A 144179-nucleotide genomic window follows, 5' to 3' on the forward strand; every position below is an offset into this window, starting at 1 on the left:
ATCGATGGCTTTGTTCTGTTTAACAGCAAGAGGAAGAACAACATTTATAAGATCAGATTATCTGAGTTGGAGGCTCAGAATGTGAAGTGCCTTCTGTCTGTTAATGAAGAGCAGTGGGTATGGCATAGACGGTTAGGGCATGCCAGTATGAGAAAGATTTCTCAGCTGAGCAAGCTAAACCTTGTCAGGGGCTTACCCAATCTGAAGTTCGCTTCAGACGCTCTTTGTGAAGCATGTCAGAAAGGCAAATTCACAAAAGTCCCTTTCAAGGCAAAGAATGTTGTCTCAACCTCAAGGCCGTTGGAACTTCTGCATATCGACCTTTTTGGACCAGTGAAAACTGAGTCTATAGGTGGCAAGAGATATGGGATGGTTATCGTTGATGACTATAGCCGCTGGACATGGGTAAAGTTTCTAACCCGCAAGGATGAGTCTCATGCTGTGTTCTCTACCTTCATTGCTCAAGTGCAAAATGAGAAGGCTTGTAGGATTGTGCGTGTCAGAAGTGACCATGGTGGAGAGTTTGAGAATGACAAGTTTGAGAGTCTGTTTGATTCCTATGGAATTGCACATGATTTCTCTTGTCCCAGAACTCCTCAACAAAATGGTGTTGTTGAGAGGAAGAACAGAACTCTTCAGGAGATGGCTAGAACCATGCTCCAAGAAACTGGCATGGCTAAGCACTTTTGGGCAGAGGCAGTAAATACAGCATGTTACATTCATAACAGAATCTCTGTGAGACCAATTCTGAATAAGACTCCTTATGAATTGTGGAAGAACATAAAACCTAACATTTCTTATTTTCATCCTTTTGGCTGTGTTTGTTATGTTCTCAATACTAAGGATAGATTGCATAAATTTGATGCTAAGTCTTCTAAGTGTCTATTACTTGGTTATTCTGATAGATCTAAAGGTTTTAGATTTTATAATACTGATGCTAAGACTATTGAAGAATCTATTCATGTTAGATTTGATGATAAGCTTGACTCTGACCAGTCAAAGCTAGTTGAAAAGTTTGCAGATTTAAGCATTAATGTTTCTGACAAAGGCAAAGCTCCAGAGGAAGTTGAGCCAGAGGAAGATGAACCAGAGGAAGAAGCTGGTCCCTCTAACTCACAAACTCTGAAGAAGAGCAGAATCACTGCAGCTCACCCTAAGGAATTGATTCTGGGCAACAAAGATGAACCAGTCAGAACCAGATCTGCCTTCAGACCCTCTGAAGAGACCTTGCTGAGTCTGAAAGGATTGGTGTCCTTAATTGAACCCAAGTCCATAGATGAAGCTCTTCAGGATAAGGATTGGATTCTGGCCATGGAAGAAGAACTGAATCAATTCTCCAAAACGATGTTTGGAGCTTAGTGAAGAAGCCTGAAAGTGTCCATGTTATTGGAACGAAATGGGTATTCAGAAACAAGCTAAATGAGAAAGGAGAAGTAGTCAGAAACAAGGCAAGGCTAGTTGCTCAAGGCTACAGCCAGCAGGAAGGAATAGACTACACTGAAACATTTGCTCCGGTAGCAAGACTGGAGGCAATTAGACTGTTGATCTCCTTCTCAGTAAATCACAACATAGTTCTACATCAGATGGACGTAAAGAGTGCCTTCCTAAATGGTTATATCTCAGAGGAAGTCTATGTTCATCAACCCCCAGGTTTTGAAGATGAAAAGAAACCATACCATGTGTTCAAATTGAAGAAATCACTCTACGGTCTGAAGCAAGCTCCCAGAGCATGGTATGAGAGACTTAGCTCATTCCTTCTGGAGAATGAGTTTGTAAGGGGTAAAGTAGATACAACTCTTTTTTGCAAGACTTATAAAGATGATATCTTAATTGTGCAAATTTATGTTGATGATATTATATTTGGTTCTGCTAATCAATCTCTATGCAAAGAATTTTCTGAGATGATGCAGGCTGAATTTGAGATGAGTATGATGGGAGAATTAAAGTACTTTCTGGGAATACAAGTTGATCAAACATCAGAAGGAACATATATCCATCAGAGCAAGTACACTAAAGAACTTCTGAAGAAGTTCAATATGCTGGAATCTACAGTGGCCAAGACTCCAATGCATCCTACATGCATTTTGGAGAAAGAAGATAAAAGTGGTAAAGTATGTCAGAAGCTCTATCGTGGAATGATAGGTTCACTTCTATACTTAACTGCATCTAGGCCAGACATATTATTTAGTGTTCACTTATGTGCTCGTTTCCAATCAGATCCAAGGGAAACCCACTTAACTGCTGTTAAGAGGATCCTAAGGTATCTGAAAGGCACCACTAACCTTGGCTTGATGTATAAGAAAACATCAGAGTATAAGCTTTCAGGTTATTGTGATGCTGATTATGCTGGAGATAGAACAGAGAGAAAAAGTACTTCTGGAAATTGTCAATTTCTGGGAAGCAATCTAGTCTCATGGGCAAGCAAGAGGCAATCAACCATTGCACTATCAACTGCAGAGGCAGAATATATCTCAGCAGCAATATACAGCACTCAGATGCTCTGGATGAAACATCAGCTGGAGGATTATCAGATCCTTGAGAGCAATATCCCAATTTATTGTGATAACACTGCTGCAATCTCGTTGAGCAAGAATCCTATCTTGCATTCAAGGGCAAAGCACATTGAGGTAAAGTATCACTTCATTAGAGATTATGTGCAGAAGGGCGTACTTCTTCTGAAGTTTGTTGATACTGACCATCAATGGGCAGATATCTTTACAAAGCCCTTAGCAGAGGATAGATTTAATTTTATTCTGAAAAATCTAAACATGGACTTTTGTCCAGAGTGAAGATGGATCAGAACCTCTGACTATGATACTTCTTGATCAGAAGATGTCTAGTCCAGAAGGTAACTCAATCAGAGTGTGTGTGCCCACTGGTACTGACTCTGAAGCTGAGACAACAACACGTGCGTCAGAATTTCTGATGCATAGTTCCTTGTGCCCGTGTGACAGTCTGTTATGATTGTGTGTAGATATGCTTATCTCCTGTGTGTGATTGTGTATTTTACTGTTACTATCAATCTTTAATTTTCAACCGTTGATCTTAAAGTGCTTTTTGAATCAACAACGGTTATTTGATAAAACCCACTATACACACACGTTCTCGTTCACTTCCGGTTTTCACTCTCGCACTCTCTGCTTTTCAAAACCGCCTCCTTCTTGATTTCTCTCTCGATCTCTCTTCATCCTTCAAACTTCATCTTCTACCTCAAACCTTCAACCTCTTCAAAATGGTGAGACAAACCAGAAGATCTACTGCAGATGCACCTCAGTTCCCTCACATGGAAGTTGGTTTGGCAACGGGTCAAAGGGGCTCTGAGAACCCGGCACAAGAACAAGTTCAAAATCAAGAGCAGATTGTTCCTATTGCAGAACGGGGCTGTGCCGTTCACTGCGTATTTGCTCCTGAGGAACTCCAAGTCCTGGCAGAATGGAGATTCAACCTCGACAACCTGGCTGCAAATGGGTTTGATCTTCGTCCTGAAGTCCAAGCTCAAGGTTGGGGAAACTATTTCAATCGACTTCGAGGACCGGTGTATGAGAAATTGGTAAAGGAATTCTGGAAGCACGCAGACTGCGATGACACTCAGGTGGTCTCTCACATTCTTGGCAGGAAGATCATTATCACTGAGAAGTCATTCGTGAATCTGCTAGGTGCAGAAACTGCTTATGGGTATCGTTTCCAACTGACGGAATCGAAGCTGAAACCCAGCACCAAGGACATAGTCAACCAGGCCCTGTACACCACCTTCAAACCGGGCAAGACGAGTTACAAGGTGATGGATCTTCACCCCAAACTCAGAATCTGGCACAAGATCCTGCTCAACTGCATAAACCAGAGACCGAAGGGCAGTTCTCCAGACTACATCAACTTCAACCAGAAGGCGATGCTGTTCTTCATTCAAAACAAGGAGAAGATCTGCCTTCCTTACTTCCTGTTCTCCTACTTAAAGGAATGCATCCGGAAGTCTCGCACCACCGCCTCCATCAAGTCTGCAATCAAATACATCCCTTTTGGGAGGCTGCTCTCAGACTTTCTCATTGAAAGCAACTTGGTGCAAGATTTGATCGATGCTGGTTGCACAGAGGATTTGAGCACAATTGTCAGTGATGTCTTCACTGCAAACTCCTTGAAGAAGATGGGCTTAATCCAGAAGAAGATTGCTCCTGCTCATGAAGACTCATCTTCTGAGATCAGAGGAAGAAGAATGCCTCTGAATGACTACCCTCTGTGGACTCAAGCAGATCATCCTGAAGCCATCAGATGCTATGTTGAAGACCTCAGGGCTCAAGGTTTCGAAATTGACCTTGATGATTTCATCAGCAGACTACCGCCAGCTCCAGAGTTCTCTTCTCCTCCAAAGAAGAAAGCTCAGAGGAAGATGGTTCTGGAAGAATCCTCTGAAGACTCTGATGTCCCTCTGGTCAAGAAGACAAAGAGAAAGCCTGATGATGGTGATGATGATGATAGTGAGGATGGTCCTCCAAAGAAGAAGCAGAAGAAGGTCAGAATTGTGGTGAAGCCTACTCGGGTGGAACCAGCTGCTGCAGTGGTCAGAAGGACTGAACCTCCTGCCAGAGTGACTCGATCATCAGCACATACAAGTAAGCCTGCACTTGCTTCTGATGATGATTTGAATTTATTTGATGCACTCCCTATCTCTGCCTTGCTCCAACACTCCTCAAATCCCCTCACTCCTATTCCTGAATCCCAGCCAGCCGAACAAACCACCTCTCCACCACATTCTCCAAGATCCTCCTTCTTTCAACCTTCTCCTACTGAAGCACCACTCTGGAATTTGCTTCAGAACCCAACCTCTAGGTCAGAAGATCCAACCTCTCTCCTTACCATTCCATACGACCCATTATCTTCTGAACCAATCGTCCAAGACCAACCTGAGCCCAACCAAACAGAACCACAACCCAGAACGTCTGATCACTCTGCTCCCAGAGCATCAGCACGTCCTGCTGTCAGAACCACGGATACAGACTCTTCAACCGCCTTCACACCTGTATCCTTCCCAACCAATGTCATTGACTCTCCTCCCTCCAATACCTCTGAATCAATTAGAAAATTCATGGAGGTTAGAAAAGAAAAGGTATCTGCCTTGGAAGAGTATTACCTTACCTGTCCAAGCCCTAGGAGATATCCTGGCCCTAGACCTGAACGTCTAGTTGACCCAGATGAACCTATCTTGGCCAATCCTATCCAAGAGGCAGACCCCTTAGTTCAACAAGCTCACCCTGTCCCTGACCAACATGAGCCCATTCAACCAGACCCTGAACCTGAACAATCAGTGTCTAACCAATCCTCGGTTAGATCACCTCACCCTCTGGTTGAAACTTCAGACCCTCACCTTGGAACCTCTGAACCCAATGCTCCCATGATTAACATTGGTTCTCCACAAGGTGCCTCTGAAGCTCATAGCAGCAATCACCCAGCCTCTCCTGAACCCAACCTCTCCATAATTCCCTATACTCACCTTCAACCCACATCTCTCTCTGAGTGCATCAATATCTTCTATCATGAAGCCTCCTTGAGGCTCCGCAATGTGCACGGTCAGACTGATCTCAGTGAGAATGCTGAAAATGTGGCTGAAGAGTGGAACAATCTGAGCACTTGGCTAGTGGCTCAAGTTCCAATTATGATGCAGCACCTGCATGCAGAGGGCAGTCAGAGCATTGAGGCTGCAAAGCAAAGGCTTGCTAGGAGGGTGGCTCTTCATGAACTCGAACAGAGAAATAAGCTTCTTGAAGCTATTGAAGAAGCCAAGAAAAAGAAAGAACAAGCAGAAGAAGCTGCACGTCAAGCAGCAGCTCAGGCTGAACAAGCCAGACTTGAGGCAGAGCGTCTTGAAGCTGAGGCTGAGGCAGAGCGACTTGCACCAGTTGTGTTTACTCCTGCTGCTTCTGCTTCCCTTCCAGAACCTCAAGCTGCTCAGAATGTTCCTTCCAGCTCTACTCAGACAAGCTCATCCAGACTCGACATCATGGAACAACGTCTTGACACTCATGAATCCATGCTGATTGAGATGAAGCACATGATGATGGAACTTCTGCGACGCACTGACAAACCTTAGTTTTTAGGATCTCTTCTTTTTCTTCTTTTTCGTTAACTTTGTTTTCCTTTTGTTAAACTCTGTTTCCTTTTATTTATTTATACTCTTTTGTTCGTTTGTGATTATATATGCATATATATCTCTATATTTATGTCACATATGTTTGCAAAAGTCTTTTTTATTCATTGTTCTATGTTTACATCATCTTTCTTTACATCATATAATCTAGAATGGAGGATCCCTCCTCATTCTCCTGCACTCCTGGCGCTGCTCTGACCTATCCTTCTCCAGACGCTCCAGTACATGCTGGATGTTGCTGAGTCTGACCTTTAGCTCATCTTTCTCCACAATCTCTTCTGAAGTCCTGAGCTTCTCTTCCAAGTTTTCTTTTTCTTCCAGCAGCTTGAGTTCAAGCCGGCTGAGTTCTTGCACCTCCTCCACGAAGGCAAGAAATTCCTTCAGGTCTCTCTCCAACTCTGGACGCAGGTCCTCTTCCAGCAGTGTCCGTGTCAGCTCCGCGATGGTCGTTGCACCCTCTGGATGCCTGATGTTCAGGAACAAGTCCTCTTCAAAGGCCTTCTTCCTCAGCTCTTCTAGTGCTACGTTGTATGATGCCATTTTTTTTTACTGAAAATTATTCGAGGTGTGAAGCTTACCTTTCTCTCCAACGCTTTTTATAGGCTTCACTTTCTCTCTGAAAGTTAATGCTATTACAGTTTCTCGAGGTTAAGTTCTTGGTAACTGACCCTTCTATTTACTCACTTGACCGGTGGTAAACGTTCATCCCCTGCATTAACTCTTCTATTTATTTTCGCCTAACTCTGATTCTTACATCGTTTTCATTTTCTTTAAACTTAGACCTTCTCTAAGGGGGAGTACCTTGTACTTCAAGCTAAGTTTTTCACACCCCAAGCTTTTTGCTTATGACAAAAAGGGGGAGTAAACCCAGTTTTTGATGTGTAAGATGTGTTAGTGTGATTTATTTTTCTTTTGGAGAATTTAAGAGTTCCACCTTCATGACCATAGATGTGTCACTAGGCAAATACAAGGAATACATTTCACTTCTTCTGAAGTGATTCTAAGTTGACTCTGATACCCAAGACTCTGATACCTTGTCCATGACTCTGATCACTTATGCGCTCTGATTATTCGTTTTTCATCTATGTCATAAGCTTCTCACTCTGAACTCTTATATTTTTTAGCTCAGAATCTAGACTTTACTAACGTTTTCATCAAGTATTAGATTCAGGGGGAGCTAAGCTCAGAATCAAGCAGTGACTTGAATTCAGAATGAGCAAGATAAACTATTCACATCAGGATAAGTATTATTCTATATCTCTAAACTCTGAGTGAATTCAGTTTAATGTTTAAGAATTGTTCATCAAAAATCTTAGTTTTGTCATCATCAAAAAGGGGGAGATTGTAAGATCAAGTTTTGATCTAGTAGTACAACTCTATGTTTTGATGATTACAAGTTAACCTTTTGATATGAACAATTGTGGTACTCTAACGTGTTTTTCTGAGTGTGCTATTTACAGGCTCTGACCTCAACTCAATCTCACACAAATCAGAAGCACTGTGTATAAAGAGTGACCCAAGCAACGCTTTCGCATTCACCATGTTCAGTATGAACAGTGGAAAAGCTTCAGAAGTTCTGAAGCTATACAAACTCTGATGTGGACTCAGTCGCTAGAAGCTCTGAAGATCCAGAAGTTCTGATAACCAAGAAACACTGAAGGTTCAGATGTTCTGATGGTGTAGAAGACTCTGAAGATCCAGAAGCTGAATAGTGGAAACTCTGAAGTCCAGAAGCAAGAAACTCTGAAGGCCATGTTCTTCCCTCTGAGTTCAGAATCAGAAGATACAATGGTCAGAGGATCTGTGCTTTCCCTCTGACTCTGATCAACCGGCTTCACAAGTTCCAATATGAAGTATTCCTCTGATCAGAAGTCTCCTAGGTTAAAAGGTCAAGTCGCTATCCAAGTACAAAAGCAAGTGTACCTTCCTGACGACCTACCTAACGTTCTCAGCCACAGCAGAAGCTGGATTTTCCAGAACTGCCCTCCAACGGTAGCATTTCCCATGCAACGCTCAACCCTAATCCTTGGAGTATATATAAAGGCTGAAGATTGAAAGAAGCGGCCAAGAAGAAGAAACGAAGTAGAAGCAATACACACGCGCAAGACATATTCAAAATATTCTAAGCTTTCTTTCATCTGTTCTTATTTAGTTTACACTCAGCTTATTTAGAAGCAAAACCTTTGTAAACACCAACCTCAAACAGTTGTTTGATTTTCCTTAAGGGACCGGGTAGGTCAGTATCCTTAAGAAGACTAAGAGAGTGAATCTTAGTGGTGATTCCTTTAGGAGATCAAGGTTGATCGGATCCTAGAGAAGACTAAGAGAGTGAATCTTAGTGTAAGCTAAGTCAGTGTATTGTTAGTCACTTGTAGGTTTCAAGTGCAGTTGTAACAATTATCTGATTAGTGGATTGCCTTCATTCTAAGAAGGAAGAAATCACCTTAACGGGTGGACTGGATTAGCTTGAGGGATTTATCAAGTGAACCAGGATAAAATACTTGTGTGCTTTTCTCTTATCTCTTATCTTTAGCACTTAAGTTCTCGAAAGATTTGCCAAAATCTTTAAGGTGGAAGTCGTGTACTGAAAACGTTATTCAAACCCCCCCTTTCTACCGTTTTTCATACCTTCAAATGCATGGACTACTATCTACACAAATAGTACCAGTACCAACAATTTTACCCTTTTCATTTCCTCCAAAGCCAACTTCACCTCCAGGCTTAAGTTTTAGCTCTCGGAACATACGCCTTTCTCCCGTCATGTGACGCGAGCATCCACTGTCCAGATACCATGATTGGTGTTTCAGTGGAGCTATCAAGGATATCTGCAACATAGATAATCTTGTCCTTAGGTACCCACTTTCTGGGTCCTCTCTTGTTAGTTACCCCAGAGGTTCTGATCACCTTGGGTTTCTCAACATGATAATGTAAAGGAATTTTTGCATGATATTTAGACATAGAGAAAGATCCCTTTTTAAGAGGAGGTTTAGCAACTTCAGCAGGTAAAGGATCAGGCAATATGGTACCAGAGGGAACAAAGCATTCATACAAGGATTTAGCTTTAGACACAGAGGGCTCATTTCTAATTGGTTTAGAATAGCCAATGCCATGCATTCCATTTCTGCTTACGCCATAGATCATTGAAGCCATTAAGCTTCTATCCACGCTTTTAGCTAGGAATCTTTGAAAAGACTTTTCATACTTAGATTCATTTCTACAATCAGAGGCATCACAGGCAACAATTTCTTCTAACTTAGCAATCTGGTTCTTAAGCACAGAGTTAGAATTGATTAAAGCATGATTATCATTTTTCAAATCAGAAATAATTTTCTCATGTTCAGAAGGAGTTTTGGAAACAGCAGATAAGTTCTTTTTCAGCTTCTTATGCTTAGACAATAAGGAGTTATACTTATCCATGATATCAGACAATGCATGTTTCAGTTCAGAGGTAGAGAAAGAAGCGAATACCTCATTTTCATCGTCTGAGTTAGGATCTCCTTCTGATTCTGAGTCAGAGTCAACAGCTTCCTTTGACTCTGCTCCTTTGTCTTTGACAATGGCCATGAGTCCTTGGACTTCACCATCAGAGTCAACATCCTCTGACTCTGATTCATCAAATGTCACCATCAGACTCTTCTTCGTCTTGAAGTGCTTCTTTGGCTTCTTGTCCTTCTTCAATCTTGGACAGTCACTTTTGTAGTGCCCTGATTCTTTGCACTCAAAGCATGTGACTTCCTTAAGCGAGGACTTCTTCTGACCTGAGGATTCAGACTTTCCTCTTGCCTTTCCAGAGCCTTTGTATTTGCTCTGCCTGTGCTTCCAGATGCGATTGAGTCTCTTGGAGATCAGAGTCAGCTCATCTTCATCAGAATCTTCTGATGCTTCTTCAGATTCCTCTTCTTCAGCTTGAAGAGCTTTTGACTTCTCAACCTTAGCCTTTTCAGATTTGGATTTCAAGGCTATGGACTTTTTCCTCAGATCTTGCATCTCTGAGCGCTTCAGCTCATGGCATTTCAAAATGCTGATGAGTTCTTCTAAACTCATATTCTCAACGTCTCTCGTGAGCTCTATTGAAGTCACCAAAGGCATCCAACTTTCAGGAAGACACCTGATGACCCTTATGACATGATCTTTTGTTGTGTAGCTCTTGTTGAGAGGTCGTATGCCAGCTACAAGCAACTGAAATCTGGAGAACATTTCTTCAATGGACTCATTTGGCTCCATGATGAAGGATTCATACTTTTGGATCAAAGACAATGCCTTTGATTCTTTGACTTTCTTGTTTCCTTCATGAGACATCTTCAGAGATTCGAAAATGCCTTTTGCAAACTCACGATCTGTAATCTTCTGGTACTCTTCATAGGAAATAGCACTTAGAAGAATTGCTCTTGCTTTGTGATGTTGTGAGTACAGCTTCTTTTGATCTGCAGTCATCTCTGACCTTGGGATCTTCTTGCCATCTGCATCAACTGGACGCTCGTAGCCATCCACAATAATATCCCAGAGATCTGCATCGAAACCCAGAAAGAAACTTTCCAGTCTATCTTTCTAATATTCGAACCTTTGACCGTCGAACATAGGAGGCTTTGCATTGTAACCATCTCTTTGAGTTTCACTGGTGGTGGCAGCCATTGTTTTTCACACCGGCCCGGATCACTGAACACTGTTAGGTGTGGTAATCAGAACTTGCGCTCTGATACCAATTGAAGGTATGAAAAACGGTAGAAAGGGGGGGTTTGAATAACGTTTTCAGTATAAAACTTCCTTCTTAAAGATTTTGACAAATCTTTCGAGAACTTAAGTGCTAAAGATAAGAGATAGAAAAGCACACAAGGATTTTATCCTGGTTCACTTGATAAATCACTCAAGCTACTCCAGTCCACCCGTTAAGGTGATTTCTTCCTTCTTAGAATGAAGGCAATCCACTAATCAGGTAAGAGTTACAACTGCACTTGAAACCTACAAGTGACTAACAATTACACTGACTTAGCTCACACTAAGATTCACTCTCTTAGTCTTCTCTAGGATCCGATCAACCTTGATCTCCTAAAGGAACTAAACAAACTGTTTATCAAAGAATTGTTTACAAGAGATTTGCTTCTAAAAAGCTAATAGTAAACTCAATGAATTTCAGATGAAAGAAAGCTTAGAAGATTTTGAATATGTCTTGCGTATGTGAATGCTTCTTACAGCCGTTTCTTTCAGTCTTCAGCCTCTTTATATACTCCAAGGATTAGGGTTGAGCGATGCATGGGAAATGCTACCGTTGGAGGGCAGTTCTGGAAAATCCAGCTTCTGCTGTGGCTGAGAACATTAGGTAGGTCGTCAGGAAGGTACAGTAGCTTTTGTACTTGGATAGCAACGCGACCTTTGAACCTAGGAGACTTCTGATCAGGGGAATGCTTCATATTGGAACTTGTGAAGCCGGTTGATCAGAGTCAGAGGGAAAGCACAGATCCTCTGACCATTGTATCTTCTGATTCTGAACTCAAAGGGAAGAACATGGCCTTCAGAGTTTCTTGCTTCTGGACTTCAGAGTTTCCACTATTCAGCTTCTGGATCTTCAGAGTCTTCTACACCATCAGAACATCTGAACCTTCAGTGTTTCTTGGTTATCAGAACTTCTGGATCTTCAGAGCTTCTAGTGACTGAGTCCTCATCAGAGTTTGTATAACTTCAGAACTTATGAAGCTTTTCCACTGTTCATACTGAACATGGTGAATGCGAAAGCGTTGCTTGGGTCACTCTTTATACACAGTGCTTCTGATTTGTGTGAGATTGAGTTGAGGTCAGAACCTGTAAATAGCACACTTAGAAAAACACGTTAGAGTACCACAATTGTTCATATCAAAAGGTTAACTTGTAATCATCAAAACATAGAGTTGTACTACTAGATCAAAACTTGATCTTACAACATTTGCCAAGTTTGTTATGCAAAACTCAACATCATTACGTAAAATGACTATTTTCGGCTACCATGACCTTAACCTATATCTATCTAATAAGCAAGAGGCTGGAATGAGAATAGAATTAGAATCATGCCCAAAGAGCTCTGCAACCTGTGAACTTTCATTTATGTAATTTTGTTGGTAGTTGATAATTATTTCTCGATGATTCACTTGTACTTACATATAATGTTGTGCTGGTTTTGCTGCTTTTGAAGAACATTAACTATGTGTTGTTGTTGGTACTATAATTTTTTATGATCTGATGTAGTACAATACTTTTTGAAATAGGAATAGATTTTTAAACTAGCTATGTGGATATGTATCTGTGTGAGTCTTTGCCCTTTTAATTGACTTGGAAGAGGAGATATTGTGAGTCTCATCACAAGAACAACTTTAAAATAATTAAAAGCACTTAAGATTAATTATTTAAGCCTGAAAAATTACTGGTTGAACCTGCCCTGATTAAGATACTCTCAACTGCTCATGTGTTAACTGACTTGTGTGTGAGTATTGTACCCACCCGAGTTCTTTTTGCTAGCTGCAGACTCTCCATTTCATCCAACTCTAGCTCCACAATTGATCCATCCCGGCTAACTTCTGCTTCAACCCTTCTCGAGGTTCTTCTCCAATCCAATTCTGATGGGGAGAATAGCACTGAATGCTTGAACTCTAAGAATTTCGCTCTTAAACATTTTTTTCTTGTTTAGAAAGAACACGAAAACTATTATCAACAAAATACTCTTGTCTGACAAATGCTTCACTCAAAATATATAAGATAACTAGATAAGCAATGTCTCAGTCTAACTAATAAAGACTGAGGAACACTCACATTCTCCCTTATGGAGAGCCACACTCCAACAGAGTGGAAACAAACACTCTAGCTCTCTTAAAAAAAACCTCAAATGATTGTAGCTAGTTATCTTTTAGGTATAGGTTTGCTTGGTCAAATAATCTCGAATTTGACAGCTTCGTGTGTTGGATTTATTAATCCAGCGTCACCCTTAGGATTCGATGGGCTTAACATCCCACCCCATGGCGCTTAACATCGCAGCCCCTTGAGGACTCTGTGCTATAAGGAAATAAAGTTGCACCCTCACTAACAGCAATTGCTTTTGGCGTAGTGGTAAGCGCTTGATCCAATAAGTGGTATCAGAGCAAGGTCATGGGTTCGAATCCCCCGGCTAACACTGGGGGGGGAGATTGTTGGATTTATTAATCCAGCGTCACCCTTAGGATTCGATGGGCTTAACATCCCACCCCATGGCGCTTAACATCGCAGCCCCTTGAGGACTCTGTGCTATAAGGAAATAAAGTTGCACCCTCACTAACAGCAATTGCTTTTGGCGTAGTGGTAAGCGCTTGATCCAATAAGTGGTGACTAGACCAGCCGTGCCTATTATCTAGCATTCTTCAATATATTGCTGCTTTGCTGTTGCAAAATTATATTCTGATATTCATTGTTCATATAAGTCATGATTCAGGTTCGTGTAATATTGGGATTAAGTCATTGATCAACTTACTAATACTTTGGGATGCTTCTAATTCTCCTGTATTGTCGGTTCTTACATCTTGCTTCTTATCCATTCAAGCAGTGTTTTTCACCTTGCTTATGCTTTGTATAGAGTCAGCCACCTCAATGCTTGTTACCTTATTATAGTGGAAACAGTACAATGTTTAGGATGAGTTTTTTTTATGGTTGTGTTTTTGAAGAATAACTTCCCACTTCTGAATGATTGCGATCGGTTTGCTTTTCTGGTTGATTGGATACACATTGAATCTACCCTTGTATACCTTCTTTTAAGATTCAAAGGAGGTTTCCACAAACCCCGTCTAGCAATTTGATGTGATGTTTTCCCCATGAGAAGAATGAACAAATTAGGTCACCCCTTAATACATTGATATAGTGTTGAATATGCCATGAGGAGGATGAAGACTCAAACATGTATCCACCCTGTTCTTTTTGTAGCACCTAGAAGGTAAAAATGCCTTGTTAATTGCTTTTCCTGTGTAGTGTGATAAATCCATTTGTATGCCTTGTTAAGTCCTTGTTCGGCTTACTATTAGTTTGAGATGTTTCTTGTTCTCCTGTATTGTCGGTTCTTACATCTTGCTTCTTATCCATTCAAACAGTGTATTTCACCTTGTTGATGCTTTGTAAAGAGTCAGCTACCTCAATGCTTGTTACCTTATTATAGTGGAAACAGAACCATGTTTAGGATTGATTTTTTTTTTTTATGGTGGTCTTCTTAAGAATAACAAAGTTGTTTTTCTGGTGATTGGCTATACATTGAATCTACCCCTTGTCTACCTTTTAAGATGCAGAGGAGGTTTCCACAAACCCCTTATGGTCAAGCAATTTGATGTGATTTTTTTTCACATGAGATAGATGAGCAAATTAGGTTATTCCTTAATACATTTGTAGCACCTGGAAGGTAAAAAAAACCTTGTTAATTGCTTTTCCTTTATAGTGTGAAAAAACCATTTGTATAGCTATATATACGTTGGCAATCTTGTCTCTTATGTTTGATGGTGTTAGCATAAACTTTTGAACTCAAAAGGATTAAGTGATAATAGCTAACTTTTTAATATACTTGCCGAGTCATTCAAGCTGGAGATTTTATGCGTTAGTTCATTACGTTCAATCTGCTAGTTAACTATATGTGTCTGTGCCCACTTATGGCCCTTTTTGCTGTCTTTTTTAGATTAATAGTTTAAGCGCTTTTGATTTTGATCAATGCAGTATGCACATAGAAAACGTGTTCAAAGATGCTACAATGAGAAAAGTGATAATACCTGTGAGATTTGCCACTAATACATTAAACTCAATTTATTGGTGGTTACTTTTACCATAAGAGAATATATCAGGAAAAGCAATTAACAAGGTATCAATCCTAATGTGTTCAGCTTGGTTAGCTTGCTTTCTGTTTCCTCATATCACCTTGGGTTTATGTGCTCTTGCTGTGTTTTGAGGTCGCAAAACGCAGTTATAATGTCGGCATTTTGGTGCTTTGGATCGTCTTCAGCTGGAGCATTTACGGGTGGCACCCTGCCACCCTCGTTTGGAGTCATCAAAGGTATTTTAGATTGGCTTTATTCTAGCAAATGATACTATTTGGCATGTAGCTGAGACAGGGAGTGGAGGGGGGATTTCTCAAGGTTAGTTGAATTACCAGAGAATGTAAAGGTGGACCAGATTAAGCACATGTGGAAAAATGGAGTGCTCACCTATGCAACGCGTAAATTTGCCTATTGGTTATGAATAGAACTTTTGTCTATTTTTACAATTTAGGTTGGAAGTACCAATAGTAATAACTATGAGCTCTGCTTCATTTTATAGCAATAGTAAGAATATGCTCTAAATATATGCTCATCAATATATCTTATGTTCTTTCGTATGCTCTTAGATTCTACTCCACTGTGTTTTTTCAGCCTTCAAGGAGTTTCCTTCCTCAAAACAAAGTAAGAATATGGCTTACAGTTTAAAAACTTATGTCCTCAATCTGAAAGCCATGAATGACTTCATATTTTTCGTTAAAAATTTCTTGCTTTTTGTTCTTCCACAGATTTACTAAGGTTTCTCCAAATTGGTTGGTGATGTTGAACGTGTGTATCAGCATTTGAATAAGTTATTTTGTTAGCTGTTTGACTAAGTTTCTAGAATTAGTTTTAATTATTGTTATTTATCAGCATGTTTATGTTAGTGCCTATTGTTTAGGAAGTCAGTTATTGTTTTTGAATTTCATTCTGTTACAGTAGCATCTGTATTAAAAGGCAGATTATCATTCAATAAAATAAGTATTCTCTCCACTCAGTTTTTGTGTGTTACGTTGATAACACCAACAAATTGGTATCAAGAGCCTTCTTCTTAGAGGGACCTGTGAGTGAATTGAGTGAAACCCTAGACACCTTGCTTCAATTCATCAAATAGATGGATTCTGAAACTCCCTACACATCACTAGCACCACCTGTTTTTGATGGTGATAATTATCATATCTGGGCAGCAAGAATGGAGGCACACCTAGAGGCAAATGATCTCTGGGAAGCTGTTGAGGAGGACTACGAAGTTCTTCCATTACCCGCCAATCCAACTATGGCTCAGATCAAAAATCACAAGGAGAGGAAAACAAGGAAGTCAAAGGCCAGAGCTACCTTATTTGCTGCAGTCTCACAAGACATTTTCACCAGAATCATGACAATCAAATCAGCATTTGAAGTCTGGAATTTCCTCAAAGATGAATATGAAGGAGATGAACGGATCAAGGGAATGCAAGCATTGAATCTGGTAAGAGAATTTGAGATGCAAAAAATGAAGGAGTCTGAAACAATTAAAGAGTATGCTAACAAGCTTCTTAGCATTGCAAACAAGGTGAGATTGCTAGGTGTTGAATTTTCTGATTCAAGAATTGTTCAGAAAATACTGGTGACAGTCCCAGAAAAATTTGAAGCCTCTATTACTTCACTGGAAAATACTAAAGATCTGTCAAAGATCACCTTGGCAGAACTTGTAAGTGCAATGCAAGCCCAAGAGCAAAGGAGCAAAATGAGGGATGAGGTTTCTGTGGAAGGAGCATTGCAAGCCAAATTGCAAATCAACCAAGCAGAAAAGTACAAAAAGAAGAATTTCAACAGTCAAGAAGCAGCTGCCAACACCAGCAAAAGTAATGAAAAAAGGAACAAAGAGTTTCCACCTTGCAAGCATTGTGGCAAAATGGGTCATCCTCCATTCAAATGTTGGAGAAGACCCGATGTCAGGTGTGAAAAGTGCAACAAGCTAGGACATCATGTGAGAATTTGCAAAAGCAATTTTCAGCAGAAGAATGAAGCACAAGTTGCTGGTCAGCAAGAGGAAGAGCAATTGTTTGTAGCAACATGTGTTACAAGCAGTAGCTCAACTGAATGTTGGTTAGTGGACAGCGGTTGTACCAATCACATGACTCACAATCAAGAGCTTTTCAGAGTGTTGGACAGATCAAAAGTTTCAAAAGCCAGAATCGGTAATGGTGTTCTCCTTGCTGTTGAAGGAAAGGGAACCGTAGCCATTGAAAGTTGCAAAGGTACAAAATTAATTCATGATGTTTTGTATGTGCCTGAGATTGATCAGAACTTGATAAGTGTGGGACAGTTACTTGAGAATGGATTCAAAGTCAATTTTGAAAATAAGCAATGTGTGATCATAGATGTCAATGACAAGGAATTATTCAACATCAAAATGAGAAACAAAAGCGTCTTGTTTGATCCCATGGAGGAGGAGCAAGCAGCATATCCAGCCACTGAAAACAGCACAGAGGTTTGGCACAAAAGGTTGGGTCATTTTCATCATGCAGCTGTGCTGAATATGCAAAGAAAGGAGTTGGTTCGTGGCCTACCTCACTTAGATTCTGAATTACCAAGCTGTGAAGCATGTCAATATGGCAAGCTAACCAGGTTACCATTCAAACAGTCAAATTGGAGAGTAACAGAAAAGCTGCAATTGATCCACACAGATTTGGCTGGACCTCAAAGGACAGTTTCACTCAAAGAGAGTAAATACTACATCATCTTCATTGATGATTTTTCCAAGATGTGCTGGATTTACTTTCTTCAGTCTAAGTCAGAAGTTGCTGGTGTATTTTGGAAATTTAAGTTGTGGATTGAAAAGCAAAGTGGCTGCATGATTCAAGCTCTGAGGTCTGATAATGGCAAGGAGTACACTTCAGCACAATTCACCATGTTTTGTGAGGAAGCGGGCATTGAGCATCAATTAACAACTCCTTATACCCCTCAGCAAAATGGGGTTAGTGAAAGAAAAAATCGAACAATAATGGAAATGGCGAGATGTATGCTTCATGAGAAAGGGCTACCTAAGGAATTTTGGGCGGAGGCTGCAAACACTGCAGTATTTTTGCTAAATAGACTTCCCACCAAAGCTGTAGATGGGAAGACTCCTTTTGAGGTCTGGTATGACTATAAACCCCTCTTGGAAAATTTCAAAGTGTTTGGATGCTTGTGTTTTACTTATGTTCCACAGATTAAGAGAGACAAGCTTGACAAGAAAGCTGAACCCGGTATATTTGTGGGATACAGTTCAGTTTCTAAAGCTTATAGAGTTTTCCAACCTCACACAAAGAAAATTCTGATTAGTAGGGATGTGCACTTCATGGAGAATGAGAAATGGAGCTGGAATAATTCAGAAAAGATGTCAGTAGCTGACCCTTTGCAGAATCAAGATGAGTTAGTTGATCATGCACCTGTAAGAGGCACTAGATTGCTCTCTGATATTTACCAAAGATGCAATGTTGCAATCTTTGAACCTTCAGGGTTTTGGGATGCAAAAGAAGATCCCAAATGGAGGGATGCAATGCAGGAGGAGCTGACCATGATTGAAAAAAATCAGACTTGGGAACTTGTTGGAAGGCCTGAACACAGAAAAGTCATCGGTTTGAAGTGGGTGTTTAGAACAAAGCTGAATGCTGATGGCTCAATCAACAAGCATAAAGCCAGGTTAGTAGTAAAGGGGTATGCTCAAATTTTTGGAGTAGATTACTTTGATACATTTGCTCCAGTTGCAAGGCAGGATACTATTAGGATGTTGCTAGCAATTGCAGCCCACAATAAATGGAAAATCTTCCAACTTGATGTCAAGTCAGCATTCCTAAATGGGTTTCTAGATGAAGAAATCTATGTTGAGCAACCTGAAGGTTTTTTTGTGAAAGGACAAGAGGACAAAGTCTATCTATTAAAGAAGGCTTTGTATGGTTTGAAACAAGCCCCAAGAGCTTGGTACAGCAGGATTGATGAATACTTACTGAAATTAGGCTTTGTTAAAAGTCTGAGTGAATCCACTTTGTATATTAAAGGTGATCAAGCTAATTTTATTCTGATCTCTTTGTATGTTGATGACCTCCTAGTGACTGGCAGTAATGTTGAACTTATTCAGCATTTCAAGGAAGATATGATGCAAGTATTCGAGATGACAGACTTGGGAGAAATGTCTTATTTTCTCGGTATGGAAGTTGAGCAGAAAAATGGTGATATCTTCATTTGTCAGAGGAAGTATGCAAAAGAGATCCTAAAGAAATACAACATGGAGGATTGTAACGGCATGGAAACTCCTATGTGTCAAAAGGAGAAGTTATGCAAGGATGATGGAACAGAACAAGTGGATGAAGTACTCTACAGAAGTTTAATTGGCTGCTTAATGTATCTCACAGCAACAAGACCTGATATCTTGTATGCTGTAAATGTACTCTCAAGATTCATGAATTGTGCAAAAGAATCTCATTTCAAAGCAGCAAAAAGAGTGTTGAGGTATGTCAAGGGGACCTTAAATTATGGAATTAATTTCAGTCAATCACAAACCTTCAAGTTACAGGGTTATTCTGATAGTGATTGGGCAGGGTCTTCAGATGATATGAAAAGCACCTCAGGCTACTGTTTCAGTTTTGGATCAGGGATATTCTCTTGGTGTTCCAAAAAACAAGAGATTGTTGCACAATCAACTGCTGAAGCAGAATTTATAGCAGCAACAGCAGCTGTTAATCAAGCCTTATGGCTGCGAAAAATGCTAATTGATTTGCTCTTGGAGCAAAAGACAACTACAGAAGTAATGGTGGACAATCAGGCAGCTATTGCAATCTCTAGAAACCCAGTCTTTCATGGAAAGACAAAGCATTTTAGCATTAAATTATTTTTTCTCAGAGATGTGCAGAGAGATGGTGCAGTTTGCTTGAAGTACTGCAAGACTGAAGACCAGCTGTCAGATATCTTCACTAAAGCTCTTCCTAGAAGCAGGTTTGAGTTGCTAAGGGAGAAGCTTGGAGTTGTCAACCGCTGATACAAGGAGGAGTGTTGAACGTGTGTATCAGCATTTGAATAAGTTATTTTGTTAGCTGTTTGACTAAGTTTCTAGAATTAGTTTTAATTATTGTTATTTATCAGCATGTTTATGTTAGTGCCTATTGTTTAGGAAGTCAGTTATTGTTTTTGAATTTCATTCTGTTACAGTAGCATCTGTATTAAAAGGCAGATTATCATTCAATAAAATAAGTATTCTCTCCACTCAGTTTTTGTGTGTTACGTTGATAACACCAACAGGTGATGTAAAGTTTATTAAGCTCATCGGCTTCTTGTCTATGGAATTATTTGAGTTCTGGTTTTTTGCATTTCTGTTTGTCATGTAAATGATTACAAGTCGTTTGATAAAGAAATTCCACTTTAGAGGATTTCATTCACAAGCGGAATAATGTGGCTATAATATGATCTTAGTTTAACAGTTTATTTTGGATAAGCATCTTAGTTTAACAGTATCTTTGCTCTTTTGGTTTTTACTTATATTTTATTGTTTATTCCATCACTATTTTTCTTCTGTCACAACTCGTAACTGCTACAGACCTAAAGTATTTGAATAATGTGGTATACTTAAGTGCTATCTATGTTAGTTACTTGCTCTCTGGTTTAGTTTTTTTCCGTTTTCTTATTAGGTAGGGAAGAAGAAGCCTTCACATATATATTTTTATTACTTTTCTTAAAATAAAAACAGTACATATATGGTATATACTACTGAGGAGGTTGTATCAAGTGAGAGGGTTATGTGAGAGTGAGATGATTAATTTACAAATCTTAGATAAAAATCAATTGTTCATATTACAACGTATAAAAAAAATGCACGTGCCTTCTTTCTCTTCACTCTCCCTGATTTAACTATTCAATTAGATTAAAAATAATCTCTTCCTTTGATTTTGAACGTAAAACCATCCAATAGTTCAAATCCTTTCTCATGTCCTAGAACTCGACCCTTTTTACTAAATATATGTTTAAAAGTTTTTTTTTTGAACCAATATATGTTTAAAAGTTAACTTTAAAGATTTTTAGATTTTGATTTCATTTAATAGCAAAGTTATAAATCTAGCTTTTGAGTTTTGTCATAACACGGTGACGTTCACAGATTGAACTAAATACCAATGTTGGAGAAGTTAGAAAAGAGGGTTACTGAGAAACTGAGTTGTGAAGATTCGGCATACCTTGAGAGAAGGTAATGCGTGCGCAAACTTATTGGCAAAACACGGGGCGGGTCAGAGTGCGGCCCTTGTGTTTGACAAACACCCGTTGGAGGAGTTGGGTGTGCTGTTGATGGTTGATGCTTAGGGTGTCTCGTTTTTAAGACCTTAGTCTTTTTTCCTTTTTATGCAATGTAAAAAAAAAATAGCATGTAGCCAGCTATGTCCATTGTATCTGACTTATAAAATGAGATGCTTGTACACCGTGGATATGATAGCATGTTTCTTGTACATTTTTTCTGTAGAAAAACGTTAAAATATAAAATAACATGAGTATACTATATATAAGTTAGATGTCAAATCAAAGGACGCAGGGTCACAACAGTGTAATCAAAGAGGTCTATGTAGCCAGCTATGTCCATTGGAGACGTTGATGATTCCCAAAGAAAAATTTGAAATGACTCCAAATCTGATCTTTATTTTACTGGTGTGTTGAAAAGTTGACGCTGCCACGGCTCCACGCATTCTTTCTTTCTTTTCATCCTAGAAATATATGATTATGAAAATAGCATAACTGAGAAAATCCATTGCCTTCGTTTCCTAACTCATTTTTCTTCCTTCTATCATCTTAACGCACGGCGGAGGATCTTGGATGCCTGCTTCCATGCTGCCTGTAGAGGCTGAGCAGACTTGTGTTATTTGGGTCTGTTTTAGCATTATCCAGTCCCACACCGGCTAGACTTTGAACAGTAGAAGTGCTTATAAACAAATACTCAGCAAGTAGGTTCGTCCCTTCGGGGACATCCGATAAAATTGGAACGATACAGAGAAGATTAGCATGGCCCCTGCGCAAGGATGACACGCACAAATCGAGAAATGGTCCAAATTTTTTTGAATTTTCATTTCTCTGCGAAGAAGCTCAACTGTGTACTCCCAGGTTTCCTTCTTCCTTGAACACGATATCCCACTTCATCTCGCGTCCCACATCGGTTTGGTATCTTAGCATTTGGGTGAGATCTCACAAGTGGGAAGAGAGGTATGGAGTGAGAGAGAATGGATCTCTGGAGTTAAATGTGCTGACAGCAGGGGATGTGATATTATAGTCTAATGAACTTGATGGATCATAGAAATTAGGATAAAAGTTTTTTTTTTTGTTACAATTAGGAGAAAAGTTTGAGTACATATGAGAGGTATATATAGTAATCAAGGATTTTGTGATTAAATCTTAGGCTGTTCTAACAGAAAAGAGGCCAATCTTATGATCTATAGGAAAAGCTTAGTGAAAGGGGCTACAAGATAACATAAGAGATAGAATTCATGGAGATATTCTTGTGAGGTTGGAGAAGACTAGTATATTATGCTGCAGTAGGTATTAAATTAGTACCTCCTCAGATAGCGTTTATTTTCAAATATTATATTGGGAATTACTTTAAGATTGTTAATGGGGGTGAATTGAAAATGTTGAACTAGGCTTGGGTGGGGTGCACCAGGCCCTTGCAATAGTGTATGACATGGGCGACGCTTGAGGATCCCAGTAGCAAGCTACTGTGGTGGACCCTCCCCTAAAAAAATTAATTTAATATCGTGTGAGCCATTGGCTCACATATCAGATATTAAACTGATAAAAACAGATACTACACTTGATCTTAGCCAAAAGGCCGAGAAAGGTATGCTTCTTCCATTGCCATGTCTCTGCTTTTATATCTATTGTATGTGCTTTGATTGTGCTGCACAATCAATGTGGGACTTGAAAGGTGATGCAGTGAGAAACAGAAATGTAATTGAGTAACATGAAGACAAATTACTTTTTTGAAATCGAAGACAAATTACTTGGCTTTCTTCTAATGTGTATATCCTTTTAATCCCTACAAAGACATCAAAAGAAGTTTTGTTTGCTTATATGCTTGTCAGATTCCTTAATTGTGGGTATCTTGCATTAAAGAATATGAAACTGGGTATATTGCTTGTTATGTGGTCTTATTTCGTTTGGCCTTGTAACACTCTACAACAGAACACTTGAGTTTAGTGTGCGTTCTTGACTCCAATACTTTCTACCTGTTGAGACCTCGTATTTTCCGTGTTTATTTTCATGTTAAATGGGGATTTGGAAGTCCTATCTTGCAACTCATGCACCTCTTTCAACTTTATGAATGACTAAACCATTAATAATTTGTTGCACATCATAGCCCTGTTGTAGTACGCTTGATGAGTGATTTAAGATAATTTGCTGCTCTCCATAGCCCATGTTGGGTCCATGATGTTAGAGAAACAGTTTGGTTCAATTAGTGATTTTTATATGGGAAAGTAGTGCAATTTTCTGAATTCTGATACAAATCGGATGAGTATTAATTTTAAATCCATGCCCAGTGGGTTGCCAGAAATTTTCATGACTAAGCTGTAAGTTCTTTTAAGATAAATTATTTGTTTCTCCTTACCATACATTTACAAAGAATCATTGGAATATGAATATCTTTCTAGCTTCTGTTACTTTGCTTTGGGAGAAGAACTTTGCCAGTTTATTGTGTTTTTTTATTGATAAAGGATGCTTTTTATTTGCTCCCCAGCTGAGAGTGGGCCGGATTTGTGTTGGTATTTTTAACTACTTGTCTCACTGCTATGTCTGGGCAGGACTTATGTGCACAAATGTATGCTTACCTGCTATGTCTTTCGATAAAATTGGAACGACATAGAGAAGAAAGATTAGCATGGATACTAATAAAAATCGAGAACTGGTCTAATTTTTTTTCCACCCCAATCTTCTTGCACTGGATCCAAATATTATCTGATTTTCTTCCATCAAACTAGGTATATTAATGAGTGTTCTCCCTTTTTTATTTTCCTTTAGTTCTAATAGGTTGGCTAATTTGGTTAAACTTATATTGAAGCTGCAGAGTTGTATGTTTTTGTTTCTCTGTGAAAGTTGTCATTTTTTTCTTTCTTCTGGAGGAGTTCTAAGAAATTTCCAGTTTTTTTTGTGTTATTTTTTTATAGAGTTTTGATGTCTTAATTCAGTTCAGTATCTTAGATGGATAGTCATTGAGTTTAGATTTCACAAGTTGAGAGAGAGAGAGAGAGATTGGATCATTGGAGTAAATTATTTTCTTAGATTTATACAATTACAGAAGACTTCCCCTCCAGCATGCATTTTTCTTATACAATCAGATATGTCATGCTTTTATTTTTGTCAGTGATTATTGGTAAAATTAATTGCAACATGGTCTAGTCTATCAAATGTCGAATTTTGAACTTGCTCAAGCTAGGCATTATTCATTTTGACATAATTAGATATTGCACTGTTTTATTGAATCTGTGCCAAATAGGTACCATATTACAGTAAAATATGATGCTTTGGAAAGCTTAAATGGTTAAATTGTGAAGGAGTCTGGTCATATAATAAGTCCAATATGATGTTTTGGAAAGCTTAAATGGTTTAATTATTAAGGAGTCTGGCCATGGAATAAGTTCTACTTGTTGTAGAAAGTCATTTGGCTGACTGAGAATCTTAGTATTTGGGAAGAACAAGTTTTGAAGGGATTTTAGATTATCTGAGGAACATTATGTTTGGGTGGGGTGCGCCAGGCCCTTACAGTAGTGTAAGGGATGAGCGATGTTTGAAGATCCCAGTAGCAAGCTACTATAGTCGACCCTCTCCCTATAAAAATAAATTTAATAGATTTTACAGTTGAACAATATGCTTCTTAATGATATTTAGATGTCATGAGGTTTCCTACATTTTCAGAAGATCTATGTCTTCCTAACTTATCGTTTTTCTTTCTAGCATACTAACAACATATGCCGGAGGAGTTTGGGTTTGAATGCTTGCTTCTGCTTGCATGCTGCTAATGTTGGGGCTAAGCAGACTTGTGTTATTTCTGTCTGTTTTAGCATTCTCGAGTCCCACACTGGTTAAATCTTTAATAATATGAGTATTTATAAGAAGAGACTCAGCAATAGGATTTGTCCCTTCGGGGACATCCGATAAAATTGGAACGATACAGAGAAGATTAGCATGGCCCCTGCGCAAGGATGACACGCATAAATCGAGAAATGGTCCAAATTTTTTTGAATTTTCATTTCTCTACTCAGCTCAGTTGTATTAGGTTCCCTTCTTATTCTTCCATCAATAATGGTGTTCTTCTTCAACACAATGTGTGTTAATACTTTTTAAATGCTCTTCATTTCCCCTTTGCTTACTTGATGTTTTATTTTTTGCTTGTTGTGTTTTAGTCTATCTCAAATGGAGCAATTTAACTGGGTTGATTTGTGCTACAGATGACAGTTTGATCATGTTCTGAATTCTGATACAAACCATAGCCTGAGTTTTTCATGAGTAAGCTGTAATTTCTTTTAACATCAATTAATTGCTCCCTATACCACACAAACCAGATGAGTATTATTTTAGCTCCATCTCCATGGCCAAGGCATAGCCTGTGTTTTTCATGAGTAAGCTGTAATTTCTTTTAACATCAATTAATTGCTCCCTATGCCACACACTGTTTAAGATCTAAAACTCATTTAAACTGAATCATTAGAAAATTAATATCTTTATAACTTCTGTTGCTTTGCTTTGAGGGATGAAGCTGGCCTCTTTGTGTTGCTCTTAGCTTTGTATGCGATGTCCTACACTCCTACTTCATTTGGTGTTCCACACCGGTTGAGCTAACACATTATTAGTGCTTATAAACACGGAAGCTTGCACCTCAGTCCACAATCTTGGAGGGATACAGAGAAGCTTACTAGATTACTTTTTTCTCATTCAAAGTTGACATGTTTTTCCAGTTCTTCTGTGTCATTTTATTTTTCTAGAATTTTTTGTATTCATAGTTTAATATCTTAGTTAGAATAACATTTGGGTGATCTCCCAGGTTGGCAGAGGCATGGAGAGAGAGAGAATGGATCTTTGGAGTTTTTTTTTTTGATAACAGGATCTTTGGAGTTATTTGTGCTGTTAGTTAGCTGTTTAATTTAGGGTAGTGATGAAGGAATCACAATGGCAGCAGGGGATGTGATATTGGAGTCTCTAACGAACTTTTAAGTATATGACTATGAGAGGATGCCAATCTCATGATTGATATATATAGTATTACGCTCTCATATGAAAGGCTGGAGCTTAGTGAAAGGAGCAACAAGACTACATAAAAGATATAATTGACGAAGATGATTCTTTAACATAATTGAAACTTCAAAAATTGTAGCTTGTTTGGGCTATAGAACCAGTGTTATATCTGGAATTGAATTTGAAAATGTTGAACTAGGTTTGGGTGGGGTGCGCCAGGCCCTTGCAGTAGTGTAAGGCATGGGCGACGCTTGAGGATCCCAGTAGCAAGCTACTGTGGTGGACCCTCCCCCTAAAAAAATTAATTTAATATCGTGTGAGCCATTGGCTCACATATCAGATATTAAACTGATAAGAACAGATACTACACTTGATCTTAGCCAAAAGGCCGAGAAAGGTATGCTTCTTCCTCTGCCTTGACTCTTCTTTTATATCCAATGCATGTGCTTTAGTTGTGCTGCACAACCAATGTGGGACTTACACAGTGAGAAACAGAATTGTCATTGAGTATTGCCGTTGTGGTTACTTTTCTATGCAGGCATGCATATATTTTCATATATTTTTGGGGGCTTCTGTAACATATTCCCAATCTTAGCTGTTGTGCTTGCATGATAAACTAATTATTTGGACAAGAACAAGTTTTTAAGTGATTTGGGATTATTTATCAGTATATATATGATATGGGCATCTGCGCTAGGTTGCTGGTTTGGTTACTTTTATTTCTGATAGAACCCAACCCAGAGCAAGAAGAAAACTGGTATTATTCAGTATAGAAATTCACAATGTGGCTGAGAAATCCAAGAGTCTCAGCCACTCTCCCTAAACCCAATTCCAAATGATTCCAAAGATTCTAATCTCTCTTAGCTCACTCCTATTTATAAATACTTATTCCACCCTTACTTGAACCAACTCTCAATTGACTTAATTACTAACACCGTAACTAACCATACGAGTGTAGGCGTAGCTATCAATTTCACTCATGCAATCTGGGTAAGAGTGGTACAGACAGGAGGGACTTGTGTTATAACACTTAACTAATGAACACTTAAGTTTCTTGTGCCTTATTTACATGATTGTGTTGATGATGCTGTGACTGCTTCATTTTTGTTTTACTTCTTGCTGCTGATTAATGGAGCTTAATCCATTGAATTCTTTATTGGCAATGTCTGCATATAAAGTAAATCCTTATGGTAGTATACTATTCGCAAAAAAATGAACTTTTATACAGTTGTTCTGTATCATAAATATCCTTTTCTGTTTTTATCCATCTAAATTGCAAAAAATGTCTGCGTATTGAATACTTTCTGAAAACCCCTTATCAGTCTATCCTTATTTTCTTCAGTTGGCTAGATGAGAAATAAAGCTTTTATTTTGCTAATACTATTTTCATTTGGTTGTTTAAATGAGATCTATCATGGTTTTATTTATTTCCGTAACTATGAGTGAAATTAATTGCAATTTGGTCCATTCTATCAAATGTCAAATTTTGAACTTCCTCAAGCTTAGGCATTATTCATTTCTTACATAAATTAGATAAAGACATGTTCTTTTGCACTGTTTTGCTGATTCTGTGCCAAATCTGTACTATATTACAGTAATAATATGATGTTTTGAATGCTTAAATAATTAAAGAATCTTGGTAATGGATTATGTCCTAATTGTCTGTAAAGTTATTTCATTTTGCAAATTTACACTAAACATTGGTAATGGATTATGTCCTAATTGTCTGTAAGGTTATTTCATTCATTCCAATATACACGAAACATTGTACAACCTCGCTTTTGCACTTCTCTATCCAAGCTTCCATTTATTTTCATATATTTTTTGGGGTTTCTTTAAAAATAATTGCAATCTTACAAAGATGTTTTTAAGGGCTTTTCCATTATCTGCTATTGGACTAGATTTGGGTGGGTGCAGGTCCTATAATAAAGATTAGTTATCCTATCTAGAATTGAAAATCTTGAACTAGGTTTGGGTGGGGTGCGCCAGGCCCTTGCAGTAGTGTAAGGCATGGGCGTCGCTTGAGGATCCCAATAGCAAGCAACTGTGATGGACCCTCCCCCTTATAAAACTAATTTAATATCGTGTGGACCATTGGCCCACATATCAGATATTAAACTGATAAGAACAGATACTACACTTGATCTTAGTCAAAAGGCCGAGAAAGGTATGCTTCTACCATTGTCATGCATCTGCTTTTAAATGTAATGTAGGTGCTTTGGCTGAGATGCACAACCAATGTGGGACTTGAAAGGTGGTACAGTGAGAAACAGCAATGTTATTGAGTATTTTGCAGTTGTGGTTACTATATCAGTAGTAGTTCTTCCATCTTTCTCTTGTATGTCTTTTGCATGTTTTGACTTTTGATGACTATGCTCTAACCTCGGGGTGCCTTTTACTGCTGATAGTGTGGGTAGTTTGGGAACAAAGGGCACTTCATCAAATCCTAAGTTAAAGGTGCAAGTGGGCAAACTTTGTATTTTAAAGACTTTCTTGGCTGTGTTGTGGTTTCTAGATTCCAATTTCCTGATCAATCCTCATTTCATGTCATATTACACAATCTTACACTCCTTTTATTCTCTGCATTGTGTACTTCCCGATGCTTGGGTGTATCAAATTGACCTTCGTGAAAGACTTCAGTAATGTGCAGTTTATTTAGGCCTTTGGTGAAATTGGTTTGAGCAGAATGCATTTTTGGGTGTTTCAGATCTCTTTCTCATTTATGACTTTTATTTTCTGCTTACTTGTGTGAAAGATTTTACTGGTGAATTTGACTGATTCATAAATATACTTATCTACTATATGAAGCTGCGGTTTCCTACACTTGAGGTGGAAATTATTTCTTTTATGCTTTGCACTGAACATTGTACAGACATGCACTTCTATGGAATCGAATGATATGAGGATTTGGTTCAGCGGTTATGATAAAAATTACATTTCTCAGCTTTTCATAACTGTACTGAAAGTTTATTGTTATGTGCAATTTGAGTGTAAAAAGCTGGTGATCCATATTTTTTTACTCCAGTCTTATTCCATTGGGTCCAAATATTATCCAATTTTTCTTCAATGAAACTAGGATATTAATGCAGGTTCTCCTTTTTTTTTTTACTTCTAATTTGTTTGGCCATCTATTTCTGCATTTGCTTCATCATTTACTTATAATTCTCTATTCAAAATCTTTTGCTTTATGATATAACATTCTGACCTAATTTCTTCATGCTTATGAGTTATAACATGACATTCAAAGTTGGTTCTCTGATAGTGAAAGTGAAGAGATGGTTGGCATCACCGGCGAAAATGGACTATGATGAAGAAAACATTGGGTGATAAAGTAATATGGGAAACTCTGCAAGGTCTCTGTACTTTGCATGTAATGGAAAGTCCTAAAGATCTCAGTCATGTCATCAAGTAAGTTTGCGCTTGTTATAATAAAATTGTATTTCGTGTAATGCAAGGAACAGACTTAATTTAATGTGTTTAGACTTTAGAATGCTTGCATTGTGTTGTAATATTGCTCAGCTATATGCTACCATAGGATGCTCTCATTAGTCAATGAATATTAGATATTCTTTAAATAAGAAAAAGGTATTCAAATACAACTTTCATTATTTTTGGGGGAGCCGCATTGATAAGAATAAAAACAAATTCTATTTAAAATTACATATAAAATGCGTTTGTATTATATTAAAAAAATGACTAACTATCTAAAAAAGAGATTAATTTTTAGAGATTTTTTAGAATAACATAAACTGATTTGTGTATAGAGAAAAATGATAATGCACCGACGATGTAATGTTTTTTTTGGGAGCTAAATCCTTTTGCATGCTCCATCAATGGTATGATTACTTACCCCATTAATGGTATGATTACTTACTCCATCACTTTAGGGGAGCTAAATCCTTTTGCATGCTCCTCACATTGGTGTGCACCCCCTCTGTAGGAACTGGGACCCCTTTATTTAATGGGGAATTTGCACTCACCTTTCATGAGTTTGTTATTTGAGTTTAATTTTGATGCACCGACGGTGTTTTATGGAGTTTCTTCATGGATGCCCAATTCTTGAAAATCTGGAAGCATGTCATGTATTCTTTTATGACGGTTCGTTTGACGGGAAATTTAAAACTTTACCGAAATTGGTTAGAGCACATGTTATTGACATGAGAAAATTTCAGATTCCTGTGAAAGCTTATTCTAATGTCAAGTTTCTGCGCTTAGACAAGGTTTGTAATTTGTATATGGTAAAGGAGAATGTTTAGTCTGTTATTTGTTTTCCATCAGACTGTGGAAAATGTTCTGATAATTTCTCTTTGGACCTCTTGCAGTGGGATGAAGATATTCCTATGTTTCCCAATTTAATTCATATGGAGCTCCGCTTCTTCAAATCTCGATGGAATTCGGTGCTTGATATGCTCAATCATTGCCCTCAACTTCAAACTTTTGTCCTTGAATCCGAGTTTTATGCTTCCGACGTCGAGTTTTTCCCAACCACACATGCAGTTCCTGAATGCTTTTCTTCACAACTCAGAAAGTGCATTATTACAAATTATAGAAGTGGTGATTGTCATTTGAGATTTGCAAAGTATGTTATGCAAAATTCAACATCGTTACGTACAATGATTTGCAGTAAGCCTTACTGCAACGATAATCCAGACCAGCTTGAGATGTTAAAAGAATTAGCCTTTGCAACTTGTGAACTTTTATTTAAGTAAATTTTATGGCTGGGTGGTTAGTTAGTACTAGGAAGTTATTAATCTTGGTCTCTTGGATGACTGCATTTGTTAGTAGTTCTAAATTTAATGTGTCTGCTGTTTTTGGAACTTTTGATGGAGGTAAACTTTTTGTGCTGTTATGATTTTGATGGACTAACTTTGAGTTACATCTTCGTATACTTGTTCTCCTGTTTTTGTTTCAAAAATTGCTGATCTGATGCAGAACAGTAACTTTTGGATATGTAATAGAACTGAATAGGGAAAAAGAAGTAGAATAAGTAGAATTTGATCAGCAGTTTTTATCTAGTTTTCATCACAAGGACCAGTTTAAATTTATTAAAAACACTTGAGAAATTTACTTCTTTTAGCTTGAAATATTGTTGATTGTCTCAAAGCTTGAATGGATCAGCATGTAATTGTTTGGAAAAGGACTTATCTCATGTATCTGTCACCCTCTTCTTTGCTAAATAATCAGCAAGACTATTTCTCTCTCTTATAATGCTTTGTTTGTTAGGAGAGAGATGCAAGAGAGAGAGATAGGAGAGAGATGGGGGAAGTAACCTTGTTTGGTGGGAGAGAGGAGGGAGGGAGGAGGGGGTTGTAGAGTTGGGGCCCACCCCTTTTTGGAGTCTCTCCAATTTGGAGAGAAATTGAACAGGAACCGTGAGCTGCATTTTTTTATTTTTTTTTCTATTTTTAGCCAACTTAGTGGCGGTTTTTAACCCCCACTTTGTTACTTTTTTTCAAAAAAATATTATTTTAATCTAAAGTTAATCTTTTCTCTCTCTTCCACCTCATTATTTCTCATCTCTCACTCCTCTATCTCTATCATACCAAACAACCTCTTAAATCCACTATATTTCTCACCTATTTCTCTCTACTCAATCTCTCTCTTCTCTACTCTCTCTTCTCTATCTCTCTCTACCCTACCAAACATAATGTGCAAAACAGCTAACTCTTTCCTAAGCATATCAATTCGCTTCAATGTGTTGAGGAGCTTCCAAGGGTAATTTTTCTTCAAGTTAAACCATCCCACAGCCAAAATGGAATCACTTTCAATTAATGTTGACATTTGAGATATGAAACTGCTTATAGAATAATAAGGCATTTAAAATTGCCATGACTTCTGCTTCATAGGCTCATAACCATTACACAGCTTTAGAATAGTAGCCTATAATCTTTCTATTGCAGTTACGCAACACCCCACCTACACCGCTCTCACCGGGATTGCCCAGTGATGCTCCGTCGACATTAACATAACAAAATTTGCTCTCGGAGGAGTCCTGTTCCGGTATGGAACCGCAGACTAAGGCTAACCAATATCGAGAGTAAGCGAGATAAACAAAGCGAATAAAATGCGTGAAAAATGATAGGATCCCTGCCGCTTGGGCGGTCCTTCTTTATTTATAGTTGGGTTTTGATCCGGCTGGATCATGGGTTACCCGACCCATTTAATACATGATTCGGTCAGCCTATGTAATATACATATTGATCAGCCCATACCAGACCACAAGCCCTCAAGACACTAAGGCTTAGTATAAGGCGAAAGTGTCTTTGATAAGCCCTCAGCAATTAAAGCCCTCATGATGCAATTAGAATGGGCGTGTAAATCATAACATGTGTTCATTTGAGTAAAAGTAAATAATAATAATAACCACGTCAAACCAGCTCTTTCCCCTTCTTCTTTTCTTGCGTGTTCAACCTAACCTGTCAAATCTCTGAGCCTATTACCTGCTACGCCCTGACTGTGGAAAGAATCATCATTGCTTTTCCTGCTACAATTACATCAACAGATATCCACAAATATTTTGGAACTTGAGCCGCAGCATTACCGCGTCTTTAAATCCCATCAACATGATTACCATCATAAAAAAAAAAAATGCGATTAAAAGCACATAAAATGAATTCAAACACAAAAGGTTGTGCCGTTCCAGCGACTCCTGGAACGTCATGATTGGCGGACTAAAATGTCCTTTCCACTCAGCCTTTTCAATGAATCACGTCCGTTCAAATTCAAATCCTTGATCGACGTGTCCTCTTTTAATATGAACATCAAACTTGACTCTTGAATACCCAAATGTAAGCACGTGTTCACTCATCTGGTAATTAATGTACCTTTTCATCTCACCCTTTCATCCTTCTTCCTTCTCTATATAAAGCCCCCTATTTTACCCCTCTCATCACTTACCTGCAATTCCTTACTACCAACATTCTTTTCAAGTAAAACACAAACCCACACCCTGCTTCTTCTCTGCCAAACCCGCTTTCCTATTTCCTGCATTCGTCATCAACCAACCCAGCAGAGTCCTTGAAGTTCCAAACTTTCTCTCAGGTAACAATCTTCTTCCCTTTTCTTCTTTATTTCATACTTTCACATGAACTTGCGCATAAAAGGAAACACTTCATAAACCTTGCATTGTAAACTAAAAACTTATACTCTATTCCTTCTTCATCTTACTTCTAAACCTTTCACTTTCAGGACACTTTGAAAATGGTTTCTAAACGCACCCGTAAAGAGGCTTCTACTCCTAGTGTTCCACCTATTGCCGATTCCCTATGGGTGGCTAGTAAAATCAAAAAAAAATTCTCTAAATACTCTACTCCAAAAGCTATTATAGATTTAGTCACTAAATACAACTTTAGGAAAGATGGCCTAGATGCACATTTGGACATAATTCCCTGCGCCCCTGATGAGCCGTGTTGTTTTGGGGGACCAGATAATCAGGGGCGAAACTTCACCTATCTCTTTGAAAACTTATTTTCCGATTTGAAGTATACTCTGCCTTTCTCTGATTTCACCTGTTCCGTTTTAACCCTTCTGAATGTAGCTCCTACCCAACTTCATGGCAATGCTTGGGCGTATTTAAAAGCCTTTGAAATTTTGTGCCTAACTCTAAAAATCGAACCCACCAGTAATAAGTTTTTCTACTTTTTTGAGACATGTGGGCGAAACGTTAGAGGTGAATACGTTTCGCTTGCTACTGCTAGGGGTTTAGGGCTATTCACTTTATTCAAAAGTCACTATAAACACTTCAAAGGAAAATTTTTCAAACTCCGTGAATCAGAAGCCTGTAAAGATATTTTTTACTTTGATGACGGGAGTTCCCGATTTCCGTTCTACTGGACGAACCAATATGAAGGCATCATCAAAATTTCCGAGGATGCCTTGACTGAATCAGAATTAGTAGATTGCCAACTTTTATCTGGCTTAGGACTGAACCTTGCAGATTTTATGGCCGCCCTTTCTAAGAATGAAGTGGGTAAATACATTGGTAAGGCATCTCATTATGCATTTTACCTTTCCACTTTATATTAAAATTTTCTTATATTCTAACACCACTATACTACTGCAGGTAAAATGGCTCGCCTTACTGAAGAAGATCTCCTCCGTTTTCGCCGTGAACAACAGGCCGCCCGTGTAAAAAGGAATCCTTCAAAGTCTGTTGCCGACCAAGACGCCAGCCATTCTGGCACAGAAGTTGGTCGCCCCGCCAAGAAAAAGAAAAAGACTGAAGAACCTGCCTCTCAGAAGAACAAAGCTTCGAACCAGACTTCCTTAGAGCAATTTATGAACAGAAATGATTCGCCAGGGGCGAATAAAGGCTGCTCATCAAGCGCTCCGCCTATTTGCTGGAAGAACTTGCTGAAGGAGTTTGAAGAACTGACCTCCACTGAAGTAACTTCACTTTGGGATTCAAAGATAGATTTCAACTCTCTGGTGGAGACAAACTTGGTTTTTGAAGCTGACCGTGAGAAGATGAGGAAGATGGGTTTAAAAGAGGCCTGCCAAGCTATGATGACCAAAGGCTTAGAAATTGCTGCAGTCGCCAAGATGATTGACCTAGAATCTAATGGATTCGATGGCCTCACCAATGCCAAACTTGTTGAAGAAAAAGAAAAAGAAATTGGGAAGCTGAAAGCAACGTTGAAGTTGTTAGATAAATCCAACAAAGTGAATGAGAAAAAGGCTGCTGATTTGGCTGTAGAGATTGAGGATGCGAAGAAGACTGCTGAAAATTACAAAGCTTCTGTTCAGACACTAACTGAGGAAAATGACAAAGTGAAAGCTGACCTCGCCCAAATAACTACTGTTCATAACCAAACCCTGGATGAGAATTCTAAAATGAAAACAGAAATTGCTGAATTGCAATGTTCTGTTTTGGATCAATTTGAGGCTGGCTTCGCCAAAGCACTAAATCAAATCTCCTTTCTCAATCCTGACCTGGCGATCAACTTGGAGGGTGCAAACCCTTATGCTCGTATCGTGGATGGAAAACTGATCAGCCCGGATAACGCGGATGGGAAAGGAGAAGAAGAAGAAGAAGAAGAAGAAGAAGAAGACAAGAATGAAGAAGAAAATGTCAACCGCAAAGAAGGAGAGGGAGAAAACCATTAGCAACAAGTCTCATTCCCTTTTCCTTTTTAGAAAATTATGTAAAAGACCTCCGGTCTCTTTAGTCTTTGTTTATTTATTTTCCTTGCTCTCATGTACCGAACTTTTCCCATATCGTAATGAATTTTCCTTCAGCATTATATGAATACTTCATATTCTAATTGTATCGCCAAAAACCTAAAACTTCATGACTTCAGAAATAACATTATCCCTTTCGCACCCAAACAACTATCACAGTAACTAATTCTATAACTAAACATATCATTACTAAGTCATCTAAGTTACCATACAACTTAAAAATATAAGCATAACTTTACTTAGTTATTGAAGCTATCACATAACTTAAACATATAACTTAACACAAATGACATTTACTAACCTTTCACCGAAATCAGTCCGCCCTCGTCATTTAGCTGAAGACGTTACCCTCTCATTTTACTGTACATGGTAAAATACCCTTGAATGAATCTCTTTAAATGTCGTAAAGTTTAAACTTAACCAACTACTTTGGAATCATAAGGCCTTTGTGAACATAACTTAGTCAAATTTTCATTTTTGACATAGTTACTCATGGAAATCAAAGTCAACATATTTGATTTCATTAGTATGCTCGCGTGGAGACTTGTGCTTAGTTTGGACAAGCTTAAATCCAATTTAAGACTGTGCTTATGAATTCGTGGCCGAATGCTCTTGTTTTAAGAGACTTACTTTTTTCTCAACTGTCTGACGTCGCCCAATTGATAGACCTTAGTTGATAAGTTTCCGCTATGGGTAAAAGAAATAAGTAAAATGATAAGCCCTTGATCATTTTAAAAAGGTTATGCCTCGTTAAAAACTCTCCCGCCTGGGGTAGAGAAAAGAGTGCATACCTGTTATTCATTAATAATTAATGCCTCGTTAAAAACTCTCCCGCCTGGGGTAGAGAAAAGAGTGCATCGAATTTAGTCTTAAACAACAAACATAGTCTTAAACAATACAACCAACAAACGTAGACTTCAACACACACAAACTGAAACAACGAAACATAGTCTTGGACAAACATACACTGAAACAAACTGTACAAAACCAAACAAACCGAACGAACCACCCTGCACTTCAACTGTAATAATAACGGAGATGCTATGCATTCCAAGCCCTTGGGACCCTTCGCCCCGATAACTCCTCCAAATGATACGCCCCTTGACCAAGTTCACGCAGAATCCTGTAAGGTCCTTCCCAATTAGGTGATAACTTCGAATCATCAGGCCCCTTTGCCTTCCTACGCAGAACCAAATCACCAACTTTCATTTGCCTCGGTACCACTCTAGAATTGTATCGCCTTTCCGACCTCTGTTTTACCATTGCCTGCCTCAAACGAACTTCTGCTTGCGTTTCCTCTGCTAAATTAAGATCAACCAATCTATTCATGTCATTCTGCTCTTCACTATAAGTCGCCACCCTGAAAGTTACATCCTGCAATTCTGCTGGTATCATAGCATCTACCCCGTAAGTCAACTTAAAAGATGATTCGCCAGTAGTTGATTGAGGAGTAGTATTGTACGCCCAAATGACCGTGATTAACTCTTCAGCCCATAATCCCTTAGCTTCGCCTAGACGCTTTCTAATTCCATTGAGAATGACTTTATTCGCTGACTCCACTTGTCCATTTGTCTGAGGGTGCTCAACTGAGGCGAAACGCATCTCAATTCCCATTCCTGCACAAAAATCCTTCACACTCCTGCTTGTAAACTGTGTTCCATTGTCTGAGACGATAGTTGCTGGAACGCCAAATCTGCAAACCAATTTTCTCCAATAAAACTTTTTGACTTTTTCTGCTGTTATTTTCGCCATTGATTCCGCCTCAATCCACTTAGTAAAATAGTCCACCGCCACCAAAATAAATCTGATTTGAGAACCTGCTGGAGTGAACGGTCCCAGAATATCTACTCCCCACATTGCAAATGGCCACGATGAACTCATTGAGCTAAGAGTCTCAGGCGGCGCCTTATGTAAATCTGCAAAAATTTGACATTTACCACACTTCTTCACATATTCCATACAATCCCCTCGTAAAGTTGGCCAATAGAACCCTACCCTGAGCACTTTCGCCGCCAAAGATCTTCCCCCTACATGACTTGCACACACACCTTCGTGAACTTCAAACATGATTCTTTCCGCCTCATCCTTAGAGACACATCTCAATAAAGGAACTCCAATCCCTCTTCTGTACAATTGATCGCCCAACAATGTGTAACGACTCGCCTCGCGAATTTGATCCTTAGAGAATGTCAACACATTAGAGCCTTCTGCCTCCAAACACTGTTTGATACGCCCCATCCAATCTGAATTCGCTAAATTTAACACCATCATTGTCTCATCTTCTTCGATACTTGGGCTACTTAAAACTTCCTGGATAACTGACTTATTGTTTCCCGGCTTCTTGGTGCTTGCTAACTTTGATAGAATATCCGCCCTTGTATTCTCCTCCCGCGGAACATAATTGACCTGCACTGTGCCTATCTGCTTTATCAATCCCTGAGCTTTCAATAAATACTTAGCAAGCTGTGCGTCCCTCGCCTGATATTCACCCTGAATTTGCCTGGAAACTATCTGAGAATCTGTTTTAATCATTATGCTCTTGACCCCCATCTCGATCGCCAACTTCAAACCTGCAATTATAGCTTCATACTCTGCCTGATTATTGCTTGCTTTAAAGTCAAACTTGAGCGACTGCTCAACTGTCACGCCACCTGGCCCTTCTAAGATTATTCCAGCTCCACTTCCCTTGACATTAGATGAACCATCTACAGACAAACTCCATTCGCCAACTTCCATATTTTTCTCACTGGAAGACATTTCATTAACAAAATCCACCAATACCTGTGCTTTAACCAGACCTTTCCTGTCAAAAGTGATTTCAAATTCTGACAATTCAACAGCCTAGGAAACCATTCGTCCAGCCAGATCAGGCTTTTGCAAAACTTGGCGAAGTGGCAAATCTGTTTTTACCACAATTGGAAAGCCTTGGAAATAAGGTCTTAATTTCCTGGCGGATATGATTAGAGCTAATGCAGCCTTTTCAATTTTTTGGTATCTAATTTCAGCTCCTTGAAGAGCATGACTCACAAAATATATGATCCTCATATCATCCTTATTTTCTTGCAACAAAACTGAACTAACTGCATTATCAGAGATGGAAATAAACATTGATAATGAAATACCTGGAACTGGTTTGGCTAAAATTGGTGGCTTGGATAAATGATCCTTCAAACTTTGGAACGCCCTCTCACATTCTTCAGTCCACTGAAAAGTTTTGTTCTTCCTTAAGCATTGAAAAAATGGTGCTGATTTTTCCCCCGAACACGGAAGAAACCTGGATAAAGCTGCTATTCTTCCTGTTAACTTCTGCACATCTTTAACTGAGGTTGGACTCTGCATATCGAGTATCGCCTTACACTTATCAGGGTTCGCCTCAATTCCTCTCCTCGTGATCATGAAACCCAAAAACTTTCCGCTTTGAATTCCAAACGAACACTTTTCCGGATTAAGTCTCATGTTATGCTTTCTTAGTTCGCCAAAAGCTTCTTCGAGATTAGAACAATGCGCCACCATTTCCTCTGACTTGACCACCATGTCGTCTACATAAATCTCCATGTTCCGCCCCACCTGCTTGTCAAACACCTTATCCATCAACCTTTGGTATGTTGCTCCCGCATTCTTCAGCCCAAACGGCATAGTCTGATAGCAATAGTTCGCCTGATTTGTCATGAAAGCTGTTTTCTCCTCGTCAGGCTGATACATTCTTATTTGATGATATCCTGAGTATGCATCCATAAGGCTAAGCATTCCGAATCCAGATGCCCTATCCACAAGCTTATCAATATTCGGTAAAGGATAAGAATCCTTAGAACAGTGCTTGTTCAAATCTGTATAATCTGTGCACATTCGCCACTTGCCATTAGCCTTCTTCACCATAACAACATTCGCCAACCAAGTTGGATACTTTACTTCCCTAATGAATCCAGCCTCCAGTAACTTATTTGTTTCCACCTTTACAGCCTCTGCCTTCTCTTCGCCCATCTTTCTTTTAAACTGAACAATAGGTTTCACCCCGGGATTTAAAGCCAATTTGTGACATATAAATTCCGGATCGATTCCTGGTAAATCTCTTGCACTCCATGCAAACAAATCCATATTCTCAGATAATAATTTGAGCAACCTGTTTTCCTGACTTGTAGTTAAATTGACACCAACTTTCAAGTTCCGCTCACCAATTTGGATCGCCTTAGTTTCCTCTTCTGATTTCATCTTGTACTCACTGAATCCTTCTCGAGGATCCAAAATAATTTCTGACTGTTCTAAATCCACCTCATAGACTCGATGCCCCTCTTTCACTGCTTTCTTACCCATGTGCCCATACTGCTTAAAACTTTCTGAATAACACTTTCGAGCAACCATTTGATCAGCCTTTAAAATTCCAACTCCTCCTTTGCTCAATGGATACTTCGCCGTTAAATGTCTTGTAGAAATGATCGCCCCCAATCTGTTTAGTGATGGCCTCCCAATGAGTACATTGTACGGTGAAGTACATTTTACTACCAAAAACTTAATAGCAAATGCCTCCGCATTCTTCCCTTCTCCAAAGACAGTTTTCAATTCCACATATCCTCGAACAAATACTTTTTCTCCAGAAAAACCCACTAAAGAACCATCATAAGGCAACAAATCAGATTCATTTAGCCCCAACTTTTCAAAAGCGTCACCATAAATCAAATCCGCCGAGCTTCCTTGATCCAGAAGTACCCTCTCAATTTCATAATCGGCAATCCTCAGCATTACAACAATTGGGTCGTCTTCGTGAGGCTGTACTCCCTCAAAATCTCGCACAGTAAACGTTATATCGGGTTGATTGGTTGCCCAACTTCCCCAATCGTTAGAGTAAACAGCATTAATGGAGTGAACGTACCTCTTACGAGCTGAATTAGTCATTCCTCCGCCACGAAATCCACCAAAAATAGAATGGATTCGCCCCTTTGCTTTTCCATCAGATTGCCTATCTTGACCATCGCCCTCAATCTCTTTTCCATCTTCAGTTCGTCTTGTTGAAGTTCCTGCTTCATCTGAATTGCTTCGCCCTTCAAGCTGCTTCATATACCCAGCCTTTATCAATTTGTCAATCTCCTTCTTCAAAGTAAAACAGTCATCAGTATTATGCCCTGAAATCCTATGATACTCGCACCACTTCTTCTTGTCCACGTAACCCGTTGACGGCTTTGGCTGCCGTGGAAAACGAATAACATTCGCCTCCAAACACGTGTGCAAAGCTTCAGTCAAATTAACCGCCAAAGGTACTACACCGTCATTTTGGTTCCGAGTCCACGTCATCGAATGTCCTGGCCCACGCACTCCATACGGTTGAGCACGATTTTTGAAATTAGAACGGTTATCAAATCGGCCGTCATAACGGTTACGATTATTATACCCTGCGTTGCCACGTTCGGTCCATCCCTTCGAATATTGATCTGTAACCGCTCCCTTCTTTGTCTCAAACTGCTGTTTCTGCCCTGGAACCGCTGCATTCGGGCGGTTGTTCTTGATTCGATCACTCTGCTCCTCCCTGATGTATCCTTGTACCCTTTCGCGCAAATGCACCATTGTCTCCACAAGTTTTCTACTCAAATTACTGTTCAAACCACCCGGCTTCAAGCCCAATTCAAAAGCTGCAATGCAAATTTCTGGCATTTTATCCTCCAAATGAACAGATAATTGATTGAAACGCCCCATGTAAGACTGCAAAGTCTCATTTGGTCCTTGACGAACATTAAATAATGTCGCCGGAGTTACTTTTTGTGCACGACTGGTAGAAAACTGAGACAAGAACTTTGTAGATAATTCAGTAAAATTGACAATTGACCTTGACGGTAGAGTGGTAAACCAAATCATCGCTGATTTCTTAAAAGTTGATGGCAACATTTTGCACTTCAACGCGTCTGATGCGCCTACAATGACCATTTTCGTGTTGAAATACACTAAATGGTCCTTTGGGTCTGAATCGCCATAGTACGAGTCAAGTTTCAATGTCTTTAAATTGTCTGGGACGGCAGTGTTCGCTATTTCCTCTGTAAAAGGTTGAAAGTCCACCACCGTCTCAGCCATTCTTCGATCGCCCTCTCGTAAACCCTGAGTCTGATTGATGTCAGTAAGTTGATTCTGTAACTGTTGATTATGTTGACGAAGTTCATTGAGATCTTCCATGATCCGCTGAAGAACATCGGGAGGAACATCATTTTGTTGAACATGATTCCTCTCTCCGTTCGCCCCGGATCGAGTCACCATTGCGGTGAAAATTGAAGCCTAGGAAAGTATCCAGGGCCCCACGGTGGGCGCCAATGTTCCGGTATGGAACCGCAGACTAAGGCTAACCAATATCGAGAGTAAGCGAGATAAACAAAGCGAATAAAATGCGTGAAAAATGATAGGATCCCTGCCGCTTGGGCGGTCCTTCTTTATTTATAGTTGGGTTTTAATCCGGCTGGATCATGGGTTACCCGGCCCATTTAATACATGATTCGGTCAGCCTATGTAATATACATATTGATCAGCCCATACCAGACCAAGTCCCATTACCAATTCTGCAAGCCTTTTTTGGTGCTGATATTTTTTACTGCTCTGGTTATCAAGTTGAACTTAGAGTCTAGTTTATCTAGCCTTGCTATCCAAACGAAGCTAACAATCTTAGGGGGGATAATTCTTTTCAGATTCTTTGGAACACCCCAACCACTTTCACCTTAAGTTTTTTGTTCCAGAGCCACACAGAAAATTTTAATAAGAAGATTCCTAATGGGTTTTTTTTACATTGATGGTGTACTTTTAGAAGTTATTTACTAATTTACTAATTTACTAATTACTAATATGGTGTGATTTTTTTATTTATAAACTAAGGGTAAATCGCCACTTAGCGATATCCCTTTTTTCTTTGTTTAAACTCGCCGCACCCTCTTGGACCAAAAAAAAAAAAAAAAACTCGCCGCACCCATTGGTGATACCATGTTTTTTTTTTTGTCTCACTTGCGACGGTAACTTAACCTGTCACAATATCCTGCTGAAAACAAAAGCTGAATTAGCGATAGAATCCGGAGAGCGAACTTTTCCATCGCAAATTACTTTGTGATTGAAAATTTCCCTCTCAACATTCCGTCACTAGTTTCATTATTACTAGGATTTCGCGACGGATAAGACTTCCATCGCAAGTAACAATTTGTTGCTAAATACTTTAAACAATTTTTTTCATTGACTTAATTATGATTTTTTTTTATAGAAACTATTTTAGATTAGGATGTAATGTATAAGTCAGAGACCAAAAACATATTTAACCCTCTAATAGAATCTGTCACTTAGTGTTCTTGCACCTTTCTTGCAAATGGCACTTGTAATTATATTCAGCATTTCTCTTATAATTAAAATCCACAAGCTTGTTACAAAATATTGAGTGGTGAGTATGATACACTAGTTTTTCTTACATCCATATAACAATGAGTGTGATAAAAAGGAAGACACTTGCATGTGATAAAAGGGGGGAAATAGATTGAACTGTTAATTGAGTATTAAAAAAGCTAAGTTTAAAAATATCTACATTCCTTTAACTGGTAGCGTACACCGGTACACGAACAAAGAGAGATCTCAAGAGTGTCATGTCATGATGAGGGGATGCAACTCTCAAGAAATCGATTATCCAATGCCTATGAAGAACGAATTTGATGCACCCCAGAAAATTCTATTTTGTCCCATCTCCAATTTGAATGTCTCTCACTCTCTCTCCCTATTCCCTTCCTTAAATTCATATACATTTATATAAATTCATCTACACTTTCACCATGTGTTTACAAAATTTAAAGGTTGAAACATAAAGGGAAAGTAATAATACACCAAAGGAGAAAAACAAAAAAAGGTAAACGAAAACATATATAGTTATGGCAGATTTCTGATGTCTAAGGTGAATTCGGATTCAGCTAATTAAAGTGTATCTGAATGCCTAGTGCAATAAGCAAGATGGTAAGTATACATGAAAATATGATGGCATGGATCAAAATCGAAATCCCACTAGTGCTCATGTTACCAAACTCCACCACCCTAAACCTTGCTGGGAATTGGAAAAGCAACCCTGGAGATAGAAGGATGAACAAACCCGCTGCGAGAATCACCGGTGCCCAATCAGCTCCCATCTTTTATTCTCTACTTCAGCTAGCCTCTGTTAATTTTGAGCATGAAAATAACCCAACTATGGACCATGTGTGTGGAAACTTTCTGAATAAGTAGAAGAATTCCTTGTTGGTTAAGGAGAAGAAGATATGCTAAACTTGGTGACATGAAAAGACAAATGTTTAGCAAGAAGAAAGGTATGTTGAGTGGCCATCTGTGGGTTTGCTTTATGTGCCAGCCAGCAAAAGGAGCTGTCTTTTTTTCTTCCCTCATAAGCTTCTAATAATTGTTCACCTCTTTTTATTGATTGCTTTTATTTATTGATCAAAGTGGGTTTAACTTAATTGCTAAACTATTAGTTTTTGAAAAGTTGGAAGGAAATGCGTGTGAAAAGATTGTGAGACACTCTGGTAGGTTCCTTTATCTTTATGTTAAAAGAATGGAAAAATTGGCCTATGAGAGAAGCACAAATAAAAGGAATATCTGGTTCAGTCATTTTGATATGATATGAACCTTGTATTTGACTACTGATTATTGATATGATCTGGTCTCCATAAAACAGGTTGGTCAAAAATTTGGATTTAAGGCTTTTTTATTGCAGTTCTAGTTTTCTGTATCTAGAAACAGTTTTTAAAAACGATTTTTCAAAAGAAAAGAAAAAAACCGTTTCAAAAACTGTTTCTAGACGGCAAAAGAACACGCAACCAACATTTTCTCTCCTTTTCCTTTTTTACAGGTCCCTTGTGAAACAAATCAGAAGTGTATAGTATCAAGAGATGGCAGAGTGAAAGAAGAATGAATTCTTGAATCTAATGATTTTGATGGAGGGATGTATATAGTTAGTATTACAAATTAAAATTAAGCTGTGGCTAACATTTTTAATCATGTAGTAGTCTCAAATCAATAACAAACTAAAAAGTAGTACTACTTTTAAGTTCAAACGACCTTTGAAACTGATGATAACTCATTCCTTGACAGCTCTTGCAATCTCAGGTGAGATAATCTCTCACATTGAGTTTGGATCTGAGTTTAGAGAAATGAGAACCAAAGATTGATTTTTGCAAATAACTTAGCTATTTGTTCTCTACAAGGTATATGGTTGTCATCTTTTGGGGCCGAAACGTGACGAGAAACACAAATGAGACATAAAACACGGTTCGACCAAAATACCTACATGAAATGGAGGAAAAACAATTTGTATTCATTTCAATGATGTCGACGCTAAGCTGATGCTCATCAAGTTGTAGCATCAACTTTTGTCTTATGACCGATGCTAATGATTGTTTTTCTTGTAGTGATTAAGATGGAGAGTATGTACAAAATGAGTGTTGAAAAAAAATTCTTCTAATTGGTAGCCGTCCACAAATAAGAGAGATCCAAAGAGTGTCCTGCCATTTTGTGGTTGATGTAGCTTTCATGGAATCATTTTATCCAACGCCTCTGCCGAATTTGATGCAAGCCAGGCCATTTTATTGTCTCATCTTCAATTTGGATATCTTTCCCATTTTCTTCCTTGAACTTTACGTTGTCCTATATCACATTCACATCCATATCTGTGCTAAGGTTGCTATTAGTCAATGCCATTCAATCATTTATATATAAATTCATCTATATCTTCTCTATGTGTTCACAACTTTTAATTCTTAAGCAAATTCAGAAATTGTAACAAGATAATTAAATGGCAGATTGGGCTCCAATCGTGATAGGTTTGGTTCTGTTTGTTATTTTTTCGCCTGGAGTCCTGTTCCAGTTGCCAGGCAAAGGCAAGGTAGTGGAGTTCTGCAATTTGCAAACAAGTGGCGTTTCCGTATTTGTCCATTCCCTTTTCTTCTTTGGCTTTATGGTTATCTTCCTCATTGCCATTCAAGTTCATATCGGAAGTGGTTAAGTCTCAACTACAAACACCATTTATATTTACTACGTTAGTTATATGTTCACTTTGTCATGTCTATTATATGCTACTTTGATATCCACCCATCAAATAGTTATGCACCCGTATATTGGTCTTAGAATTGAGCTTCTAAGTGTGTAGCATAGAAAGTATCTATGCCCAATTCCACTGCTTCTTAGTGAATTACAATCTGTATAGTAAATTAAGAGGAGAGCCCTCATTTTTCTCTTGGTTATTTGGTATTTGTTCTTATGTTTCAAAGAAATTTAATATTTATTCCAAGCTGATGTTGTAGTTTTTTTTATAAGTGTTTATAAGTGATTTCAAAATCCATCACAATCAGCAATGATGGTTGTTGGATCTGGAACATGTTTCATTCCCCCTGATTAATGTTTTACGTTCGAGTCTTATTTATGACAAAATTTCTATTATAGGAGAGCTAGTTTCACTAGAATGTAAATGTTCCTGACTCGAATGATTGGCTCCTTTGGAGATATGTTAAAAAAATAAAAATTCATCATAACGACGAGATGAAAATGATAAGATATTGCATGAAAAGTTCAACGTTTTAGGATGTGTGTTTCAATATCCGTTGGAGGCAGTGCAAATCGACATTACTCGGCTTGTATCCCAATACACATTTATTCTTTAATATTTTACCAGAAACTAGCTATGCTGTTGAATTCAGTTAGCACTTAGCAGCACTAACAAAATCTGGGGAAGTTTAAAAGAGGAGGTAAGGTAAGCATAGCATAAAGTCCCTTACGTACAAGTATTAATAGGAACCAAAGTAAGATGCAGAGTAAAGTGCCCTGTTCACTATCACACGGAGACAGCAGAACAGATGAAATTTGCTTACCTCTTAGAACATACAAGGGCTTTATCAATATCTAGACAACTTTAATTTTTATATACACTGAAACATTCAAGATAATCAGGATCTTTAACTGGTCCAGGTAAAGAAACCTTACTATTTTCCAATAATTCAAGCATTCATCTTAATTTTGAACCAGTTTATCAATTGCAAGTAGCAACTGAAGTGTGGAATGACTTAGTTACCTAACCTTTTATGTCACAGGAAATTATGTTCCCTCTTAGAGCTTTATCAGTGTAATTGGCCTCATCTGTATAGTATACAATAATGAATCCTAATATTTAAACAGAATAAATGCAAATCACAAAAATTTCTGTAAATTAAAAGAACAAACAAAATAAACAGACTAAAAAGCTAGAGATACTTGTAGGAAGTAACTATGAAGAGAGAGGCTCACGTGGAAAATCCAGACTTGGGTTCACTCCAGTTTCGGCAGTCTCATGAAATTTGAACTGTTCGATCAAAATCCATTGGTTATTTATTTCATAAAGTTCATATGATAGTCGATAGAGATAGGTTTAAAATTTGAGTCATATGATTTTGATCGAGCAGATTCATTGACTGCGTGAATTTAGCAATCTCTGATAGCAGAGAATCCATTTTCCTTGTCGAAACTGATGGAACCAAGAATGAAACGAACCAATAGGAATAAGTTGGAGACGAATGCAGCAACATAGAAGAGCAGCACCAAAAGTGTGACCCAAGGCAGCAACATCAACCCAACAAGGAATATGACCGACCCAAGAAGCATCAAGGAGAAGGATATGCCCAGAAACAGCGTCGCGAATGATGCCGGGGATGTGAAACTTGTCCACCACCAGGGCTGTTGTCTCTTAAGGGGTGGTAGAGAAGAAGAAGAGGAAGGAGCAGAGGAATTTGGATATGGATGTGGAGTTGGGAAAGGGAAGGGTAATGGAGGGAACTTTAGAGTGTGAATGATCATGGAGCATAGCTCATATAGCACCCTTGATTGGTTGTCTTCAGCCTCTTCTTGCTGTCTCATGTTGTGTCTCATGATTCTTTAATTTCTTGTGGTTGAAACTAAAATCAAACTCAAGAAAAATAAGTAGCTTGAGGGAGGATTGTATAAGAAACCAAAAAAGAAGATTTGATCACAACAATGACAACATTGGGAGAGAGAGGGGACATGATAAGTGATTTAAGATAGGGTGATCATGTATAGAAATTTATTTGTCATACATCCTTCAAACATATTATTTTTTAACAGCTTTTACCCAAAATACTTCTACAGTTAAACGCTATCATAAAGTAATATGTATGAAGGATGTCGTAAGAAAGTGTAAGTACAGGTTGTTTTAATAGGTATAAAAATGTAGCATAGAAGAAGAAGCAATAATGTTTTATCCACACCTCTCTTTGAGGTGGAGAGAGGTGGAATGAGGAGAGAGATAGGAAGAAAAGAAAAAGCAAGAGAGAGAAAGTATGAGATGTGATAGATAATAAGATGAGAGAGATAGAAATAAAAAGAGGTGGAAATAAAGTGTTTAAAAAATGAGGTGTGTATATATCATTACTCAAGAAGAAAATATAAAAAAGTTGAAAAAAGGCTAATAACACAATCTTTTCAACATTATCTCATTAATTAATTGAAATTCAAGGGAGGGCTAATAAAATTAAATGACTCATATGAATTTAACCAATTATCGAGAGACTTTTGAAGAGATCGTTGAAAAAAGAGTGTTGCCAGCACTCCTAAACAAGATTTTAAAATAAAATTATGTCATCTCTTAGAAATTGTTTTTTTTTTTACATGCATCTCTTAGAAATTGTTCAACATATAGAAATAGAAATCTATGCTTGTCTATTTAGGAGGGGGTAATTTGTAAGGATTATGATAGTATATACATTCTTTAAATACTTCATCTTTTTTTTATCTCGCATTTTTTATCATATAATTATCATATTATATCATGTATCACATTTTGTAGTTTAGCGTTCTTTCGTTTTCGGGATGGCCATGTCTATGTCTCTATGTTCTTTCACGAATCATTTTCCACTTTGAAATAAGATGTTGGTTTGTTGAATGTTAACAAAGAAGAAATAAACACAATTTTAAGTTGTTATATCTTGTAGTGTGAAAGCATTGCTTCGAATTGGCAGTGAATTTATGAGTGGCGTAGGCATGGAGGCAATCCGGCTATGGATAGAGAGAGTGACCTGTATCTCGAAAAGCGAGACTAACGGATAAGCTGGTGATGTATACAAATTGCAAACGGTGAGTGGCTCATTGGATAATATTTTCCACACACCTATTTCCACATGGTGGAGGGGCACAATGAGTGCCTCCACCTTAAAAATAACTTGTTTTAGTCTCACCTGTTAAAATAAAAGGAAAAAAAAAATTAGAAAGAGAAATGAGTGACAGATTTGGTCATTAACACTGTGTTTGTTTAGCGTAATTTTGCCAGGAAAAGGAAAGAGGGCTGGAAAATAGATGGAGAACACTGTTCGTATGTGTTTGGATAGCACATGGGAAGGAAAAGGACATAAGGTTTTTTTGCTTTGATGATATATAACCGTTAATGAGAAACTTAATTTAACTAATATTGCTAGTTGGGTCAAACTAGTCGTTAATAATGTTTATTACTATTAGAGAATGTGTCTTACATCAAACTAGCCGTTACCAAACTAGCCGTTATATCATTTGCTAATTATGTTGGATGCTATATATATCCTCTCATGTTCGATCTAGCTAATATAACTTTGTGTGAATCTTTTTTCTTCTATATTTTCTTTCAGATGGATCCTTATGTTTCGGAAAGTGATGATGATGAGATCGAGTGGAAATTTATAGAAGATGAATTGGATGATCTTGAAGCTCAAGAAGCAAAGATTCAATTCATAATTCTCAGCTTGCACAACAAGAAGGTACCAGCTCTAGCAATTCAAGACGTCAAAGAATTCACATAGAAAGGAGTCGTGAGGAAGGGCATGCTCGATTGTGGAATGACTACTTTTCAACAAATCCAATATACACATAAGTCCAATTTCGACGAAGGTTTCGAATGCGAAGACATGTGTTCCTCCGAATTGTGGAAGCCATCAGCAACAATGATAACTATTTCCAGATGCGAAAGGATGCAACTGGTAGAATGGGTCTTTCACCATTACAGAAATGTACTGCTGCAATTCGTATGTTGGCTTATGGGTCACCAGCGGATAGTGTGGACGAGTATGTGCAAATTGGTGAAAGCACTGCAGTGGAATGTTTGATCAAGTTTGTTACAAGAATTAATGAGGTATTTGGGCCTGAGTATTTAAGGAAACCGAACACCAATGACATCGCACACCTTATGAAAATAGGGGATGCACGTGGGTTTCCCGGTATGCTAGGAAGTATTGATTGTATGCATTGGGTTTGGAAAAATTGTCCAACGGCATGGAAAGGTCAATATTGTCGAGGAGATGGCAAACCTACAATCATACTCGAAGCAGTAGCGTCACAGGACCTATGGATTTGGCATGCATTCTTCGGTGTTGCAGGTTCAAATAATGACATCAATGTCCTCAATCAATCTAATGTCTTTAATGAGATTTTGCAAGGGCAGGCTCCTGAGGTATAATTTACAGTAAATGGAACCATATATGACACCGAATATTATTTAGCAGATGGAATTTATCCATAATGGGCAACGTTCGTCAAAACTATTTCAATGCCACAAGGAAAAAAGAAAGTTGTTCACCCAACGTCAAGAAGCTGCAAGAAAAGATGTGGAGCAGGCTTTCGGAGTGCTTCAGTCACGTTTTGCAATTGTACGTGGTCCAGCACGAGCTTGGCACATGGATACAATAAAAAAAATATAATATATGCATGCATAATATTGCATAACATGGTTGTTGAAGATGAGCGAGAAATGTATGGTGGCAATATTGATTTTTCATATGATCAATTGGAGAATGATGCCTCAACACCTGAAATATTTAGCGGCCCTCATCCCGATTTTGTAACGTTCTTACAAAGGAGAGCACACATTCGTGAAAGGGACATACATCGTCATCTTCAAGCAAACTTAGTGGAGCATATTTGGGAATGCTTCGGACGCGAGAATAATAACAATTAGATTGTATTTTAATTTTATAATATTTTATTTTCTAAAATTTAGAATTATTATGAATTCGATTTTTCAGTATTTCAATTTTTATCAATTATTTCATTTTTTATTATTTAAAATTTAAGTAGCAAATATAATTAATTAAAATAAAAATAAATAATAAAATATATAAATGTGATGTTGATGGTGGGATCCACTATTGAAACTTTTAAGAGTTGTTGCCTTGTTGGGTTGGAGTAAAAAATTAGTAAAGTGTTGTAGATGATGTGGCTTATGGGGAATTATAAAAAATGAAGTGTAGATATTTTAGTGAGTATGATGGATGTAGATGCTCTAAGATGGGCATTTTCGTCCCTAAAGTTACAGACATCGGGCATTTTAGTCCCTATTCTATGGAAATGTCGCCCGTAGTCCCTGATGTTGCAAAACGTCGGTCACGTTAGTCCCTGAGTTCAATTCCGTCAGTGAAAGTTAACGGGGAGGCTGATTTGGCACGTTAGTGCTCCTATGGAATTTCCACGTGGATTTAAATATTGAGAATTTTTTTTGAAAAAGTTATAAAACTTCAATTCAGTCCCTAGCGAAAATCCCCAAAATAATTTAAAACAAATACTTAAACAAAAAGCAAAATAATTAAAAACAAATCATTAAAAAGTAAAATAATAAAAAAAAAACAAAAAAAAGTTAACCCTAATTAATCTAAACAAATTACTGAAAAAACAAAAAACATAAAACACCGTACCACCCAGCCCTTCTTCTTCATCTTTATGTTCCTCTTGTTCTTCAACCCTTCTTCTTGAAGAATCCAAACCATTCTTCTTCTTCTTTCTCTTCATCACAACAGGTCGTGCCACCACACTTCTCCTCTGGATCGCTGACACCTTCTCGATGGCTGGTTCTCGCTCTCGATTCCTTCGTCCACTCTCGATCTGGGTTGAAGATGGCTGGCGGTGGTTGCTTCAGAGGCGAAGAAGGGCTCGAAATTTGGCTTTCTCTCTCGATTTGGGTTTCTCTCGCATGGTTCTCGGCTTCTCCGATCCGTGAGGCTTGAAGGTTGTCTTCTGGTTCTACCATGATTAAATTGGGAACATGAGATTTTAGGTTTCGGTCTTTGAACATTCAGATTCTGGATTTGGGAAGATGTGATTCTGGGTTTCTTGCTATGGGTTTGGTGCTTGCGATTATGGGTTTCTTGCTCTGGGTGTGGTGCTTGCGATTATGGGTTGGTCTGATGAAGAAGGGGAACAATCACCATGCTGCAGACAAGAACTGGTAAGTGTATGTTTTTGGTATGGGTTTTATGTATGAAGAAGGAGAACAATCATCATGCTGCAGATTCTTGCTAAGTGTATTCTTGTTTAATGTTTATGGGTCATGAAGAAGGGGAACAATTACACACATAATTGCAGATGGTATATTGAGAAGCTTTAATTTTGGGAAACAAGCAGATGAGGGTGGTTGGATTTGGTGGGTTTCTGGGTTTTCGGGTTTTTTATTCTGGATCTGATGTTATTCTGGGTTGTGGGTGGTTGATTTTTGTGGGTTTATGGATAGTTTCTTCTGGGTTCTTAATGATGAAGATGTGAAGATGGGAAGATGAAGGTGAAGGCAGATTAGAGATTACTAGTTCAATTTGGATTAAAGTTTTTTTTTGTAGAATTAAGATTAAAGTTAAGTAAATTAAGTTTTATTTTGGGGATTTTCTCTAGGGACTGAATTGAAGTTTTATAATTTTTTTTTTTAAAATCTCAATATTTAAATCCACGTGGAAATTCCATAGGAGCACTTAACGTGCCAAATCAGCCTTCCCGTTAACGTTCACGGACGAAATTGAACCCAGGGACTAACGTGACTCACGTTTTGTAACATCAGGGACTACGGGCGACATTTCCATAGAATAGGGACTAAAATGCCCGACGTCTGTAACTTTAGGGACGAAAGTGACCATTCACCCCTCTAAGATGTTAAGACATAAGAATGAGGCCGGTTGTGCGTTGGAAATTTGAAATATTAAATGCTTGGGTTTTTTTTTTTCAAATTTCAAATGCTTGGTTGATAACGTGTTTTGGTGCTGCAGGAGAGAGGACTTGAATTTCATAGTGGAAATTGAATATCTAGTCTTGGTTAAAAGCTAAGACAAAGGGATTTGGATCCTCTCCATCCAGCTTCTCTCCATCCCCTCTCCATCCAAAATTTGAGCCATTGATTTTGAAATTTAAAGGTGATGATTAATTCATGTTTTCTCTCTCTTCTTAAATTGATTCAAGCCTTTAAATACAATTCATTTTTTCTCTTTTTTTTTAAATTGATCCAAGCCTTTAAATTTTAAAATCAATGACTCAGATTTGGATGGAGAGAGGATGGAGAGAAGCTGGATGGAGAGGATCCAAATCCAAGACAAAGGGCTTCTCTTATACTCTGTTTGAATGGCAATCCCATCCGTTGCTTTGCTTGGCCTTGGAGGCTATTTGATGGGTCTCTTTTTTATTAGTTTGGACAGTTTCTGTCAAGGGCTGTACTAATTTTTCTGGTGTAATTTTTTCTCTCTTTTTTCCTTGTTTCCTTTCCCTCTCTTGTATTAAGGGTTGGGACACCCCTTATGCCCCCTTTTAATGCAATTCTTTGGTTTATCAAAAAAAAAATTTATTAGTTTGTTTTAAAAAATGAGAGAAAGAAGAGATTTGATGCATGAATTTAGGAAAACGGTTATAAAATCAAATTCTCATGGTCAACTTTAAAATAAAATTTTCAAAAATACTATTGTTTAATTTGTAGCGGTAATACCGGTCGGACCACGGTTCAATTACGGTTGAATCAATGAACCTTAAACCAGTGCCCTCACCGGTTTGATCACCGGTCCGGTTCTAATAACCTTGTGAAATATAGCTTTAAGTCTGACACTTAATGTCAAGAGACCAGTACCTAAAATACCAAAGTTTCATTTACCATGTTTAAGATATGACAATAAAATATCAAAAGCTCATAGCATACTAATAAAGAGGAACGACAATATCACAAAATACAATAATCATATTGATAATGCTAATAAATAATGTCGTCATCCTCATCCTCTACTGTGTCGTCTTCGTCTTCATCTAGTGTGTCGTCTTCGTCTTCATCTTCTAGTGTGTCTACTTCATCTGGATGGAGCACCCGTCCAATAAAGAGGATTGTTCCGCTCAGATCTTCTTTGATTAAGAAGAGAAAAGGGTGGTCAGCTACAAAGTCTGTGTCAGTTGAAACTGAATCTGAATCACACATACGTACCAATCTCCCAGAACTAGCCGCTGCAGCTTCAGTTCCTTCTTCATTTACCTCAATGAAAGCTTTATGAAACATGTTATCAATGTATAATTCATCCGAGGGAAATTCATCCGAGGGAGAGTCTACCATATTTGTAAAATTTGCATCACATCTAGAGAAAGGCAAAACCACTCCCAACTCTTTCAGCACTTTAGAAGCTTCAAGCATAAAAGAAATCTTGAATTTTGGAATCATGAAGACACGCACTTTCACTTTTCGCTTAGGAAGTTTGTCTTCTAGAAACCCAGGTTCTGAAGCTACCTTTTCAATTAAAGCTGGAAGACCATCTTCAGCTTCAGGAAGAAAAATATACATGGAGAATTGACGCTTTTTATCTCTACCTTGTTTATAAGAAAGACGAAGGACTTTCAAATCATCAAAAACACTAACAAATTGCTCCGCCTTCATGCTGCTCATGAAGGGAACCCTGATTGAGGTGCCATTAAGAAGATAAAAAACACGATTATACGTCATTGAAGCATCAAACTTGTGTTTCCACACACCTTTGAAGCATAGTGCATTAGCAATGATAAGTCTGGATGAGCTATTGGATACAGATTCAGGATCAAGAAGTTCTGTAATAAGACCATCCGTCTCTTTTCCGACCCAAGAATTCACTACACGGCACACTTTTCTGCCCTTTAAAATTAAGCACATAAACATTTAAACAAAAAATATATATCGAATTTAAATAAAAGAAGACAGAAGGTTAATTAGTTCATGAAAAGGCAATAATACCTGTTTCTTAAAATCAAGTGATGCCAAAGAGGTCTTGTAATGAGTAGCCATAAGTTGTATGAAGGAAGGGGAAAGAAACAACGTTTTGTCAGCCCACATACGACTGGCAAAAGAAAGGCGAGGTGAAGGAGGAGCAGCATCATTCACATAGAGCACATCAGATACAAGTTGGGAGGTGAAGGAGTTGAGACGGTCGGTGGAGTCGAATCGAAGGAAGGAAAGAAGCTCATCAAGTGTGGAGCCTTCTGAACCAGCGGGGCCATGATGCTAAGAACAACATGGAGGGACAAGGGAGAAAAGACGAGGTTCTCGTGCTGATATACTTCTTTTGAAAATAGATGTTTTGTGAGGGTGAGGGCAACGTCACTTTGGTGGCTGGTTGATTCTTTGAGGTCCATTGTTCTTGATGTGCTTCTAAAGAGAGAGGGAGAGAGTTAGCAAATGCGTTTAATACTACTAGACTGCATCCAAATAGAGTTTTATTTGAAGTGTAACTCGAAAACTAAACATATTAATTAAAATAAAAAAATTGTTTACATGATCCTAATTGAGTTGGTACTACAAAAAACTTTTAAATTGTTTGCGAAAATTAGGGTTAACGGTAGTTGATTAGAGATTTGTTAACATTGTTTAGAGATGATTGGAAAAAGAATAAAAACATATTATTAGTTCAAAATTCCAAGTTCAACTCATAAATGTCTTCTAACATGGTCTTAGTTCACAAGAAAGCTCCTAAGGGATTCAATTATCATCTTCTAAGTCCAAAATAATCAGACACATTTTAGGAATCCATGAATAAACAATAATTAATGACTAGCACAAGTAATAATCAACAGGAACCAGCAACAATCAACAAACTAAAAGAACAGTAATAAATCACACAGACACAACAACACAGAGAAGGAAATAATCATGCGAAGAAAAAAAGGGGAGAATAGGAACACTCACCAGGCGAATATGAGGCGATGGAGAGACGACACAGCCAGCTCTGGAGCGAAGAGGTAACTGGAAATAGGCGACGCCGCGCGTGACACGAACGGAACGCCGGACGGCAGCAGGGAGGGAGAGAGAAAGAGAGAGAGAGAGAGAGAGAGGCACTGAATCGATTCAGGATCATGGGATCCTTTTCTAGGTTATAATGATTTTCTATTTCATTATTTCTCTTGTTTCTTATTATTTTAAAATCTAAAAATATGTTTTTTTTTTAATTTAAATGACCGGCTAGGTCCATCTCATCGTGGCCCATAAGATTGGGTTGTGAAAGTGGGTCAAAATTCAGTTGTTTGGTTCATTTTCTCAGCCCCAGCGTAAAAAATTCTTTATGCATAGCTTTTAGTTCCATCATCTTGTTGTCATGCAATTTTATCTTGAATTTTAATCTTGGGTAATTGTTAAACGCACCATCGGATAGTTAAACACGCCCCCATTAATTTGTATAAATCCCAAAATACTTTTGAATTTTTTTCCTTACGCACTTTAAAGTGCGTGAGTGTTCTACACACTTTACACTCTTGCACTTTAAAGTGCGTCGTTAACGCACCGACGCACCTTAAAGTGTGTTCGTATTATGCACGCACTTTAAAGTGGTTGATGTTATAAGTTGGAGGAAGTGATCAACATGGTTCTCTTTATTTATTTTTGGTGCGCGTGTGGGACCGATTGTGACAACAAACAGCCACGCTAGTGTGCTCCCTGCTCGTGCGCCTTCTTCCTTGAGCATGTGAAGCACACAGTGATAGGTTATCCAGTTGCTAATGATCCAGGTTGAAGGTAGCTATAATCCAGACCACCGTCGTTAGGGGTGGATAGGCTAGGCTTTGATAGACTTTACTTAAATAGGTCTGGCCTGTTTCAAAAATTCAAGGTCTGAGTCTGGCCTGTTATCTATCATAGGTTTTTTTTCTGGCCTAAGCCTTGATCTGTTGAAAGCCTGGTCTGGCTTGGTAGCCTATTTAAAGGCCTGATTTATCATATGACATTCAAGTATACCGACAAATTTATTTGTAAACGTCGACAAACGTATAGCTAATGAGAGAAAATATAATAATATCATTCTACCGTCTAAGTCAAAGTCATCGGTCTCTATCTAAAGGGGTTTATATGGTTAAATAATTATATTGTAAGACCCTCAATTTATTAAATAAATTATTATGGAATGATTATATTATTGCTGTGATAATATATGAATTGTTTGATCTTTGTCTGTTGCCTATTTTCTTGTGAATTGATTACTCTTGGTTAGATATTGAAAAACAACATAGGATTTATTTTTGTCGTTAGTCAGTTGTCAGTGAAATGAAAGAAATGAATATTTATTAGAATTAGACTAAGGATAATTATTTATTAAATTATATAAGTCATAAATATAAAATCTAAATAATAATATTTATTTCATGAATTTCGAGTTTGGTGACTAGGAGAGAGAATTTGGGTAAAAGCTTAATTTGGAATTCTGTGAGGGATTTTTTTTTTGTAGAAAACTAGGGTAAATATTTTGAAAATAGAGAAGTTGATAGAAAATTTAAATAAAATTATTATCGGTCTGAAGTGACTCAAAAATATTTATTTTATTAAAAAATAAATTATTTTCTTAAAAAAATAAATTATTTTCTTAACAAAAAAAATCGGAATTTACAATTTTTGAGTTTTTAAGGTAAATTGAAGTGTATATCTTGATCATATCATGGGAAAAATTGAAATTTGAGTTAGGAAAATTTATAAATTATTTTTACTGGTAACAATAATCCCTTGGTAGTAGGGAATAAGTCTAATTTCGGAATTGTGGGTTTTGTTAATTAAAATAAGCATTTAATCATGTTTTAAGCTTGAAAAATCTAAGAAAACAGGATATATTATTTTTGAAAATTGTGGGAGGACTTCTAGAAGCTGAGGAGATATTTTTGAATGAATGTGACCTAGTTTTTGACCTGAGAAAATTTTAATTTCGGATTTTCCTATTTATTTTGGTTTATTTTGTATTTTTGGGGTTTCGGTTACTTGGGGTGCAAGTAATTAACCTAGCTTGGTTCTAGGACCTTGGAGAGGCTTCTAGAAGAGTGATAGGCTCTAGGCAAAAACTGAATAGGATCAATTTTGATTAGTTTTATTTTTTTTAAATAGTTGATATAAAGTTTTTAAAATTTATGTGATATAATTATCAAGTAAAATTCAAAAGAAAATAGGGTGGGGTTGAACCTAGACTTAAGGATAGACTAAGGGGGAGTTTTTAAACTTAAGATAACACCCCATGGTTGTTTTGGTGGAGCTCCTTAGTAGGGGGAGAGTTGGCTCAGCCTTTTCTATAAAATAGTTTTAACCAAAGGCAAAAGTCACGTAACCTGAAACTTATAAGATCTTAGAGTTCTCTCTTGCTGGCCGAAACCTTCATCCCACTTTGGTATACTCATATCAACTTCATCATTGTCCAAGGTTAGTAGTTTGTCTCCTAGGTTTTGATCTTGTTCATATTTCGTAGGTTTTCGGTTAAGCTTGTCTCTTATGAACTCTTCTAAAAATAAAACTTGGAGAGGGGTAATCTCTCTGTTTTTTTTTTTTTTTTTGACTCAAGTGGTTAAAAGATCCAAACTTTTTGTAAAGAGACGTTTTGGGGACATTAACGGGCTAGGGTTTTGAAAAATGGGTTTGCAAACAAAAGAAGAAAAATTATTTTCTCCTTCCTTGGAGTGACCGCGGGTTTGAGGTATTAGGGAGGGGTAATTACTCGAATAAGAACCTTTATTAACGATGTTAATATTCTTATTTGGTAGGTTGTCATCACATGCAATACAACTTGAGAAGGTAAGGGTAGTTTCTTTTCTAGTGCGTGCATTTGCCTGCTTTTTCTTTTTGCATGTATATGAGATGAAGGTGTTGAGGCGTTTGTTGTTGTTTGCATGATATGCTACTGTAATTTCGATTAATGATATGATTATGACATGGATTATTTGTTGGATTAATCGAAAGATGTCGTAATATAATTGGCCTTGTTGTATCAAAATTTGAAAACGACACTTTCTAGGAAAGTAATTGTGGCCGTGAGTCACCTTGTTGCTAACTCGAGCATATAGGGCTTGATTTTGAAGTGGCAACATGGTGGTAATTGTCCCACCGTGGTCCCATCTCGTGGAGATGTTTTGAATTACTTGACGACGTGGTCGTCTAGCCTTGTGAGGCTTTTGATCGATCCATCTTGGTAGAAGCATGTAAGCATTAGGACTAACCTAATTTGCTTGCTGAATTTCGTGTAGTTCTTGTTGTTGATAGAAAATTTGAATTGTCGTTGCTTCTATTTGAATTGTCAATATCTTTATTTTGAATTATTGTTAATCCTTACTTTGGAAATTCTGTCTTATCTTTTCTTGAAAATTAAGTTGCACTATCTTATATTGTTGAGTTTGAAATTTTGTTGTTTGTTTCGAGACTAACCCTTAATGTGTACTATGTGTTATTTGGGCGCTTAACGCTTTAGTTGATGAGCCGTCAAGTGATGAAGTTTGATTTTTCTCGGCGACAAGGGGCTATGGCGACGCTTGGGCTAGGCGAAGATGGAAAGCGTTCAAAGAGAACATTTATTAAATACTCTTATATTTTGTTCCGTACGTCGTTGGTTACTGTTGGATTTTTATTCGCTAGCGGTTGCTATTTATTTTTTGGGATATTATTATTACTATTATGCGTTGGTTGTTAATTTATTTTCGAACTTAGATCTATTATGGAAATCAAATGACTAAATGGTTGAATTTGATTTGTAATTCAAAATAATAATTGATTGTTTTTGAAAAATTGATTAAGATAAAATAATCAAATGGATTTTGAACTTGAAGATAAGTGAATCAGTTTTTGAAAATGATTTTGAAAACGAGATTGGAAAACCCCATTTTAGTTCAAGTAAGAACTCAGGTCGTTCTGTCTAGGTAAGAAGTGCTTTCAATGAGGCATTGCCCAGCCAACTTACCTGGGAACTTCTCGGGCCTTTGCTTGGGTGATTGTGGGCCTATGTGTTTCGAAAATTTTCACTTCTTTGAAAAAAAAAAATCCGAGTTAGTCCCCATACTTGACTGGGTTACTAATGTGATCCCCGGTTTTGAAATTGGGGCGTTACATATATAGTCTAACATGGTTAAACATATAAATAAGCCATAAATATATAATTTTGAGGTATTATAATATAAATTCAATGTAAAAATAATAAAATAAAGTTATTTTTTAAAATAGGCCGGCTTGGTAGGCTTACAAGGCTTTATGAGTGGCCTAAGCTTGGCCTTTTTAACTAAAACGACTTTTCAAAAAGTCTTAGCCTTGTCTATTTATTAATTCGGCCTGACCTGGGTTGGGTCTGATGTAGACTAGGCCATAACCCCTGTCGACAGCCTGACCTATTCTCATCCCTAACTGTCGTATAGGTTGTGTCGCAGTGATAAAATGAAGCTTTTTTCAATAATACCCACAAAATATTAATCTAGTTGTATGACAAGAAGAAGAAAAAAACCATTAATTGAGAGGTATCCTGAACAAATTGATAGCTATCAATAAATAAAAAATCTTTTTTTTTTGGACAATAATAAATAAATAAATAATCTTGACTGATCCAGCAATGATCACGGCACCGGCTTTAAAGGATTGGGCCAAGATAGGGCTTTATTAACTAGTCATAAATATGGAATTTCAAATTCAAAAGAATAAAAAATGTAAGATTAAAAACATTTAAATTACGAAAGTTATTTTAGAGTTTACTCCTTCCAGTTCTCTCTAGCCGCACCCTCTCCTTGGGTTTCTGCATTCCAGAGCCATCTTCTCCCCTTGGGGGCTCCTTCTCCTTGGGGAGCCTTTTCTCCTCTTTTAGAGAGTTTTCTTTTGCTACTTAGTAGGTTTCTCCCACAACAGGTGGGTCTTCTTCCACAGTAGGTGAATTTTCTTCCACAATAGGTGGATTTATTACCCAAATAAGTGGATTTTTGTGTTTGTGTTTCATCCCTTCCCTCTAGCCACCATGCTCCTCCGTCCTCGCTGCCCCCTTCCTCCACCATGGCCGCCTTGCCACTGCCGACATCTCCTCCGTGACCATCCTTGCATCCACCCTCACCATCCTTGTCTCTCTCTGTTCTGATTTGCGTTTAGTGTGGTTCTGCTTCAGATCTGCAGTTGTTCTTTTTCAGGATCCCAATGTCTTCAGATTGACTCCCCACAGTGATGTTGGAGCCACGATCTAGGCTCCCATGAAGGTCATTCAGAGCGAAGCAACCCCGACAGAGTCGGTGGAGTTGCGAGAAGTCGGGCGGGTTCTTAAAATGGAATATTAACACTGCTCATAAAGTCAGTTTGACTCATTGGTGATTTTTGGAATTTTGAATATCTTGCAGGTGCCCAAGCTCCAGATCTAGCACTATATGATGTTGTGTGGTTGGTTCTACAAAAGTTTTTCCCATCTCCTTATACTCAGAGTTGCTGTTTTGACCCCTTGTGGTGCTGTGTTCACCAATACAATACAACTCCGGCAGAGCCGTTTCGTTGTAGGAAGGGAGCACCGGTTAAATATGTTTTTGTGCCTTCTTTGCTTAGAAGTCATGGAGCTATCTGTTTTTTGGGCTTGAGGGGCTTTTGTTTAACTCTAGGGTTTTTTACTCCATGTTTTAACTGGTTGTTCTCAGCTGAGTGTAGACATGTTGTTCTTAATTTTCTTATGCTTTTGTGTATTGTAGTAGCACTCTTAGAGCATCTCCAATGCAAGGTTCTTAGTTCTTATTTTTGAGCTAAGAACTAAGAACTGAGTTCTTAACCATTGGAGGGGATGACATGGAGTTCTTAGTTCTTAAAAATAAGAACTAGGTTATTATATAAAGAGTTTTACTTTTTAAGTTCTTATAAATTCTTATCATAAAAAAATATTTTTCTCTCTCATCCAAGTTACTTTATTACTTTTTGAGTTTTATTTTATTACTTTATGAAAATAAAAGGTATAAATAATGTGGTTGGTGGGATCAATGAATAGTGTTAAGAACTAAGAACTAAGAACTAAAAACTCATGATTGGAGCAAAATTAATTGAGAGTTGCTTAAACACATGTGGCAGTACGGGCCCACATAAATAGTATTAAGAACTAGCATAAGAGATGCTCTTAGAGATGCTTTCTCGCATGTTGTAAGTGTTGTTTGGCAAACCCTTGAGTTTTAATCTACGTCAAAAGAATAAAAATCTAAGTTATTTCCTATGCCAGATTTTAGTTTTATAAACAAACTCCATCTTACATTACAAACCATACTCTATCCTAACAAATTTTTTTTTTAAATGATAATTAAAAAAACCAAATTTTCTATCCTAACAAATTTATACTAAACAAACTTGTAACTTCTTGAGGTAATTAAAAAAAAAAAAGAGTCAGCGTGTGTTTCAACGTTAAAGAGAAAAAATCATCCATTTGATAATGATAATAAATAGATAGATACATTATAGATTATATTTTTTTAATATCTAGTAAAATCAAAATCAAAATTCAAATCTTTTATTTTGAAACTAAATCTAAATTCAAATCTTTTATTTTGAAACTAAATCTAAATTCAAATTAAGGGATAATATATTAATTTTGGAAACTGAAATTGGTTTTAATAAATATTCCTATAAAACGTAGTTACACTAACTCAACGATCATTATTCATTATTATCTTCCATCTAAACGTTCAAGAGAGCTTAGAGCGAGAAACGATGGCTTCAAGATTCTGGGCCCAGGGTGGTAGTGATTCGGAGGAGGAGGAGAGTGATTATGATCAGAAGGTTGAATCTGCTAGTAAAAAGGTTCAAGAAAAGTATTTCGTGGAGAATGAGGTTGAATCTGTGGTGGATGATGAATCTGAAAGTGAAAGTAATGACGACTCTAATGGCCAAAAGCGTTCTGCAAAAGGTAAGCTTTTGGAGGAGATGGCGTCCACTGTGGTCCAAATGAAGAATGCCATGAAGATCAATGACTGGGTGAGCCTACAAGAGAGTTTTTATAGTATTAACAAAAAGCTTAAGAAGATTATGCCGCGTGTAACCACTCAGTCTAAATCTGAAAAGATGCCCCCCCCCAAGATTTACATCAAGGCCCTTGTGATGATGGGGGATTTCCTAGCTCAGGCTTTGGCAAATAAGGATGCCAAGAAGAACATGAGTAGCACCAATGCCAAGGCCCTCATCTCGATGAAGCAGGAATTGAAGAAGAAGAATAAGCAATATGAGGAATGGATTACTAAGCGCAAGCAACAGGCAGAGTGTGTTATGTAGCTACTAGTACTACTCAACTTAATTTGAGAAGCAGAATTAATTTGTTGCCTAACGTGTATGCCAAAATGTTCCTCTTATTACCATGTAATGTAATGAACCTTTGAATTTGGAAGGAGAACTTATGATTACCATGTGTAGTACTTTTGATGCTTTCAGTTAATGTCTTTAACTTGATTTTCTCTAGCTAATTTGTTTTCGCTTGTGTTGATGAAATTTCTCCTTGATGGAAGATATTATCCACTAATTAGTTTTATGTCGATTCGATGATTAAATTGTATAAAATCTCTACTAGTTTTATGTGATCGCAAAAATAGGAGAAATTTTTCAGTGAGAAAATTACATCTTTTCTATTAATAGGATTAATTTGTACCAATTAAACGTGAAAACCGTATTGAACTTTGAGCGGGATTTGATTTTCGTCCCTTGCTGGAAAATCCTTCTTAGACGCCCTCAAACTTAGGTTATTTTTGTTTGGAAACCGTCATTGTAGCATAAAAACTTCGGCCGCCGTGGCCAGGTGTTCGTTTGGAGCTTATGTGGAATTGTTTTTAAATAAATAAATAACATAGTTAGTTTATAATAAGCCTCCCAAATCTTTCTTAATTTAATTTCTAAACCCTAAACTAAAATTAATACAAACCTAACTTCTACTCCTAATAAAATCATATTAAAACCCTAATTTTCTATTGACATTGAGAAGTCTGAGAGAGAAAGAAAGTCCCTAATCTCTATTCTCCAACTCTAATCCTTCATCTTCAACCATCTTCCAATCTCTTCATCATCTTCAAAACATAGACCACTGAAAATTACATCCTGAAATGATCAAAGTCAATGATGAACATGATTCTAGAAAAATGATGAAGAATGAAGCTGCTGGAAAATTGATGATGAAGATTGAAGGTGAAGATGATGATGAAGATTGAAGAAGGTGAAGAAGATTACGGGGTTAGAAATTAAATTAGTTAAGATTTTGGAGACTTATTAAAATTAAATTATTTAGGGCATGTTTGATTCCAATTTTAGTTTAGTTTTTAGAACAGTTTTCAGAAACAATTTTTAAAAACAGTTTTCAGAAAAAGAAAACAGTTTAAATGATATGTTTTCCAACATTTAGAAAACTAATATCTAAAAACTAAAAACTGAAACTAAAAACATATTTTAGCTGTTTTTGTTTTTAGTTTAGTTTAAAAACTAAAACTAAAAACATATTTTAGTTTAGTTTAAAAACTGAAAATGAAAAGTGTTTTTGAAAACAGGTTGTATCAAACATGTTTTCAGTTTTTAAAATTTGAAAAATGTTTTGAAAACTCCAAACAAACAGACCTAAAGTTTTATTTAAAAAAAAAAAATATCCCACGACATTTTATTAAATGATTAGGCATGTCCAGATAGGCTCAAGTGACACTTGGCCACAATGTCCGGAGCTAAATCGGCGACGATGACGGTTTCCAAACAAAAATCGTAAATTTGAGGGGTCCATAAAAAGATTTTCCGACGAGAAACGAAAATCAAATCTCGGTCAAAGTTCGGGGATAATTTTCACGTTTAATCCGACATTATATTAATTATAGCTTAGCTTTTAGTTACATCATCTTGACATGTAATTAAATATCAATTAGTTAATGCAAGCCATTTTTAGCTTGAATTTTATCGTTGCAATGGGTTATACTATGATTCTATTTTATTGCCTGTTTGAGTGAATGTGTGCCTAAATATGAGGATTCTCACTTTATTAGTTTTTTAAGGAATTCAAAAAGTTGATTGTTTTGTTGCTTCAAAACTAAAATTGCGTAAAATGTAAATGCGAACTTAAAACTAAAGCGACTAACAAACCGATGATGTACGATAGCAAAGCATTTGTTGCAGACTCATGATTTCTACTCGTCCTTCATTCATAACCATCTTCATATGTCTCTTTATATATCCTTGCTATTTTGACTTATGTATTCATACCCAATGTCTTTCCGTGAATTTCAAACTTCAAATTTAAGTTTCCCTTGATCGTATGATTCAAAGGCAGGCAACTAATCTAACTCAACACAATGACAACACTAGCTGACAAATTCAAATGTCAATGTCCAGGTTTAAAAGCACAAAGAATACTACTCTTTAAAACACTGTATCTTTATTCATTAGTATGAAAAATTTGGAAGTTGTTATGAATACCACCTTAAACTTGCTATATTTTTCTCGTCTGAGGCTCATACCTTTTTGTGAGTGATATTCGCCATAAGCTGCCAAACCAGGTAGCTCACATCGACCACTTATGCAGCCCTCGGACATGCAAACATATCAAGTTGTGATGGTCGAGCAAGCGACTTATTTTGGGAATGAGCTCAAAGGCGTCACCCACGTGTGAATGACAAAGCAGAAAACAGAGCAAACATGTGCAGCAGGAAACCAGCCTGCACACAAGGTTGTATCAATGGAATGAACAAAATATAACACACCTCACAATGTAGTTTACATCAAGTTTTTTTTAAGGAACAAAACTTGCAGCACAAAACACACCCTATCAGTTATCACTACTCAAAATATGTAATTAATCATAAGAAATCACAATCAACATAAAAAAGATTAATATGCAAATCAGAGTTGTGCTAATTTGATGAAATATAGCTTTAAGTCTGACACTTAATGTCAAGGGATTGCCAACAAATAGTCAAGCAACATCAATCTGGTGCAACCAGTACCTAACATACCAATGTTTCATTTAACATGTTTAAGATATGACAATAAAATGTCAAAAGCTCATAGCATACTAATAAAGAGGAACGACAATATCACAAAATACAATAATCATATTGATAATGCTAATAAATATTGTCGTCATCCTCATCCTCTACTGTGTCGTCTTCGTCTTCATCTAGTGTGTCGTTTTCGTCTTCATCTTCTAGTGTGTCTACTTCATCTGGATGGAGCACCCGTCCAATAAAGAGGATTGTACCGCTCAGATCTTCTTTGATTAAGAAGAGAAAAGGGTGGTCAGCTACAAAGTCTGGGCCAGTTGAAACTGAATCTGAATCACACATACGTACCAATCTCCCAGAACTAGCCGCTGCAGCTTCAGTTCCCTCTTCATTTACCTCAATGAAAGCTTTATGAAACATGTTATCAATGTATAATTCATCCGAGGGAGAGTCTACCATATTTGTAAAATTTGCATCACATCTAGAGAAAGGCAAAACCACTCCCAACTCTTTCAGCACATTAGAAGCTTCAAGCATAAAAGAAATCTTGAATTTTGGAATCATGAAGACACGCACTTTCACTTTTCGCTTAGGAAGTTTGTCTTCTAGAAACCCAGGTTCTGAAGCTGCCTTTTCAATTAAAGCTGGAAGACCATCTTCAGCTTCAGGAAGAAAAATATACATGGAGAATTGACGCTTTTTATCTCTACCTTGTTTATAAGAAAGACGAAGGACTTTCAAATCATCAAAAACACTAACAAATTGCTCCGCCTTCATGTTGCTCATGAAGGGAACCCTGATTGAGGTGCCATTAAGAAGATAAAAAACACGATTATACGTCATTGAAGCATCAAACTTGTGTTTCCACACACCTTTGAAGCATAGTGCATTAGCAATGATAAGTCTGGACGAGCTATTGGATACAGATTCAGGATCAAGAAGTTCTGTAATAAGACCATCCGTCTCTTTTTCGACCCAAGAATTCACTACAGGGCACACTTTTTTGCCCTTTAAAATTAAGCACATAAACATTTAAACAAAAAATATATATCGAATTTAAATAAAAGAAAATAGAAGGTTAATTAGTTCATGAAAAGGCAATAATACCTGTTTCTTAAAATCAAGTGATGCCAAAGAGGTCTTGTAATGAGTAGCCATAAGTTGTATGAAGGAAGGGGAAAGAAACAACGTTTTGTCAGCCCACATACGACTGGCAAAAGAAAGGCGAGGTGAAGGAGGAGCAGCATCGTTAACATAGAGCACATCAGATACAAGTTGGGAGGTGAAGGAGTTGAGACGGTCGGTGGAGTCGAATCGAAGGAAGGAAAGAAGCTCATCAAGTGTGGAGCCTTCTGAACCAGCGGTCATGATGATAAGAACAACATGGAGGGACAAGGGAGAAAAGACGAGGTTCTCGTGCTGATATACTTCTTTTGAAAATAGATGTTTTGTGAGGGTGAGGGCAACGTCACTTTGGTGGCTGATTGATTCTTTGAGGTCCATTGTTCTTGATGTGCTTCTAAAGAGAGAGGGAGAGAGTTAGCAAATGCGTTTAATACTACTAGACTGCATCCAAATAGAGTTTTATTTGAAGTGTAACTCGAAAACTAAATCTGAAACATATTAATTAAAATAAAAAAATTGTTTACATTATCCTAATTGAGTTGGTACTACAAAAAACTTCTAAATTGTTTGCGAAAATTAGGGTTAACGGTATGTTAGCCGCAGTCAGCATCCAATGGCATGGGATGTATGGACACTGTTTCAGGGGTCCGGCAGCATGTATTTTTCTGTTTGCCCACGGATTTTCTGTTTTGGTTTTGGCCCTCAAGTTGAAAATAGTTGTATTTTGATCCTATATGATTTTTTTTTTTAAAACTAAACTAAAAATGCATTAAAAGCCATCCGGTAACGGAGTCATTACATCAGAAATAACCAAAGGTAAAGCGGCTTCCGGAACCTTCTCCACCCATACTAAATTAGCATAAGTATCAGCATTCTTAGCCAGAAAGTTTGCAACGGTATTACCCGTGCGTCTAACAAATGAAAAAGTAACAACATCAAACGCATACAACAACAAAGGATAATCGCGAATAATGGAGCTCAAATAAGAACGTCTCATCTCCTTGGCTCTCCAAAATTTAAAAAGCTATAAGCAATATGTCTCCAAGAAAATTCTACGAAAGCCAAGATCAATAGCCAACTGCATTGTCCACCTCAAACTCATAGCTTCCGCCAAAAGTGGGGAAATAGTTGAAATAGGAAAGGAGCATGCAGCTGCCATCACATCTCCATTGCAATTCCTTGCCACCATGCCCATCCCACTTGGACCATTTTCATGAAAAGAAGCATCAAAGTTACACTTAATGGTACCTGAAGCAGGCTTCGTCCACCTTCCTGGCAACACCAGCACCGGCGCTGTAACACCCCCTTTTTCCCATTGTTTTATTTAAAAACGTTTATCAGAGTTTAAAAACATATCAAGGGAGTATTACACTTCTTCACGAAAACTCATTAAAATTAACACTGATTGTGTTTGAAAATTTATAAGTTCATATGCTTTCCAAAGAATGAATTATTTCTGCCAATAAAATTTCTAAACCAGTCAGATAATCCTAAGATGCATAAAATAACTTATTTAAATAGGTTTATCTTCCTTGATATTCCAATAAAATTAATCATACTCAAAACTGAATTTCATAGGCACTTCGGCCATCAACAGTACGACATCGCCATAATTTAGAAAATTATTCAACAACTTCCATAAGGAGAAGTTATAAAATCCTCTCAACAGAAGTGTAAAAGTAACGTAAAATATCTACCCAGTGTTACATTACAGAGCAAGACACTTATTTTATAATAATAATAATAATAATAATAATAATAATAATAATAATAATAACATAAGCTAAGACTCTCCGAAGCTACTCCTCATGAGTCACATCTCTACCTCCAGTACCTGAGCGATGTCGCATAGAACATCATTCCAACAGAAGGGTAAGAACTTACATTGTATAAAATATAGCATAACAAAGAGCAAGTAAACAATTCAGATCCTGCTTTATAAACTCTTCACATTGTCTTTAATATCTGAGTGATTATAATATTTTCTCTCAAGACAGTTTCACAATTCTTATTAATGTTTCGGAAAATTATAAGCTTAAAGAAGAATAATAATTCGACTTTACCACAACAGCAAAACAATTCACCAACAAATCACCAAACACATAAAACCACTGAAAACGTGAAACTTAGTGTGTGAGACTCTAATGTATGCATGTGGTACCAATTGTTAACCTTAGCGGTATCACCGCGTCTACTCCAGACAGTTAACCACCAATGAAGTCCACGCCAGACTTCCAGAACCACTCCAGTTCTGGGACAAACCTCAGTTTTCCGATGAAAACCGACACGTTGCCTCTTGACTAAATGAAGTGTATTTCGTGCAAAAACTCATAAATTAAAACATGCAATTTGAGACCACTCCAGCCCCAAATATATAACATATTTTCTCACCAAATTCCATAACGGAAATCACACCAAAATTGCACAAAATAACACTTCAATATAATTATCAAATCATTCACTATTCCACCGATAAACTAGCAACAAAAAATCATCAAATGTCTCATATCAATTACTAGAACCAGTTCCAGAATCAATCACAGAAATAAGCAGAAACATAGCAAACTTGCAGATAATTTCGGTACTAAACGTGCACTCCAAAAATTATGAAAAGTTTACCAAATATAGCCTTATACTTTAGCTTTCATACAAAATTGGTTTCACCCAATTTGGAATTCTGTAGAGAGAGTTATGCTCTCTACAGCACAGGCTGTTAGGGTGTCTGCGAGCAAAACAGAGTGAACTTGCAGATAATTCTTGTATTGAACCAGCAATCCAAAAATTATGAAAATATTACCTAATATAACCCTATGAGTTAGCTTTCATACAAAATTAGTTTCACTCAATTCGGAATTCTTTAGAGAGAGTTATGCTCTCTACAACACAGGCTGCTAGGGTGTGTGCGGGCAGAAACAGAATGAACTTGCAAATGATTCTGGTACTGAACCAGCAATCGAAAAATTATGAAAATATTACCCAACATAGCCCTATGAGTTAGCTTTCATACAAAATTGGTTTCACTCAATTTGGAATTCTGTAGAGAGAGTTATGCTCTCTACAACACAGACTGTTAGGGTATCTGCGGCCAGAACAGAACCCAATTCTCCCCAAAACCTCAAATTCGTTCAAAATCAATTTTACTCACCACCTATTAACACTCAACACAGTCTCTCAGTTCTGAATTTTCAAAGAAGTTGGGGGTTCATTCATGTTAAACTCAACCTCTGTTATTCTACAATTATACAAGATAAATTCAAATCCTTACCTTCTATGACACCGGTACAAAGCCTCCTTGACCCTTTTCTTCTTGAAGATCAAACTCTAGGTTTTCTCCACCTTTTCTCCTCTCCTCCACCTTTCACGTGTTCCTCTGTTCTGCTGCTTCTCTAATCCTAATTTTCTGATTTCTCTCTTTTTAATTCTCTCATAACCCTTAAATAATCTTACAATGGGCCCCACTCCCAACTACTCACTATAAAACCTAAAACCCTTATTTATCTATATCATATAATCATTTAATTTCCTAATAAAATCACTTAATCACCTTATCATCTAATTAAATCACATAATCACATAATCATCTAATTAAATCGCATAAATTATAAATAACCATATAGCATAATAATAATAATTAAAATAAAATAATAAATAAACTAATAATGAAAAGTAGGGTGTTACAGGCGCTGGCATGTGTTCTTGGACGTGCGCTTCCTCTGTCAAGCTTCCAACCCGTCAAAGCACATTATCTACCATGGAATCTCTCTACTGGAAACCGGTGTGATTTCGTGCCTCCCATATAGCATAAACCGTGGATTGTACAATGGCCAAGACCTCATCATCTCGAAGCTCCATCACCACCATCCATAGCTCCCGGAAAGACGTGAAAGAGCCCACGCGAATCGCAAGCTGCGATGCAAACTACACTTGTTTCGCTGCTTGACTATGCAGGAACAGGTGGTCCTTGTTCTCCCTCTCCATCGCACAAAAAGAACAGCCAAGATCCACATCTACTCGACGGCTGAACAAGCGCTCCTTCAACGACAAGTATCCCGAGAGTGCCCTCCAACATGTTTCTTTGCAGCGTGGGAGAGCGCGGGATGCCCAGAAAAACTTTCAGAACTTGGGTTCAAGCGTCATAGACGAGGATGATGAAGCTTCAGTACGAGACAACAACTTCCTCATGTAACTGTAACCCTCCTTGGACGTGTATTGACCATCACTAGTGCTAGGCCAATGGAACTCATCAGGGCCGCCATGCACACCCAATGGAATGGATAAAATGCTATAAAATGCTAGTTGTAGTGGTAGGATTAAAGACCATGTCAATTAAATTAGTCCTCCAACAGTGCAATTTATGATCAATAAGCATAGACACATGAGTGAGATTATACTCATCAACAAGATCTTGGCGTTAAATAAGAGGTGCACCTCCCGACACCCAATTGTCAGTCCAAATATTAACCTGTGAGCCATCTCCAATCTTTCATGCATCCGCTCTTTCAAAAATCAAACTTGTTTTTAAAATACTTGTCCATGCATAACTTGGACGATACCCCTTCTTTGCCTCACACATAGAGCTCCTATTGAAATGGACTCCTTTGAAAACCTGAGCCAACAAACACTCTGGATGAGGGTAGATACACCACCATTTCTTTCCAACTAGAGCCATATTGAAATATTTGAAGTCTCTGAAACTCAGGCCTCCTTCCTCCTTAGTCTTGCATAAATTCGCCCACTTAGTCCAATGAAGGCCACAACGAGTTGGATCTCCGCCCCAATAAAATCTTGAGATCATATGATAAATATCTGCACGCAGACCATCAGGCAAAATGAAACAAGACATAACATAGGAAGGTATGTCCTGAACCACAGCTCGTAAGAAATTTTTCCTTCCAACCTTTAAGATTTTTCCAGACTCTATCTTTGAAAAAGTTAAAAATTTGAGTTTTTAACTTACCAATGATAGTCGGTAAACCCAAATATATGTCATAGCTTTCAACCGCCTTTATTTGAAAAAGCTTCTTAAGTTCATTAAAACGATTATCATGCACATTTCGGCTCACAGAAAGGATAGACTTGTCAAAATTTATCCTTTGCCCGGAAGCACGCTCAAAAGCACCAAGAATGTTCTTTAAACATTGGGCCTCTTCCACCGTCGCTCGTCCAAACAAAACACTGTCATCTGCAAAAAGTAAATTAGAAATAACAGGTGCATGCCGACTAATTTTTATTCCACTAATCTCGGATGCAATCATGGATTTTTCAATCATAGCTGAAAAAACCTCACCACAGAGGATAAATAAATATGGTGACAATGGATCACCTTGTCTAAGTCCTCTTTGGGGAGAAAAACTTGGTTGCTGGTTACCATTTAACATAATAGAGAAGGACACAGATGTCACACAGATCATTATGAGACTCACCCAATTTACAGGGAAGCCCATTTGTTGTAAAACAGATTCAAGAAATGACCATTCAATTCGGTCATACGCTTTGGACATGTCCAATTTGAGCGCCATAATGCCATTCCGGCCCGAGATTCTCCTTTTCATATAGTGAAAACATTCATACGCAATCATAGCATTATCAGTAATCAAACGCTCTGGCACAAAAGCACTCTGGCTTTCACAAAATATGGCAAAATCATTTTAAGTCTATTTGCTATTGTCTTATTAACTATCTTAAAAATGACATTGCACAAGCTTATTGGTCTAAAATGCGTTGCATGCTAAGACTTCTTAACCTTTGGGATAAGAACCAGTAAAGTGTGATTTATCATACTGATAAGTGCCAATTTTACCTATTTTGATGAGAAATTTAGTCATTTATCCTTGTCAATTCATGATAAATCTTGACCAAATCTACTTCTTTTGATTAGAGCTTATTGATAGATGAACTTTAGAATAGAATGTGCTTAAGTTTGATTTTCATCTTGATTTGTGTTGAAGGATTGAAGATTCAAGGAAGATGACAAGCTTTGGCAAGAAAAAAAGAGTTTGAAGATGTGTTGGGCGCCCAGCGGGTTGCAGAGGCCGCCCAGCGCCCATGGCGGTTCCAGAAACCCAACCTTGAAGGAATCTGGCCGCCCAGCGCCCAAAAGAGGCCGCCCAGCGCTCTGTACTGCTATTTTTCAATATAAAAAGCTTCTTTTAAGAATCTGGTGGATATCTTGATCAGAACAGAACCCAAACAGAGGGGAAACACAAGAGAAACATGGAGAGAGGCTTAGGAGGCTAGAGAAGAGGCTTGGACATCGGATTCGACGGCGAGACATCGCGACGGTTTCGGTTCTTCTCATTCTTCTTCTCTATTTGTAAAGTTATCCATGAAAATGGATAGCTAATCTCTCTTTTGTTGGGGTTTGATGTAATTGATTGATACTTATGTTTTCTATTTGATTCTCCTTGATATAAATCATGTTCTTTGTTTATGAGTTAGTGATTCTCTCTTGATCTTCATGTTATGTTTTAGTTTGCGCACCTAGAACATATATGCTTGATTCGGCGTGAGAGCGAGAGCTATATCGCCTAGAGTCCGAACTAGAGTTAATCACCTAATAATCCTAATTGCTAGACATAGAGTTAGGTTTGTTAGTCACTTAAACACCAAAGCTTCATGATAACTATCTTTCTTAATCATGTGAGACATCAATGTTTAGGATTAGAGAGTTATTGCTATCCACTCATGCGAGACATCGATGATGTAGGGTTGAACTAGTGTAGATGAGTCATAAGCATAGACTTGGTTGTATTTGAATCACTAGAAGGCACAGAGGTCATTCAATGAAATCTCATCCCAACAATTCCTCATACTTGTTGTTTCTCCGTTATTTTACTTCTTTTCATTTACTTTTATGTTTTTAAACAAAAATCAAACTATTTTGCAACCATCATTTAAGCTTGATAACTATTGAACGGCATAAGTATTACACCTCCATGTGGATACGACAAAACCCTTTACTATACTACAATTGAGTCTTGAGAGATTCAAACGTAGAGTGGTAAAAAATATTTCAACACATACTTGGAGATACTACTCCACTCAGAATATGCAAGCAGAAAGCAGCTACTTCCTCTCCAATTACATGCCAAAATTTCTGGTAGAATAATGTCGGGAGGCCATCTACTCCTGGTGCTTTTGTCGGGTGCATCTGAAAAAGAGCTTCCTCCACCTACTCTTTCGTAAAAGGTTCCGCCAGGATTCCCAGATGAGGATGGGTAACACGACCTGCAACAAGAGAAGTAGCTTCCTCCACCCCCGAAGAGTAGGAGGTTGCAAAGAGAGTGGTAAAATAGTCCATCAGGACACTCAAAATATCTCTATCATCCTCAAATTTTCTACCTCTGTCATCCTTTATGAGTTCAATCATATTCCTTTTCTTTCTCTGTGAAGGTTTTTGATGAAAAAACCTCGAGTTGCAGTCCCCATGCTTTAGCCAGGACGCTCTAGATCTCTACCCCCACCACACCTCCTGCTGCTCGAGTAAAGAGTCAAGTTCTTTACCTGCCTCCACTGTGGTCAATCTTACTTGCTCAGTTTGTGTTTTTTGTTGAAGCTCTTGCAGCAGATCCCTCTGGGCCGAAACCCTCCTTGGAAGATCCTCAAACTTTGCTTTTCCCCAGCCATCAAGAGCACTACTTACCCCTGACAATCTGGATAACACGTCATCACCACCATTACACCACATCTCAAGTCACCACCTCCACACATTGATCCCCCTCCCTAAGCCACATTTCCTCAAACCGGAACATACGTGTTCACTTCAGATCCTTCCTTTCTCTTGTAGCACCACAGGTTAAGAAGATATGGCTATGGTCAGACTGGTGTCGCTCAAATTGAGCTACAGAAGTTCTGAGCCAAAGAGCATATCCCATTCATCATTTAGCAGAGCATAATCAATCCTCTCAAGAATAGTTCCTGGATCAGTTCTGTTATTTGACCGGGTAAAGCGGTCCCCTAAAAAGTCCACCCCATGAAGCCCTAAATCCCTGCACATACTAGATACCCACGGGATATGTTTGTAGTCAGGCTGACCCACCCCCTCCCACTTATCTGCCGGAGAGAGGATATCATTAAAATCCCTAATATATAAACAAGTTGTGGTGTCATTCGGCAATAAATTTCTAACAAGAGTCCCAGTGTCATTTTTAAGCATTCCTCCGGGAAAATCATGCATTTCTAAATATAAAAAGCACTTGCTTCATCCAATAAAATTTTCCAGCAGCAGTCCTAGCATGTTCATAGTCTCTAAATTCATTTAGGCATCATATATAATTCAGTTTACATGAATCAAAACAACAACAATAAAAAAAAACAATTCTTTCTCAAAGCTAATAATAGATCATGGCATAGGCATCTCAAATAATTGATCAAATGAAATTTCTTGCATCAAGAATCAGATATAGCAATAATCGTAGATCATAAATTTAATCATGGCATGAAAAGAAAAATCATCCTAGACTTTACCCACTAGGAAAGCTCTCACCTTTTCACAAAAAATGGATAGGGAAATGATGAAAGGGGCTGGAAAATCTTCCAAAGATGATGAGAACTCAGAAAAAGATGGCAAAGAGGGATGGCACAAAGCTGAAGCAGGGCGCACAAAGGCTGGAACAAGGCCGGCCAATTCTCTCTCACTCTCTCACTTTTCTCAAAAAAATGCACAAGGTAGAAGTGGAGAATGAGAGTGCTTTCTCCTCTATTTATAGGCAAAGGTGAAAAATGAGCCCTTCCCTCTTCACTCAAGGCAAAATTCGGCCAAGACAAGGCATTAAGAGCAATTTTCAGTTTTTCTTTTCTTCATCAATCATACTAAAGGGAAACATCAAGTAATTGCTCATAAACTTCACATAAAGGCATAAAAGATGAGAATAACTCCCATGAGACAGAAACCAAAAGCCATTTCTTCCATGATGCAATAAAACAAGAAAAAAATATCTCATCTCCTCTAACAAAGAAGAATTCGACCAAAAGAGAGAAAAAGGAATGCAAAATCAGCTTTCTTTCTCTCATAAAGAGGAGACAACACTTAATTGCTCATCATGCACCATTACCATGCAAATACTCACTTGTAACTCCCAAAACCAAACAACTAAAAGCCATTTTCCAAAGCAAAATAACTTCTCCCACACTCCATCAAGAAACTCGGCCATGCATGCCCAAGGAAAATTTATTTTTCCTTCATTCATTCATGTGTGGTCCAATAAAATAGAATGCATTTTCTCAATAAATCACACATTAAATCACCAAAATAAATCATATAAAAATAATTCTCAAACAAATATAATTATTTTAAGGAAAATAATAATATTCCCATAAAATAATTTTCAAGCTCACAAATATTTTTCCAAAAAGAAATAATAATATTTCTCTTAGAAAAATAACCAATAAATCACACAAAATTCACTATTATTTATTCAAAAATAAATAATGTTGTTTATTTAAAAACAGGGTCTTACAATACTACCCCCCTTAAAACAGTTTCGTCCTCGAAACTTAGGGTTCTACAAACAAACCCGGATGTGACTCCCGCATCTTATCCTCTAACTCCCAAGTCGCATCGCCTGTCGCTTGATTCCACACGACTTTCACCAAGGACACTTCTTTGTTTCGCAAACATTTCGTACTCCTGTCAGTAATCGTGATAGGCAGCATCACCATTGTTAGGTCGTCCTTCAACTCAATATCATCAGGCTCGATCACATGAGAGTCATCAGCCAGGTACTTTCGCAATTGCGACACGTGTAACACATCATGAATGTTGGATAGGAACGGTGGTAGCGCAATCATGTAAGCTACTGGTCCAACACGTTCTGTGATCTGATACGACCTAATAAACTTGGAGTAAGCTTCTTTGACTTGATCGCCCTTCCGACACTAGTCATCGGGGTGACCCGCAAAACGACATGATCTCCTGCTTGAAATTCCAGTTCCTTTCTCCGATTATCAGCGTAGCTCTTCTGACGACTTTGCGAAATCCGCATCATTTCTTGGATTCGCTTCACCTCTTCAGTGGTTTGTTGAACCAACTCAGGTCCAATAATCAAACTCTCGCCATTCTGATGCCAACATAGAGGTGTGCGACACCTCCGACCATACAAAGCTTCATAGGGAGCCATCCCTATGCTTGCATGAAAACTGTTGTTGTAGGTGAACTCGACCAACAGTAGCAGCTCATCCCAACTTTCTCTGTGATCCAGAACACAAGTCCTTAACAGATCTTCTAAAGATTGGATCGTTCTTTCTGTCTGCCCATCCGTCTGTGGATGATAAGCTGAACTCAACCTCAACTTGGTTCCCAAAGCTTCTTGCAAAGCTCCCCAGAAACGTGAAGTAAACCTCGGGTCTCTGTCTAACACAATTCTAGATGGTACCCCGTGCAGACGAACTATCTCAGCTATATAAATCTATGCCAACTTCTCAACCTTGTAGCGCAACTGTATAGGTACAAAGTGCGCGGTCTTCGTCAAACGATCAACTATTACCCAGATAGCATCGTACTTCTGTCGCGTTGGCGGTAGTGCCGTAACGAAATCCATAGAAATGCTATCCCATTTCCATTCCGGCACATCCAAAGATTATAACTTTCCCGCAGGTTTCTGGTGTTCTACCTTTGCTTTCTGACACGTCAAGCACGTAGACACATATTCCGCCACTTGTTTCTTCATCCCAGGCCACCAGAAATGAGGTTTCAGATCTTGATACATCTTCGTCATTCCCGGATGAATGCTTAATCTACTCTTGTGACCTTCATCCAAGATTAACTTCCTCATCTCGGCGTCGTTCGGCACACAAACTCGTCCCTTACAACGCAGTAAGTCGTCGCTTCCAATGGTGAACTCTGGCGCTTTCCCTTGTGAAACAAGCGTGCGCTTCTCTATCAATTCTTCATCAGTCACCTGCTTCGACTTAATCTCGTCCACTTGACACTGTTACCATTCTGAAACTCAGCTTTCCTGGTACTAGTTCAACATCCAAGCTCAAATCTCGGAATGCTTCCAACAATTCCAACTCCTTGATCATCAACGAGGACACATGTATAGCCTTTCGACTAAGAGCATCAGCTACAACATTTGCTTTCCCCGGATGATATGGCAAGGTAAACTTGTAGTCCTTCAGAAATTCCAACCATCTTCTCTGCCTCATGTTGAGATCTTTCTGATCAAACAAGTACTTCAAACTTTTGTGATCACTAAAGATCGTAAAAGTACTACCATAGAGATAATGCCTCCAAATCTTGAGAGCATAAACTAAAGCAGCCAACTCCAGGTCATGTGTAGGATAGTTCTTATCGTGAATATTCAACTGTCGCGATGCATAAGCAATAGCCTTTCCTTCCTGCATCATTACACAACCCAGAACATTGTGCGAAGCATCACAATAGATGTCGTAAGGTTCTCCTTCTTTGGTAAGGCCAGAATTGGTGCAGTAGTCAAACGCTTCTTCAATTCCTGAAAACTAGCCTCACACTTCTCAGTCCATGCAAAAGGTTGATTCTTCTTAGTCAGCTGTGTCAACGGGGTAGTCAACTTTGCATAATCCATTACAAAGCGTCTGCAATATCCGCACAATCCAACAAAACTTCTTATATCGCCAGCAGTCTTCGGTTGCTCCCATGCCAAAATTGACTCAATCTTGCTGGGGTCTACTGCCACACCTCCACTTGATATAACATGACCAAGGAATTTCACTTCTTCCATCCAAAACTCACACTTCGAACCATTCCCATAAAGTTCCTTCTCTCGTAGCTTCTCAAGGACTTGTCGTAGGTGATCCTCATGTTCTTCCTTACTCTTCGAGTAGATCAGAATGTCATCAATGAAGACAACCACGAACTTATCCAAAAACAGTCTGAACACCTGATTCATATAACCCATGAATACTACAGGCGCATTGGTCACTCTGAAAGACATCACAAGATACTCATAATGCCCATAGCGAGTTCTGAATGCAGTCTTCGAAATATCTGCCTCCTTCACACGAATCTGGTGATATCCCGACTTCAAATCTATCTTCGAGAAAACAAAAGCTCCCCGAAGTTGATCCATCAAATCATCTATCCGTGGAATCGGATAACGATTCTTCACCGTCACCTTGTTGAGTTGTCGGTAATCCACACACAATCTAGACCTTCCGTCCTTCTTCTTCACCAACAACACTGGTGCACCCCATGGCGACGCGCTAGGTCAGATAAAACCCTTCGAAGAAAGATCTTCCAACTGCTTCGCCAACTCTTTCATCTACGCTGGTGCCATTCGATATGGTGTTACCGATATCGGACCCGTGTCAGGCACGACGCCAATGGTAAACTCTGCTTCTCTTACCGGTGGCAAACCAGGTACATCCTCCGGAAACACGTCCAGGAATTCTTGCACGACGGAGATGTTCCGCAAATCACTGTCATTCTTCGCTTCTGCCACGATAGAATTCACAAACGCTAGTGAACCCTTCTTCAACGTGTACGAATTCAAATAATCCGTCACACCAGCATCCGGAAATACTACGGCCTTGTTAGCGCAATCCAAAAGAACATGATATTGCGCCAACCAGTCCATTCCCAGAATGATATCCATCTGCTCCAATCTCAAACAAACGAGATTCGCCAGAAACTTCCGATCTTCATAGATCAACGGACATTGCAAGCATGTCGTTCGCGTAACTAATCTATCGTTGGCGGGGGTCGACACCACCAAGTCATAAGGCAACTCTACAGTTAACAATCCTAATCTCTTCGCACTCTCCTCAGCTATAAACGAGTGGGTAGCACCCGAATCAAAAAGAACTAGCAAAGGAGTTTTAGCGATGAAACGCGTACCCTGAATAAGATCGTCCACAACTTCAGCTTGTTTTCCACTGATAGCAAACACTCAACCTGAAGCACTAGGTCGCCTCCCCTTAGCAGCATTCATCACTGGTTCAGCTTTGGCAGCATTGGGACAGTTCCTCTCGATATGTCCCGGCTTCTGGAACTTCTAGCACAAGATCTCCTTCCCACATTCATTGGCATAATGCCCTTTCTGATTCCACTTGAAACAAACTATATCTTCCTTCGGCACAGCAGGCCCACTCTTTCCAACAAAAGACACCTTATCGGTAGGACGTTGATAAGGCTTTCTCTGAGGTGCCTTTCCCTTATCAAAGCGCCCAACTTGTCTCTGGCTATCAAATCTGCCAGTCTGCTTTGATCCGGAACGGATTGGTCCCCCACTCTCTTGTCGGTTTCCCCGACGGTTCTTCATTGTTTCTACCTCCCGAGCTTTCTCAACCAGTTATTGAAAAACTCGAATTCCCAAAGGCCTCACAGATTCTTCGATGTCGTTTCTTAATCCAATCATGAATCGGTTACAGAGATACGACTCGTCTACCTGAGTCTGAAAGAAACGGAAATGCTTGGATAAAGTCTCCATTTTGGCCGCATACTCTCCCACGGTCATCAGGCCTTGCCTCAACTTCAGAAACTGATTTTCCATTTCTTCCCGTGCAGTCTCGGGAAAATACTTCTCCATGAATGCTCTCTTGAAAGAGTCCCATTTGATAGCCACCAAGTTAGTTGTCATCAACAGCTTGGTGCTCCTCCACCAATACTCTGCATCTCCCTTCAACATGAAGGTCGCCAGATTCACCTTCTCTCCAACAGGGGTCTTGAGAGCTTCAAAAATCTTCTCCATTTCCTGGATCCAAAGATCAGCTTTCTCTGGTTCCACTTCTCCAGCGAACTTAGGTGGACCATGACGGTTAAAGTCAGTCATCATCCAGATCTGGTCCTGAGCCAGATCGCGTTCCGCTCTCTACGTTCTCCTCGCATTCTCTTCCGCCTCTCGTTCAGCCTGAGCGGCGGTCTGAGCAGCAGTAGCAGTGGCTTGCTAGGTCATCATCTGAGCCAGCTGAGCCAAAGCTTGAGCAAGCTGAGCATTGGTTGGGTCCTGTCTCAGAGGCATGATAAGAATCCTGCTTTTACAAAGAATTTTCGCCGATTAAATTATTAATCTTATTTAGTGACAAATGTTCATTTTACGCTCTTGAAAGTCGGAAACAACGGAAATAATATGAACCAAAATAAGTACTTTCATATAATATCAAAAGGACTTCCAAACTAAGGTAAAAGATCCTCGACAGAAAGAAAAGTCATTACATAATTATTCGAAGCTTTAAAAGAAATAAACAGACAAATAACAGTGCAGCGTCACTCGAACCCAGAAAGTGATCTCTCAGCCCAAATCTACTCCTCCCCAGATTCTTCCTCCTCTTCCTCTTCCTCAACCTCGGAGTCATCATCGGGAAGCAGCTCATTCGTAAAGGTCTGAAGCATATGATTCCTCAGGCCTCGCCAAATGCCTCCATCCTTCTTGCTCACAGCGTCTGAAGTGGTAGCGCAAAAGCTTCGTGCTCTCTTCTCCGTCCTACTCGGATTCAGCTCGTTCCACTCTTCGCCTTCAGGCACAGGAAGTTCCTCCAACGGGGCAGCCACGACAGGTCGATAATTAATGAACTTGTACCTGCGGGTACGTGAACAAACCTCACACGATTTAACTGATGAAACCCGTTTTGACAAGGTTTTGGTTCGGATTTGAGTTTATCCCAATGTTTAAAATCGATTTTGGGTTCGGGTTTGTATTAGTGATACTTGCTCTCAAACCCGCCCAATATACATGAATCATGATGATTTTTCGGTGTGTTTAATATATATATATATATATGAATGGGATGATGATGATGAATGACTAAACTATGATTTCCTTGTTGTTTTTGTTCATGTTTAGGGCTCTGACTTGTACAGTGGATTATTTTGTGTCAAGGGAGGACACTCTGTTCCTTGTGATTTTGTTTCTTGTAGTCTCTTTTATGCGAATGCATATATATGGTTAAGTAGATATTCTTTAATCAATTTTTTTGAATGTAGTTCATTTTTTTCTAGATATTATTATGAATCTGTTGAAGCCTATTGTTAGATTAAGACATTCGTATTGTACTGAAAGCTGCTGCTCCATTTCAATGACCATCTCTTTATGATTTTCTAGAGGTTAAAGTGGGTTTAGGGTCGGGTCATGGAAACCCATAACCCGATAGGTTCGGTTAGTATTTTTCAAATCCGTTAGGTTGGGTTCAGGGAAAGTAAATCCTGGACCCAACCTGGCCGTACCTTTGTCATTTCAAATTAGGAGTAATTTATTTAAATAATTAGGATATATAGTGTTAGACTGAAACCTGCTTTGAAACCTGCTTCTCCTTTTCAAGGACCATCTCTTTATGATTTTCTAGAGGCTAGAGTGGGTTTAGGGTCGGGTCACGGAAACCCATAACCCGATGGATTCGGTTCGTGTTCTTCAAACCCGTTAGGTTGGGTTTAGGAAAAGTAAAGCCTGGACCCAACCCATACCTTTGTCATCCCAAATTAGGAGTAATTTATTAATAATTAGGATATATTAAAAGTGTTAGACTGAAATAAGATCAAAGGTCAAGAGCTTGCGTAACGGTAAAAGATTTAAAAGAGTATAATTTAAACCTGCGTCTTGTATATAAATCCAAATTTTGCCCTTAGTATTGGCAGGACAATGTAGAAAACTATAAATCAAATCTTTGCATAAAACCGTAAAGTATGGTGTGTTTGAGTCTCACTTGTTATATTATCTTCATCTAATCGAATGTTGGACTCCATATGACTCACGCTGCATTCACAACAAACCGATTCGATTCAAACAAATAAATATCGGTACATGATTGATTATACGTGTGAATTTTAGTGAATATTCAATTAACATATGGTTTAGCGGCGGTAAATCGCCACAAACATTACAGTGTTTTAAAACCGCCACTAAATCATATATCTTTTAGATGCCTTTGAAGGCCTGAATCGGTATGCACAACAAACATTTTCCATGGTACATGCTATGAGTAGCTAGACACAAAGTGTGCAAACTTATTATATTAAACAAGATACAACATAACATAATAATCTCTACACAAATTATGGGCAATTTATTGGATGGCCCCTATATCTAAAACTAGCATGGTTGATCACTTCTCTTGAAGTGCTTCTGCATTTAATCGCTCAAGCATGAAGCGTTGTTGAACCATGGATATGTAAAGTTCGGCTTTGGCGTCCACGCCTTCATCCGGTGGAGGCAAGCCATAGTAGGAGGAGAGGCATTTATCTGAAACCACAATAACCTTGGGACTCCGTTGTGTCTCTTGATGTTGGTGGAGCACATAGCCTACAGAAACAGGGGAAGGAGAAGCATGGTTTGGCTTAACGTTGGTAGTTGTACTATATTCGGAGGGTTTAGGGGCTCGGTAGAAAGGTGCCAACTTTCCTTTCAAGAACCCTCTGCTTCGTTTTCTGTTTGTCTCCATTTTCACCACCAGATTGTGAAGAAGACAAGAATGTTTAGTACTAAATAAAAGGAGTGCACGGATGATGCTTTGTATTTGAGAACCGCTAGGTTGTGGGTATATATAATGCTAGTGCCTAGTGGGGGGCCTCATTTTGATGAATTGGATTAGAAAATACTAGAAATACTCACTTGAGACTCTATTTTCAACATCAGTTCTCATTGATTGGGTGCAATGTATATGTAGAGTTCACTAAAAATATTTAGTCAAGGTTAACATTTGCTTCAACCAATCAATAAATGAGCTTTGAAAATAGAGTGTTAAAGTGAGTGTTACTAAAGCATTATTCGTTAGATTATGGATTTTTTTATCTTATGATTTTTGGAAGACAATTTTATTCGAGAATCGGACATCGACATTCTTATGGGACTAACTCAACTAATTTTTTTAATTTTTCATACACAAGATTTAAATCCGATGCATTACTTATTCTCAAGGGGAATCAAAGATTTATAACTTGAACCAGTCATATGTTCCATGGTAAATTAGATTGGATTTTGGATGAACATGATCATATGGTCCCTCACCAAAATAAATATCTGGATTCTGGAGGCATAATCCCTTTACACTCTTATTGGCTCACTGGTTTATTCCTATTATTAGTTAATCATGTTTTGTTGCTTGTTAAAATATAAAGTTGGACACTTTGGGCTAATAGAATGGATAATATCAGATTTTCTATATCAATACTTTAGCTAAAAAATCTAGCCTACCAGGATCGGAAAAGGAACAGATTCAGTCTCTGTGGAGCCAATTTTTTCCAATGAAATTAGGCTCTGCATAGTGCAACTACAGATCAATCATCATGTCTTTTTTCTTTATAAATATCTATTTGTTAGACTTTGATAATTTTTTCACATATACTTTCTAGCTGATCTGTTATGAAAAATGGGATGATAGGTTATGATTTAATTAGGAGCTTTGCGTAAAGGGATACATAGCTCCACATTAGGCTTGATACTATAGTTCAGTCTTTAAAGTAGAGGGATTTATGCTCCATCCACTAGACTCTAGCTTTTCAGCTATATAAAAAAATAAGCTTTTATACAACATGGTTAATTGTTTAAATGTAAGTTCCATCACCTCAATAAGACACCAGAAACCTGAAATTTTGTTAGCTCAGGTATTTAGTAAAATTGACTATTTATATAAGCACTTTTTGGGGCCACTAACAGGGCGAATGACCAGATCTAAGTGCTGCCAGAGTAGTAATTGGAAAAACCACATCTTCATAAAGACTCTAGAAAGCACGATAAAAGTGGATGGATAAGGATAGTGTTCTTTTAACATCCTTTGCAATTTGTATAGTTCAAGGGAGCTTTTTCTTGTTGGACGAGGCAGACTATTATGCTTGTTTTGCAGTCTAATTTAATTATTTTGGATCCTCTAATATTTTACGCGAGCACTTTTAGGCTTAAATATGTTGGAGGTCCCTCTAAAATAAGGGTCTTTTGGATAAGGCCCATACAAAAGTTTTTGGATGGAATAAGCCCCTAATGTGAAAATAATATATAGCGATAAGCCCCTGCTATGAGGTTCCGTTTAATTTCTGATGATTCTGCAAATGGCGTTGACGTGGATTATATTTTGTGAAAATTATTCAATTAAAGAGGATGTCACTTAACTAAATAAGAGCTTAAAAAAATAAAAACCCTAAGTAAAAAATCCAAGTAAAATCCCCAAACATACTTGGGTTTTTTACTATGGTTTTTATTTTATTTTTATTTTTTTCAACTCTCGTTTACTTACGTGGCATCCTCTTTAATTAAATAATTTTCACAATATATAATCAAAGTCAGTGCTCTTTGCAGAATCATCAGAAATTAAACAGAATCTCTGGGATTAGCTTATCAGTATATATTATTTTCACATTAGGGGCTTATTTCACCCAAAATATTTTGTAGGGCTTTAACCAAAGGACCCATATTTTAGAGGGACCTCCAACATATTTAAGCCTTAAAAAATAATAAATTTCACATCAGTAAAAATTTACACGCCGGCATCCTATTTATTAGTAGGGATGTTAATGGGTACAAAACTGGACATGAGTTATATATATTCATCACCCACTTCGCAAGAAAAATTTGTATTGACTCGTCTCATAGCTACAAATATATATTAAAATTAAATTCAAGTTTAGTCTCACAATCCATGTGTGAAGGTGAATACATATTTTCTTCTCCATTTTTTGGGTTTAAATACTTCTTTTAAACATTATCATTGTACAAATTTACATGAAGGAGAACAATAGCCTAAGGCCCAAGCATAAAGTCATTAGAGATTAGACTCACTGTACATCTTTTCTCTTGCTAATATTATATATATATATATATATATATGTGTGTGTGTGTGTGTGCGTGCGCGCGCGCGTGTATATATTAGAATATTTTAGTAATTTATATATCGGGTGAGTATCTATGGGTATGGATCAATATCTGAACCCGTCTCATTAATAAATGAAAAATGAAAATATTTAGTAAATAAATTAGTGGATACCTGTGAGTTTGTGTGATTTGTCATAACAAGTATTTATCTGCATATATTTGTGGGCGTGGGTAATGTTAACATCGATCCCTAATCATTAGTCAAACTGATCAAAGATGAAAATCACACATATCAACAAGTTAAGTTAGGAAAAACTATTTTCTCGCTTTAGTTCAAGGAGAAAAACATATTTAACCCTATATTTTTATATTTTTTAAAAATAATTTTTATATCAGCTAATTTTTTAGGAAGGGGGTTTTATCTGCTGCAGGGCTGCAGGGATCAATCCCTGTATCTGCAATTTCATGTCTCTCAACTCTTTCCACTTCAGCTATTATTTGATGATAAAATTAAATATTATTTAATCCAAACTCATTCAAGTATAACTGAACTATTAAACCCAGTTTCAAAAAAAAAACTATTAAACCTTAAATTAAAGTCATCACTCTTTCGATCACGAGTGTGATATTAAAAACCATTATATATATAATTGTAAGCACTAAAAAATGTGTAAAGGCTATAAAACAGTAAGAAGTTTTACTTGCCAGTGTGGCAAACGAGCTGCGGGTAATTTTAGCTGGAGAAGTACGAGCATCCGATCAAGTGGACAAAAATCGGCTAAAGGCTTGAACTTGCATAAGATTGGTCTCAGACTCACAACAAATATATTTTACAAAGCTAAGATTTTAGAAGGCTTACACGTGCAGAGAATCATCTAGTGGTTAACCAGCCGAAGCAAGAAGCTTAGTTTAACCAAAGCTTCTAGATTGATAAGTCATAAGAGGAAGTAATTTCCAACACCCCGTGAAATGTAATTATGCTGGGAAATATATGTTTTTTTTGTGTAAGACAGGTGTCCTCCTTCGGAGACAATTATGTTCGAGCAAGGAACATCCACATCATGGAGGGACTAACTCTCCTAACGGGGTTTTTTTTTTCTATCCACAAGACTTGAATCCGAAACCTTGCTTAAGGGGAATCAAACATGTATCACTTGACCCAACCACCCGTTGGTAGAGAAACACATGTAGTGGTAGGAGTAATCGTCAACCGTTTTAGGTTAGCTGAATTTTCCTTTATCAATCAAACTATAAATTTCCTGAATTTATCTTTTCTTTCACATTTCAATGCATTTACTTTTCACATTTTAAGATTCATTTCTCATTTTTCAGTCATTTACCGTTCCAACACTTTATTTATTCAGTTATATGTCATTTACTTTTAGCCGATTTAAGCCTTTCTTTTTCGATTTTTGTTTTACCTTAGTTAGTAGTCATATTTTGGTACAAGCTCTTCAATAGCGATTAGTAAGAGTTTTTTGGAGTGTCTTTAAACCTGCACTGAAGAATAAAATATCTTTCTCAAATAATCGCTTGATTGAGGAATCGTTACATTGATTTATCAACCAACCTACACCATTACCTTATCCTCAAAGCTATTTTTAAACCAACAATAAACTGTTATTTTTACTCTTTTGGTTTCAAGGGTCTCATGTCGATCAATGATTTAGTAGGTAGATTCTTGGTATATTAATAATGCATGCTTGATTGCAAAATAGGGATATGCGATCGTGGCTACGTTTTTTGAGTCAGAAAGGCATCTATTTGCAGCACAAGAGAGCAAGCTTTATTGGCTTTGTCTTTCCTGTTTGTGTCCATATATCATATATGCCCTTGCAATTTTTTTTCTATGCTTTAGTATGATAGGGCCAGCAGCGGTTAAGAAGAGTATAAACGGGCATGCCCACTTTGCTTGCATTGCTTCACTTTGGTCATGTGCTGCACAAGAGACGAAAGTCCTAAAGTTGTTGATTGGATTCAAGATAAGATATTCCAACTAATTGTCTAGTCGTACATCAAACCGATTCAAGTTGTGTGTTTTTTATTCTTGCTTTGTTTCTTGATTCTAACACTGTTTAATATTTTTTTCTTGAACCTAATCTGGTATCTATGCTACTGTTGACAAAAACAATCCCCTCACTGCAACAGCTCACACTAAGCCGTAAACAACTGGCTAAGAGATGTGTTTCATTTTTATGGGTAATTAGCAAATCTTCTTCAGCATGGTTAAAAGATAAAACAAACTAACTACTACGTTACACATCATAATTAAACGTCATAACATAACTTCTAAGTTCTGACATACATTTCATCATTATTATAATTAATTTATACTAAACTAACATTATAAATAGTTTTACACATAGTACGCTCACATTTTTTATCTAATTTTTATTTTATTTTAGTTACCATGTGATAGAGAATTATATCATGATGCATATATATGATAATAGAGTGTTGAGAAATATATCCTTTCAATATGAGTACAGTAACATTATCAATAAAAGCTGACAAAAACTCAAGCACTATGACAAAAACCTCCAAAACACTTGAACAACCACCCACAGAATTACCAAACTTCTACCCCACTAGAAAGCACCCTGTTCAAATTGAAAAACAACCATCGAATCGCCGCACGACACCTACCGAACAGAGGCCCAACCAATTGAGCAACCAAAAACTCAAACAATAATCAAGAACCCACGAGTCATAGTGCCGAGACCCGAGAGAAACAAAAACATAAAGAAAAAAGAAAAATAGCAACCGGCGAACAACGACACATCATCGGAGCCTCTCGTCGCCTTCAGCTTCGCCACCATCACATATCTCCAACAACACGACAATTTATATTTTAATTATTATAAAATATAAGGATTTAATTTACATGTGTTGATGTACTTGATAGTGTAAATAGTTTTGCATATGTATTGAATTACATTTCTCTATTTTCAATTTTAAGTATTATTAAATTTATATTTAATTATAACCTGACAAAATATATATAATATGTAATATAAGTTATTTACGATACACTAAATTTGTAAAATATCATTTTAATATATCTACCTTTTTTATTCATAGTAGAATATATATATATATATATATATATATGTTAAAAAGAATATATTGGTAGGCTTGATGATTTCTTAAATTTTTCATGGTTCTGAATTATTTTTTCTTTTTTTGAATGGACTGAATTATATCTATTGAAGGGCAAGAGAGTTAATTTTGTGCATTACTGAAAGTAAATTCGTAACATTCCAAGAGAATTGTTTGCAAGTATACAAATGATTTCATGAATTACATTCAGCTATTCATATATAATCCACGGTTCGTTGGGAAAAATGCGTTTCAGTTATTCAGGACCTATGACTTTGGGCTGAACTGGCTTGGACCTTACGTTTGGGAAGGCTTTTTGGCTTTATGCTGCTTTTCCTACGGATAAAGGGCAAGGCAAGAGAATACAATCTTTACACCAAAATTAAAACTGAATTGCCTTTATATTTAATAAGAGTTTCTTTAAAAAGAGGTTCTCTCATGTCACTAGATTTCATATGACATTATTATCATTTTTACCTGATTTACAAGTTAATTGTCAGTCATTTTAAATTTTCTTATTCTAATATTGATTATTTAATGTGTTTTTTTACTTTGCATAAACTTTAAATTGTAAGTCATTAATTTTTGTCTTCTAATATTTCATTAAAGGCATTGAAGAAGCTTCTTTCTTTAAATCACTCAATCTTAAGTGATTCCATAGTATTTTGACAAGTGTTATGAATCTTAAGTCATATTTGACTAGAGTTACTTATATTTACTTTGGTGGTATAGACAATTCAATTTAATGAGTAACAATGATCCACATTTTTTTTTTTATGCATAATGGTTTCTTTAAATCTACCTAAGTAAATATGGGCACTTTCTGTGGTACAGGAATTTTTTTATGGGTATAGTACAGGACTGACGTGTACGCATAGGAATAATAACATGTGGAAATAGATATAAATAATATTTCTGATTTCTTGAAACTCTATATTAACCCATTAGAATTATACTTATTATGAACCAACCCTATAGGTTACATTTGTTTTGAATTTGGTCCTCAAATCAAGTGAAAGATATCAGAGATCATCGACGTGTAAGTTGAAACCCATCATCTTCTCCGCCGCCTCACACTTCCATTGTGTCGTCGACCCCTCATCTTCTCCGTCGCCACGCAGAGCTGCAGACGTAAACCCACCGCCGTGAAGTGTTCATTTCGCCGCCTCACGTGGCGCATCGAGTTCGACCATAAAGTCTTTGTTTGCATCTGGTTCCTAGCATAGGTGAACCCAACAATGGTCGTGAAGACTTCAGATCTGTGCCCCACCATCTTCTCCATCTTTGTTCAAATCCCTTCTTCTTTGTGTTGTCTAAAGCTTGAACCTTTAAGGGTTCTACAGGTCCCTTAGAAATGGGTTCCTCCTCAATTTGTTCTAGACTGTTCGGATGGGTCGATTGAGGAAGAAGGGATTCTATGCGGTGACTGATTTTTTCAGAGACAACACAGCTTCATTGAGAAAGAAGAGAAATTCATGTTTGAGGTTGAAAGTTTTGACTCTCCAGAGAGACATTCAGAAAGCAAGGGGAGGGATTATATGTGTTGTGTTCTGTTTTGGGGTGAGAGTTTTTCAATTTGAACAATTTTTAATTGAAGGGATTTCTGGGTGTGGAGGGTTTATGGTTCTGTTTTGGGCTGGATTGAGAAAGAAGAAGAAGATTGAGAAAATGGAAGTGAGGTGAGAGTGATTGTGTTGGGTTTTAGTAATAAATGTTTGAAGAAGATGCAAAATATGAAGAACATAAAAATTGATTTCTGTAATTGATATGTTCCAGTGGCGCTCTTGGCATTAGCAGTTAGAGAGTTCAGATCATCTATTTCCAATCCTAGACTCTGCTTGGCCAGTGTTTGAATTTACAGACTGTTGATAGGAGGGGATAGTGGTGGGGGGCTAATCCCCAATTTGCTGTCACATGTATCCCAGAACATTAAAAGAGATACATTGCAAGTGGTTGAAATGGTTAGTAAAATAATGCAGCAATGGGACAAGGTGGAATTGCTGATATATTGCAGTAAGTGGTGAGGCTTGGCAACAAATGTGGTTATTTTTTGGGCATGATGGAATTGCTGATATATTGCAGGAAGATAAACAACATGAAGAACACAAATCAAGAGTACTCATTACTGAATTAACTAAATAAAATTGGGTCATTAAGCAATTATTGAATAAATAAATATAAATTAGAAAATTGTGTGAAGTCATCACTTACTTATCCATGTCATATTAAGTGTGCTATTATTATTGGTCCATGTCACTCCTGTACCATACACTCATATGAATTTATGGGCATCAGAGCAAGCACCGTAAATATGAGGTTAAATTGATCACGTAATATCAATTTGGAATTAAGTGACTCTCTAGTCTCGCTCTAAACTTTCTTCTTTTGAAATCTCGTTGTAATTTTGTTTGGGTGGCCCTCGTGCCTCTATCTTTCGGTGCGGCGACAACCCTTCTTTCATCGTTCCACCTTTCTCCTTTCTTCTCTCTCTTGATGTGAGTTTTCCTTGCCTCCTACCAAATCTATTTCTCGGGCTCCCTTTGTGTTTGCTTCTCCCTCTTCCGATCCTTCTCCCCCTTTCGGTGGTGGCTAGATCTAAAGTTGATTTGTAGGTGTTTAGCTCAGAGCAGTGGTATTGCTCGGTCGCCTGATCGAGGAGTTATTGTATGGTATGTTGTCGTTGTTGTGTTCGTAGAGGATTTTGGCTTCGAGATCAAATTTAGTCTCAGCCTTGGGTTTAGACGGTGAGTCTTGCCTCCCCATTCTCTTGGTGCTCCAGATATGCTCTCTTGGTGCCTTCAAAGTGCTTATCATTGATTCTTCTCCTCCACCTTCTTGCAACTTTGGTGTATGTGGAAGATCTGGCGCTTCTTCCGATTCTGTTTGCGATGTGTTGCTGGGTGGAGTAGTGAGTGAAGGTGCGGTGCAACCTGTGTGCTTGTCATGAGTTTCGAGTGCTACTAGGGGTTAACAATGGCGGATCTAGGCCGATGGTGTGAAAATAAGTGCCAGTTGCAGTAGATTTGGGTTTTTAAGTTAAATGTATGGCTTTATTCTGGTCTCTTTTTTTTCTGATATGGTAGTCTGGTCGAACCAAAGCGTGTGGCATGCCCATTGATTTGAGCAGGTTTTTATGCTTTCGTTTTCTGGTCGATATCACGTGCTGATTCACGTCCCCTTTAATGGAGAGATGGACTCTTCTTTTGTTGGGTTATGTGGCTTATTGTTCGCCACATCTCGGTCTTTGACTAATGCCATTTCTCATTGGTCCTTTGGTGCTTGATCCGGGTTTAGGTCCTTGTCGATGTTGCTTGAGGCTTATCCTACATTTTGTGCAGAGGTGTTTATTAGGTTCTGGATTCTAAAGTTTAATCTTTAAGTATACCGGATTTCAATGTCTTTTACCGAATGAATTACTGGGTAGTAATTTAGCTTGTCCTAAATTACCTTTTTTTAAGTTTTCCTATATAATTTTTAGAGGGATTAGGCTCAATTTGTCTGATATTATTATTTTTTATAGAAAAAACAAAACACCAACCCAACACAAATTGTTGTTCTTTTGTTATGATTGTCTACATTTTAGCTAATGTATGTTGTGTGCCAACAAGTAGGGCACCATGTCATAACATCTTGACTATGACATGCGTCCCTGCGAATCTGCTGTGAGTTGGCTAAGTTATCTGTGAAGCTTTGTTTTGATTACATGGTAATCAAGTTAGGGTTTTGTTGGAAGCTTATGTGTGCCGTTCAAGGAATATATCAAGTGTGATCAAATCAGTTTTAAGGGATTTGATATGAGATATTGATGGAAGTTTTTATCTGCAACTGAAACGCATCATTGAAGATTTTATGCAGATTTGTTTCATTAACAACTTCCTATTTTGTGTGGACTTTTTGCTCGCCCAAGCTCATTGAAGACAAGGCTTGGACGACTGCTACTTAAAAAGACCTAGACCTAGTTGCTAGGTGGTGCTTCTTGTTGAGTGAATTAGGGTTTACCCTTGTTTTGTTCACACATGGTGTTCTCTCAACAGCTCTTTGTTCTTACTGTAAGCTGAGAGTTGTTGTGTTAGTTGTTTGATCTTAAGATCATCTTTACTCTTGTTGTAAAGAGATCAATCACTGAGGCAATGATTGTGTGAGAGAGTGAGAGAGAGTTCTCATACTTAGGGGGAGACCTAAGTAGTATTCTACGGGTAGAGTTAGGTAGAAAAGGTAGTTGAACTAGGGCAGTTCTTGTGAGACCTTTTGTGTACAATTTCTCTATAATAGTGAATTATCTCTCTTGGGTGAAAACCCTCCAGACGTAGGTGATATTTCACCGAACTGGGTTAACAATTCTCTGTGTTCTTCTTTACTGTTTTGCTGGTTTAATACTGTGTTGAACTTGTGATTTATCTGTTGTATGTGGTGCAAGACATTTGGTACGACATATGTCCTGTGTGTGAACCAGAATTTCACAAATAATTGCACCCTCCCTAACACCTAGAGGGACAATTCTCCATAATAACAGCGGCCAACCCCCGAACTGCATCTTCATCACAACCAGGGAAAGACATGCCAACAGATTTAGCAAGATACCAAGCCTTCACTGCTCGCGTGAAATAAGGCATCGAGGGAGAAGGAGGACTAGGCGGCGCCGACACAATAGCGAGATTCCCACTCTCTGATTTATGAGGACGACCCCTAGGTCACCGAGAACACTCCAACTTGCGCTTTGCCTCTTTAATTTTCTTAGGTCGACCACGGGGAAGAGGTCTCAGAAAAATCAAGAGCATGATCGTCAGCAGCGCCAACAACATCCACCTCAAGGACATCATACTCCCTCGAAAAAACTGAACCAGCTTCCACAAAATCTTGATGGTCATTGGGAGGGATGGAGCCAGCACTAGAACATGCGCCATCAATCTAGAGTGCGATGGACAATAAAGAGAAAGCCCATCACAACTCAAACTACCAACATCATAGGCAGCGAAGACCAAGTGGTTGAGCCGAACAAGTAATAAAAATAAAAGAGGCTTCCGGTCTTTGATTCTTGGTGGTTGAGCCGAACAAGTGTGTAACTCCATAAAATAAAATTTTTAAAAAATGCTCCATAAGGGAAAGTTTCTCTTATTATCCCTACTCCATGTCCTTGCTGTTGAATTGTTGAACAATTAGACATAATTTTCCTATTTGATTAGAACATTTGAACTTTATCACACATGACTGTGTTCAAAAGAAGCAAAAAATATAAGGCTTAATAGCAGTTTTGGTCTCTCACTTACAACGATTTAGCAGTTTTTGGTCCCTAAAGGAATTTATTAGCCTACAACGTCTCTCACGTTTACTAATTGTTGCAGTTTTGGTTTTTTATCAACTTGCATCCAATATTTAACAATTTTTAATTAAAAATAAGGCTTGAAGAACAATTTTATGTTTTTTAATAAGCAATTTTATGGTTTCTAGTTTTTTTTAATTGACTTTTAATAAAAAACCGTAAAAAATTGAATGGAAGTTGACGGAAAAGCAAAACGGCAACAATAAGTAATCATAGCCGTTCAATGTTATCCAATGGCTCTTATTGAACGCTCTCACCTCTCACAATAACACACTCCTCTTACCTGATTGTTGAAAAAAAAAAAAAAGATAGATTGATTGTAACTAATCTATTGATTTAAGAATGTACTTCTTAAGGAATGTGAAATTTAAAATTTAAGAGAGAAAGTAATTGACTTTGACTACATTTATCTAGGATCGAAAATATATTAAACCTCATTGGTGGATATGTACATAAAAAATAATTGCTTGGATAAAGCCCAAATAGTGTTTCATCACACTAGCTTTGTCATTGCTATAGTTTGCATGTTTGTTTATGGAGCTAATGAGCTACACATTAACTTCTTGAATACAATTATATTTTTAGAGTTATGCACTTATGCTTCTCTAGGGTTCATCTTATTAATCTTTTAATGGGAGGGATGAAATTCGTTCATTACAATGGTTCAAGACATTTTAATATAAATATAGATAATTCACTATATTCTAACCAACTAATTTAAAATTACACATATTTAGGAATGTGAAAATTATATTTTTTTACTTAAGAATTTTTTAAAAAGGAAATCCAAACAAAAAAGTAAATATTGACCTTGACTGCATTTATCAAGGATTTAAAAGTTTTTTATTTTTTTTATTTAGGAAATCCAAACAAAAAGTAAATATTTACCTTGACTGCATTTATCAAGGATTTAAAAGTTTTTTATTTTTTTAGAAAGAAAAATACAATAAAGTATATTAGAATGATGAAGTATATTATTTTATAAAAAGATTATATTATTCTCATATTAATGTATTATATCAATCAAAGACTTAAATTTCAAATTTGACCAAAATTTATTCTATTTAATCATTCTTGTCTAAATTATAGTATAAATACGATTTAAGATATCATAAGAACCCAAATCATTGGAAAAATTAAACTAGAGCTTTTGTCATCTAAAACGTTATTATTAATGGCTTTCAACAAAGCTGCGGTTATTGTTCTTGTGGTCATCACCATGATGTTTGTTTTTGCTGAAAAAGGAGAAGCCACACACATCACCCCGAAGACTTCAGTAGACTGCGTATCAGATTGTCTTCAGGAATGCCTTGATGAGGGGACTTCTATAGGGAATTGTATTAAGATTTGTAGAAAGAAGTGCAATTCCTTGGGGGATATAATGTCAAAACAAACACTTGCCTAGCTTCCTACGCTCACCCAAGTGAAAGTGTTATGAGATTTCATATGGTTATTATAAGAAATAAAAATTCAAGAATAAATAAAATTTTGTTGTTCTTATTTTATGCAACATTCATTCTTATTTTAGAAAAAATTAACTCAATTTTACCAATACATTCCATGAGAGATCAAAACTGTCAAATCATGATAAGTGAGGGATGAAAAGTGCTATTAAGTCAAAATATAAAGTGAAAAGAGACATATATGAACACTACAAAAAAAAAGCCATTTTGCGGCGCTTTTGGAACCATTTTGCGGCGGTTAAAACCGCCGCAGAATGTATAATGGGGCGTTTCCTCGAGCGCCGCAGTTACGAGCGTCGGGGGCCGTTCTGCGGCGCTTATATCCAAGCGTTGGAATAACCGCCGCAGTATATAGCGGCGGTTAAAAGCGCCGCAAAACCTGTAATTCATTCCGCCTCTGTTTTGCGGCGGTTTCTAACTGCCGCAAAGTTCTACAGTTAGTAATGGGGCGTTTTTTTTTGCTACAAGGAGTTTTAAAATAGTTTTTCAATTTTTTTTAAAAGTCAAATTATATACTTAATTTAATCACTAAATAAAATGAAACTTATAATCTTTATAAAATGATCTCTTTAAATAAAATGAAGCTTATAATCTTTTATAATATGATCTCTTTAAATAAAATAGAGCTTATAATCTTTATAAAATGATCTCTTTAAATAAAATGAAGCTTCTAATCTTTATAAAATGATCTCTTTAAATAAAATGAAGCTTATAATATTTATAAACAGTAGCAAAGAAATCAACCAATTCCAAACACCTTGGAAATATGCCAAATGTACTAGCACTTTCATCCACCCAAATGTATTTAAAGGATTCATAAAAAGTAACTTACAAAATAGAAGTAAGTATAATATGATCAAGTACAACTTACAAAATAAATGTTTATCACATAATAAGTGTGGATAGGGGATTAATGCAAAATACTAAATATAACAAAATAGAAGTAGGATGTCCTTGGAAAGTTTTCTTAAGATATTGGTTAATGAAAAGGGGCATGCAAAATGCCAAAGGCATTGGAAAATTGGTGCTTGATGTCAAGCAAGAATGAACTGTGTCCAACATTGAAACCTGAATGATGTTTGAGACATTATTAAAGTAGTTAGGATCAGGGTAACAACATAGCAGGATGTTTAGGAGTGTGATGATGCAATGTTAGTTTCAAGTTTGTTTTTTCAAGTTTGTTGGCACAACTGTGTATCTATCTATAACATTAACAACATAGCAGCAACACTTTTCTTTTTTGGGAGTTCTTAACAAATAACAACAAATAAACACAAAAAATAAACTGGTACTACATTCCAGAATAATACCAAATAACTGCTAGCATAATAATAAATAAATAATGTTGACCCCTTTTCTTTTCATTTCATAAAGATACTAGTACTACATTCCAGAATCTTGACCACTCTCTAATGTTATGTATGAGAAACTTGTGTGATGAAAAAGGAGAACACAAGGGGAAAATTGCATAGAGCCCTGTCCAATCTGCCCTGAGTTATTAGTCTACAAGTGCAAAGCTAATAAGTTTACTGTTTACATCTCGCTCTTTGGAATATCTGAGAATCCCTAGGAGCAGTGTTGATATTACATTACTACCAGTTCTCTCATAATTATGTAATGTAGCATTGAAGTCTCCCAATAAACAATGTATCTCACTATGCAACAGCCCCAACTGAGCCCACAATTCTCTTCTAGTAATAAAGTCAGGACTCACATACACAGCAGTTAGATGCCAAGAAACTACATTACTGACCCCTTTCCACAGAAAAATGTAAAAACTAAGAGGCAACTCTAACAGCATTCCAAACAACATCATTCCCCTAGATCCAAATACCTCCAGCTTGCCCGTGAATCTACAACATCAATGAAATTGGCTGTAGCTACCCAGTGGACACAAATAACTAGAGATGGGAGGAGGAACTATCAACGCTAGAAGCTACTATGTTTCATCATAGGCTATGTTACGAAACCACATTCACTGAAGAAATTGAAACAGAGGTTTATTTACAAAGAAATTGCACATCTGAGAAGAAATTGAAACCAAGAACTAGGTGCTTACCTTCAATCAAAGCTACAAGATGAAAATCTGAGTGATAACCGAGAGCACGAACACCAGTTTTGATGAGAATGTGAATCTGAAACCTAAAATCCCTAATTCCTAACCAAAACAAACAGATCCAAATCAGAAACCTGAAACCGAAAACCTAAAATCCCAAAACAAACGAAGTGCTTACCTTCAATCAGTGATTGAGCTTCAATCTGGAACTTTGCTTCTGAAAATCGCCATCGCTGAGAGGGGAGTGAAGTGGTGGGTTCAACGTGAAGGTGAAGAATCGTGATCTGAGAGGGGAAGGTGTGGTGGGTTCAACGTGAAGTGAGGTGAAGGTGTGGTGGGTTTTCGTGCTTCTGAAAATCGCTTGAGGTGAAGGTGAAAATCGCGATATGAGAGAGAGGCTGAGAGTGAAACGCGAAGTGAGGTAGAGGAGAGTGAAACGCGATAGGAGGGGTTTAGGTTTTCTAATTTAATCATTCTGCGGCGCCTGGTTGAACTGCCCCTGAAATAACCGCCACAAATGTCAAGCAAACCGCCACTAATTGAAACAAAACCCGCCGCAAATTGTATGAAAACTGCGGCGGCTTGCTTAACCGCCTGAAAAAACGCCTCAAGTTTACATTTTGCGGCGGTTTATGCGTAACCGCCGCAGAATGTCCGTCGCTAAATGCCAATTTTCTTGTAGTGGAAATGTTCAATGGTGAATTGGTGATGCAACAATGATTGCGAAGGCAATGGCAATTATGCACTTGAAATCACCAATTCGGAATTATGGGACCTTCTTGTTGTCTTTCCTACAATTTTAGGTATAACCACAGAAAAATAAAGTTACCAACCACAAACAAACCCTGTTTATTTTGCAGTTTTATCCAATTGGAACATGTGATTTAAGGATCTGTTCCCCTCTTCCATATATAAGCCGCAAATATTCTTGCACCAACTAGCTACCCCCAACCAACCCACCATTCTTCCTTGTACGAAATATCGTCGCCTCTTTCTTTATCTTTTTTTCCCCTCTTTTTACATTCATCTCCTTGCACTTAAAAAATTGTTTTTGGTGGCATTTGTTTTGTCCAATTATGGCAGTTTATAAATGCCACGAATATTGTTACCGACAATGCCACTGTCACATTTGCTACAACTAATTTTGTGGTTTTTTTTTCTTCTTAAATGTCGGTTTTGTGTGCTAGGAAACGCATTGCAAATACTGGCATTATGTAAGTGCCACCGAAGTACATTTACATTAGAAGAATAAAGTTTAATATCATATCAGCAAAGTTGAAGACTTGAAGGTAATGGAGTGTAATTTATTCTAATATCTTGTTTGGTTCTATTCTTATGATGGGAAGTGAGTGGAACAAATCCCCTCATAAGTCAATTTTATCTCCCCTCCAAAAGTGAAAGAATTAGAGTGGAACATTTTCATTAGAAAACAATGTCTTTCATGAGCAGAGTTGGCAATTTAGGTTCCAACTCGCGAGTCAACACAACTCGCCAGCGGGTTCGATTGGTTAAAATCAGATCATACATAAGACAAGTCAAGTCAAGCAGATCAACCCAGGGATAAAGCGACTTGGTACACGAGTCAAACACTATCTTAATTTTTTTGAGAAAATTGTGCTAAGTTAGATTAGAATTTTGAATGTATATATTTATTCTAGAGACACAAATTAGTTCTTCTTTCATACTTCAACTTTATATTCATATTAGTGTTTCTAAAATGAAAATAATTTTTGTATGATTTTAGCCCATGAATTGGATTTCATAGTGTTCCAGAATGGAGCATTATCTGGTAAGGTAGTACCAAGAGTGTGGGATGATTGCACTAGAGGGAGAAGGAAGGAGCGAGAATATAGCTGAATTTTACTTGTAATATTGAGAAATGAATCAAAAGCCTTTACAATAGATATTCGCTACTTATTTATAGTGTGTGGGGGGCATGGGCCCCGCGCAACTAACTTGCCTTGATTGGGCCGCATCCAGACCCTTCGTAGAGGCCAAACGCCCCGCCACTTGACGGACTGCCCCAGGGCGTTGCCTCTATAGGGGCTCGCCCAGTCCAGGAGTCCACAAGACACCAGGCTTTGAAGGACAAAGTCGAGCGTGTCTTTAAAGATTTCACTGTTTTGTTAAGCCTATCTCAATCTTTAAACATGCTTTGATCACAGGTCGCCAACATAGCGTTTTAATCAGAGGTCGCCGACACAAATCTACTAGCCTAAAAGGCCCACAAGTCCACAAATCCGTGAAAGACGAGAGGCGAAGATTGCAATAGCATTATTGGCGGTCACCGCGATCAAACGACCTTGATTGATCTGCCCCTTCAAATATATCACATGTCATTTCAAGGAAGAAGTTGAGAAGACTTCCCACCTATCACGCGCATTCATTTCCATTAATGCGTCGCCTGCGTTTCCCGAGGTAATCATTCGTTCCCTGCAAATCATGGGTCATAACTCCCCATTAACTCCACGTGTTAGCCACGCGTCGCATGCTAAGAGTCGCTCCCTGCCTATAAAAACCCTGCACCTCCATCGACTTTCACTTTCCCAACTCCTTTCCACTAAGACCATACCGAGCGAACCGCAAGTGTACCCTTGCTTCGACATTGTTACCATATACCCCTTCTTCAACCTTCTGCCCGTCTTGTCTTCTGATGAGTCCTCTTGTTCCTTGACCTCGTCCCTTTCTGCATTCTTGTTCCATTCTCAAGTAGTTTGTATAACATGCATTGCATAACCATGTCCTCTTCGACCCCGATCTCTTCATCTTCTCAAAATCCCCCTCGCCGCGAGTTTCCCGGAGACTCATCTCCTGCCAGTGGGCTTCTTTTTAAGTCCCCGAAAGTTGCAGCCTTCCGTTTGAAAACCTTCGCCACGCTCCCTACTCCGGTCCAAGTCGCTCCCACTCAATCTGTGATTGACCAACCCACAGATTTTGCCACCGTGGACACGGTGACTGACTGCATCAAGGCAGTTGACGGCCTATGTGATGATGATGCACTTAATGAGAAATTGCGCGTCGCTGCTTGCAAGAAGTACGTGCGACCCTGGTTTCATAAGACCCACGAAGACATATCCCACTACCATGTGTTTTATGTATATGAGTACCTTTTCACGGAGTTGGGAATTAGGTTTCCCTTTTCTCCTTTCTTCTGTGACGTTTTGTCTGACATCAACGCAGCCCCCAACCAACTGCACCCCAATGCCTGGGCGTTCATGCGTTGCTTTGAGATCCTGTGCGACGCCATCAATATCAAGCCTCAGACTGTTCACTTCTTTTACTTGTATGATGTCGACGCCAAATCCCTAAAGGCTAGAGGTTGGATCTCCCTAAAGGCGCGCACAGGCCGTAAATGCCTAAATCCCCTCAAGAGTAACGCCAAAACTAGCTTTGCTCGAAAATACTTCAAAGTGGGCGTTCACCAAGCTTACCCTGAACTTTTCACCTTAAGAGATGGGACCGCCCTTTTCCCTCTCTACTGGACCGACCGTCCTAACGGGATTATCGATCCTTCGGCAGACCTTCTTACCGCCGAGGATAAAATTATAATCAACTTTTTCGCCAAACTTCCGATCCTTGACTGTTCCAAGGTTATCGAAGGCGATCGTCATTCGAGAACCCCCAAATACTTAGGTCTTCTCCCCTCATTCATGCTTTTCATGTTAACCCATCCCATGAGTGTATCTTATTTAAATGTTCTTGTTTTGACTTGCTCCTTGTCTTTTGCAGCTGACATGGGTTTTACCAGCGAAGAACTCCAACTCGCCGCCGCCAGAAGGCTTGCAAAATTTCCCCCAACTTTCAACACCAACGCCGAGAATCCCAGGAAGAAACGCTCACTTCAAGACGACGAGGGAGACAAGAACCCCTCGCCACTCAAGAAAAAGGCCACTAAGTCCACCACGGACACCCCCAAGCGTCAAGGCGAGGAGACTTCTGCCCGTCACCAGCCGTGGCCGACCCAGGAACCGCTTCTCCCAAAACTCAAACCCAAGCGGAAACCAGCCTCGATCGCCAGGAGACTGGTGAAAAAGATAATTAGGCTCGCCTGATAAAGGAAAAGCACTCCAGCCCAATTGGGGCAGAAACCCATTCCAAACCCCAAGGAAAAAGAAGGAGAAGAAATAGAAAAAGAAAAGGAAACTCCTGCCGCCAGGGAGCCCCCCCTTGATAGCTCCACAATGATGCGCGACGCCACCAACCCCGTGGAGTTTCTGCTTTCAGGGATCAATCATGATTACCTGGAAAAGGAATTTTTTGGGAAAGGTATTGACGACGCAGGCCAAGAGTGCCTCGCGTCCATGCTGCACGCCGGGTGTATCTTCGCTCATGCTTTTAAGAAGTTCAAGGCCTCTGCTGATGATGAGGTGAAACTTCAAGCTGACTATAAGGCACTCGCCAGCGAACATGCCAAATGTCCAGATCGTCTTGACAAGGTTGTAACTGGGGCCGCCAAAGAAAAGATCGCCATTGACAAGAAGCTTGTGTCGATCGCCAACGAGCTTGCTGAAGCGCGAATCGAGCTTGCTCGCCGAGCCAGCTCGATCTCAGAACTTGAGGAGGACTTGACTGCCGCCAAGCAGGAGGCTCAGTCAGCACTGGCGGCGAAGGATGAGGTCCTTACCCTGAAAGACAAAGAGATGGCGTCGCTAAAGGCGGAACTCGAGGTGATGGTCAAGGAGCTGACTGAAGAGAAGGAAAAGGCTGCTAAGGCGAGGGAGTCAGCGGCGGACGAAGCCTTGGAGCAGCGCGAGGAAGGCTTTTACCTGGCCAAAGACCAAGCTCAATGGCTTTTTCCAAATGCTGATCTAAGCGCTATGGGGATGCTAAAAGTGATTACTGATTCCGGGCTTGTTGGGCCAGACGATCCTCCCAGGCTGGGGCCAAACCTTTGGACTGACGGAAACGAAGAAGAAGAAGAAGAAGAAGAAGAAGAAGAAGAAGAAGAAGAAGAAGAAGAAGAAGAAGAAGAAGAAGAAGGCGACAGAGATAATTAGTTTTTACTGCTTTCCTAGTTTTCGGTCTTTTAGCGCTTTACCTGTTTGTTCGCCCGCTAGGGCTTTCATGTAATTGACTTTGTCGTTTCCCGTTTGGGTTTTTATGCATACCCTTTCTTTGTTTACCATGCGTTTTTTTTTTTCCTTTAATTCATGATTTCCTGAACACCGCGGTGTTCGCCTTCCACCTTATTCATTCGTCGGCCTGATAACTTGCGCTATTTCCTTACGCGCCATTTTAGACTGAATTACGTTTAACGACATAGGCGTGCAAGTTTTTTTGCTAGGACTTTATGCTTGGTTTATCCCTACCAAGGCTTGAAAAACGTCTTCCCTTAAGGAAAGAGCGGCCTCCATTCTTGAGGACTTTGCCCGCACGGGGCTTACGATGCTTGGGTCCCAATGGCCATTTGGGCGCCCAAGACTTTTGCCTAGCCGGTGATGCTCGCCCGTATTTTGGGGAGACTTACCCTGCACGTCGTTAACGGGTCCAGTGACTGCTTCGGAAGGTCCGGGGGCGATTTCCAGACGTCAAAGGTCGTGATGGAGTCGCCCCTTTTAGGGTTCCAGCAAGCCCCTTTGGGGATCAAGCTTATTCCATCGAGCAGTCTATTGTAATTCAGAGTTTTTAACTTTGGCGATTTTAATCAAGAAAACTTCTGGCGAATATCACTTCATTTATAGTTCAACATTTCATTACATTTTTTACGCCTCGTTAAAAAACTCCACTTTGGGAGAAAAAGAGTGCGCTTTATTTCCTTGGAGAAAACCGTCCTTTCCTTCATCCTAACTATAGTAATAGCGGAGACTTGCGGCATTCCATGATCGTGGCACCCGCCTTCCGTCCAGCTCCTCAAGATGGTAAGCTCCCTTGCCTAGAACCTCTGCAATCTTGTAGGGCCCCTCCCAGTTTGGACTCAACTTGTTTCCTGCGGTGCCTGTTCGCCATTTAAGGACCAGATCTCCCACCTGCATTGCTCTAGGGCGAACCTTCGAATCGTACTTGGCCGCCGCTCGTTGCTTCATCGCCGCCTCTCGCGCGTGGGCCTCTTCCCGAGTTTCGCACAATAAATCAAGCTCCATCGTCATATTCGCTTGATTTTCACCTTCCAGGCGCGGCGCAGTCCGCCAAGATGAGTTGTCAATCTCGACGTGTAGCATGGCGTCCGCCCCGTAGGTCATTCTGAATGGAGTCTCTCTTGTGCTCGATTGCTCGGTTGTGTTGTAGGACCATAGAACCACTGGAAGCTCATCCAACCATGCTCCACTAGCTTCATCCAATCGCTGCTTCAATCCTCGTAAGATCACTTTGTTGGCTGACTCTACTTGCCCATTCGTTTGCGGGTGCTCTACCGAGGCAAACCTCATTTGAATCCTCATCTCTTTGCAGAATTTTCACGTTTGCTTGCTTGTGAATTGAGTCTCGTTGTCAGATACTATCGCCCGCGGTATCCCAAATCTGCAGACTATCCGCTACCAGTAAAAATTAACAATTTTTGTCGAGGTTATCTTGGCGAGCGGCTCCGCCTCAATCCACTTTGTAAAATAGTCGACCGCCACCAGGATGAACTTCATCTGGGATCTAGCGACCGGAAAAGGATCGACCAAGTCAACCCCCCACATAGCGAACATCCAGGGAGCACTTATAGTCGACAATTGCTCTGGCGGTGCCTTCAACAAATCAGCAAATACTTGACACTTATTGTACTTCCGCGCGAATTCCATGCAATTTTTTCTCAGCGTTGACCAGTAGAACCCTGCTCTCAACACTTTGCACGTCAAAGATCTTCCCCCTATGTGACTGGCACAAACTCCCTCATGAACCTCAGACATTATAGCCTCATATTTCTCCGGGGGCAAACACCTCAACAAGGGCGATGAAAGCCTCGCCGAAATAAGTGGTCGTCGATGAAAAGCCCCAGGGCGTTGCCCCTATAGGGGCTCGCCCGGTCCACATAGCTTTTAGAAACACCCTCCCCCCATTAATGAAATGGGTGAATTGGGTAGAGCACGAGGCTTATAAAAATAATTTGGTGAAGAAACCGTTGAAGGTTAGCGTTGGCCTAGCCGTCGCTAACTTGTGGGTCTAAGAGATAAGCCATATCCACTTCACATGTTTGCACCGGCGTAATCATTGTCAGCTATGAACCGCTGCTAATTGATGGCAGACAGACTCTACATTGACCAATAATTTTAACATTGGCTTGAAACCTTCACTAACGTACTTTAGTCAACGCTAATTAGTGTAGGTATGGAATACGCTATTATCTAGTAAACAAGAATTTTAAATTATCACTTAGCGCTGCCTTAGTGGCGGCTAAGAGCAAAAAATAGTGCACCCCCTCCCCTCCCCTCCTCTTAACTAAAAATGATAAGAATTAAAATCCCTCCCTTCCCTTCCCCTCCCCTTCTCTTCCGTTGTTGAACCAAACACAACATTTTTCCCACATATGATGACTTGGTGATGCCATGATGACACCGTAATCAGTGATGAAATTCTGTACTATTACAATTTGGAGACTCATGGGACCATCTGGTAAGTGTTTCCAACTATATTAGGTGCAACAGAAGAAACATGAAAGGTTCTAACGCAGGCTACCACCCTGATTGCATAGCAATATAATCTAATTCGCAAATTCTTCAAACAAAAGAAAAATGAAATTTAACTCAATCTCCTCTAGCTTCATCTTGCCTCTCTTTCGCCTATATAAGCTATGAATATATCCCAACCATCTCAAAGAGCTTTTACCACTTCATTAACTTTCTTTGCCTTAATTACTATAGTGAGTTGAATTTTTTTTCTTTGAGCATTAGCCATTTCCAGTTCTTTGTTCAGAAGCTGCAAGTGCATAATTTATGTCATCAAAGTGACTAGGATGTTGTAGGTTTGTATATATTATGAGCATTTTATGATGAACATATTTTCCTATAACTGATTTGATGTTGGCTAGGCTCAATCAAATCAAAGTTCTTAAATAGAGATTTGAGTACTTTAGTCTGATTGAGCCGTGCCAATATCAGATTGACTATTATATGCTCCCATACTAGAACTCATTTCCCAATAATGTTATCTTAACTAATAATTTTCACCTCCACCTCATATAAAGAAGAAGAAAAATGAAAGTAATTAGTGATATGATTTGTGAGGTGACAGGAAATGTAGAGAGAGATAGAAAGAAAAATATGTGGAAATGAGATGGAAGAGAAAGTGAGGTGTGTATATATCATTACTCAGTGATTTGTGTCAACCCCTCAGCCCACAAATCTTCTCAAACAAACCCATTGCACAGATGCTGGGGGATTTTGGTTCTATGAATGAGTAGGCTGGGTCCATATTCTAATCCATTCAGCTTGGCTCGGTTAGTTTTTGCCGTTTTGATGCTTTTATTTTTGTCAAATAAGTCTGCAGATTAAGATTTGTAATCGGGCGAGTTAAAAAAAAAAGGATTTGTAATCGGGCCAACTTTTTTTGACTAATATATGAATTCAGAGGCCCAATTTGTTTTTAAAGTAAAGGCTCAATTTAATTTTATTGAGACGATAGGAATATATTAAAAAATTTAAGGGTCGACCAAAGTACAATTTTAACTTTTAAGGGATGGGTTTTTTTACAAACCTAAAAGTAAGACTATTATTAGAATACTTATTTCTTTTTAAAAAAATTAATTATGAAATTGCCTTTAAATAAAAAAAGTAGACACTCTTTCAAATAATCTCTAAATATGTCCCCTAATGATAGCTCAAGTGGTAAGAGTTAGGGGACATATGGGTTGGGAGAGGGAGGTTCAGGGATCGATCCTTGGAGAATACAATTTATTTTTCCGATGTACTAAAAAAAACTCTCTAAATACAAAAGGTTTAAGCTCTAAAATTACTATTTACCCAAGCTATGTGTTTATTCTTTGTCTAATTTTATCTCAACCTTTCCATTGTTCCATGCAAAATTAACAATAGTGGAAGGCCAACAGGTCAGTGAGGGAAGCATCGGCAGAGGGGGTGGCTGAACAAGAAGTGGAGGTGAGGGTACATATGTTCTGGTAGATATATAGGGCAGATATGGTGGTGGATGGGGGTGATGTGGTGGTGGGGAAGGTGGATCTAGTGTTAGCGGAGGGGGCACATATGATCGTGGAGGGGGTGACGAAGGTGGGGTTGTTAGTGTGAGAGGGGAGATATGTAGGGTCGACATATGTTCTAGTAGTCGCAATACACACTTACTTCAAACAAAATGATTTGATGACGGAGACCATTGGTGGCAAGTTCACGATGGCAGAGGCCTTTAATATAGGTTGCGACTTCGCGACGGAGTAGATAGCTCCAAAATTGGATGGGCGCAATAGTAGGACGACGACAAGGGGCGGGTGACAACAAGAGTGAGATGGTTGCGGTAGGGGGAGGAGGGTTCAAAGACCTTAGGTTCGCAGAGAGTGGTTGAAGATGCTCTTTTGTATTTTATTCAAAATTAGCGTTGACTCTGCTGACGCTAATTCACACATTTGTGTAGAGTAGGCTCTTCCAACCATACTTAATCAAAATTAGCGTCAGCGTTGAGGTTGTCGCTAATTTTTTACGCTAATACAAAAGATTCTTGTATGGTTTCCACATAAGGTTGTTGTCAACTAAACAGGCATCAATAAATCAAATGAATTACTACGGTTATTCCCCCTTTATGTCCTAAAATACATATATTAGGAGTATAAAATAATCAAATGTTGCAACTAGTAGTAAAACATCATATCTCTTTTAGACAACTTCTAACTAATTATAGTGTACTTGCTTATAAAAAAAAAACTAATTATAGTGTACTGCTGAAAACTACAGGAGCCAATACAGATCGTGCTTCCAGCATGCACAGCAATATCGCAGGCCATTTCAAGCAAAATGAAAAAACCACATCCAGCAGACACGCTAGCTTGAGAGTGAAAGATCGATATGAAATCAATAATATTGTAGCTGTTGGTCATTGTCATAGAGCTTGTTGGTATCAATAATAATTGATTAAAAAATTATTAGTGAAGATTGTATTTTCTTTTTTAAATTGTACAATTACAGGGTAACAAACACTAGTACTAAAAACTATTGTCGAGCTGAGTAAATGAAAAAACATAAGAAAAACAATGAGGTCAGCGGAAAAGTTGTCCTAAAAGTAAATGTTTAATCACATGTTCTCTTTAGATCAAGGTATTCGACCTCTGCAACAGTGATTAATTCACTCATCATGACTACTCATATTAAATGATAAAATGATTGACCATGTGTTTCATTTCTATAAGCGAGGATCAATCCTAGACCTCACATTTCTTTTTTATAAGCAAAGATGTATTATAAACAAGTACAATGGTGCTTGAACTTGAACACAAAAAGAGTTAAAAACAAAGTTAAGGTTAAATTAAGGTTATATGTAAACAACCACCACACAACACCTTGTAGTTAAACTTATGTGACATCCGAAATAAAATGTGTTTCAGGCGCAAGGGCTACTTTTTTGTGGAATTTTTCGAAGATCAAGGAAAGATTTGATGATGGATTGTTGCTTTTTATAGTCACATTTACTTTGGTTGTTCTTCCACGAGAAAGTCCTGAGAAAACCTTCACGCTCACCTATCAGACACTTATTCCAATTTCGATCTCCATAGTTGTTTTCCGAGTGTGGCTAGGTGAAGAGTTAACATATTGATAGATTTTAACATAGAACAACAAGCAGAAATCATAAGGCCTGCCACCCACGTAATATTTAAATCCTGAGCAATGCCTTCTCGATAGACCAGAGTAGTCCTTGTCGGCAACCAATTATCCTCCCATACCCTAATGAAACACCCATCCCCAACACTTCAGGAGCCTCCTTCCTTAATAGACTGGCCTGCTTTAAAAATGCTACTCCATGCGTAGCTGGGTCGTATCCTTTCTTTGTAGTGAAAAAATTGTCAGGCCAAATTTAAAACATAATATTTCCTAATAAAAAATAGGATTATCTGTTGGTGACATGTGGTAGAATGTAAAAAGATGGTTGTGCAACCTTGATTTTTTTTTTTTTTTTTGCATGCTAGGGTATTCTCATAAGCATGTAAACTTTTTTTTTAGTTTAATGTACAATGTCAGTGTAAAACAGTTTTACACTGATATCTAATCACACTATGTCATGTAGGATGAACATTTACATTTATTTTTAATTTTAATTAAAATAACAACATTTATTTTTAGTATAACCCTTTAATTCTTTTTAAAGATAAATTATATATATATATAGTAAAAAGATTGAGACTCTCAAGCAAATAGAACAAGCACAAATCAGGAAACACCACAAAGGAAAAAAACCCTCAAAGCCTCAAACACCCGCATGTAATCAGTGGTGGTTTGGTACGTGAATTTTTATTGAAAAACATGACATACAGTACTTAGGTAGCGTTTGGTAGACAGGTGGGAAGGGAACAGAACGGGACACATGAGTTCCGTTCTGTGTTTGTCATGTTTTTAAGATGGAACGGAACGGGACAAAAGGTTCCAGGAACGGGACACTTTGGTTCCCTGGAAAAGGGTGTAACGGAAGGGAACGGAACATAACAGAACACCTCCTAAAACTTTTGCAAGTTCAAAAATACCCCTAATTTATATTTGAAATTTTATGCATCTAAACAGTTTGAAATCACTTCTAAAATTGAAAGCACTTATTATATTTGTAAACAAAGTTAAATGAAAATCTACATTTTCAAAAAATCACTTAAAATAAAATCAATTATTTTTTCAAAAGTGAAATCACTTTTTGTAAGCAATGATAAACGAGCCAATTAGAGTGCGTTTGATTCAACTTATTTTGAAAAATAAAATCACTTTTTAATAAAAAAATTACTTTTAAAATTAAAAAATTACTTTTTAAATCACAATATCACTTTTTGTGTTTGTTTCAGCTCAAGTTGAAAACAAATTATTTGAAACAGTTACTTTAGCTTATCATGAAAATCTATGATGATAGATGAGAGGAGATAAAAAAAGTGATTTTAATTAGAGTAGTCAAACACGAATCAACTTAATTAAAATAAAAACAATTATTTTTTCAAAAGCAAAATCATTTTTTGTAAGCAATGATAAACGAGTTAATTAGAGTGCGTTTGATTCAACTTATTTTGGAGAAATCAATTTTTAATCAAAAAATCACTTTTAAAAAAAAAACTGTTTGTGTTCGTTTCAGCTGAAGCTAAAAACTGATTATTTGAAACAGTTACTTTAACTTATAATGAAAATCTATGATGATAGATGAGAGGAGATGAAAAAAAATGATTTTAATTAGTAGTCAAACACGAATCAGCTTATGCTTTTCTCAAAATCTCTATAAAAAAAATTATAGTAAAAATCAATATTTTTTAATCTAAACAAACACACTTAAAATAGCTTAAATAAATAATTAGGTTTCTGCTTTTTTCAGTAGCATACTGAAACAACTTAAACAATATATGAGTGATTATTTTAAAGAAATAAGTAATTATTTCATGAAGTAAGCAATAACAAACGGTTTCTATGCAAAATGTTCAATTAAGTTCAATTTGTTTTCATCAATCAAATATTAAACATGCAGGGTTATATATGTAATTAAAATCATGGTTATGTTCTATTGATTCAGAGTTACCAAACACAACACACATAACATTATTGTCCTGTTCCATCATGTTCTGTCCCGTTCCGTTCTGTTATGTCTCATTCCGTTCCGTCACCAAACGCTACCTTATACTGTACTTATCCTATGATAAAATTAAGGTACCTAAAATTAATGCTATCAAAGAAGTCAAATAGTAGCTTTTCACTTTCCAAGCTGCATCTGGAAAAAAAATAACAAATGTTGAGTAACTTGGAAATACTATATTAAGTAACTACGAAAATTAAGGATAAAAAAATGAGAAAAAGTTTGATGCATCCACGGTGTAAAAAAATTTTACACCGTCAACCAATCAGATTTTAAGGATGTGAGAAAATCTCTCTTTTCATTTAATTTCATTAATTAACATGTCACATCCTTGAAATCTGATTGGTTGACGGTGTAAAAAAACTTTACACCGTCGGTGCATCAAAATTAAACTAAAAAAAAATAACAACTTAACAAGTACTACTTGAGAGGATACAAAAGCACTAGATCAATCATCACTTATCTTATTTAGATATCAAAATAGTACATACATTTCACAACAACCCCAAAAATATTTGATTGACATATAAATACAAATACAATTAGTGAATTACTATAGTAAAAACACGCTTATGACATCTATATTTATAACGGTTTTAAATTGCCACAAAAAGTATTTTGGTGTTTTTCTTTTTTGAATTTTTTTCACTTCATGGTGGTTTAAAAATGCACAAAAATGAGTGTCCTAACACTTTTAATTATTCACATATGACCACTTATATGAATAGCCTCATTTTTTCTGCCTTTTCTTTATCACATCACCACATATAACATCTCAATTATTTTTCTCCCTTCTCCTTTCTCCTTTCTCCTTTCTCACTCCCCATGTCTACCCAACCTTGCCTAAATCCTAAACCATAGATCCTAGAATTAATTTCCAAATCCTAACCACCAATATTATTGGACATACAGTGTCACACGACCAACTTTTCTTCACCTCACGTCATGGGGATAAAACTTAAAAGCTACCAAGATGACCACTGTTCTGTTTTCTTTCTAAAAGTAGACATCATTTGCCACCTTTCATTCCACCCAACACTAAACAACATCCCTTATTCCCTCTTGTGGCTTCTGGTGGGGAAAGTGAAAGCCTATATTTACTAACTCGGTAGGTATTCATAATTGAGTTTAATTTCTATGCACCGACGGTGTAAAGTTTTTTTACACCGTCAACCAATCAGATTTCAAGAATGTGAGAAAATATCTCATTTTATTTAATTTCATTAATTGACGTGGCACATCCTTGAAATCTAATTGGTTGACGGTGTAAAAAAACTTTACACCGTCGGTGCATCAAACTTTTCTCTTCATAATTTGGAAAGATGCGGTTCATCTTTGTAAATCCTTTAATTTTAAAATCAGAATTAATTATAAGAATAAGCTTCTTGAATCAAATATTAATTCTAAGAAAAGAAAAGATGATCGAAACACGATAATTTTGAGAGCCTACTAAGAGTAACTTTTATGACCATAAAAATAATCTTGAAAGGTTAATTGTGGATCCTAACACTCCAAAAATCGCGCTAACCCTACTCTTTAATTGTGCAGATTACATCATATATCACTAATATCCAAGTGTTGATGCCAGATTAGGATTTCATTCTCTCATTGGAAATCACTGCTTTTTCAAGCATATTGTAACATTTTAATTAACTCTAAAAAATGTCTTGTTAGTGGTCCAATACATTGAATTTAGGTAAGTGACCATACTGCTAAAGTCAAACACTAATTATTAGATCAACTTAAACTAACACATTTCTAAAGATAGAAAGTTAGAAACCCATCTGTTTGTCACTGTACTAGTTTATTGAGTTATGGCTAAATGACACGACACTAAATATCAATTCTTATCAAGTTGTTAGGTAGAATAATCAATCATGGCTTTTTATTTATTTATTTATTTCACGCATCACCAAAATCTCAATAAAACGAAGGATCTTTCATCTAAGAAACTAACTGTCAAAACTGTTCAAAATGATTTCATTACAACTGAGAGAACATAGTTGATAACAGATAATCCATCACATACTCTGCAGCAAGGTGTGTTTGGTTTTAAGTTTGGGAGTGAAAAGAATTCTCATTGACCAAAATTGATTTTATGTCATTATGTAGATGTTTGACAATCGACTAGCTTCAAAATCAATTCTGCAGTGAAGCTAAAGAAAGTAGCTTTTGCAGTAGACATAATCTAATTTGAAATTTCATAACCGGATTTCAGATCATTACTATATAGAAATCACTTTTCCCATAAACATATCAAATATAAATTATATACTTCCACTTCAATTCACTTTGCCATAATCAATTCAATTCAAAAAAGTCTCCCATTCACCAAAAAATTCAATTCAAAATTGATTTTGACAACGCTGATCCAAACGCATCACAAAATCAATTATGCTTCTATTAGCATATTTTGAAATCCTTCTACAGATGATTTTAGAGCTAAAATCAAGTCTGAGAGAAGCTTCCATGAGTAGCTTTTGAGTGCTAGATTTGATCCCGAGAAAGATAAGTTGACCCAAACATAGCTATAAATTAGAGTTGAAGGGAACAACGACCCCTGAAAGCTTCAACAAGTCTAAGCTTAATTATTGGAGTACAAGATTCTATTTTGAAGACCAACAACTCCATAAATTTACCAAAGACACAACTCCACTCACAACCTACTCCCAGACAAAAGGAAGGGTGAGTGAGTCCTCATTTTCCACCAATCCATCAGGCCCCGTTTGCAGCATTCCATTGCAATGAAGGTTGGTTGTGTTTGCATCCAGAACAAATACTGGACCAGGAGGCTTATCTTTCGCCTTACCCAAGCCCGAGTACTCGTTCACGGCGCCGAAATCCAAAGATCCTGAAGGAGACTGCGCTGGACAGGTGATGCTGGACTGCACCAAACTCAACTCTGGACTTTGTGATTGAAGTGTTGACAGAAGATAGAGAGCACAACCTGAGTCGAAAGATCCAGGTTTGCCGTCTGAAGAGAGCTTCCTATTGCCCTTTCCACTTGCAGATGGGGCAATATTGGGAGCACCAAGGTTAGGCTGAGAGATGGTAGTTCCATGCATTGCTTCACTACCAATTCCAGCTTTTGGGACATTTTCTTGCCAAAGATCAGGATGTCCCTTATCCTGTCTGTGCTTGTCGATTCGATACAGAAGCCGGTGATGATCATAACCAGATTCAGCTTCCGTTTTGGTAGGGGTAGGCCACATGTTTCTCATTATGGTGTTTGCATATGCCTGAGGGCTACCAAAGTGCAGGATTCTTGGTCCTAAGTTGCAGAAAGGCAAGACAGAGACAAAAGTACTAATTAAACAAGTGAAAAACAAGCAATAATGACGAGGAAAGGTAGATGCTAGCAGTAATCAAGAGCATATAATTAACTCACAATTGGACTCCAGGCGAACCATGACTGGAATTTCATATTCCTACATGAATTTTCTTGTACTAAAACTCAAGACAGACACAAAATTTCAACATGAGGAAGTCTCCACATGAGAGGATTTTGATCGATAATCACATATTCACATCCTCTATCATGAAACTTAACCAAACAGCTTAGGCTAATTTTAATCATAGCATAGAATTCAGTTCACTGTGAAAATTTGAAAGGACTTATAGCATGGTTCTAACTTCTAATTCTAACACAAACCAACTGAAAAGAGGGGACTTTAATTTCTAGTTTCTTTCTATCTGGAGTGGGGAGTTGATTCTGTAATATTAATTCAATCATATCTTCTTCCAGGTTCCCTCTTTCAACTCTATGCAAAATTAAGATTGAACATCAACAGAAAAAATTCATAGAATCTAGAGATGCCACACACAAACCTTTGTAATTGTACATGAATTTCTCAGCAGCCATGAAAAGAGATGGGGGCGGTGGCTTCCTCCTACGTCTGTTATGTCCATCAAGACGTTTCCTGCAACTCCTTTTAACATCATCAAACTCCCCGAGTGAGTGAAACCTACAACAATTCGGCACCAGCCCATGTTACAAAACAACCTCAAAACACTTATAAAACAATTGAATTGAAGAAATTCCCAACCTCAAACTTCCAACACCCACATAAGCAACTTCAATCCATACCTGCTGCATTGCTGGCAGAACCGCTGCTGCTTCCCCCCTACCAACACAACAGGGGTTTTGGAATGCTTTTCGCAGACCCTGTGGCGCCGATGATACTCTCTGCAATCACTGAGGTCAGAAGTGCATCCATCAACCGAGCAAGCCATATTCAGCGATCCATTATGCAGACGGGATCGTTTTGATGATCCAGAAGGTGATGATGACATAGCTTTTGATTCTTCTGGATCCTTTGGTGTATCTGGGGCTGATTTTTCCACTGAATCAGAACCCTCACCAAGCCTCAAATCCACTGTAGCTTCTTCATTCTTTTGCCCTTCCAAGCCACCAATAGCTAGCTCCAACCCAGATGGATCCCAAGCAAACTCTTTCCAGTCCCAATCCATGCCCTCTAATTACTCCCACACTGTGTAAAACACTCACACATCAATCAGAAGATTCAGAACTCACCACAAGTTGAAGACTTTGACTTGAGAACCCCCAAAATAGGATCAAAGGATCAATCAAACAATAAAACCCCAAAATGTGAATTGGGTTTTTCAGGGGAAGTCAAGGGAATAAATACCCAGTTCTCAAAATTTTAAATTGAATCCATGACAGCCATCATGAATAAAATATAAAGGAAAATAATCATAAAGAATGAACAAAGAAAAAATAAAGCATAAGGATATTGAAAGATATACTGAAACACCCAAATTGAATGTCACCTCAACCTAAAGCCACTAGGCACCCATGGGTGTTGAAAATAAATTAATGTCAATTCAGGAATTTTGTTGCTTTCTGTAATAGAATAAAAATAGCAGAAGGTTTTTGATTGACAAATTATTTTTAAGATACCAACTTCACCTAACACACACAGTTTTGTAAAACTTACATCTCCTAGATTCTCATAGCTGAAGAAGATGAGCCTCCAAGAGAATGGGCAGAGAAGCAGGAGGAGAGGACCAATGTTTGATGTTTCTATCTGAAGGAGTAGATGAAGAGAAAGAACTTGTTAGAGTGAAAAAGTAGGTCACCAGCATGAGTTAGAAGCTGGATCAATAGGAACCCATTACCTTTACTCAACAAAAAATGATGGAAACAGTGAGATCTGTTGCTTTCTTTTTTTGGTCAGTTGTTCTCTTTCTGGTAAATCAGTCTCTCTCCTTTGGCATTGTTTTTATTTTTTTGGGTTCAATCTTTACACACACATAGGTTGCTTTATCCTAAGTAGAGATCTCATCTTCAAGTTCGAATTTATGAATGTAGTTGTGTTAAATACTTACTATGCAAGCTGCCGAGCTTTGCAGTTCGAAATGATCATATCCGACTCGAACACTATTGTCATGGTAAAACATACTTGTGGTTTAAAATACTTGTGGCTTAAAAAAATAGTTAAATATCGAAATCGGCTAGAATAAATAGTGGTAGTGGCCAATTGGACATGGTAGAGAAGGGAGAAAGTGACCACAGCTTTAGACTGTACCTGCAACTTTCCAGACAATAAACAATAGTAATGAATGAAAAAGTACTACGACAAAGAAAAACACACAAAGTGTGAGAATGACCACATGGCACCTAAGCCAGTTGTGACCATGCCATTCTGTTCTGCAAGCTTGAATTGGACTTGAATAGCCCCATAATTTAGTGTTGTGGAGACACTTTTGATGGTCCAAGGAACAACCTTAATTAATTGACAAAATTATGCTTCTTTTCATGAGAATTAATACGTAAAGATTCTGGACCTGGTGAGCTTGGGGTTTCTGGCTGTCCTATTTTTAATCAGACGATTTCGATTTAACAAAAATATGTACATATAAAATCAACATATTAAAATGAGAGTAATATCAAAGTCAAACAGTTAGGTGACTTCAATGAAATCAGAATCATAGAACTTTCATTTTATATGGGCTTAATACATCAGAATGCCCCTGAAATTGTAAAGGGAATCAGTTCCAGGACCTGTAAAATTTTTGCATCAAATTGGGTCCCTTAGAATTTTTTTAATTCAATTAAGGACAAAGTGTGTCTGATGCTGAAGTTGCTTCAATTTTAGCCTATTCAGCTTTTCCACGTGGCATTTGGAATTATTTTTTAATTGAAAAATTTTAAAACTTAATTTTTTAATTCCAAACCCTCTCAAATTAACCCCAAATCATCTTCAACAAAACCAAACTCATGTTAATTTTCATTAACCTAACAAAACCCGTTCAACCCCAAACCAGAATAGGATTCTGAAAAAAAAAAAAAAAAAAACAGATCTGGGATAGAACAATATTCTTCAGCCTTCTTCAACCTCCTACCTAGCTCCATCTCTCCTTCAATCTCTGATACGTCTCCCTCTCTCACTCCTCCATTGAACCCCATCTCATCTCCTTCACAAGCCATCACTCAACAACCACATAAACCCCATTCATTTTTTAGAAAGCTGAATGTATTTCCATGAAACCCAGTGCAGAACAAACCTCTAACTTCACCATCAAAGCAAGAACAACCCTCAAGCCTTTCCTCCGCAACCAGCTGCTACCAAAATAAAAAACCACCATTGAATCTCTACACCCACATCACACAGCAGCTACACACACCCGATCAAAACCCCACTTGTTGATTCGAACCACCCACCTTTCACAATCTCCATTTCAACCACCATAAAGCCTCACAGCAGCCAAATCCAACACTACCCTCAAACCGTACCAAACCGAAAACCGTACCAAACCCCACCAATATCCAATTTCGTGTTCTTGGTGATGGAGGAGGAAGGAGAGCTTGGTTTCTTGTCTGGGTTCAATTTGGGGATGGGGAAGATTTGTAATTGGGTTTAATTTGGGGATGAAAGGGTTTAATTATGTATTGGTTATAATTAGATTATTAGGTTAGTTTATAATTTAGATTATTAGATTGTTTAGTTAAGGGATTATTAGATTAGGTTTTTATTAAGTTTTTATTTTTTGTTTCTGATTAAATAATTGAGTTGGAATTAAAATTTTTAATTAAAAAAAATTATAAAAGTCACGTGTAATTGATGACTAGGACAAAATTGAGGTCTGACAGCATTTGGCCTTAATTGAATTAAAAAAAATTCTTAGGGACCCAATTTGATGCGAAAATTTTACAGGCCCTAGAACTGATTCCCTTTACAATTTCAGGGGCCTTCTGATGTATTAAGCCATTTTATATGTATTGATGGGGTTGTCTAAATGACCCTATTTTTTGTGCTGATTTAAGTTGATGAAGGTAGATTCCTCACTACCTAAAAAAAAGGTTCTTTAGCACATAAGAGTAAAGACCATTGTTTGAAATAAATTTAACAAAACAATTCTCGAATGCACTAGTTTTGATTTTGTATTTAATCTTCTGGATTTATTAGTTGAATTTGTTGGGATAAACAAATGGCATAAATTAATGCTAGTTATTTTCACTCGGTTCCACGTAGACAAGTGCTATATGGCACACGCCCCCTCTTAAAATAAACATTAAACAAAGTTAGAATGGAAAAGACAAATCCAAGAGTGGGATGTATATTAAAATTTGAATAGTATTTTAAGTAATGTTAAATAATAATGATATATACACACTTTATTTTCTTTATCATCTTATTTTCACACAATTTTTTGTTTTATCTCTCTACATTTTTCGTCAAACAATAAATCACATCACTCATTTCTCTATTCTCCTCCCACTTATCTAAGATAAATGTGGAAATGAGATATTAAAACAACATTATTCTAAGTTCAATGTTAAAAACTGAATTTACCAACAAAAAATAGACAAAAAACTTTTTCCAAACCCTATGTTTTGACCTAGTTGACTTCATCCATCTCTAATTCACTTCACTCGCTCTGATGGAGATTAACAAGTTGTCACCAACTAAATCACTGCTTGAATAAGATTTTATTTTATTCATAGAATCTTAATTGAACAAAAAAAAGTTCATTATAGAGACATCTGCCGAGCACAAGTTTTTCTTTGTGCAAACTGTAAAATTATACAAAAACCTTTTTACCTGCTATTGTAGGTAGCAGTGTTATAAGACTCGGACCAGACCGGCCGGTTCGACCGGTTGAACCGGGAACCAGACCCCTGACCGGTCCGAGCCATTTAATGGATCGGCTATGCAATTCAACCGGTATGAACCAGTTTGGACCGGCTGGTTCAGGGAATAAATCGGCGACTCGGCTGGTTTTTTATGAACCGGTCAGTTTTTTTTTTCTTTCTGATTTTGCCTTTTTTTTCAAAACTGTTTTTAATGGTCAAACTGTAATTAATTGATATTTAATGTTAATTATTTGGTCAAATGATATTCAATTGAGAGTTATTTAAAAAAATTGTCATAGCTAGGACTTGAACACAGGACCTAGAGGGAAGAAAGCTAATCCAAATTTCCACTACACCACTTTGCTTCTTGTTAGGAAGAATGCATATTATTTTATATATATGATATACTAAATATTTTTAATTATTATAATTTTTTAATATAAACCGAGTCAAACAATCAAACCAATGACCCAGTGGTTGAACCATTGACTCATTGACCCAGTGTCTCGACCGAGTCGATCACCGGTCTAAGTCTGATAACACTGGTAGGTAGTTCTTGTTTATTTATTTTTTTCAATAAATCTAAATTAACTCAATTTACTAACTTAATTAACTCAAAATAAAATTAAACCCAACATCCATCTTCTTCCTCCTTCTTCCTTAACTTTCATCTTCTACCTCCCAACACAACCTTCAATTCAGAAACCCAGCACCACTGAAGCTCCACCCACCACCAAACCCCCCTCTCACCCAACACCACCACCACCACTGAAACCCCCAAATCTCTAACTCTAATTCTCAATCATCATCAATATGAGTGGTGATCAACCACACCCCCAACCCACCACCACCAACACCAAAATTCATGACTATTATTCTCACTCCTACTCCCCCCATGCTCGCACCAAAGCCGCCGCCACCACCCCTACGTTTCTCTCTCGTCGGTTCCCATTTTCAATTCTTCTGCTAAGAGTAAGGCTTACCTCCCCCGTGTGTGTGTGTGTGTGTGTGTGTGTGTGTGTGTGTGTGTGTGTGTGTGTGTGTGTGTGTGTGTGTGTGTGTGTGTGTGTGTGTGTGTGTGTGTGGAATTCCATTAGATGTGACAATTGTAAGCTTTACGAAAGTATCTATAAGATAACGAACTGGAGTATTAACTCAGTTGGTTATGGCATCAGCTACATCTTATCTGATTACCATTCTCTCGCCACTTTTTGCGGAGACTGCGTGCTTGAGGTGGGTAATGGCTCAGGCGGTGGATTTGGGATTTCGTCGTGTGTGCTTTGAGACAAATTGTCTTCAACTATGTTATTAGTGGAAGAGAGGAGCAGAGGGTTCTACTTAGCCTTTATTATTAGGACATATTTTGTCAGTGGAGACTCGGTGTGAAGCCTTGGAGCTTACGTTAGAAGAGAAAAAGGCTCGGGGCTAGGGTGAGCTGACGGGGGATAACGTAAGTGAGATGTTGTGTGTAAGCCTAGTCAAACTTAACTTTTCTAGGCGGGGCGGGCCTAATTCAGTTACGGATTTTTTTGTGTGGAACGTTGTCACCTACGCTGACTCAGTTTGGGTGGAAGAAGTTTTTTCAGCTACGGTTCCTTTTGTGAACACAAATGCAATGGCTTCATTGCCCACTGGCTTTAATATATGATGGTTTAATTTCAAAAAATTATGTTTTTTTTTTGCTTCAATTATATTAAATTTATTTTAAGGGAAACCATGAAGCCTACTTGCATTCTCAGATAATATATATATATGTAAAGCACACTTGTGTTTTTGCATGCAATTAATGTATTAAATCATAAAAGCTCACATACCTTTATATTAAATACATTAAAAAATAAAAAATTTAAAAACTGAAAAAAATCTATATATATATATATATATAAAGCACACTTGTGTTTTTGCATGCAATTAATGTATTAAACCATAAAAGTTCACATACCTTTATATTAAATACATCAAAAAATAAAAAATTTAATAAACTAAAAACTGAAAAAATTGTATTATAAAAACCTATTCAACTACTTATATTAAATAACAACATTCATAGACTTAAAATTGACTTGAGCTTTGCATTTGACAAATTTAAAAAATCAAAATAAAAAACAAAATAATATTTATTAATAAATAATTTAGATAAAATACTTTTAAAATAAAAAAATTTCTATCAATATATATCTATCTATATTGTCCTTGGGGCTCTTATTTCGCAAAGTAATTATTTATATGTATATATATATATATATATATATATATACATATATATATTTGGTTTTTCCAAAAAAAAAATATCTATCTATCTATATCTATATATATTAGTAAAACTCACTTGAGCTAACTATTAAGTACAAATACACATGAGAACCTACATACATTAGTAAAAAAATTGGTGTTTTAATGAGATAGCTTAGTGAGTGAATGAACGGGTAGTGAAAACTTGTGCACTAATGATTTCAGTTTTAAACTTAATAGATATCAAATGTATAAGCAAAAGAGTAACATCCATGCCAAAAGTGTAACAGGCCACAAAGTTATATCTGCAAATGGTTTTAGCACAGTACCTTAAATTAAAATCAATTTTAATGTTAATTTTAAACTAATATAAATTTAGTCCAAGAAAAAAAAACTATTAACAATAAAGCATACTTCCGCCAAAATTAATCTTGATATGCAATGGTCTTAGTTTACTGTCCAATTTTCTGCAGGAATATATGTCTATTTTTCTTAAACTCACAAACGCTCAGAATTCCTTAACATAGTAACTCCGAAGAAAAACTAACATTAAATTGAAAATAGTGGCATGTGGCAATATCAGTGTCAAAAACTGAATAAAATTGTTAATGTCAAGAGGCTATTCAACTATCTACATTAAATAAATAAAAAATGAAATGTATTATATTGAACCACGCATCTATTATATCTCTATATAAACAAACCAGTGAAATCACTCACAAACTTAAATTATTCATATTTCTTAGACTTCAGCAGCTGCTGAGAAAAAAATGACAATTGTCTCTAACTACTTCAACAAGTATGTCATTTTTAATTATTTTAGTTAATTTCAAAATTGCTTTTTTAAATTACTCATTCTTTTTTTTTGAAAGCTAAACTTTATTAATGAGAAAAATGCAACGAATGTACAAACTAAGCGAGACAAACAAGGCAAACCGCACAAAACCAAACAAACACCCTCCCAAAGCAAGACACCCCTAAATCAAATGAGGATGATCTCGCCTAACTTGAGCTTCTAAACCCTTAAGCATAAGAGCTTCTGAGCCTCTAGGACGCAATCCGAGTTCCTTTCCAACTAACCATATTCTCTTCGCCCTAGTAGAAACCCCGTCCTCGCCGGCGACGGGCTCTAGAAAATCTCGCGGCAGCTCGGCCTTTTTATTGCGGCTTCCTTTAGGGCGACCACGCCGTGACCCATCATCCTTCCCTGTTGGGCTGGGCGTCGTCTCCAAGTTTTGCGAACCAGACCCCACCTCAACTGCTGCTTGTGTTGAAGACGAAGCCCCCATAACCGATAAAAACTCTCCTACAACCGGAGACTGGGATTGACCCTTCTCCAAACCCCCCACTCCACCAAGGACATGATCATCCCCCACATTTGACCCTGTAACTTGAAGCCCCCTATTTCCTAGAACGTCCATCTCAACATGAGCTTGATCACTCCCCACCTCCTTTCCATTCTCAAGCCCCAACTGCAACGATTGGTCACGAGATCCCTGGGCCAACACACACTCAGAGTTGGTTCGGATCCATTTATTTGAAACCGGTGCGTAAGGAGCTGCGCCAAGCCAAAAGTACTGTCCATTCCCATATGATCCATAATAATCAATATGATAAGCTCCATAAAACCCGTACACCTCCCACCCTCCCAAGCTGCTCCAATTATAACCATTTGAATTGGCTATGTAATTAAAACCACCACACCCACTTTGCAAACCATTTAACTTATCATGTCTCACCCAAACATTCGAAGGTTCCCAGTAATAAGAATTTAAATTCAAACCAGAACCCACTACTTGCTTGGACGTTCCATAACAACCTTGATTCACCAATGACTTAAAATAATCCAATTCCAATAAATCCTCCTTTCTATAACCATCTTCCAAAAGATCATGAAATGATGCACGTAACTCCTCTCCCTGAAATATTTCAGATTTAAACAATTGCTTTTGCTCCTGAATTTTTGAAGCCGCACATCCATCTTTTTCTCTCTGGATTTCGGAATTTTGAATTAGTTGCTGCCCCATTCCTTGTGACACTGTATCTCCTTCTTTCTCTCCCTGATTTTCGAAAGTTTGAAACAATGGCAGCCCCAACGCATGAGTCATCACGCCTCTAACACCTTATTTCTTTATTGCAGGAGAAAGATCATCAACAACAACAAGAAACACACATTACTTAGTGATATATCCCCGTTGCAGATGATGGGAAAATAAAACTGTGAGTTTCACATATATGGTAATTTACTAAACAATTCTTCTCATTCAATAGAAATCATACAAATATATTATCATTTATATATTTATATGACACAAATCAGTAACAAAGTGTGAGCCACATAAATTTATATACTGCACTAGAAAAATAAGTGTAAAATGTAGACTCACTATATTCTTGATAAGAAATAGGAATCTTTCACTCCTCAATATTGTCATATTATGGAAAAAAATAGCAACTTAATCATTCAAATGGAACAAATGACGTCCATCCTGCAGTTAGATAGAATCTATTTTTATGTTCGTGAAAGTGATTTTAAAAGAACTCCTATGCCACCAGCAATGGTAAACAACACATCAATCTTGATATAAAAAATTAGCACAACTGATAACATCATTGCAATGACTAAATCAATATTATAAAGAAGAAAAAGTAGACTACCACGTTCATTTCAATACTAATCTAATTAAGTAATTAAATTTCTTTTATATCAAAAAAAAAAACTACTCTCATTTCAATCTCAATAGAAATCTACTTATTTTTTCTTCCGATGAAGCAAAAAAAAAAAAAAAATCTACCTGTTTGATCATTTTTTTTCCCTTATTAGAGAAAGAAAGTGTGAGAATATCATAACTCAATTATATTTAATTATACATATATTCTAAATCTTCTTCTAAATAATAGTTTTCTTACCTTTCTGCAAATTTAAATATTACAATTAAAAAATACAAATTAAAAACGAACCCGTGCAACGCACGAGTTTAATTTCTAGTGTTATGAAAAACATACCTATTATTTTTTGAAACTAAATGAATTTTATTAAGAAATAACACGAGAGCTATACCGACCCGAGCATCATCTTGGACAATGGAAACAAGCTACAGTGGAGCTTTTTCCATCCAAACATAAAACCACGCAAAAAAGGAAGTTTGGGCAAAGCTATGTCTCGACAATCCCAGATAATAGAAGTCAAGTACGAACGGCCCCCAAATGGCCTCTTCCAAGCGTTAAACAGAAGCATGCAATCAGTCTCGAAACAAACCCGCCGGAAGCAAAGATCAAAACTAAGGATAAAGACCACTGAACGGATAGAGCCTCCGCAATCGTAGAGGAGAGGTTCTCCATGGCATCTGAAGAAGTTGAAGCAAGAACCTCTCTACAGTCATCTTTGGTGACGAAGCCAAAGCTAGCTAAACCAGAAGTAGCAACAGAAGTGTCAAAATTAACCTTCACCCCCTACGGGAGGTCATGACCAAATCGATGGAAAGTCCCTAGGAGCAGATTGGAGAGCATCCAGGAAAGCTTCAGGCTCACAATGAAATAAAATTGTGTTCCGGTCCTCCCAAATGGAATACAATGAGGATAAAAGAATACATGCACTATCAACGTCAGCCACAGATAAAAATCAAACATAAAATCCTGCATAGAGGTAACATGATCAACTATAATACCAAGACTACAAGAAAACCACAAATGTTGTAAAACATGGCAAGTCAAGAGTGTATGATGCATCGTTTCCGGAGTTGACACACAACGCGAGAAAACGTGGTCCATATCCATCTCTCGGCCAATCAGGTTAGAGCGCACTGGGAGAAGATTCAATCAAGCCCACCCGGCCATTTCCTTGCAAGGGGGAAAGGTGGCCGCTTTCAATAATTTCTTCCAATTGGTAGCAGGGAGGGAGATGTAGTCTGACGGAGATGTCAAGCTTACCTGTCATCGCTATCTAATAAAGTGATACCCAGATTTAGTATAATATCGATCGTTAGTAGCCATTTGCTAGAAAAATACATCCTCCTATTGCTGAAGAGGTAATGGGATAGCCAAGACCCAATGGATGGTGGGAGGCCAGAAAAGGAAAATCACAAGCTCCATGTTCCATGTCATTCGGTCAAAAATCATAGGCTCGCCACCCATGTAATATTTAAATCCCGAGCAACTTCCTCTCGATAGACTAGAGTAGTCCTTGTCGGCAGCCAACTATCCTCCCATACCCAATGCAACACCCATCCCCAACACTTCAGGAGCCTCCTTCCTTAATAGACTGACCTGCTTTAAAAATGCTACTCCATGCGTAGCTGGGTCGGTATCTTTTCTTTGTAGTGAAACAATTTTCATGAGGGAAATAGACCGCCCTCTAAACCCGATTCAACAAGGAATCAAGGTTGTTGTATATACACCACCGATTTTGGTCACTAAAGCAATGTTAAAAACCTTAAAATCACGGAGCCCCAGCCCCCCTCCCCCCCCTCTCTGTGTAAGAAAGGTCAGTCCTAGTGAAGTCACTGAAGCCCCCGCTTCTTAACATCACCACCTCAGTAAAATCTGCTAATTAAGCCTTCGATATGAGAGCACATGCCATAAGGAAAAAAAACAAGACATTACATATGAAGGAATTGCTTGAGAAACCGCCTTAATCAAAACTTTACGACCAGCCTGAGAGAGTCATTATTCTGTCTACTCCTTCAACTTTTTCCAAAACTCACTCCTTTACAATGTTAACATACCTTCTATTAAAATGCCTTGAAAAATATTATTATCTTTTGGCATGGTTGCTGGTTCTGTATAGGTGATTTCGCTACAGATGTTGGGGGTGAATGTTTTGTTTTGATGGTAGGAGGGTTGGTGGACAGGTGCATACAAGGTTAATTACTTGCTGCATTGAGGCTTTGGTGCTTTTCTGATAAAGTTTAGTTACTAGTATTTGAGACTTGGCGCACGTTTTATTCAGGTTGTGATGCTTGGTTGGATTGTATTGTGGATTCTTGTGTGTTGTTAAAGGCTTGCTCAGGGTTTGGGTACTCTTTACTAGACTTTTATTTCAATGGGTTTTTCATAATAAGATTTTAATGAGATTCATTTTCTTTGTTTGGTCTTTTAAGGATGCGGGTGTGTTTTGTTTGTTTGTAAGGTGAATTAATCATATCCATGAGATGGTTGTTCTTATGAATTTTCATCATTCATTAATAATAGTTTTTGTTTTAAAATATATATACAAAAGTGAAGAATCAGAATATCAATTGTTATGGTGTCCCACTGAACCCAATAAGTTTTTTTTAATAAATCAATATAGATAATGATTGAAAATTGCAAACAATTTTAAAGTGGGATCGAGTTGACCAATTATTTGTTCTGTTTGTCTTATTGCTTATTGCTTTTTTTTTCTAGAAAAAACTACTTTTTACATTTATTAGTATGAATTTTCACAGGAAATAGTTTCCACTTAACCTTATATAGTTGAAATGGTAGGAGCGGGGACATATGAGTTGGATAGGGTCCAGGATCAATTATTGTCGGGTCCAATTTATTTTTTCGATGTATCAAAAATAAACTTAATGTTAGCTAGTCCTTAAGTATAGTGCAATTTTTGTTTTTTTTTTCTAGTTTAGTGCTATATAGTTTTAAATTTCTCACACATTGGTGCTAAGTGTGTGTTTGTTTTACAATTGAGAGAAAAAGTAAAAGCATGTTCCTACAATTCATAGCTTTAAATCCATTGGCTTTACTGATCGATTTTCATATTTCCTGAACTTACTCATGTGTATTTTTTTTGCTAATTTACTCATGTATATTTATGTGATATGAAATCGCTTATCAAAAAAAAATGTGATATGGAATCAAAAGTGTATATATCTTCTATGAAAATTGCAGTTTGTATTAGTGCATATATGTTTCAAATGTATATAGTACACTTCCTAGAAAAATTTAAGCTATTGTACAAGCTCTAATGATTTTTGGTTGGCTCATCAATATATATGCTTAATAAATCACAATGATGCTATTTCTTTCTTTCTTTTTTTATTTTTTTCAATGGAAGCTATTTCTTTATTTATTTGCTATTACTTTCAATGTAGCTTTTCTTTTGAAACTTAACGTAGGTAATCATATATGTTTAATAAATGACCATGGTGCTATTCCAAAGCTAGGTAGCAGAAACACTGATGGTCCAAGTTCTATTCACCTAACCGAACTCGTAACAAAAGGCCCATCCAACCACCTATATAAATTGTTGAAAAAACACTTCATATCATAGCCCGTAACCAAAGGCCCAAATGCCCAATATTAGATACCCCTGCTCCAATCTTTACTGCTACTGAAGCCTCTTGGATGGGCCTAACATGGTTACCCACACCCACCACCAAATTTTCAACATAAATTCTCCATCTGAAATTCCCCCATCAATTTCCTTAGTTAATAGTGTCTGTTGAAACAGCCGTATTTTTTTTTCTAGTGTAAATCAAGGTATCCTTACAAATGATAGTTGTGACTTGTGAGAGTGATTTTTCACCTGACTATCAACTCATTGTATTAGAAATATAGACAGTTCTATATCTGGCTCTATAAATAGGAAATACATTGTAGCATTTCATCATCTTTTTCAATAATAAGTGAATTTTGGTATCAATATTCTTTTCTTTTTTGGGTCAAAATTGGTATCAATATTCTTAAATCTTACTCTTTAGTTTGGGCCATCACTACTACAGAATAGACCTTTTGCCACGCCTCAATTGCCACGGTTATAGGCGGAACCGTGGCAAAAGGTCAGTTACCACGGTTATAAACGGAACCGTGGCAAAAGGGCACAATATTTTATTATTTTTTTAAGGAACCGTGGCGATAGACTAATTTTTTAGAAACCACAACAAAACAATCTGGCTCGTCACTCTCGCGTCTTTGTCTCCCACTCTCAAATTTTTTCTAAGAAGAACCCTAACCCTCTGGATCTGTTCCCTCCCCTCCCTTTTTGTTCACTACATCACTCGTCCTCTCCCTCTCTTCTCACTGCAAGTAGCCTTCTTCTCCCTCTCGCTTGTCAATCGCTTTCTCTCTCTCTCTCTCTCTCTCTCTCTCTCCTGCTCCCTCTCGTTCGTCGTCACGTCGTTCGCCGTCACGTCGTTCGCCGTCACGCCGTCTCCGTTCTCAGTTCAATTACTGTCGTGGGAGACCCTGATTGAACCTCAAGCTCTCTGGTGAGTTTGTTTTTTTAAAATAATTAATTGTGCTCTGTGTGAGAAAATTTTATCTGGAACTGGAACCTGATCTCCACCACTATGCCCTTCTTTCTTCTCCCTATGTAGCAGAATTCTGAATGGTTTCCTCTTAAAATTTTCTGGACCATTCCATAAGGGGCTGTCCTTGGCATGCCTTGTTTCATGGTTGGCATAGATAGTTGAAGAAGGAATCTTTGAATGAGCTGAGTGCATTTGTAAAGAGGGTGAATCAAATATGCTCTTCTCCTTCGAATTTTTCCATGTTTGTTCGAAGAACCAAAGCTAAAAGCTGCTTTGAAGTTCTGCCTTGTTTTCTTTTTCTTTTCCATATTAAATATGGTTTTAATATCTAATGTTTTCCTATTCTGCAACTTAAACCATAAAAGTTACTATTAACAATAATTTCAAATTTCAACAAATATACAGCCAACTAATTTGTAGCCAATGCCATAGTGGAATTTTTTTAGTTATGTTTATTGATCTTGAATGAAAGTCAGGACAGCTGGTCTTGAAGGATTGATAGATTCTGTATTATGCAGTAACCTATGGTTAGCTGATGCCTTTGGGTGAGGAGTGCTAAGTATCTATTTTCTTCCTGCTTGTTAGAACTAGTCTTTCATCTTTTATGATGTTCTAGAATATCCATGGCCTACTCTCATGCTTCTAACGTTGTTGCTCTTTTAAAGGTTGCACACCCTGAATGTTGTTTTGCACTAGAATGCTCTTTTTTCAAAATCCTTTGTTTCAAATATGTTAATTTAGCTTGCTGGCTGTGGTTGCGGGAGAGTGTGAACTGGTGCTATTTATGTTATCATTGCTGCCATGCTTCCTCTTTTTTCATCTGTTTCTAATGGTCGTTTTTTGCTTGCTGTGGGCTGTTTCTCTTCCTATGTGCGACATCTGGATAGTGAAAGATTAGGCTTGGACAGTCCTTTGTGGTAGCTGCAGCGATATAGAGTGCTCTGGCCATAGTTTTCCTCATATTTCCTAGTTGTTTTTATTTTGAGTTGTGTTTGAGGATGAATGTGAGTGTACTACTGGTGAGGAGCTAGCTAACTGTTATTCATTGTAGGGATAATTCCAAGTTATGTTCCTGCGGTGGAGATCGACAGATCTTCTATTGGGATGTTGCGACTGGTCGTGTAATTAAGAAATTTCGAGGCCATAATGGTGAGGTACCTCTTATTCTCAATTTCTCACCTCTCAATACAGCATTTTCATTTCTTAGTACCATTATGTGTAAAATACCAGATCATTTTCTCTTTGACTGAATGGGAGTGATGGATAATGATTTTAGCATAGCAGTTAATAATTAGTTGCTATGATCTTTACCATTCCCTCTTGTTTGAGTGATGTTACTGTTATTGCCTTTAAAAATGAGACTAGTTAGATGCACCCGTTTCTGACCTATATCAATATGCACTTTCAACATAAATTACCTGTTAGGATCCAATTGCAAGGTCTTGAGTCCTACAATGGAAGTATGGGATTTCTAGAGTGAGGTTTATAAGTTCTCTCAAACTACAATGGCTAGCTTTTATGGTATAGTTCTCCCGAGGTTCTTATCAATTCAATACCCCTGTAAATATTTATTACAATCCATGTTTAGTTTGTATTCAATGGTAAAATAAGAGCTCAACATCGTTGAGAGTAATGTTCTTGAGCTCTCAATGATTGTTGTTGTCATTATAATATGTGTTGTCCTTGGGACCTTGGATCTAAGTTGGCAATAGTTTGTAGTTTCTGATTGTTAATTTCTTCTGCAGATAAATGGTGTAAAATTCAATGAGTATTCATCTGTTATAGTTTCAGCGGGATATGATCAATCATTGCGTGCTTGGGACTGCAGATCCCACAACACTGAGCCAATTCAGGTGGATTTCTTCACAATCCAGAACTCTTTTTCCCCCTCATTACATTGAATGCGCTCATTAGCTTTCTACTGGTTTATTGATCATGAGTTGTAGTTCATGTGCAGATTATTGACACATTTGGAGACAGTGTGATGTCTGTTCGCTTAACAAAAATTGAAATTATTGGGGGACATGTTGATGGAACTGTTCGAACATTTGACATTCGTATTGGCAGGTTAGTCGCAATGTAGTTAGAAAAGTTCATGACCTTTTTCTTATCCCGTAATTCATGAACTCATGTTTAAAAAACCATACCAAGTAAATGAGCAACACATACTTGGTGATATTTCATATTGAATTAGATAAACTGCCATTAGATTAGACACTTTTATTGTTGCCATAAAATTTATCTTCATTATGAAATTTAACAAATCATGGCATGCTCCCAAATAATTGTGGGAAACAAGTTGATATACTGTGATTTATATATCTGCATTTTTGGACTACTCTTTGTTGATTCCTGCACATATTCATTTTAAAGCATGTCCTTCATTTGTCTTAAGTAACTTTACTATGTTAATCTTCATCTCACATTTGTCTTAAGTAACTTTACTATGTTTCTGAAAGTAGCATGTAACACAGATAATGCAGAGCTAAAGCTATATATTTGTGCTAATTTCAGAGCAAACAGTGCTAGAGGTTTTACAAGAGATGACCTTGTGACACAGCTTAATGCTTTGAAGGTGGTAGCACTTCCATGATTACAATATGGCATTACTTTGCTTATAATACTTTTAATTTTTTGCTTTAATATGCTTATATTTTTCAATTCATGCTTCCAGCAATTTCTTTTGAATGAATTCCTCTCTTTCTCTATGGGTCAGAAGATCATATTACATGTAAACATTACACTTGTAATTTACCTCTTGTTCCTTGTATCATCTGTGACTTGCTTCCAGCCTTAAGTCTCTTTTACTGAATATCAGGTCCCCCACAAGCTTTCAATGTATTTGGATGAATTTGTTCGTATCAAAACTGGGTTGCAGGTATGATAGTGAGATAGTGAATTGATTATAAAGCTGTGTTTATTTGAAAATTTCCTAACTAAGATCATGAATTTCTATGGTGTGAAACAATGACTAGATGAAAAAATCTGTCGGGACTGAACTTTGTAGTATATATTTTCTACTTTATGTAACAGTGTAATAGCTTAAAAAGTTAGATAGTGTGAAAGGGTGTTTTAGCTGGCCACTGACCTAGTGTGAATACATCTCTTATTTAATTTTTTTCCCTATGGGAGCTGTTAAAAGTCATGTGTCTTGCTGTTATTATCAGTTACGAGAGTAAGCATGACTTTCTTATGAAGTTATTCACTATTTGTAGTTTCACATTTCAGATCATCATTCATGCTGGCCTACTCAGAAAGGGTTTATGCTCAGTTCAGGATGAGATCAGTGCAAGTCAACTTGTCATATTTTCTTGTAGAAGGAATGACTATAAGTCTACAATATCTGAAGTTTCTTTTCCCTTCGTTCTCCTAGTGTTTCATAGAATATAGGATATGTGAGTCACCAACTAGTATCATTTAGGTAATTAGCCTAGAAATCTTTAGAAGGAGCCATATGGCCAAGGGACATACAATTTATGTATTCTATGTTTTGCGGTTTGCCAAATATGTTAATTAAAACAAAGAAAACTTCAAGCTCTGCCCGTATTTCCCTTTTTATAACTAAATGAAATTCTTATCTTACATGGCTATATTCTCATACAATGAGTGACACATTCTCAAGTGCAGGTTTAATAGTTTCTGTTGAACTGATGTAGCTTATTTGGTTTAAGTTCTTGAGAGAGTGTGTTCTCAACAACAATTAGTATTTTTAGACAAATTTGTTAAGTGACATGGGTTTTAGTATTGTTTTGTTGTTGGCACATTTGAGTAATTATCTTCTAGAATATGTTAATGTTATTCTGAACATGAGATTTTATGTAATTTATTTCTTAAAAAATGTACTGCAATTTATGCATAGAACAGGTCAAATAAAAAAAAATCTGGATGTTGCAATTTCCCAGACCATAACCGTGGCAATAGAGTCTACATATTGCCATGGTTAGGCACTGGACCGTGGCAATAAGGTCTCTATTGCCACGGTTAAGCGCGTAGCCGTGGCCATATGTGTACCCTATTGCCACGGTTAAGTATGTAACCGTGGCCATATGTGGATTCTATTGCCACGGTTACACTTGATGACCTGTGGCAATAGGCTAACCAATTGACACGGTTCAACCTTGAACCGTGGCAATAGAGCAATTGCCACGCTCGCTATCGCCACGGTTAAACCGTGGCTAAAGGGCGTGCGGAACCGTGGCGAAAAGCCTTTTCTGTAGTAGTGCATGTGTTGGATATTCACGTTCCTTACACACTAAATGGTATAGGAGGCCGGTCCACAACGCTTCTTGGATATATAGATAAAGATTATCTGGAATTCCTTAATTAATCATATCCTTCTTAATATACATTTCACCACTATTGTTTTCGATTTGGAGATTTATGATTGGTTTATTAAAGACTGGAAGGTGGAGCTCAAGTGGATCTCTAGGGAATGCAACGCCACGGCGGATTGCATGCCTAGCAAAGTTAGTTTACCAGCTAGAGAGTCCTCATCTGGAGCTTGAAGTTTTTCTTTTGAAGGACTCATTTAATTTTGTTTAGTGGTTGCTTTCTTGTCTAGTTATCCAATGAAGAAAAAAATATACATTTCACCATTACACTATTTTCAATTTGCCAACCTCACTACTATAGATTTCATAATTTACTACGCGTCCTTTGCAATAGCAGTTCAATAAATAAGAAAGTTGGTGACGCGATAAAAAGTGTATTATATAATAGGCATATATACTTTCATAGTTGTGTTATACACTTATACCTATTATCTCCAAATTAGAGCTATTGTTTGGCCTGCACAAAATTACCAACTTAAGGACCTCCATACTAGCTATATATTAGCAAATGATGCAAGTCATAACTCATAACCAAATATTCATTGACATGTTAAATTTATAGCACCTAAATTAGTTATATAAGCTCTATTGTAGTTATATGTTTAACAAAAAACATGATCGAATAAACTACCCACTATTATACGTTTAAAAAAGCAGAGCATTTAAAACATTATAATACAATATTAATATAATTTACGTTTTTTATTATTAATATGAGTTTAATTTTGATGCACCGACGGTGTAAAGTTTTTTTACACCGTCAACCAATCAGATTTCAAGGATGTGACATGTCAATTAAAGAAATTAAATGAAAAGAGAGATTTTCTCACATCCTTGAAATCTGATTGGTTGACGGTGTAAAAAAATTTTAGGTGCATCAAACTTTTTCTCTATTAATATTACATTAGTCTCTTGAAAGATTTTCCAAAGTTTCGCCACTGACCACAACACTTTCAACATTTTTCACAGCTTTAAGCTTATCAACAACTATTTCAAGCTTTGAAATTCATTTCGCAAGGTTAAATGCAAGATCTATTGTTTGTCTCTTTTGATTCTCATTATAGCGGTGAGGGTGCAGTGTTTTTGGAAAGAGGGGGGGGGGGGGTTATGGTAGCAGAAATTTGGGGGTCAGGGGAGAGGTTCAAGCAATGGGGCAGGAGGTGGGGGCGTCAGTCGGTAAGGTGGGGCGGTGTCGTGGGAGGCACACGGCAACATAGTAGTGGAGGTGAGGGTTTGGGCTTATAAGAGGATGAGGCAGAATTGTGAGCCTACGAGTTGGGCCATACCCTGTTTACATTAGCATCGATCATAATCGAGATTGACAGTGAAATTAGCATTTGCCCTTTTTTTTTGGTAAGCAAATGTATAGTATAAAAAGAGAAGAAGGAGGTGCTAGGGGTATCTCAACCCAAGTGAAATTAGCATTTGACCATGAACTGTAACTAATTAACGATGGACGAGTGCTAAGTTTTCTCGTGGTTTTAGCGTGTGTCGCAGCCGATATATTAATACCAAGTAAGTCATCATATCGTTAAGTGTAATTAATATATTTTTATTTGATGTTTTGCGTCAGTTTATTCGATGTTAAAAAGTGAAAGTTAAACCTAAAATCAGAGCCAACATTAATCTTTCACTCTAAAACAAATCTTTCTAGTCGGGAATATATTTTAAAAATTATTTTTTAAAATATATTTTAACCTTAAAAAATAAAGTAGAGAATCAAACAAGCCCTTATTAAACAATTCATGATTGGGAATTGTGCAAAAAAAATATGGTCTTGTTAGAGGCTAGTAGCTTGGCTATCATATAGTCTATTTTCCTAAGACTAGGGGACTTGACTCTCAATGATGTTTTGAAATATAAAGAATCCGAAGCAAACGCTTTCTCATCATACGTTAGGTGCAACAGAAGAAAATTAATTGCTTCTTCAACTGCTACAAGTATATGATCTCGACGCAAAACCTGTTTACTTAGTTTCTACAAGTTATATTGCTTTGTTGGTAATTTTATCCATGTTGAGAGGTGATATTTCTCAATACTATCTATCAATATATTTTGCTTTAAAAAAAAATATAGAATAACCATCCATAAAAAAAAGGAATAAATTAAAGGATATTGACCTGTGTGTATCTGCAGCATGAAGTACAGCTGAATTTACATAAGCTAATACTCCAATAATAAAAGAACAGAGAAGATTGTCTAATAATAAGAAGAGTTCACGTACGTAAACTAGATTACGCATGTGCTGACACAATTTTATTTTTGTATCAAAGGAAGAACTACAACTAGAAGAAGACACTGAATATATATTAATTGTTCTAACTGGCAGAAGAAAATTCATATATCATATATGTGCCAGTTTCTTTGATTCAAAATGGAGTGTATATTTGCATCTGATTCAAAATGTGTTCAAAGTTATCAGTTGTCTTCTCAATTGGGTGAGTGTGCACTCCTTCATAAGTTGTCACCACTACCCCTTCGTCTTTGGTTAGGCGTTGCACTTGCTTCTTCACATTGCACCCGTGATGCGTGCACCTGTAGTAGCTCCTGCAAATTAATAAAACCAATGGGTCAATAATAATATCCATGCATGTCTTTTTTGACTCCACATTAACAACACCACGTGCTCAACATGAAGAAGAGTGACAACCATTTGTTGACGTTGAAGACCAATGTCATGTTCAATATATGGGCTTTTACACAGTGGCGAAACCAGGAAAAATAGTATAAGCTAGGTGGTCAAAATAAAATTTAAAAATAAATTAAAGTTTTTAATTTGCAATAAACACCAACAAACACACAAAAAAAATTAAACTACTTTTTATACTCATTGAAAATGTATTATAAGTTATATTAATAATGCTAAAAAGATTTCTTTTTCAGTTTTTTTAATCTCTGGTTATTGTTACATTAGCTTTTTTTATTTATCATTCTCAAAAGTGTTTCTATTGGAAAAAATAAATTATTCTTTTACTCTTGATTATTAATTTTTTGAGAAAATTTTATATATTAATTTTGTACTCTAAAACTATTAGCATTCCTCTTGTAAAAAATGGTCTAGGACTATTATATTTCCAACACTCATGTTTTTATGCAAAGGAAAAAGATATGATTGTTTTAATTTTTGCTCTAATTATAGTAATAGTATCCATTAAAAATAGTATGAGGGGACAAAATAAAATTTAAAAATAAATTACATTTTTTAATTTGCAATAAACACCAATATACACAAAAAAAATAAAAATTAAACTACTTTATATACTCATTGAAAATGTATTATAAGTTATATTAATAATGCTAAAAAGATTTCTTTTTCATTTTTTTCAGTTTTTTTAATCTCTGATTATTTTTACATTAGCTTTTTTTGATTTATCATTCTCAAAAGTGTTTCTATTGGAAAAAATATATTATTCTTTTACTCTTGATTATTAGTTATTTGAGAAAATTTTATATATTAACTTTGTGCTCTAAAACTATTAGCATTCCTCTTGTAAAAAAATGGTCTAGGACTATTATATTTCCAACACTCATGTTTTTATTGAAAGAAAAAAGATATGATTATTTTAATTTTTGCTCTAATTATAGTAATAATATCCATTAAGGCTCAAACAAATTTTACAAAATAGGTGAGAAAATAAGTAGTGTGTGTAAAAAAATGAAACATTTATGAATATTACTAAAAAATAGTGTAGGAGTGGATTGAACCCACTACAACAGGTACCTAGGAAACGATACCGCCATTAGGCTAATGCATCTAATAATCAATGCAGTATTATAATATATGTATAAACAACATTATTGAACCTTGGGAGGGCCAAGGCCCTCCCCTGCCCTAACGTGGCTCCGCCACTGCTTTTACATGAATATAAGAAAAATATGCAATTAAAAAATTAGAAAGCAAATAATCAAACCGAAACAAAAATAAATCACGCATATATAACACAATTCAAAGTTATCCTATACTGAATTAATGATATATGGAGGAAATCAGCCATTTAAATGACATGAAATCATCATCCCGGTACTCTACATATATGCAGACAAACTCAATTTCCTCTCAAAGTGTAAGCATTGGACCAATTAATCATAGAAGAATGAAATATATTTGTGGTTCTCAATCATGTCAAATGTCGGTTAGTTAGACCAACTTGATTGAAGTTTTATCTAACCGCACTGACTAATTAACTTGACCGATATTTGACAAAATTAAAAATGCAAAAGTTATTTTCTTCTTTTATGAAATAACTTGTCCGAAACATTTTCAAAATTGAGCATTCACTCGCAGGCAAAACTTCATGTTTCTTCATTGATTAACATCCACCATATAGTTCTTTCGAATTTGGATTAGATTATTAATCAAAAACAAGACAAAATTTCCAAACATTTTCCTATTTAAGATGATGACATAACTAACCACAATCACACTTTAGCAACACCAATATATTCTGTAATCTTGTATAGACCCCTTGCAGGGTTCAGAGGGGGCTCTCCGTCATTATATTGGATGTATATATGTGCTGCTATAAATAAGATAAGATTATACATGCATATTGCGTGCACGCAGGGATGGATGCATACATGTGGTTTATTCTAAGTTCTATATTCTTTTTCTTTTGACTTGACCGTACACACATGCATGTCATCAGCACACTAGAAGACAGACTGATAAGATGGTGAGGTATAGATAATGAAGAAGAAAGCCCCCAGTAAAGGAAACAAAAATATAGGTTCAAGCAAAGATCTTCATTTCTTGGTTGGTGTACATATATATATCCTCAGCTAATTAACAATCCCAACAAAACAATTCAACCAATACTTCTAGATTAATCATAAATTCAACATAACCTCGTTTTTTATAATTCAGGTTCAATCAAAGGTATAATAAGATTTATGGTAGGTGGGGTCAAATTCTTTGTACAAATTAATTAAATAGTAAATATTATAAACCAAGTCAAACATAGCAGGCGCCATTCCCTGGAAAACAAGATGAAGAATTAATAAGCAACCCCAAGAGAAAACCATACCTGGGGAATTTGTTGTTCTTAACAGCTTTTTGGCCATATTTCCTCCATCGATAGCCATCATCAAGAATATCAACTTGGCTCCTCGTTTGAAAAGCATATCTTGGCTTTCTAGCCTTTTTCTCCCCTTTCTTTTTGTTATCACTCACATTAATCTGTGACAATATGCCATCTCTAGCATCTTCCACTCTCTTCTCAAATTGGTGATCATTATTCAAACCACTATAACCATTGTGAGAACTTCCCACAACACTTGTGGAAGAAGAAGGACAAGGAAACAGCATGGAATAATTATTGTTATTCTCCATTGAAATGAACAAAACCAACCCCGATATGTGTGTTTGTTGATAGCTCTAGAAAGAAAAAGGAGGTATAGGAAGAGTGAAGAAAGAAAGAGTTTTCTTTGGTAAAAACTAGAAGAATTGAAGCTAGAGAGAATATAAATGGTGGGGGCTGCGCTTAAGGTGAGCGTGGTTCACATAATGGATATATACAGCGAATGTGATGTGAGGAAAGAGATAAGAAAGTCCAAATTAAATTAAAGGGGTATTTATACAGTGGCCTAGTGTCGTGAAGGACACGGAAATTGTCACATTAATTGTAATGTTTGTGAAACACAAGGGTGTGGGTTTGATTGGTATAAGAGGATTCTAAATATTGTGGAATTTTGGGGCGGCTCCATGATTAGGATAAAGACTTTACTGTGTTTCAGTGTATATTTCAGATACCTTAGCCAATCAGCTACATAAATTATCATTTTAGGTTTGAATATATGCACGTATTAGAAGATGACGTGCGGTCTTTATTTTTTTTAAACCAAGTTATCATCATATTAATTAGCCATGTGTCCCCGTAAGATAACTAAAATGGTAAAAGCTAGGGACATAAGGGTTGAGTAGGGTGAAGGGTGAAGGGTCCCGGGTTCGAATTCGGAGTAAGGATTAATTTACCAACATTTCTAACAACTAACATTTGTCTATCAAAATAATAATAATAATAATAATAATAATAATAATAATAATAATAATTAGCCATGAGACTAAGCTCCCCCTTACTCGCCCGCCCTTCGCCGACTCACCCGAACTTCATTGCGTCGACTAGATCCGACCTACTCGGCATGTCGCTTCACCAACCCGCTTGACTTGATGCGCGCCTCCTCGATGTAGACCATACATCACAATACACCGCGACAACCTTACGCAAGCCCAACCTGCCCGACTAGGCATTGACCTGCCTTGCCATACCAGCCCGATCGGCCTGGCGCCAACTTGGTTTGACTTGCCCAATTAACCAGTGTCGACTTACTCGACCTAGCGCTGACACATCTGTTTTTCAAGTTTTGGCTTGGCATCAACCCCTTTTGCTCGGCCTGACCCGTTGATTCAGTAAGACTTGCAACAAACCCATCCCATTTTAGGGTCGAGTTGAGTTGGACCTAAATTATCTGGCTACTAAGTTACTAGTCCAACAATTGGAAGAGATAAAAGAGTTAGGAGTGAAGAGGAGAGGAGAGAGAGATGAGAGATCACATTAAAAGGAGAGTTATAAGATTACAATATCTTTTTCAAAAAATTACACTTATTAAAAATATGTATGAGGTTAACTAATGTATGTATCAAAAGAGTTTATCCAATCTTTTACATTTACTATTAATTAATGCATTGAGTAGTGATTGAGAGAATTAATTATATTACTAGTGGCTATTGAAGTTTTGAAATTATAAAATTTTAATAAATTCATCAAAAATAATATATTTGTGGTCAGGGACATCACTATTGTATCTCGAGCCATATTAGTCACGTGCGGCCTCTTTACCCCGTGGAGACTGGTGACCAAAGGACAAAAAAAAAATTCAAGTTGAGAAAAAGGATGATGTATCGACGGTGTAAAGTTTTTTTACACCGTCAACCAATCAGATTTCAATGATGTGTCACGTCAATTAACGAAATTAAATAAAAAGATAGATTTTCTCACATCTTAAAATCTGATTGATTGACGGTGTAAAAAAACTTTACACCATCGGTGTATAGAAATTAAACTCATTCAAGTTTATATGAAAATTAGTAATAATTTTTTGGCTTAATACATCAGAAGGCCCCTGAAATTGTAAAGGGAATCAGTTCCAGGACCTGTAAAATTTTTGTATCAAATTGGGTCCCTAAGAAATTTTTTTTAACTCAATTAAGGCCAAAGTGTGCCAGCTGCTGATGTGTCTTAAACTTTTTTTCCACATGGCTTTTATAATTTTTTTAAACACCATTTAATATTTTTATTTTATTTTCCAACTCATTTCCTAAAAAATAAAACCTAAATCTAATTACCCTTCAATTCACCCAAATTATAGAAAACCTACAACCCAGTTCCAACCTCTGCCTGGTTCAACCCTTCCATTCCCCTCTCCAGAACCTTCATTGCTTCGCTCCTCAACCTGTCGCCGCTCTCTCTCACCCACCGGAGCTCCTCGTCTACGGCGTCGATGCCGGCGAGGTCGTGCTCGTCGCAGAGGCTCAGGATCATGGAGTGGAACTGCGCGGCCTTGGCGAGGTCGAGCTTATCCGGATCGGCGGCTTCCATGAGGTCTCGGAGCTTCTTGCAGAGGCGAGGGCGTGGAAGGAGTGCTGGAGAAGCTCGGTGGTTCCGTGGAGGTTGGAGAGGTGGGAGGTTTTGGTAGCGATTGAGCGGTGAGGTTAGGAGAGTTCAGATCGGAGGCGGCGTAGGGAGGATTGGAGGGAGGAGAGGAGGGTGGAGAGGGCGTGGTCGGCGTGGTCGGCGTGAGGAGAGATGGGAGAGGAGGTTGTCGTGGCGGGAGAGCAACTCGGAGCGGAGCTGGTTCTCGAGGAGGTGGATCGCGTTGTGGAGCTTCTCAGTGGTGGAATCTGGTTTGTGATTTTGTACTGCGTGCCAGCACACAAAAGAGGGGTTGAATCTGGTTTGTGATTTTTTAATGAGCTAGAAGTTTTGTGATTTGGTTCACATATCATGTTTATGATTTAAAACATAAATGTTCATTTTGATGGGTTGTCCAGCTTGAAGATTGTGGCTTCTTGACATTCAGAGCTTTTATGTGAAGAAACCTTGATTTGAAATCAGTATTTGACTCTTTGGTGGTTTGGGGCTGAAGATGAAGACGATGGGTGATGTTGAATTTGTGGTTGTTTTTGGGTGATGTTGAATTTGTGGTTGTTTCTGGGTTTGAGGATGAAGATGAAGATGGTGGTTGATGTTAGATTTGTTGTTGATTTTGAGGATTTGTTTTTTCTTCTGAATTTGTTGTTGTTGATTCCATGGAGATTGAGGGAGATAAGATTAAAGATATAATTAGGATAAAAGTTAAATAAATTGGAATTTTTTAATTTTTAATTTTTCTCTTTAAATAAATGAGATAAGTTGGAATTAAATTTTTTTTATTTTTTAATTAAAAAAATTATAAAAGCCACGTGTAAATTATGACTAGGACAAAATTGAGGTCTGACACACTTTGGCCTTAATTGAATTAAAAAAAATTTCTTAGGGACCCAATTTGATGCGAAAATTTTTCAGGCCCTGAAACTGATTCCCTTTACAATTCTAGGGGCCTTCTGATGTATTAAGCCTAATTTTTTCTGAAATTTAGCACGAGGTCTTTATATAAATGTATATCAGGACATCTATAAAAGGTTTTTTTTTTGAAATTATAAAGGTTCTTATAATTAGGGATGACATGAATATTTTTTGCTTACTTTTATTTTCCGTTTCAATGAAGAAATTATTTCCTTTTAATTAGTTTAAATCTATAATGTGAATTGACAATTAAAATTTTTTCTACTAGTTCTACACTTATAATCAATTAATTTTAATAAAGATAAATTAATTTATTTCAAAATAAAAGATAAATTAATTAATATGATCAGATATATATCGATTTGTACTAAAGCAAAGTATATATTAATTATATCTCTTAATTAATTCATGCAATTTTAAATTACAGATAAGGAGAAAAGAGAACGCATATATTTTTAAATAAAAGCATTTTATTCAATGAGTCTTAATTAATTGTAGTGGTTAATATAATTGTTTTAATTGCCAAGCCGAAAGTTCAACCCATAATTTGGGAAACCTTTTCCTTTTACCACATTCAGGTCGAATAGAATTGTCGATACATATGATTAAAAAATCATTCTACCATTCACCACCCTCCACCTAAAACCACCACGCTCTAACAATACCTTCATCACCACACTTTCCATCATTATTATCACTGCCACCAACCCACCACCACCATCACTCCGCGTCCACCATCGATGCCCTTATCAGCCCACTCACCATACAACACTGTCTCCACCACCACCATCACACTCTCCAGTCTCTGCCACCACCACCAAAAATAAAAAAGTAATGCCTTTTTAATCAAAGAATTTTTTTATTAAAATATTTAATTTTTAAACCATCTAACATTATTCAATACTTCATCAAACATAAAATTGTCTAAATTTAAATGATATAATAAAGTATAATTTTTTTTATAGGCAAATGTTACCGCACGCTATATTTTTTTTAGATAAACCAAATACTATAAATATGAGTACAAATGGGTACTCGATCAAGCCAATGAAGATACAAAGCTCTCAGTTGAGGTCAATAACATATAGTATTAATTTTTTATCAGATCTTATCTTATATATCCAAAATAATACTATCAAACGATATATTGTACAACATACCAAATGAGTCTCTAACACTATAATTTAGCTAGGAGGTAAATAAAAACACCAGACTAAAATGGGTGCTATATATAACAAATTCGTCCTTTGGGTCGCTAAGCCCGCTTCTTATCAAAAAAAAATATAAGCATATAATTTTTTTATAGGTAAATGTTAGTTTTTAATTGTTAGTAAATTCATTCATTCACTAGGGTTTGAACACTGGCTCCCTTCCCCCTTCAATATCCTTCATTTCCCTTAACTCACCAAGTGAGCTACCCATCTCACCCCAATAAAAGCATATAGTTGGTTAAGCAATAAAAAAGTTTATAAAATTTAACTTAAAAATATGACTTTTAAATTTTTTATTAATGTATCAAATAATGTAATTTTGAATTAAATATTTATATTTCTACTGCATAGGCAATTATTGTTTATTGATCAGCGAGTTAAATCACTGATTAATATTCTATATATTTGTTAAATACAAAAAGAAATTCACGTTGGATTCCGTACAACTATTCTAGTTATTTCTAAGGACGTTAGTTAACAATTTGCTTGAAATAATATTTAGAGGCGACGGCAAGTGGTCAAGTTTTTGAAAGTTGTGGTAGTCTTTGCGAAGACTGGAAGCAGATTTGTATTGTTTGGAGAATGGTCACGGTTCACACGTGTATGAGCTCATTTAATTAATGTGATAATAACGTGTTTTTTCCTTTATGAGAGAGAGAGAGAGAGAGTTTGGTAGATGCACGTTAATTTCAATAGTGCATGTCTGCGGAAGTGCGGAACATCGCAGCTTCCATGAAATAACAATTTCTGCTCGTGGTGGAGAAAAACTAGCAATATACGACTGACTGACTGACTGACTGCGTGAACTCTATAGACAAGAATTCAAGAAATTTGTTGCCTCCCGTTTTGGTTATCTAAAGGAAAAATGTTACTTTAACACTCATTTACTATTAAAAAATATGAATTTGAGATAGTTGATTGTATAACGGTGATATTAGAGTTTCTATGATCAAGGAACCTATTGGTAAATGACGTTAAGCGAATGACATTAGGCAAATTGCGTGATGCGTGTCACAGTCACCAGTTTGCACCGGGATCTCGTCATCTTTATCATTGTCATCTTGGAGTAAAGACGCACTTCATCCTCATGCTTCAGGCTCAGAGTCTTGCGGGCAAGTGGGCTGGTCAGATACTTCCCAGACATGGTTTCATCATCTGATGGATGACCACTTCAGGGATGGACTGTTTAGCGTCGTATATGTTTATTAGTAGCTCCTTTCGACGAGTTGAATGTTCATTATGCCATTAATTATTGGCACTCACATTTATTAGTCGCCCTTTGCGGCAATTTGTACATTTACTACGCCATGTTGGCGACTTATATGTTTTATAGAGGGCGGGCTCCATTGCCAAAGCTGAGATTAGAACGGGGTAGCCTGGAAGGCTAGTTGTGGGGGGACACCCTGGGTTATGGTCGCGACCGTTAGTCGAAGAGTTACCATAACAAGTCATGGCATGACATGTGTTCATTGAGACTTGAGACAATTAGGACACACACTGTGCCCTCATACTTCGAACGTGTGGGTTTGTGGTCTAAGAAGACAGGCGAGTTCGGGTAAAGGCGCACTTCATCCTCATTCTTCGGACTTGGTGTCTCGTGGGCATGTGTTATGGTTAGGGCGTCGCGTCCTAAAGTTGGCTCTCCGCCCCTTACTTAGACGATCTTCATACCACTAGGCGGCTCCTCTAGTTGACTTGAGCCTTATTGAAGGTATCGCGGGACGAGGGGTTTGATGAGTCAAGTCTAAGATGCGCTTCGTGCTCATGCTTCAGACTCGGAGTCTTGCGAGCATGTGGGGCTGGTCTCGCCTTAACCTAGGCTGCTCGACCGGCCTACACAGGACTGAACCAACGTCCCAGTCAAGTCCACCTCTTAGGACTTAGACAGAATCCTGGCGAGTTGGGTTAGTCTTGACTAAAGGCCCATTAAGTTGTTGTAAGACTCATTTGGTAATAGACTTAGGGTTAGGGTCCTTACCCTTCTATAAAAGGCAAGACCTCATTCATAATAAATCAGTTTCTCTCTTGAGCTCAACAATGGTTGCATAAAACCCTAGATCCACTACCTTCTTGTTTATGCACGAACACCCCGCAACCCTCATTAAGAATTCTCGTACCATACCCAGTCTGCATCTTGAGAAAAATTCCTCATTTTCCAACTCACATACCCCAATATTTCGAAACCAACACTCTCACCCTTAAGCTCCATCTCACACTTAGCAACCTCTACCTCCATTTACATAAAATGCCTACATTGAAAGTGTCAATGCCTTTACTTCCCAACCCCATTTTCTTTCAATTTGCAAACATTTTCCCATATAAGAATTTTAAAGAAGGAGAGATAAAAGAAAGGCAAGAAAATTAATTGAAGAACATATTTTTCCTCTTCCAAGAGGTCAACCTCCTCTGAAATTTATTGATAATTGCATCCCATAGACATCTTCCTCTGATTAGCTCGGACCAGAATTCTACGGTACAAATATGGAATCCTAATAGTACTGCAATTCAGCATACTAACATACTTTCTCACTAGCTCCTCACAACTTTCTATCACATCCAACTTACTCTTGTAAAAGTTCACTTTAAGCTCCGAGACCAGTTCAAACCATCTTAGAATCCCCTTCGCAGTGCATATGTTCTTAGCTTCCATATTCTAAAGTGTTGAAGTGTCATCAAAAAATTGCAAGATGTGAAATTTCAACCTCTTATTTGTCCACCTTATAACCCTCAAAAAGTTCTGCATTTACAGTCTGCCTCGATAGACCACTTAGCCCTTCAGAAGGTATAGACAAAGGAAAATCTAAGGAGAAGAAGAGTCTTCCTATTAAAAAACTTATGATTTTGTG

The 144179-nt window shown here is 37.4% G+C and overlaps 6 protein-coding genes, 1 long non-coding RNA gene and 5 other non-coding genes across 15 annotated transcripts; 3 read left to right on the forward strand and 9 right to left on the reverse strand.

The window, feature by feature from the left end:
* Positions 1-21850: 21850 nt before the first annotated feature.
* Positions 21851-21953, forward strand: LOC130734692 (U6 spliceosomal RNA). Its single transcript, XR_009018051.1, has one exon. It is a non-coding gene; the product is annotated as a U6 spliceosomal RNA (small nuclear RNA).
* Positions 21954-22538: 585 nt separating this feature from the next.
* On the reverse strand, positions 22539-22733 carry LOC130734899 (U2 spliceosomal RNA). The gene has a single exon (XR_009018235.1). It is a non-coding gene; the product is annotated as a U2 spliceosomal RNA (small nuclear RNA).
* Positions 22734-25021: 2288 nt separating this feature from the next.
* Positions 25022-25124, forward strand: LOC130734688 (U6 spliceosomal RNA). The gene has a single exon (XR_009018047.1). It is a non-coding gene; the product is annotated as a U6 spliceosomal RNA (small nuclear RNA).
* A 1199-nt stretch (positions 25125-26323) lies between these two features.
* On the reverse strand, positions 26324-26519 carry LOC130734747 (U2 spliceosomal RNA). The gene has a single exon (XR_009018093.1). It is a non-coding gene; the product is annotated as a U2 spliceosomal RNA (small nuclear RNA).
* A 1574-nt stretch (positions 26520-28093) lies between these two features.
* Positions 28094-28289, reverse strand: LOC130734933 (U2 spliceosomal RNA). Its single transcript, XR_009018267.1, has one exon. It is a non-coding gene; the product is annotated as a U2 spliceosomal RNA (small nuclear RNA).
* A 14495-nt stretch (positions 28290-42784) lies between these two features.
* Positions 42785-43667, reverse strand: LOC130732515 (uncharacterized). The gene has a single exon (XM_057584545.1). It carries the CDS (start codon positions 43419-43421, stop codon positions 43209-43211), a length of 213 nt encoding a protein of 70 aa, XP_057440528.1. The 5' UTR covers positions 43422-43667; the 3' UTR covers positions 42785-43208.
* A 1305-nt stretch (positions 43668-44972) lies between these two features.
* Positions 44973-45668, forward strand: LOC130729717 (uncharacterized). Its single transcript, XM_057581549.1, has one exon. The coding sequence runs from the start codon at positions 45077-45079 to the stop codon at positions 45284-45286; it is 210 nt and encodes a 69-aa protein (XP_057437532.1). The 5' UTR covers positions 44973-45076; the 3' UTR covers positions 45287-45668.
* A 7487-nt stretch (positions 45669-53155) lies between these two features.
* LOC130729718 (serpin-ZX-like) lies at positions 53156-55416 on the reverse strand. Of its 2 annotated transcripts, XM_057581551.1 has the most exons (4): positions 55226-55416; positions 54278-54691; positions 53504-54178; positions 53207-53421 (listed from the first exon to the last, which is right to left on the reverse strand). In XM_057581551.1, the coding sequence occupies exons 2-4, from the start codon at positions 54374-54376 to the stop codon at positions 53416-53418; spliced, it is 780 nt and encodes a 259-aa protein (XP_057437534.1). In that variant the 5' UTR covers positions 54377-54691; positions 55226-55416; the 3' UTR covers positions 53207-53415. The 2 variants fall into 2 exon arrangements, with proteins under 2 accessions (XP_057437533.1, XP_057437534.1); XM_057581550.1 differs by having other exon boundaries at positions 53156-54178; positions 55226-55414.
* Positions 55417-65208: 9792 nt separating this feature from the next.
* LOC130732516 (serpin-ZXA-like) lies at positions 65209-66743 on the reverse strand. Its single transcript, XM_057584546.1, has one exon. The coding sequence runs from the start codon at positions 66253-66255 to the stop codon at positions 65347-65349; it is 909 nt and encodes a 302-aa protein (XP_057440529.1). The 5' UTR covers positions 66256-66743; the 3' UTR covers positions 65209-65346.
* A 29468-nt stretch (positions 66744-96211) lies between these two features.
* LOC130732517 (uncharacterized) lies at positions 96212-97694 on the reverse strand. The gene is made up of 3 exons (XR_009017056.1): positions 97178-97694; positions 97003-97101; positions 96212-96921 (listed from the first exon to the last, which is right to left on the reverse strand). It is a non-coding gene; the product is annotated as an uncharacterized LOC130732517 (long non-coding RNA).
* A 14282-nt stretch (positions 97695-111976) lies between these two features.
* LOC130729719 (squamosa promoter-binding-like protein 16) lies at positions 111977-114969 on the reverse strand. 3 transcript variants are annotated; one of them, XM_057581554.1, is made up of 5 exons: positions 114811-114969; positions 114630-114719; positions 113759-114161; positions 113500-113636; positions 111977-112942 (listed from the first exon to the last, which is right to left on the reverse strand). In XM_057581554.1, exons 3-5 carry the CDS (start codon positions 114139-114141, stop codon positions 112335-112337), a joined length of 1128 nt encoding a protein of 375 aa, XP_057437537.1. In that variant the 5' UTR covers positions 114142-114161; positions 114630-114719; positions 114811-114969; the 3' UTR covers positions 111977-112334. The 3 variants fall into 3 exon arrangements, with proteins under 3 accessions (XP_057437537.1, XP_057437536.1, XP_057437535.1); XM_057581553.1 differs by lacking the exon at positions 114811-114969 and having other exon boundaries at positions 114630-114794; XM_057581552.1 differs by lacking the exons at positions 114630-114719; positions 114811-114969 and having other exon boundaries at positions 113759-114588.
* An 18680-nt stretch (positions 114970-133649) lies between these two features.
* On the reverse strand, positions 133650-137105 carry LOC130729720 (probable WRKY transcription factor 75). Its single transcript, XM_057581555.1, has 2 exons — positions 136586-137105; positions 133650-134108 (listed from the first exon to the last, which is right to left on the reverse strand). The coding sequence occupies exons 1-2, from the start codon at positions 136888-136890 to the stop codon at positions 133931-133933; spliced, it is 483 nt and encodes a 160-aa protein (XP_057437538.1). The 5' UTR covers positions 136891-137105; the 3' UTR covers positions 133650-133930.
* Between the last annotated feature and the right edge of the window lie 7074 nt (positions 137106-144179).

This window comes from Lotus japonicus, chromosome 1 (genome assembly GCF_012489685.1).
Source record: "Lotus japonicus ecotype B-129 chromosome 1, LjGifu_v1.2".
In the NCBI taxonomy this organism is placed as follows: Eukaryota; Viridiplantae; Streptophyta; class Magnoliopsida; order Fabales; family Fabaceae; genus Lotus; species Lotus japonicus.

What these genes read in the sequence shown, in the direction of transcription:
- LOC130732515 (XM_057584545.1), bottom strand. Translation starts at nt 43,421, where the DNA reads ATGGGAGCTGATTGGGCACCGGTGATTCTCGCAGCGGGTTTGTTCATC.
- LOC130729717 (XM_057581549.1), top strand. Translation starts at nt 45,077, where the DNA reads ATGGCAGATTGGGCTCCAATCGTGATAGGTTTGGTTCTGTTTGTTATT.
- LOC130729718 (XM_057581550.1), bottom strand. Translation starts at nt 54,376, where the DNA reads ATGTGGGCTGACAAAACGTTGTTTCTTTCCCCTTCCTTCATACAACTT. An exon ending in CACTTGATTTTAAGAAACAG is followed by an intron (nt 54,179 to 54,277) that starts GTATTATTGCCT and finishes TTAATTTTAAAG; the next exon opens with GGCAGAAAAGTGTGCCGTGT.
- LOC130732516 (XM_057584546.1), bottom strand. Translation starts at nt 66,255, where the DNA reads ATGTTTATGTGCTTAATTTTAAAGGGCAAAAAAGTGTGCCCTGTAGTG.
- LOC130729719 (XM_057581554.1), bottom strand. Translation starts at nt 114,141, where the DNA reads ATGGATTGGGACTGGAAAGAGTTTGCTTGGGATCCATCTGGGTTGGAG. An exon ending in TTCTGCCAGCAATGCAGCAG is followed by an intron (nt 113,637 to 113,758) that starts GTATGGATTGAA and finishes GAATTGTTGTAG; the next exon opens with GTTTCACTCACTCGGGGAGT. An exon ending in ATTCATGTACAATTACAAAG is followed by an intron (nt 112,943 to 113,499) that starts GTTTGTGTGTGG and finishes TCTGCAACTTAG; the next exon opens with GACCAAGAATCCTGCACTTT.
- LOC130729720 (XM_057581555.1), bottom strand. Translation starts at nt 136,890, where the DNA reads ATGGAGAATAACAATAATTATTCCATGCTGTTTCCTTGTCCTTCTTCT. An exon ending in AAGAACAACAAATTCCCCAG is followed by an intron (nt 134,109 to 136,585) that starts GTATGGTTTTCT and finishes ATTAATTTGCAG; the next exon opens with GAGCTACTACAGGTGCACGC.